Source organism: Vipera ursinii (assembly GCF_947247035.1).
Source record: "Vipera ursinii genome assembly, chromosome: 11".
Taxonomy (NCBI): domain Eukaryota; kingdom Metazoa; phylum Chordata; class Lepidosauria; order Squamata; family Viperidae; genus Vipera; species Vipera ursinii.
In genome coordinates, this window is record NC_139524.1 from 13,551,104 (window position 1) to 13,672,104 (window position 121,001).

A 121,001-nucleotide genomic window follows, 5' to 3' on the forward strand; every position below is an offset into this window, starting at 1 on the left:
CTTTTCCTTGTTCATATCCACCCCTCTGGTTATCAACAAGTGACCAATTAGGTGCTAACAAATTGTTTGGGTAGCAGTCCTGGCCACCGGCTCTTATGAGATGGCACGATGCATAGTTTCGTTTCCTCAAGCTAACCCTCCCCTTATCCCACCCGGCCGATCCCCCTCCTTGTTGATCATGGCAAACTGGATGGCAGACCTGACACCTTCCTTCTAGAGCAGGAGTGACAAACTCAATTTCATTGAGGGCCGCATCAGCATTGCGGTTGCCCTCAAGGGGCCGGGTGGGTATGGCCAAGGTGGGCGTGGCCTACTGGGTGGGCATGGCTAGAGTGCGTATGGCCTACTGGGTGGGCATGGCCAGCTCTACATCGTTCGCATCAAGGGTGCCTATGGGGGCCTGGGCAGGAGTGGGACAGATCTGAGGGTCTCTGGCAGAAGGAGGGTCTCTGGGCCAGGGCCAAGGCAGTGGGGGCCGTTCCCTCACTGTTTCCAGGATGGCTTCGCGGGCAACATGAAACTACTTCACAGGCCGCATCCGGCCCCCGGGCCTTGTGTTTGACATGTCTTTTCTAGAGGCTCCATTTATATCCAACGTGCCTTTAGAGAAGTGCATTAAATTTCTGTTCCAAAAAAGAGATGAAGATTTCAGATTTACCCTTTGGTGTGAAATCACAGCTCAGTCGCTTTATTTGTAAACGAAGTGCTCACCTTTGATCAATTTTATCTTCATATTTTTGCTTAGTGTCCTCTTATCTCACCCTTTTGATTAGCCATCAAAATTTGCTCTCCTGCTGAGGACTCTAGGTTGGACTAAAAAAAATGAGACGGGGAATCAGGCACATAACTATACCCCGTGCAAAGCAGCTAATTTCATAAATGAAGCTTATGAAATTCATGCTATAAGAAGCATAAAGATGAGTAATAGATTGCGACATTGCAGCTTATATTCCTGGCATTATTCTGAGGCATTTTGCCTTTCTTCTTTCATGTGAGACGTCCGGTGACAAAGGGAGATTTTTTTTAGTGAATCTAGATTCTTAGAATACAACATTCTTTTTGCAACACAAGCAAATTGCTGCATTAGCTAGATGCAGTGAAATTTAGCTAATGGGTACACAACCACCGGGGTCTAGGACAACTTGGCCCCAACCAACTCACCACGGCCAACCTTTCACAGTCAATTCGCCACGGCCAACTTGCTCCACACAACTCACCCTGGCCAACTCGTTGTGGGACAGTTGGCCATGGAACAAGAGTTACATTAATGTTGAAGAAATGGTGGAATAGAACCATTAAAGAAAGGATACCAAAAGATGGGACAAAATGAAATGTGAATGACAAGGGGAAAATAATTACATTGAATTGTTGAATTGTCCAGCGCCAAGTTGTCCCATGGTGAGCTGGCCACGGCAATCCACAATCAGTTTCTCAACCTGGTCAACTTTAAGCTGTCTGGACTTCCCAGCATAGCTGGCTGGAGAATTCTGGGAGTTGAAGTCCAGGCAACTTAAAGTTGCCAAGGTTGAGAAACACTGATTTAAACTATTTGATGTGTACATTTGCACGCTGCTTCACACAATCACAAAGCCAACCAGTTCCAATACATCTCAGTCAAGCAGTGACTTAACCCAATCTGTTAACTCAGCCTGAGACAGAAATCTTGGATCTAAGTACCCTTCTGATGAACTAGTTTTCCAAATCTGGAGAGCTCATATTTTGGGATTTATGCATGTAAGAGTTAAACAGCAAGCTATGTTGTAGATTTCTATTCTGACATCTGCAGATCAAAAATAGTAAGCTTCTTGAGTTCTAGCTAAGCTTTGAGTTAATGTGTAAGAGAGGGTAAATTGCACATTTATTTATAATGTGTTCACTGGTGTCTGGGCAAGGAACACAGCTCCACACACATACATGCATTGTGCTATGAAAAAAAGAGGAGAGAGAATATGCGTGAGAGAGATAATATATATCTCTCATTACAGACTTCTATTTTTTTCTAGATACTCAGCAAGTGAGAATTGATAAGTCTCTTAGGCAGCAATTTATACCATGTGATTATCATGGTACCATAATATGGTGATCTTGAAAACAGAAGGGTGAAACTCCCAAAAGTGCTTTCTTGTTTTGCTTGAAGACATTTTGCTTCTCATCCAAGACATTTCTTCAGTTCTGACTGAATGGTTTATATTCCTTGCAGTTATCTTTCTGAGAGTCATTGAGGCCACTTGGAGGTTTATCTGTGCCCCCTGAATCCAATAATCTGCATTCCCCCCCCCTGAAAATCCATTATACTCCACATCATTCAAAGGATGTTCATTCCAAAGTGCCATGGACAATTGTGACTGAGGATCTCTATAGACAAAAGAGGGGAAGAAGAAAAGCAGCTGAAAAGCATAGTCTTCCCTTGAAATGAGGGTTTTCTGTTTTACTTTTAGACTGATATTATTTTTTTTAAAAAGGAACTTGATTTTTATCAGTGGGCTTTGTAACATGCCCTGCACACATAGAAATCAGGTGGAAAATTCCAGGAAAGAAGACAAAGAGTCCCACTTGCAAGCGACTTATTCACAAGGTGACCCAACGTGCATTGGCTTATGCACGGATATGTTGAATTAAGACTTTATTTAAGGCAAGTTTGTTTTGTGGCTGCATATAACCTTAACTTAGGGTTGCAAACTAGTCTCACAGATCAGATTAAGATTAGTTGGTAAACCACAACTGGCTGAGTCCAGATAACACTAAGGTTATCAAAGCTGGTGTCCATGCTGCTAACATCAGATGTTCTTGATTTGACAACATTTGGAGATACAGCCATTTTCCTTCTTATCTTTTACTCTTAGAGTTAGAATTAGATGATACTGGGGGTGGGGGGAGGAATGTGTATGGGAGTTAGCTAGACATAAAAATATTGCAGTAGTATGAGTCAAGGTTTTATGAAATAAAAGATGATAAGAAATGGTGGGTTGGAGAACTGGAGGGAAAGCCTGCATTTTAAATTAATTGGAGAATGTGATTTATGACTGTTAATTAGAGGAGGGATTTGCACTAGATACTATGTGGTCAGGGGAGGGGAATTCATATTTTGGCTTCACCTATTTTCGTGCCGATGTTATGCTACTCAAATAAAGATTCTTTAAGGAAAACAATGCCTCGAAGTTCTTCGAAGAGTTTCATCTGTCGGAACCACGACAGCTGGCCTACAAAATCCAAAAGACAAGTAATAGAACATGTATTTTTTATTGCTAACTAAATGGTCATCTGGCTTTCTGCAATGTTGATCTGATACCTAAATGGTCATCTGGCTTTCTGCAATGTTGATCTGATACCTCCACACAAACTGTAACCCGTAGAAGAGTGATCTTAAAAAGTCATATTCTACTTAGATTATCCCTCTCATGATTTCTATCTTACAAGTTCAAGTGACCAAAGGAAGACGACGAAAACAAGTCTAGGAAACACCCTTTCAGAGTCCTGGATAGTTGCTATAAATCCCTGCTTCAGGATTTAGGAGCGTAACTTTACAACCAAAACAAAAATGCTTAGCAATGTTTCTTACCTGGCATGGTTTCATTCAAATTCTGAGCTGCAAAAATTCAGGTAACCACCAGAGGGCATCAAAGAACTTTTTCTGAATCTCTTTGTTGCCACCTAGTGGACGCTTAGCTCCATCTAGTCTTAACCAGAATTAAGGAATTACAAGGTTGTAAAGAAGGAGGGGGTTGTTTTTGTTGCCTTCTAGTGATCACTCCCTGCTCTTAACTGCTACACCTACTTTAATGGTCCATTGAGGAAGGTTTCCAGTAAATGCACCCTCTAAATTCCTGCCTTGATATTAAAAATGTAGACCCCTTTTTATCGTCTCTGGCTCTTTTAAGGAGACGGTGCAGGGATTTCAGTTTTGGGACATTCTTCAATGTCTTTGTATCTCAGAATGATTCCAAAGGTGACTCTCTAAGTTATAATGTAATGTCGACTGCTAGGGATTTAGAGAGGGAATTGCAGAAATTCAGGATAAAGGGGTGAAACTCACACTGGAAGGAATGGTGGCAAGCTTTGCCAGATGACAAGCACCATCTCTATATGGCCAAAGGGCAACAAGAGAAGGAAGAGGCTTGGTTCCACCCCAAAGGACCTCCACTTACACACAAATGCAATGGACAAAAATATAGGATTCTTTTGGAGGATTGTCTTGTCTTTGTCTGTTCGGTAATAGAAATGTTGAGCCCTTTATAGAAATTGCTAATAAAAGGCAGAGTTTTTGTGTGTTAGCAGAGGACTGGACTTGTTGACTTTCGCCAAGCATCCAGATAAGACATCCAGGTGAGAATGGATCTAGAAATGTTTCAGAACTTTTGTAAAAAAAAAAAGGGGGGGGTGGGAACTAGGGTTGGAGCAAGTCTAAAATCCACTTCTGAAATTCAGAACTGATCGCTGAAAGTACTTCATGCTTAAACCGGCTTCCTCTTGGTCCTTTCAAAAGGTTTTGAAATGGAAGTCATATATCATTGTATTTACTATTTATCTTACCTCTAATTCCGAAATGGCACACTAATTGAAGAGGTGAGCAAACACACTCCAAACTGTGTTCAGACAGGAAACAAAGCACTTGGGGAAGTTGAAATGGCAGAGTGAGCAAATATGATTTGATGCAAATGACTCCTTTGTTATCATTACCTTCCTCTTGCACCCAGTGGGTAGCAAACTAAAGTGAAAATATATTTACCTGCAGGAAACTGAATGAATAGGAATAGCATGTTGGTTAAGGGCTAAGAGAAGCCGTGTCGTCACAACCGTGGGAAAAACACCATGTGTCACAAATGGCTCAATCTCTCTGGGGAATTAGCCAGCCCTCTCATTTCTGATGAATTTGATACATTTTCCTTTCCATTTCAGAAATGGTTGTAACACTGAAGTAGGTTGTGATACTGAACCTGGAGGACATTATGGGTTGGTAACAAGTTCTGATTAATTAAGGTGTATTAATCCCCAAAAGCTGAACTTATGGGAGTTGATAGACGTTCCAAAACCATAACTAATGGTTGGCAGGCTGGTTAAACTTGTTCTGACTAGCCTACCTATTGTGTGTTTTTTTAAATGCTTAGGCAACTTAGCTTTATTTTAGTAGGTTAGAAGTTAAGGAAAGTTCTCTTTCACCCACATGGATCCACTATTTAAACTTAATTGCCCAACAAAACTTACCTGGGTTTTTTTTTCCAACCCTACTCCTTCAATTTGGTATCTTTTGAACATCTGGTGACAAAGGAGAAGAAAAACCTGGGTTGATTTTGCAGGGGTTATTGTTGTTACTCAGAAGCTGTTCAAGTGTCTTCTGGAAACGAAGTAATATGTAAGTAATAAATCAATTCTGGAAAATACCTTTTCCATTTTACCAGTACCCTGTTGCTAAATATGGTAACATTTGTAGCTGACACAGCATCAAGATGATTCCATTTCAACATAGGGATACTTTTGATGGCAACACCAAGTTGAAATGTTTCAATGACTTCCTCCATTTTGTGGATTTTTATTACGGCTATTATTCACATAAGTGATGGGCTTGGAATGGCAAAAGGTGCAACTATTGTTAGAATCAACAAAATCTTCTATTGAAATGGACTGACCTAAAGTTGTGAGAGGCTGGAACATGGGCCTTTTCAAGCTATTCCCAAACTTTTCACATTTTTGAGTCTCCATGCTAAATTCAGCAATTGATTTTCTACTTTACAATAATGCTGATAGTATAAAATAGCAAATTATGACAGCTGATTTGAAGAATCATTTTGACCTTCAACAATTAAGAGTGGAAACGATTAAGAGTAGAACCCATCGCTAGACAAATACTAAAGTTTGTCAAAGTTAAAACTAGACAAATATTAAAGGCAACGTGAGCACATATATCTTCTGGCCAAACCTAGGGACTCTCTGTATGTAAAAGTGACTTTTGAAACTGTTCTAATACGGATGCTGATGCAGCTATGGCCCAGCTCATGTATTTCTCTACATGTTTCTAAGGCATTCTTAAAAACCCAAGTGGCCAATTTAGCTACCTTTTATAACAATGTGTGCTATCAAAGAAACTACCCAGGTGGTGGTAACGTTTTACAAAATAAGCGAACCAACCCTGCATCTGTGGAAAAGATATTTAATTGTAAATAGAAAAGGTAGGCCAAAGACAGTTTTAAGGGCAATTCTTCTGTATAGGTAATCTAAATGATTTATAAAGATATACGTTTCATAAAAGCACTGAAAGATAAAACACAGCAAAGCACAAATCAAAATACAAGGTATACGTGGAAATAAAGGAGATGCACAGAAATCTGAACAAAGTGTAAAGCATTGTAGCACTTGTTAATCTTTAAGGCAGTATGGTCTGTGAGTTATCTGAAAGCCAACCGGTGTCTGAATGTTCGTGGCTCTGTGTAAGTCAACAATTGCAGCAGGCAAGATAGACCCAACTATATCAACTATGACTGACAAGTAAGGAAATAACATTTTTATAAATATTCCCTTACGTTTGCCTGAGAGGGTGTGTGTGTGTGTGTGTGTGTGTGTGTGTGTGTGTGTAGGGGGGGAGAAATCCATTTCTTTTCTCTTTGTATTCAAAAATCCCATTTACAATTATATCTACCTTTCATTCCTTTCCATCTGCAGAGCAGATCTCAGCTAGGAAACCTTTGTTCTGGTGTGAAGTCCAGCAGGGACTAAGTGCTTACTTACCTATTTTTTAAGGATATACTAAAGTTTAGGTCCTAAAACAAGCTTATTTCTTTTAACAGTGAACTTTTCATCTGTAATGGTATTTAGGATTGCCCTCCCATTGCTTGGTATATTATCACAATACCTTACAGACCTAAATCACTCCTTCACAAATTCAATGTAATTCAATCATGGCAGACTTCGAATTCTGCATAAATCTCCAGCAGATATAACCGCTGATCATGCTGGTTAGCAAATGTGGACTTTGAATGCCAACAAACCTGGATGGGGCAGGAGGAGAGAGACAAGACACTTAACTGAGGGATTTAAAACACCATTCGCTGGAAATGCCAAGAACTGTCTCCCGGAAGACCACACAAATCAAAACATAATCAGAGTTGTCCAAAATAACAGAAAGCCACAACCAAACTGCCACACAAAGCTGCCTCTAGAGGTCAGTCATGATTCGGACAACCTTAAAATTTTGCGCAGCTAAAACAAGTGAAAATTATGTGCATCTGCGTATTAGTCGGATTGTTAAGATTGAGATGATGGGCACAAATATGGACAAGGAGCGTTTCTTCGGTAAGCTTTGTTGGAAGAAGAAAGGGCAAAGGTCACAGGAGCGGCGGTAGAGCAGGAACACAAGAGAATGTGGACTTCACTTAGGTGGCTCTAGATAAAACGCATGCAAGGACGTCTGACTTTTCTAGTTACTCCTGTCCATTTTGCAGCCAAAGTGTGAACATTGTGAAAGAAGAGGAGCCCCCCAGTAACAGTGCCGAACTTTCTTACGTTTCAGGCTATTGATATACAACAGCCACAAACCTGAAAAGGAGGAGTGTGAAGAGTCACTTAGAAGGCCTGTTGCCCAATTCCCTCTCTCCGGTCTCATGACCTTCACACTTGATGGATGTCCCCTTGCGAGAAGTGTGGTGAGATGCCATTTCCAGACCTAGATCTTCAAATTATCTCCTTCCACGTCCCTTTTTGACCATCTCTAGCAGGCGATAAAAAACCTTTTGCTGGTCAAGTGTGGTGTACTATTTTAGGAGGTCATCGGCACCTGTTGTCGTTGGTCAGTCAGATTAAAGATATTGTGAGAGATTTGCCATTTACCTACAAATTTCTGGGCTCCAATTCCAGATATCAGCCTATTATCTTTACGGCATCTTATGTTTGCATTTGGGGGGGGAAGGGAGGGGGTGCTGTGATGTGAATGTTAACATCCTGTCCAGCAGGTAGTAGCACAGTAGGGGAAAGATTAAGCCTAAAAATTTTAGGAAAAGAACTTGAAATTTGTTCTCCATCTGCAGAATTATCCCAGCCCAGCTTGGCTGGTCACCTTGAAAATATGATTGGCTGCGCTAAGGGTAATATTTTCATATAATTAATATATTACATAAATACTGGTTTTTGTTTTCTTTTTTCTTCTCCCAAGTTACATCCCTCTAAGAAATGTGGTTCCCAATATAAAAGAAAAACACTCGACCCACAGTTAATCACCGGCTTCTTCGTTTATCCCCTAGCCCCATGACCTACAGCAGGGCTGGGCATCTATAGCATCTTTATGACCTGTGGACCTCAACTCCCAGAATTCCTGCGCCTAACACAGGAGTTCTGGGAGTTGAAGTCCGCAAGTCGTACAGTTGCCATAGCTGCCTGCTCCCAGCCTGGAGGTTAAATATTTTTTTTCTCATAATTTTTCCATCCTCTTTCCTGAAAAATACATATGGAAGATGTATATAGAAATCATAAAAAAAACATGCAGCATATGTACAAACTGAAAATTTTTAAAAATATCAGCTTCATATACATGTCAATCTACTTGAATATATCAGGAATTAAATATAAAAAATTACACTTTTTTCCCTAAAAAAGGGGGGTATTGTTCAGAGGCCTCGGCCAACTCCTTAAAGCTGTACAAAGGATAATAATCAGGAAATGAATTTAGTCAGAGATCTAATTCATAGCTTTCAAGCTCATTTCTATCACATAATTCATTTACATAGCGCAGTTTAAATCAACAATTATCCTCCTTAAAACTGTTCTGTATCTCAGAAGATTCATAGCAAAATAAAATAAAAAGTCACAAAAACATTGGCATTGTAGGTTTGTGGATCCCTTCCAAAAAGATTAAACAATTAATTTTGGAACTGTAAAAAAAAACTATTTACAGTATTTCTTTTTTAAATATTTTGCACAAAATGTCTAAATTCTGAGGTTGTTTTTTTTTTATGATACAGGAAAATCACCAGAGCTCATGGCTTAAGTCCAGTAGCATCTTCTTTGACAAAGAATTCAGTTCTGCACACCTATGCATTATGCAGACCCAGATTGTACTGCAGTTTTTCTTAACCTGTTAATATAATAGAATGCTCACTTCATCCACTCAAACAGCTTCTTTGTTAGTCTGGAGGCGGGTCATCGCCTCCAACTTCTGCCTATAAGCTTCTGCTTCTTGCTCTTTCTTCAGAAGTTGCTGGCGATACTTCTGGGCTTCTCGGTTGGCCTCATCCAGCTGTTTTTGTAACGTCTCTCTTTCCTACGGAAGTCAAAAACGAACAAAACAAACATCGTGTTAACAGGTGTCACCTCAAAGTCAATGGCAGTTTTATAACTTTCTTATAAAAAAAATTCCCAATGGGTGAATAAATAAGATGCAAGAACTTTGGGACGGAGCAAATTAGATGTTCTTGGGAGTCATGACGTAGAAACACAGTTTGAAATACAAAAACAATGTACAAAAACAATGCCTGCATTAAAAATCAAGTACACCACTTGTATAAATGCCACATGGAAACACGTGATCCTGAGATGTCCTAAAGTTGTTATATTCTGGGAAGAAATAATTACATATATTATTTTGACCTGGAGAGGTAGATTATATTTGTACAATTACAAAGAAATATGCTTGTTTGTTGAAACTCTATGGTAAGATTTTTCCATTTGTATGTGTGTGTGTGTCTGTGTGTGTGTGTGTGTGTGTGTGTGTGTGTGTGTGTAAGAAGTTTTGTTTAATAAAGATGTACAGTAGGAGTATACATACACACACACTAGCTGAATAGATTTCATGTCCAAGTATACTTCTTTGCTACAACTTTATTCTGATAAATATACACAGCAAGAAGTCTTCTACTAAGTATAGTCTCAGTGCCTCCAAACTAAGAAAATAAAATTAACAATTACCAATCAAGTAAAAATAAAAGGCATTATCGTTTTAAATTATTAACATTTTCTAGTCTGAACTTGGGTTATTATCAAGGTTTACTTTTCCAGATTCTCTAAAAATGGAAGTAAAGCAGTTATATACAAAGGCACAAAGGGAATTCCACTCTCTGCCAGCTAAAGTCTATCATGTTTTGGCTGCAAAAATCCATGGCAGTAATGAGCTTTCTATTGATTGTCTGGATTTCTTCAAACCAAGAATGGTAACTTCTCAACTTATTAAAACAAGATAGGCTCATGGGGTAAGTTTCAAGAAAAGAAACCTGCAGTTTTAAGAACTGGAGAGCGACATAAATATTAAACTTCAAGCCTAATAAGGAAAATTGAATCATGTATACGCATTCTGCTTCTTGGAATAAGATATTTATCAGTAAAACATCTGAGAGAAGAGAGACTACTCATAGAATGTATCATTGCTGTGGGACCATACATTGTATTTTCAAAGGATGCTGCTGGAACTTGATTTTTAAAAAAAAAATTAAAAAAGCAAAATCATCTAGTGTTTTTATTTGATGAAGTAGAACAACTTTGTAGTTAAAAAAAGAAAAACAAATCGAGTTCAAAGCAAGTGATTTATTTCCTTCTTCTGAACCACTTTAAATAAACTGATGTAAAAAGCAGCATACCTGCTTTATTAAAATAATTATCTCAGCAATCACTTTGTTCTGACCTTTACACAGCAAAAGCTTTTTTTAAAAAAAAACTTCCTGCTTTCACTAAACAATGAATGCCAGGCCTTCCACTGCAATCACCAGGTAGTACTAAAAGCATCGTCCAAGGCTTTACTGCAACGAAATAGGGAGGCAAAAACTCAATCTCCCCCCCCCCCATTCTACTTTCTCTTAATGCGCAATACTAACCATGTTCCAAGCCTAACTGAGTTTAACAGGATTTCCACCTACCTAAATATCTTATCATCCTTAAAAAGGTTTTTTTTTCAGCCCCTTGTTTCAAATTCTTTCATACGTATGTTCAAATTATCCCAGCCGAACGGCACTAATTCAATGTGAAAGAACAGGCAGAGCCTGGGGTTAAGAGTCAAAAGAGGAATTAGCCTGGAATTGTTCTCACAAAAGGTCTAAAAGTCCCACCTGTCTTGAATTCTGTTAACTCTTATCTGGTACCAATTTAATGCTGACCACTGGTTGACTAGATTCTTGTGTATAGGCAAAAAATTATTGCATGCTTGTCTTCAAGTACCCCCCCCCAAAAAAATCACAATTGTAAAGCAAGACAAGCAAAAAACATTCTGTTTAGAAAATCAGAATAAAACGTCTCAACAAACAGATTCCTTACTTCTATTTCTGCCGTTTCCACCCGACTTTCGACGATCTCAATACATGGTCTCTTGAGTGGAGGCTCTTCGCTGATTACTGTTTCCTCTGCTATGTCTGTGGCTGGCACTGTAAGTACTTGAATTGAAATAAGTTTGGATCAAAAACTACAGAAGTTAACAACAGAGGCATTTGGATGCTGGGATAGGAGATAAAGTAATTAAAAATGTTTATTGAATATATGAGTTGGAAGAAAACTTGCCAGCTAGCCTAAGTCTCTTGTTAAAGTCAACTCCCATCCTTCGTCATTTTTAAGGGTTGCATCAACAGCCTGGCCGCACTGTGTTAAGTCAGTTCATTAAAGCAGCGGCATCCTTTTTTTCAGGGGCCAGTCACACTCTCTCTCAGCCCAAATCACTTCACAGGGTTGTTGTTATGGGGAAAACAGGAATAGGAAGGAGCATTAGACAGGTTCACCACCTTGAGTTATTTTTTAAAAAATAAAATCATTAAAAGATGTGGCTATTTTAATGAACAAAGAGAGGGGATATGATTCAGGAAATCCTGAAGCAACTCTTCAGAATAATGTCTTAAGTTGTGCATGGCCCTTATAACTAGTTTTGTTATGTCATGATTCCATGGGCAGAAATGCGATCGTAAAATGTGGAGCTCTTCCCCCCTATTCTGGAAACTGAGTCTAAGACATATCCATAAGTGTCCTCCACATTGCTTTACATTCCACCCAATCCTATTCTTCATTATCTGTTTTCTGTAAATTGCTTTCATAAATATTAAGTTGAACTTAACCAACAAAGTAGGACGAGGAAGGTGTATTAGATACGTTTGCCACCTTGAGTTGTCTATAAAAATAATAACAGCAGGATATCAAATAATTAAATTACAATGTATGTTTTTCAGAAAAAAAAAGGTCTTAAAAGTTCTATTACTGGTTTCTACTTACCTTGCTGCCCATCTGGCATGGTCACTATAATGGGTTGACCCATTCCGCTGGTGGGAATGGAATGAAGATTTCCAAGCTGTATCCCATCTGTTACTATGGTAATAACCTGCTGGCCTCCAGAACTAACTACTTGTTGAATTGCACCATCCACAGATTCAGCGGTCACCACTTCTTCCGTAGCCACAACTTTCAAACAAACAAACAAATAAATAAATAAATAAAACATATATAAGCAAGTTTGCTTTTTAAAAAAAAAATTAAAGAGATAGGATCTCATGAAAATGTGGCAGTATGGGCTGTTCTTGTTCATCATCCCAATGGAGTTAAGATACGTATCTTTTATAAGAGATCCCATCCTGTTCCATTTTTTCCCCCATCAGCACATAGAAAGCCAGCCCATCTTCTATGCAACTGAGCATGCTAGGTTTTGGGGAAGAATCTCTTTCCCATCTTTTCTCTGCTAAATTATTTCGTACTTTTGCAAACGTTGTTTGTTGACTGCTTTGCAGAAATAGCCCCAACAATCATGTCATTCTTATTTCAATCTTATATCTTAGTGTTTCCTTTCTGATTACTTAATCCAATATTCCTCACACCAAATATTGGAAAGCAGGTACCCAGAGGTTCCAAAAATTAAATTCCTTTAATCCAGCAAATTCTTTACAAGTAAAATACAAGTTGCGCAAATGCATAAAGAATTTAACAGGGAAAACAAATGGTGTTATTTGACTTTCAGATACCATGTTAACACTCATTATTAATTTTCCTCTGGCTCTGGGAATTTATACTCTAATTTGTTGAGTTCATTGTTTGCTGCTTCTCTTAGGTTTTAACTCAAGGAATCTAAAATATAAAGTATATCAATACCAGTATCAGTTCAAGAGTTACATCTATATGCATGCCGTATTATATATTAAGAGCAAGCCTTTGAAGTTTATTAACAATCAGATGGACAATAAAAAAGCTTTCTTTCAAAAGCTATGGCATATGATTTATGACAGAAATGTCAGACATCGCATAAAATTTGAATGCTTTCATCTTTGCCATGATTGCTTCCTTATTTACAGTGACATTATTACTCAATCGCGGTCTGCAATTCTTGCTTGCGGCATATTTCTACCATTATTGAAAGAATAACGGTAAACTCGGGATTTTATGGAAAACAAAAGTTAGGCCGTAACGAAGACACATATAAATGTCCTTGCGATGGCTGACGCCCAGAACCTCTGAGATCATCTTTGCTTCTTGGTGTTAACACAGCCAACACAGTCAATTAGTCCCTTCTACCAAATCTGGGAAGTAAATGATTGTAAAGAAGTATTCCCAGTTGCACCATGATTTACTAGAGGGAGTTATGGGCTTGCAGGATTGTTCATTAGCTTTGTCTGCCTTCTCCCTTCCTCAACAGTTACCTGGCAGCAGCTTCTGCATCAGGGTGCAAAAAAAAAAAGGGACATGTAGGAAACACAACAGGCTGTGTTGAAGAATCAGTTCCTTTATCTCCCTGGGGTATTTCCATCTAGCCAATCATTCTGTATATAGGCTTGTTTTTCTCATTTCTCTAAGGCTGTGGGCAGGGACTGTCCTGTATTTATTGACCTTGTGGCAGCCACTTAGGAGCAGGCGATACAAAAGCTTTCAATGAATTAAGGTCAGGAATATTTTCAGGAGGGAAAGCCCTCCACGTGGCACTGTGATCTTTACACAGATGAAACAATCCTCCATAAATGCCGCAATCGACATGCCACAAACATTTGTGTACAAAACATGATTCGGGTTTTCTCCTTTAACCCAAGGGGGTCAATCACAAGTGATAGAGAGGTATCCAAGACCTCCTTTTAAAAACAAAACAAAAACAATCTGGTACTAAATATTTACTGCTCAATGCTTTGTCCCGCTCCCAAAGTTTGCAGAGAAAGAGAGAACAGTCAACTGATATATTTCTTTATAGCAAACAGGGAACCAAGCCAAGGCAGTTGGCTTTCTTGCTCTGCGTAGAAGTCTGATCTCCCTTCCTACAGATCAGACTGCAGAAGAAGGCAACGCTGCTTAAGGATTCAGAAGTCACAACAATATCAAGGCTTATTTGGCTTAAAAAGAACTAACGGACAATCCACTAATGTTCTTCATAGAAATAAAAAAATATATATCTTCTTCATTTTCATTTAATCCTATTCTCTTTGTTACTGGTTTAAAGACATTTGATTACTTAAGTCTGTTTTTATTGTAAGTATGCCACGAGAGAAAAAACACCAAGCTTAAAAAACAAATTTGCAATGAAATAGGGTATTACATCAATGCTGCAAACTGGGCTGTAAACCAAACATGATTTTTTTTTAACCGTGAATCCTTATTTTTGTATTTTTGGAACTATGTTATTTTTCCTCACCTGGCGTTTCTGATGAGTTGGAGAGTGGAGCTGAGGCTTCTGCTAAGGCAGCCAGCGTTGCCAGAACTGAAGTTGAGGAATTACCAAACTGGACAGCGGACACTCCACTGTCATCTATAAATACACAATCCGCAAAAATCACATCAGAAAAGTCACATAAATCTACTTGCCCATGACATTTGAAATCAGAATGATATCCTCCTTAAATTCTTGATCAAACAGACCCCATTCAGCTCAATAGCAAGCACAGATTTATTCTTCTTCAGGAGGCAAAAGTAGTCCGAAGTGAAATAAACGGAGTGGCACCAGCAGAATTCTGCACAAGCAACCAAATAGGGAAAATGCTTTGACATCAAACTGTGGGGCCAAAGCTGAACTTTAGACAAGTGTTAAAATCATCCTATGCAGTTTGAGCCTACACGAACAATCCAGGAGATGACAACAGCATCAAAAGAAAGGACATATTTGATACAGTTTTAGCACAATCTAGGACAGGGGTGTCGAACTGCCGGCCCACGGGCCGGACGCATCATCCGGAAGCCATGCCCACCCCACTGCCGGCAATGGCAAAACCGTCCCGATACATTGCGCGACATGACGTCGCGAGTTTGACATGTCTGATCTAGGAGCACAACAAGGAGCTACCAGCCAACTGGACACAACCATACAACTCTCTGCCACCAGATCAAGAACAACCTCGGCTTGTATGGAAATTGCTAAATAAAACTGCAATCTGGGTAGGAAGAATCAAAGGACAATGTAAGAAAAAGGGGCTTCCCTATAAAAGGCACTCCGTGTGAATGTAGAGAAGAACAATCCGTCTCACCCATGGGAAGGTGCCTATGATGTCCTTCAACGTGTACAGAGGAAGACCTCGTGCGGGCAAGAGAAAATGCCGTTGATGTGGCCCGATGCTGGGCATTTAAATTTAATCCTATGCATTTTACGTACTTTTTAGATACGATGTATTTCTATGACCTATTTTGTAGTTATTTTACTTGCTCAGTATTGAATCTTGTATGTCTGTAATTTTAAAGTGCTTCTGGCATGAATAAAGAAAGCACAACCTTATTCCCCAATTTAACAGAGTGAGAAGGCAATTTGCGAGCCTGGGTGCCTGTGACTCTGCTGTGTGCGATACTCCTACCTGTTAGATTCACCACACCACCAGGTCCAATGATGAACTGAGGCGTGGCTGCGTGGATCGTCACTGTATCGGGGCTTTCTGGGTTTGTGTTGATTTGGTTCTGCATTGCAATCTATGATCAAAAAAAAAACCCAACGGTGCTTTGTTTTTACACTTATTTGAAGGGGGGGGAGAAAGAAGGGGAATGAATTTTAAGATGAATATAGTACAGAGCAGATGTTCATAAATTACACATTAAATTTCAGACAGAGTAGCAATCAACAGCTTTATAGCTCATGCAGTGCATTGTTATTAATATATACTCAACATGGAAAAATTTCTGGAGTCTTCGGAATAATTGCATTAGCTTCAAGGTGCAGAGAAAGAGGGAATATAGTATGACAGGGGTCTTCAAACCTGGCCCTTTTATGACTTGTGGACTTCAACTCCCAGAATTCTGGGAGTTGAAGTCCACAAGTCATAAAAGGGCCAGCTTTGAAGAGCCCTGCCATAGATAATACACAAAATGAATAGTGGACTGTTTTTTGGAGCTGCTTTTTTTTCTTTTTGCAAGCAATGCTCAACTTCACTGGATGGCTGCTGTGCTGTAATACCAATCGCCAATCCCAAGCTTATAGAGAATAAAATTCTGGGAGTTGAAGTCCACAAGTCATAAAAGGGCCAAGTTTGAAGACCCCTGTAGTATGATGATAAACAAAAAATGATCGAGGGCCAGGGAGTCAAACATATAGAAAACAACAGCCTAAAGGTTAAGCTACAAGATTCTGGGAAAAGCCTCACTGAAGTGAGTTTTGAGTTCACCTGTAGAATTTCTGCCAAGTCTTCATATCCGTTGTCTATGGCAATGTCTAACGCAGTCTTGCAAAATTTACTTTGGGTATGGACATCTGCTCCATACTTTATTAAGAGTTCCACTACTTCTTGATGACTGTGTTCCGTGGCCCAATGCAGAGCAGTCATTTTCAGCATGTCCTTTGCATTTACATCTGCACCATGCTACAAAACATATTCAATTAAATTTCTTTCAAAATGGAATGAGGCAAAGTTAATTTTAGAGTCAGCATTGCTTGGAATATATATATTTAAAACTGTGTCCTTCCTTTTAAACTTTATGTTGTCAGTTTCCCCCCTCCAAGATGATATACTGCAGATAATTAATGTAATTAATTAATTCATTATTGCCTTGAGCTGTTGGGCAGACACATTCTCAAAACAGCTAATCTTTGAAAGTAAAAAACAGAAGATTAAAATCTGGTGTGCAATGACTCGTGTGCCTCTCTCTGCATGACTTCAGTCATTTTTTTCGTTTCAAAAATAAATCTTTTCATCTAAAAATAATGTTGATGATGAGAATTCAAGTACTATTATTAATCTGATAACATAAAGGAAAGTCTAAAATTTTCAGTGTAAGTAATTTTTTAAAAGGATTTTGGACTGCTGCTGCAGAATTTTCAGAAAGCAAAATAGAAGGAAGGCCTTGAAACAGGAAATGGGTGGGCAGTTTCATGAAAAAATTATTTTGGTTAGAAAAGGCAATTGTAAAACCATAACTTAGGGAAATTAAGCTGTCCTTTTTTAGATTATATTCTTTATCCTTGTTTTTTTTCCTGTTATAGAAAACTTATTTGAACGTACTGCCAAATTGTTGATCATGGCTTTTAATGTAAAGGTGTTTTAATACACCATATGGGTTTTAAATCATATTGTTCCTATAGTTTGATTTTAGGCTGCTTACCTACAAATGGAAACCACTTTGTACACACACCAAATGGTGCTATTGATTCTCCTACATCCTTCACTTGATTTTTTTTTTAAAAAAGTATCTTCTCATGTGCCTCTTTGGTGCCCGGAAATATTCTAAAAAACTAACTCCCTAAGATACTGGAGAAGAAAGAATCATCAGTCTGTTAGCAATTACAGTGGCAGTAATCACCTTGGTACTAAACTGCTTTAAAACTCATCTAATTTGGTATTCAACACATTTTGACGAGAAAATTTTGTCCCAGTACTCAACATACAAACTAGAACTTGTCAGTGTCGGCTGTCTTGTGACTCACTACATCAGGGGTCCCCAACCCCCGGTCTGTGGACCAGTACCGGGCTACGGCATGCCAACAACCGGTCCGAACAAAGCCCCATCCGCAGGATGCAGGCAGAACACAAAACCACGCACTCTCCGGTCCGTGGAAAAACCTCTCTCCACGGAACTGGTCCCTGGTGCCCAAAAGTTTGGGGACCTCTGCACTACATTATTCTTTATCAGAAAAAAATAGCTTAGCACTCATCGTGCCTCCCAGAACCAATTAACGATGAATACCAAGGTACCACTGTATGTCCTGTTTCAACTCTTGGTGTAGGTCAGGGGTAGGCAACCTTGGCTCTTTTATGACTCCTGGACTTCAATTCCCAGAATTCCTGAGCCAGCCAGTCCAAGAGTCATAAAAGAGCCAAGGTTGCCTACCCCTGGTGTAAGGTGATAATAAATGGAAACTTTTTTTTTTTACCTTAAGCAAAACTTCTACAATGCTTGCGTGGCCTTCTGAAGCTGCCATGTGAAGTGGCGTCCGGTCCACTTTGGTCCTTGCATCTCGACTTACTCCTGCTCGTAATAACACTTCCGTAGTTGAATAGTGTCCATACTGGGCTGCTAGATGAAGTGGAGAGGTCCCCAGCTGTATCGTAAGACGTGAAATAGGATATTTGCGCATAATTATCCTCTTATTTAACAACACATTAAAAAATACATTCGTTTTTGAGTACCGTTATTTTAAAAAAAACACTTATGGAAATTCTGATGCATTACGCTCTTTTTTATCTTTCTTATTTTCCTAACTTTTTGCTTTGAAGTCACTAATCTTTGCTCTACATAATCCTCTAATCCTTTCCCATAATCTTTCATTTCATCCTAAATTAGAAAGGAACTGCTAACTCTTCTTTACTAGAGCGTTTTGCCCAAACTCACAAATATCCAGTTCTAAAGGAAAGTTGCGTTTTTCTTTTATTTAAATGTATTGTAGTCATTGTAGTCATCAGGCAAGCAATAAAACCATCATGATTTTATTGGTGAAAATCTCACATTCTAACCCAGCAATTTTTTCATGCTCATCCAAACCAGAAGCCAACATTTTGAAAAATCATTATGGCTGCTGCATCCTACATATTGTCCTTTTGGGGTTTTTTCCTACTGGATTTGATTCCCGAAATAGAAGCAGAAAAGGTTAAGTACCTATTCCCCCCACCCCCACCCGAAAAAAGGGATGAACTCTTGAAATCCCAGTCCTAAGCCAAGGTTTGAAGTTTGGGAAGAATATGTCAGGAGTTCCTACGTAATACTAAGCTTTTTCTTAGCAAAAACTAAATAATAAGGGCAATTGGATGATATGTTCCAGCAACTTGGTTCATGAGCAGTAAATCCAGCTTCTTTACTATCACAGCCCATGACCAATATTTCCACACACATACATGACCAATCTACTGAATTGTGGAATGTCATCAATATTTCAACAATGAATAAACTTATTGGACATCAACTTAATCTTGTTTAACAATTAATGAAAGCAAGAGGGACTTATATGACCTAAGACACTCTGGCTGTGTTTTGTATTTCCATGATCATGTTATTCAAATATGAAAAGAGTTTCAGAGAGGTGAAATGGTGTAGCCTGCGGGCTAAGAACCTGATCTCTGGATGAAAGAACCATGTACTTTAGCAAGCCTCTACCTAGTGCTGATACTCATCTACAACACAACAAATAACAAACTAACTCATTTTCCTGGACCTGTTCACCTCACAGTTCGTGCACTGTTCTGAACTCCTACCTATTATTAAACATTCAAATTTAAACAATTTTCTGAAGAAAAAGACATGGAAATTCCCTTGAATCACACTTGCCTCCTAAGGACAACATCCATTCGTCTGTGAAGTTTCCTTGACAGAAATATGAACAGTGCCAACAAAATAAATAGTGCAAACACAAACCACCAAACATGTAATTTTTTTGTTTTTACCCAATCCGTAGTAAAAGGTGCTCCATTGGCCATCAGAATGCGAACTTCATCATCCTGGCCGGCTCGAGCAGCTTCTAAAAGCTTCTTTCCCAAATCTACCAGGGACATCTAAAAAATATTTGAGATTTAAAATAATTGTTGAATGTTGATAATTTATAAAAGAAGCAAATACTAGGTCCTTCTCACAGCAAAATGTATTAGCTTTCTGCAGCAGCTAAAAAAATAGGTACAGTAAATTAAAACTTAAAGTAAAAAAAAACTTAACTTAAACTTCTACATGAAACAGAACATACCATAGCCAAAGCGTGCCAGCAATCTTGCCAGGACAGGTCCTATAAAACAAATAACTTGATAACTTTTTTCTAGCTTTGCTTGCTTTAAAACTTTTCACGCTGACTCCCCTAATTTATATTGACCTAAACAATTTACTATGATGTCCAGCTCTTGGTAGGAGACAGACAAGTGGATAATTTGGTAGTGCAACAACATAATACTAGCACCTTAATCATAGTAGCTACAGCAAATCCACTATTGGAATGCTTTGCAGTAAAGGAGGCTGCTGTTTTTGTCTTCCAGTTTCAAGTCTGGTGGTCCACCATTGCACCACACTGGCTGTTTAATTATTTAAATCAGGGGTCCCCAATCCCCGGTCCGTGGACCAGTACTGGGCCGCAGCACGCCAGCAACTGGTCCGCACAAACAAGCAAAGCCCCATCTGCGGGATGCAGGAAGCTCACAAAGCCAGGCATCTTCCAGGTCGTGGAAAAACCTTTTGCCACGAAACTGGTCCCTGGTACCCAAAAGGTTGGGGACCTCTGATTTAAATCTCTTGATTTTTAGAAATGTATCTTTATAACATTTAAGATACATTTATACATAGAACCCTTCATCATATGGGATTACAAAATAGATTTGATCAATTTGAGGCAAAAGTACGTATTTGTAGAGCTTTCTTTCAGTTCTTGTCATCCCCTGATCAGCTTAGATTTGTAAACGGGGCAAAATTTCTGCATGACTAATGGAATGTTGGGTTGTCGTCTACTGAGCCAGTAACTTGACTTCCTGAGTACAATCACTTAAACTGAGTGTTCCACCTGTGTACTTACAGCAACAAGTGCCATTTACAAAAACACACAGAGAAAATGAAAAACCAGTTTACTTGTGATGCTAATGTAAACATATTTAGGTCTAAGCCCCACCAAACTTAGGCTTCAGCTATGTTAAGTGCTGTTCAAGCAATTAGTTAAATGTTTGCATTCCTAAGTCTAAAAGACTGTATAGTGAACACAGAAAACTGCTGCATTCTAATATCTTAAGATGCTACTAAATTCTGCTAAACACCTACAGTTCACCGGCAATACCCAAATCTCTTTTTTTTCAGATAGATCCAAACTCTCAAAGTCTTTTTATCAAGTTATTGAAGCTTTGAATGAAAATTTTAGTGGCATAAGCATTTAGAAATTCCATTTTTTCCTGCTCAGATCCAGAGCTCTAGAATATTCTTGAATACTATGATTATTGTTGTTAGTAGGAACATTTTTCCACTTATTCCTCTAACTTCAAAGGCTTTCTGTTCTAGTTTAAATCCAGTGGCAACTGTGCTTCATCTTGTAAATTTATGGCTAGGTAACAACAAATCTGGAAATTTAGAATGACGCAAAAGATAACAATCACAAATACTGTCATTCCTTTGTAATATTTTGCCCTTAACAGCTTTCAAGAATCCAAAGTATTTTTATTTGTGCCGATTTGCAAGAACTCAGGTGCCAATGTCAAAATTTGTGGGCACTGGCGTACTTATTTGTGGTGAAATTCCTAAATGTTTATTAGGGCTATTTGAATATCCATCTCTCTTCCTCCAAAGGAATGCTAAACTCCGAAGAGCAAACAGAAAATATTTCATATGCTTCAAAATCCACTTCAGCCCTAGTCCATCTTCCTAAAGTGATTAATAGCTAGTTTCTTATTTATTAAAATTAGGTTTTCTTGAATACTATAAAAAGTAACAGGGGGGGGCAATTAGTGGAGAATTACTTTGCCGAACTGTGTTACAGCAATGCAGTACTAACACCATAGCAACCAATTGTAAAGTTTTTTTTTCTCGTCATAGTTGCTTGATTTAGAATGTATTTATGTATCTTTTGTTTATTTATTAACTTGTTTTATTTTGTAGCCCTTTTGAGCATCTTGAGAGAATCTGGGAGGAATATAAACGGAAATAAAATAAATGGAAACTTCAAGCAACATTCACCAACTAGCTGCTAGATGTTATCTTTGATATTTGAATAGAGGATTTCTTCCTCTTAAACAACTTCAGAATTGCAAGGACTTTCCCCACCTCACCACTATATTGTTTTTAATATAACTTTACATAACATCCTCAGCTTTTTCCTGGAGGCACTTAAATTGTACTGCTAAAAGTGAGGTTTTTTTATGTGAAAGGACTATGGACCTCTTATTTTAAACGTCTATCTTGTTGGGTCTTGGGAGTACTAATAAAATGTAGATTCTGTAAGTATGCCCTCCAGTGATGTCTGCACGTCCCCATGACACCCTGGGTATTCTGGCAGACTTCACATGCTGAAGTTGATTGATTTCAGAGATGAATTGGCTCGACTCCCGTTTGGGGGGCGGGAACACTGCAATTCTGCAGCATTTCCTTTGGAGCTGCAGGGCAGGAAGTTTTCCTTTGGCTGGACTCATCCCTTCTCCTGTCCCCTATGGTTACCCTGCATCTCTTGAAACGAAGCGGTGCCTTGCTGTTCTTCCTGTTTTCTGGCTAGGATAAAAGGGTGGTTTTGAATAACCGCCCATTAGCAAATGCAGAAAAAAAGAAGAAAAAGGAAAGAGCAGGGTGCCAGCTAAGGACCATCTCAAAAACATCTATTTACCAGCTGGAGGGAATACTGGCCAGATAGCGGAAGGGAAACCGCTTGCACTCCCAGTGGAAAGATGTGGGAGAATGACATTTTACTAAATAAATACCCACACTAAATGGACAGACAAGGATATATGATCACAAAACTGGAAAAAATTCTCATCAGATTATTTTCAAGTTTTACTTAGTAATACGGTAGCAATATTAATTACTAAGTACAAAGTAACTTATTAAGTACTTTTATTAATATATTTTTGCAGTAATATTAATCAATCCAGAGCTGTTTACTTGTTAATGTTACTGTTTTAATAGGATTTAACTGCAATCGTATTGAGGAGCCAAGTTCACTGATTTCAACCGGGTTTTGTTTTAAATCAATATTGGTTAATTTCAGTGTTTTAACAGCCTCTTGAAAGTGAATAGATGAGATCATCTTTTGAGTGAATCACAGGAATGGGGGGAGGAGTCTGAAAAAAGGTAAATAAAAAAGGTGTTTGTGTGTGTGTGTGTGTGTATAAATGTGTGTCTGGTGGGAATCGGTTCCTTGGGCTTCCTGGAATGGGAGGATTTCGAAGACAACGCCAGAGACACCAAAGGTTCCCCTTTATTGCAGCTCACACGAACCAACTTTGGAAGCAGCCAGCATCCCTCCCTCCCTCCCAAAGAAGGAACAGGCAGCACAGGCCATCCAGGCGTCCCGAAGAGGTTGACAACCCCAACACAAAAGACCCCACTTCCTGGCTTAGAATAGAATCACAGAGTTGGAAGGGGGACCTTGGAGGTCTTCTAGCCCAGCCCCCCTGCCCAGACAAGAAACCCCTATACCAGGAGCAGTCCTCGGGTTGTTGTTGCCTGACTGAGGAATTCTGGGAGTTGAAGTCCACAAGTCCTAAAAGGGCCAAGTTTGAAGACCTCCTGCGTTACAATAACTAGGCGACATCCTTCAGCCCAAAGCTACACCCACTTCAGACAAATGGCCGTCCAGGTCCTTTTTTAAGAACTCCTGGCGAAGCCACCAGCCCCATCCCTCCCACCCGGTCGCCCTCCCCCCGCGGCCTAAGCACCCCCACCCCTCAACTTGCAAGACCGGCTCAACCCCGAAACCCGAGGAGAAAAAGGGGTTGGGGGGGGGAGAAGAGAAGGGCGCCCGGGAGCGCAGGGTTGGCGAGCGAGCGGCGGGGCAGCGCATGCTCTAGGAGCGGGAGGGGGAGAAAGGGACGAGCCAGACCCGCGTCGGCGGGGGGGGCACGTGTGAACGCCTGGGGGAGCCAGGACGGGGGGGGTCGCCAGCCCCTTCCCCTCCCTCCCTCCCTTCCCCCCCCCCACGGCTCCTTCCCGCCCCGGAGCGCGGCCTTCCTGCCCGGCCCGCGCCCTCCCCCGCTCGGCTCCTTCGCCAAGCGGCGGCCCCCGAGCGCCAGATCCCCGGAAGGCCTCTCCCGTCCCCGCTTTTCCCCGACAGGAAATCCTGGCTGGGTTGGGCGCTGGAAGGAGCGGAGGGAGCCGCGGTAAGCGCCGGGTTCCGGGGGAAGTGGAATTATTTTTTACCAGCGAAGAAGAGATCAACTTCCACATCCGGTAACAAGGGGCCCCCTCTAGAAAAAAGGCGCAGACTGACCTGGAAAAGCTTGGCCGGCCCGCCGGCCATCGGAGGTGAGGCGGGGGAGGGAAAGGAAGGGAGGGAGGGAGCGCGAGGGAGGGAGGAAGGGGGCCTCCCCTTACCGTGTCGCCCGCGCCCGGCCGACCGACGAGCAGGGCCGCCGGAGGAGCCCGCCGCCGCTTCTCATAGGCGCCCGAAAGCCCCGCCAAAGAGTCCCCCGCTCGCGCGCGGCGGAGGGACACGGGCGGACGCGCTCGCGAGCGCTGAGGCGAGGAAGGAAGGAGAGGCCCGCAGGGGAAGAGCGGCGGCGGCGGGAGGAGGGATTGGAACAGCGCGGGGCCAGCCGGACGGCTGTGGCTGCGCCGCGGTCCTCTCGGAGCGGCACCCCGACCTGAAGGACGCTGCTCCCCTCATGGGGACGCGGGGATTGTCGGGTCGCCCCCAACGGGCGCTGACAAAAAGAGGGGGGAAAAAACGGGGTGTGTGTATGGGGCGGGGGGGGGGGAGGAAGAAAACTCGGCGGAGGGATACGGCTACCTGAGAGTCCGACTGCGCAGGCGCGGAGCCCGGGAGAAGGGGGAGAGCCGAGGCGAAAGAGGGAGCCGCCATTTTCTGCCGAAGCTTTTTTTTTTTCCTTTCCCGCTCGAAAGGGGGAGGGGAGCGGTGGTGGAGGAGAGCCGCCGGCGCGCCTGCGCGTTGTGGAGCGCGCGAGAGAGGCGCCTGGAGTTGTTATTTGAGGCGCGTGTTGACGCGCAGGAGTGCAAACGAGGGGGAGCTTACTACGACCCCCCCCCACCGTCCTGTTTGGGGTCCAGGGTGGGTTTGTGTGTGTGTGAAATGCAGGGCTTCAATCTTGCAACGTCCCTTCAGACTCCTGAACGCATGTCCAAATTAGACTTTTTTTTTAATTTCCAGTCTGCAAAAAAAAAAGGTGTTTAAATTGCAGGAGTTGGTTTTGTTTTTTTTACTCCTCCATGAATAGCTGTCAATTATTTTGGGCCGCAGTCTGGGGCTTCTGGGCTTTGGAAACCGACCCGAGAGCTTAATGCATCTTGATTGTGCAGAAAGGCAGAGATTGGAGCTAGGAAAGTGCATGTACAGAGGTGTCCAGTCTTCTGGAACTAGGCTTTTTTATGTCCAGGCGTTACTTAAAAGTAAAAATCAGCCTGGTGTTCTGGTTTGTTGCACGGTCAGCGGGATGTTTAGACTGAATTTGGCTTTTTTGTCCACCTATGCAGGCCTTCCCAAGAGCCCAGGATAGACAGATGGTAAATATTATTAGACATTGCAGGATGTCAGCTGTTCCAAGTAAAGCTGCCTTTTGCAATTGACCAGTGGTGAGTTTGTCAATGTCGATGGCATAATCCAGTGGTGCTCCAGATGTTTTAGATTGCATCCAAGACACCTATTACTCTTGATACTGTCTTGCCCATTTATTTTAGATGTTTGTGGAGCTTTATATATTTGCCCTGTTCACCGCCCTGAGTCCTTCGGGAGAAGGGCGGTATATAAATAAAATTATTATTATTATTATTATTATCCAGGTCATGGTTGTCCCAAAAGTGCTTTTTCCAGAGGCAACTGGACTTCCTTGTTTTTCTTTGAAGAGGTTTTGCTTCTCATCCAAGAAGCTTCAAAGAAAAACAAGGAAGTCCAGTTGCCTCTAGAAAAAGCACCTTTGGCCATGTTTATTTTACTTCTATTTGCAGGCCTTTATATTTAGTGATTTTCTCCAGTGTTTTTTTTCTGCTGTATTGTAATGTCCATTGTCTAGAGATTATTTTTTTTTTGGTTGTATGGCAGATGTTTGTCTGCTTGAACTCTAAAGACTCAGCAGTTTTGCTTCATTTTCTAGTCACCAGGAGCCAATGCTGACTTGAAAGTACAAAATTATTATAGCTACATCGTCATGTATATTATTATATATAACCATATTTATCAGATAACTATAATGCTAACTAGTCTTTTTGTTTCAGGCAACTTATTACTTGAGACAAAACTGAAAGAGTTTGAAGATTAAAAAGGGTGTTCATCTCTTTACATAAGAGGATCCTGTATTTACTGATGGATCATTTTGGATAAATTCCAAAGGCTGTCCAGTTAGTAGATGGAACAATGGCTAACTTACCATGAAGATGCTCAAGTAAGAAAACGTATCCCATTGCTTGATGTAGGGAAACAGAGTTGACGTAACTGGATTATATACAGAACTTCTGTGATTTACAATATAATCTGAACTTCATTTAAGTCCTATCAGTAGATAAAGAGATTCTGATTAAACAACATATCAAACAGTATACTGTGTTGTTTCTTTATTAAATACATTGAATTAATATTCAGTCTTTGTTGGGAGAATTATGTGAAGCATGAGTAAATTACATGTTCTACTCTATTACAGTCATGCCTCTTCACAAAAACTCACTGATAGATTTATACTGTATTACATGAATAGTTCATTTTGAGTCATGTCATATTTTGGGTGGGCTAAAATCAGTACCTCGGCCATTCAAAAATTGGTGTGTTTTTTTCTGGTTAAACTATCAATTGTAAATTTATTGTGGGTTTAGGAATGTTGTGCGACATAGCCCATGCTCATTTAATATTCAGTTTCCAGACAGATACCCTGAAATTCCGTACAATTTCCTAATATGCTCCACAATCCATTGTGGATATAACACAGTATATTGTTCTGTGTATTATTTGTGTAATCAAAATGTTTTTGTTAACAGAACTTAGATAAAAAGAAGGAAGAAATTAGGTATATGAATGCATTTACATGTTCAGTGACGAGAAAAAATCTGAAAAGCAAGTAGGCTCTACAAATGAGAATTACTTAAACTATATGCTTGTGTGTTTAAAAAAGAATTCAGTTTCCAGTTGGGACATTGTTATCTCCCATTAGTGGCTATCGTATAATAAATTTGCAAGTTTTAACAGAAAAAAGGAAGTGAGATAAATAATAAAAACTTTCAAGAAGACATTTTTATAGGAAGTTTGAAATGGTTAAATCTGGCTTCTGAAAAGTTGATTGTTAGTTTGATGCATTGGATGGAACATGAGTGTGTAAGCTAACATGCTGCAATATCAAAAAGTCATTCGGACTTAAAACACAGTTCTACTAGCAAACTGGATCCTGGGTCCGATTTGCAACTACTGTTACTTCAAGCTCCTGGTAAAAAGATGGAATAAAACTGCTATCAGTAATTATAATAAGTAGGATCTACACAATATATGCCACTGCAGAATAACTTTGAATAATAAGCCTAAGGGGATAATAAGATTCTAAGGGGATCTACCGTCCATTGTTTTCTGTCTTTAATAAAACCATGTTTGCAGATTTGAATGAAACTGATTTTTAAGTCACTTGCCTTCTCTAATCATTACATTCCACTTATTTATTTCTGAAGAATATTTATACACCCAAAGGCTTTTTTTTTCTAATTTGTGATATAGTTTGTAAAATCTAGTTTTACCCCCTTGTTCTGTATTACACGGCAGAGGGTCAGTTATATTAATAGCATCGAGTAGGTTCACATAGCACGCTAAGTTAAAATACAACAGGCTGGTTTGTAATTCAATGTATTGCCTAAATCCAGACATTTAGATTCAAAAACCTAATTCAATGCATCGTGGATAACATGTATAAATATAGTAATATTTTATTGGGGCTTTTACATGTCATTTAACTATAATTGCTTATAGCAAGCAAGACTAGTTACATTCTGTAGTAAAGAATTAACAGAATTCTTGTAAGGAGTACTGTACCACCACACAAAATAGAATAAATAACACTCAAGATTAGGGGATATTAATTGCTTAAATTAACATACTATTGAGGACAGAGCCTTGACCACTGATTTGCTAAAATTTAGAGTAATAATAAAGGGCTTTTCCCTTCCAAAATTTAATTCCCAATATTGCCCTGTTGCGTTTATTGGAAGATTATAGGGATTTTTTTTTACTTGCATGGCCTTTTATTGAAGAAACAAAAAACAAACTGATGAGGAACCACCACCACCCCAGTCTTCAATTGTACTGCTGTTCATATTGTAAGCAAAATAGACAGTTTAAATTCCATTACACTCACTAAGTGATCTAGTCTTCTAAGTGTCCTCATTGATTTTGCAATCCAAGGCTATTATGTATGTGTACAATCAATTTGACATTCCATAGGGTTCTCGCTTTTGATACATATAGCTGCCAGCATATTCATATTTGGCACTTTGAGATCACTCTTCATTATTTAGACATCATTTTTAAAATGCGCCTCCAAGTTAATTCATAATGTATTAAGCACAAAGCATCTCCATCTATGTACAGTACTGCAATTAAATGACTACAGTTGTGACAGACCAAATACAGCCAGGTGCTCCAAGTCATATTAGCCTCTGTGGGCTGGAAGGGAGAGTCCTTCGCTCATGCAAGTACACGTAGACATAGTCTCATCCAGTGTGCAAGTTTCTCACCTGTTTTGGTCAACAGGTAAACTGTGGTTTCAAACACAGAATTAACTACCCCCTCCTTTCCCCATTGGAGTTTGCAGAAAAGTCTGAGAGCACACACACACACACACTTTATTACATTCTCCAGCAAAGTCCCAAGTGGAGAGAAGCAGAATAAGTTGCAGCAAACTGTGGGTAAAATAAAAGACCAAATAATAAAAAAAATGTTTTCTGCAAGAACAGAAAATTAGAACTTGCAACAAAATGCATTATTCTTTTGGAATACATCATTCCAAAGCAGATTTACACCTAACTGGGTTAGGCATACTTGCTGACTGAGGAATGTGCTTGTCTAGAGAGCTCTCGCTGCTACTCCTACATAATGTTGTTTTCAAGGTTCCAGCCAGGGTTGGCATAAAGCAAGAGAGACTCTGTTTAAGTCTCCACTTGACAGTGTTAACTAATAGGATAATTGCCTTGGCTAGGGAGAGTCTCAACCATCCAGATAAGGTTGTCCCAAAGGTGCTTTTTTCCCCCCAAAAAGGCAACTGGATGTTGTTGTCTGTTCTCCCCCCCCTCCCAAAGGACTGGCTGACTTGCAAAGCATATAAATCCTTCCATTCCCCACCAGTTAGTTAGAACCGAAAAGGCCTCTTGAATGAGAAGGGAAGCATTTTCAAAGTAAATAAACAAGACTGCCCAGTTACCTTTTGGAGGGGAAGAAGAAAAAAAAAAAGCACCTTTGGGATGGTTGGGTGACTTGGATCTGGCCCTTCCTTCTAACCTTCCCCCAAAGGTAGTTCTGGGCTTCCTGGAGCTTCTGCAACAGAGCCCTAGAAACCCTAAACCCCAAGATCGAGGCCTGGCCCCGAACCCCAGCAGCTGCACCCCAAGGCGGCCTTTGGAGGCGAGGGCCCGGCAGGGCAGGAGGGGCCAAGCAAGCGAGGCAGCGGCGGCTGCAAAAAGCCAACCCGGAAGGTAATAATAATAATAATAATATAAAGTTGGAAGGGACCTTGGAGGTCATCTAGTCCAACCCCCTGCTCAGGCAGGAAACCCTATACCAGGGGTCTTCAAACTTGGCCCTTTTATGACTTGTGGACTTCAACTCCCAGAATTCCTCAGCCAGCTTCGCTGGCTGAGGAATTCTGGGAGTTGAAGTCCACAAGTCATAAAAGGGCCAAGTTTGAAGACCCCTGCCCTATACCATTTCAGGCAGGTGGCGATGGCCAGCCGCTTCCCACGCCAAAGGAAGAGGCCGGGCGCTCGCTCGAGAGGCTGGCCGGCCCTCCGCAGCCCAAAGACCCGGCGAGGCTCTCCAGATGCGTCCTGGCGCAAGAGCCGGGCAGGGCGCCTTCGCCTTGCAAGCCACCCGGAGGAGGAGGCGGCGGCGTTGGGGCGCCTGGCTGGGAGGAAGCGTCCGGCAGGCCTCTACGCCCGGCCCGGCCCCTTTCCGCGGAAGGCCGGCCCGAGCCGCGCAGGGGAGGCGGTTATCCCCGCCCCGGCTCAGTTCCGCCTGCCCGGCCATGGCTGCCTAGCGCGTCGGCTGCCCGGCTGCGGGACATGGGCCTGGCCCGGCTGGGAAGGAAGAGGAGAAGGAGGCGGCGGTTGCGGAGGCCCCAGGCGGTGAGCGGCGGCGGCGCCGGGCGAGGGTCCCTGGCGAGCGGCGGCTTTGGGGCTCCGCGCCGGGCCCGGCTTGGTGGGCGGACGCCGAGAGGGCTTTGCGGGGCTGGGGAGGCGGCAGAGGCCGAAGGGGAGGCGGCGGCGGCGGGGTCTTTCCTTCTCCTCCTCCTCCTCCTCCTCCTCCACGGGTGACCTTGATGAGTCACGGTGGGCGCATTCCCACGTTACGGAACTAGGGAGTTTTGACGCGCGGGTTGGGTGAGGTGGGGGAGTCCCCCTCCGGGCCTTGACAGCCCTAAGTTGGAAGCTCCCGCCGGGCGTTTTCTTGCTGGGGCTCTGCGGGGTTCTCTCTGCGGCTGTGCGCGTGTCTTAGACGGGCCAGGGGCTGGGTTCCCACGATGGACTTAACCGGGCTAAAGAACGAAGGGCTGTGCTCGCGGGGAGACTCGGCTCCCACCCGTCTTTCCCAGAAACTTTGCGGGGATGGTGTGTGTTGTGTGAATGCAGCCCACGTGGCTGGACCGCACTGGGTCGATCTGGACCAGGGGTCTTCAAACTTGGCCCTTTTATGACTTGTGGACTTCAACTCCCAGAATTCCTCAGCCAGCTAAGCTGGCTGAGGAATTCTGGGAGTTGATGTCCACAAGTCATAAAAGGGCCAAGTTTGAAGACCCCTGAATTCTGGACCATAGTTGCACAAAAGCCGCCGAACCCAAAAGTGGTTGGCTTTTTTTTTTAGTTTATCTTTAAAAAAAAACCATTCTGTAAACAGTGAGCAATTTGTCCCAGAATTGTACCAAGTCCTGCTATTAAAACATGAACATTTATGTTTTATTTATTTATCTTTGGATGGCCATGGCGGGCTGGGAGACCTGTGGCTCTCCACTTCATCGCAGCTTGGAGGTGGCCGAGTCTCCTCGAAAACATAGACTAACAACATCTGGCCCTGCCAGGTGTGCAATCATGTGCAACATATCTGTACACTGACTGGGAGGAACGGACAATTATGACTCCCTGTTGTGTGTATTTGCTGTGTTGTGTACACATTCCTCCTTTGTGACTTCCTTTGTGGGGGAAGATCGTGTGGAAGGCAGAAAAAGATGCTTGCTCACGCATTTAAATTATGCACTTATAGTTTTGGGAGGCTGTTTTGTAAGCACACTGTGCCTGAATTTTGGATGTGTGTAACCAGACACCAGAATGTGTGTGTGTGTGTGTCCCTTGGGGCTCTTTGTTTTCTATAGAAGTAGGGATATGTGATGCTGTGGTGTTTTTTTTAGGAGAATATCTGTGGTGGGCAAAAGTTTATGGTGAAATCCTGAATTAAAATAGCCAGCGGAAACGCCAGCCTTGTGTTAGTTACCGAATAAACTCATTTTCTGGGTTCTCACAGGATGCTAAATCATATTCTTCGGAGTCTTCAGAGAAGGGCGGGATATAAATGGAATTAAAAAATAAATATTCTAACCAACCAGGCTGGGGTTATAGAGGCAAAGGCCTTGACCAGGCTAAAAACTGGGAGACTGTGAGTTCTAGTCCCATTCTAGGCATGAAAGCCGCTGGCTTGGCGATTTTGGGCCAGTCACGGTCTCTCAGCCCAACTCACTTCACAAGATTGTTGTGGAGGAAAAAAATTGGAGGATTGGGTATTAGGTACGTTTGCTGCCTTGAGTTATTTATATAAAATAATAAAGTGGGGGTATAATAAACAATTATACACATACATAGAAGACAACACTGTATTATGTCAGCAGCCATCACCAAAAATTTATTGATTTGGGATCTGGTGATATTTTTGTCTTTTTTTAAAAGAATATATATATCATGTAACCTGGGTACTTTTGTGCTGTCCGGAGCAGTGCGCACAACCCCACTAAAAAAAAAACAACTTTACCCTATAATAACAATGATCTATTCTCATACTCTTTGAGAAAAATATTCTTTTGGAAAGAAAACGAATAATATTCTAACCCAGAAGCTGTGACTGCGGTTAATGTATTCGGAGAAAAGCTTTCGCAACTGAAATTAGTCTGGGCAAACAACGTGAAATGATAAGTTATTTCTTTTCTTTGAAAATGTCAGGTGCCTGTTTAGGGAAGCTCCAAAGGGTTTATTTTTTTTCATAACTTTATCTCAAGTAGCCACTTAGGATATTTCGATCTCTGATGTCTGCAGCCGGAATGTTTGTGTAGGCTATAAGTACTGAAAAAGTTAAGTGCTACCAGCAAAAGACTTTGCAGAAGAAACAGAAAGGAAATACTAATTATTCCTCTGCTGGCTAAAGTGTCAATGTCCTGTACAGGTAGTCCTCAACTTACGACACAATTGAGCCCAAAATTTATGTTGCTCAGTGGGGAATTCTGCAGCGATCATAATGTTAAATGTATTTGATATTTGGGTCTTTTTTTTCCTTTCTTGTACCCATTGTTTTTCCTTTTTTTGTTGTTGTTAGTGTTGGATGTATGTTTTTCTGTTTTTTTTCTGCTTCGTGTTTCTTGTTGTTGCGCTTGTCCGAGGACGTCTCCGTGGTCATGTGGCCGGCATGACTAGACGCCAAAGGCGCACGGAACGCTGTTGCCTTCCCACCGGAGTGGTCCCTATTTTTCTACTTGCATTTTTACGTGCTTTCGAACTGCTAGGTTGGCAGAAGCTGGGACAAGTACTAACACTTCTTGGAATCTTTTTTTTTTCAGAAAACAACAACTCAACCTGTAGCATCCTTTTGAGGGGACCCTGTGATACGTTAACATGCCTACCTTGGCTTCTGTGCCAAAAGACCTCTATCTCTGCACTTCGTTGAAAGACCTGAATAAGAAGACAGAAGTGAAACCTGAGAAAACAAGCACTAAAAAGTATGGATGCTACTAGATTTATTTTCCTAATGTTGGTTTGATGAGCGGGATTGAAGGGAGCACAGTTTGTCCTCGATTTACAACAGTTCATTTAAGTGACCGTCCGAAGTTGCGACGGCGCTGAAAAAGGTGACTGGCAACCGTTTTCCGCGCTTATGACTGTTGCAGCATCCCCAGGGTCACGGGATCACAATTCAGATGCTTGGCAACAGGCATGTACTTATGACGGTTGCAATACCCCGAAGTGATCCCCTTTTGTGACCTTCTGACAAGCAAAGTCGGGGGGGGGGAAGCCAGATTCGCTTAACAACTGTGTCGCTCACTTAACAACAACAGTGATGGACTTAACGGTCATGGCAAGAAAGGTTGCAAAATGAGGCAAAATCCACTTAACAACTGTCTCGCTTAGCCACAGAAATGTTGGGCCCAGTTGAGGTGGTAAGTCAAGGGCTCTTCACAGATCCTTGAAATTCTTCTCACTGTTTAGGAGGCCTTTGTCACTGACATTTTCTGGCCAACCAGTTTTATTTAGTTATTTTTATTCATTTAGAAAATGGATATGGCCGCCCGCTGCCTCTCAGTGACTCTGGGAGACTAAAATTCCAGCCATGCTCCGTGTTTTGTGGATCATAAATAACCATTCCTGGGTCTGGATTATTGAGAGCTGTTAGACTAACTTAAAACAGGGGCATCCCTTTCCGTATGAAATTAAGATCCCTTCCTGATTGAAGCGTGATGCTGATTCATTTTCCAAAAGCTGCCTCATCCTTCCTCGAAGAGCTGAATTCGGCACACTCTTGGGTCTCTGGCAACGTAATTATTTTACTCTTAATTCGTATGCGCGACTGCTTAGCCTTAGGAGAAAGGCCAGCATTTTAACGGGGAGTAAAATCGATGGAATTCACCAAGATTTAAACTTGCAGTGGGATTGTGGTATAAATGATTAATGATGTCTATTTAAAGTAGCAGCATGGAACTTAGCAGTTTGGCAGCAGTGACAGAAGATAATTGAACAAAAGCAGATTCCCCCCCCCCCCCGAAAAAAAAGCCCAAATGGATGGATTTTATCAGATAATCATTTTTCATCTTGTTCAGGCTCGAAAACAGTTTTCTTACTTGCTTCTGTAGGCAGGGTTCTTTTTTAAAAAACAACAACGGTGTATATTTGCAGAAGGTAAAAAATCCAGCTTTTATGACTTCCATTCTTTGCTTCAATTTCAAGTTATGTCCAGAGTGCCATTAAGATCTTCAAGGCCGCTGAAGAATGCCGGTTGGACAGAGACGAAGAGAAGGCCTACGTACTTTACATGAAATATGTAACTGTATATAATCTTATTAAAAAGAGGCCTGACTTCAGACAGCAGCAGGTATGGATTCAGTTACCCAATGCCTTTTTATACGTTTCCAGATCAAGTATTGGGCCGAAGCTTTTAAAAGAACTGAAGAAGACCAAAAAGCATGATACTATTGCTTAAGAAGTCTTTGTAATTATACAGACACAGATATATAGATATAGATACAGGTAGAGATATAGATCCATAGAGAGGGAGAGGGAATCAATCTATATATTTTGGTCCCATCTGTTGATAATTGTCGTGTTTATCTTGATCCATAACACTTCCGCTTCGGAGCTCTTCATAGCTTAAAGTTACAATGCAAGAAAACATAGAAAACCGATGGCAGAAAAAGATCCAGTGGTCCATCATGTCTCCCCTTTGAGTTATTTTGTTTGTTTGTTTACTTTTGTTTTCTTTCTAATTTATTTATATTATTTTGTTACCTTTTAAAAAAAAAATATGTCCAATGTTAGAAATGTGTTTATCCCAAGAGTGTTTCGGCTCAGTTACAGATGATTTCAAATGAAAAGTGCATATAGAAAAGGTAAAGGTTCCCCCGCACATGCGTGCTAGTTGTTTCCGACTCTAGGGGCCGGTGCTCATCTCCGTCTCAAAGCCGAAGAGCCAGCGCTTGTCCGAGGACATCTCTGTGGTCATGTGGCCGGCATGACTAGACGCCAAAGGCGCACGGAACGCTGTTACCTTCCCACCGTAGTGGTCCCTATTTTTCTACTCGCATTTTTTTATGTGCTTTTGAACTGCTAGGTTGGCAGAAGCTGGGACGAGTAACAGGCGCTCACTCTGCTACGCGGCACTGGGGATTCGACCCGCCAAACTGCCGACCATCTGATCGACAAGCTCAAGCGTGTTTCAGCTCAGTTACAGATGATTTCAAATGAGAAGCGCATATACATACAAACACACACACATACACACAATGTAAAAGCAAAACCCTGGATATTTTCATTGCAAAGGAGAGGGCATATCTGTCTGTTTTATGAAGGCAGGGCAGTATGTATGTCTTGATAAGTTTTGGTCCCAGCAGGACTGCCTGTATGTATTGGACTGGTGATACCAGAGAGAAATGGCTAATTAACGCCTCTTCTAATTTCAGGACTACTTTCATTCATTACTTGGACTAACAAATATCAAAAAGGCTATCGAGGAAGCCGAACAACTTTCGGAGAGTCTCAAGCTCAGGTAGGCTTTAAAAGGCATTCAGTGTTAATAAGTGTGCTCTACACTTTTGTACTCTACAAATTTAGTTCATCTGCCATATTTCTATCTGTTAGTCACAGGGAGGGTATTCTTCCTATTTAGCATTATGTTTCCAAGTATCAAGAATCTGGAGACTTTTCTGCACAGTGCCATACCGTGGGGGTGGGGGTCAGCTCTGTGTCACATATAGGAAGGGAGAGTGACTGCATAGAACAAAAGGTTTTAGATTCAGGTCCCAGACTGCAAAAGAGTTTAGCAAATGTGTCAGACCTGACCTTTTTTGTGTGTTCCTCCAAATATTGCTCTTTTGGGGGATCTTGGTGTTCTCTGAGAGGGATGGTTTTATGCGAGCCTCGATGCTCTCTGAGCTTGGCTGTTTTCTTGCAGACATTTCATTACCCAACTAGGTAACGTCATCAGTGCTAGAAGGGCGGGTTGGCTTGTCCTGTCAGGTTGGTGGGAGCGTACTTGATTAGGCTGTCAGCAGTATCTTTTAAATGAGGTTGGTACACTTTCCACATTTGGAGCATTGTAATTAAAAAAAAAGATAATATGAAAGGCTTTATTTGGCAACCCTCTGCCAACCCGCTTCAATTCAATTTCCATTTGAGCTGCTGCTGCTGCTTCATTTTTATTTTTAACCTAGTCTTGTTCGCATTTTTATTGCTATGACATGTATTTGCCTTCACGTGAACATATGATAGCCAGTCATTTAAGAAAGGTGTTGAATCCTAAACAGTCTGTGTTTAAAAAGCCACCCTTGCCACGCTGCCTAATGCTTGCGGGGGGGGGGGAAATGTCTCCTTTAATTAGATATGAAGAAGCAGAAGTACGAAAGAAACTGGAGGAGAAAGAAAGACAGGAGGAGCAGAAGCAGAAAAAACAAGACTTGAAAGACGATGCTAAAGCCTCTTCCGAAATTTCATCGGATCCCAAAGGAAAAAATCAGCTGGTAAATTCAGCCGCTTTTTTTAATCCCTCTGATATTTCTGCTCTGTTCCATTGGGGAAAGAAAAAACAAACAAACCTCTTTGTAGAAAAGGAAGCTTTTTTTTAAAAAAAAAACAAATTGGTTAGCTTGATTGCAACTACAAATATGACTTGCAAGGTTAAGATCGAAATCTGACCTTTAGCTTAAATTTGGAGATTGCTGAATTATGGAAGTTGAACACCAATCCATTTGGAGAGAATTGGATTCAGACATTCTGAACTTAAGAAGATCCTGTTACAGCTAAACCTGCATAATGAAGGACGTATTGGCAGCCTAGTTCATCATGAATACTCATTTCTGTTCATTCCCTTTGATTGCGTGAAAATGCTATTGAGGTTACTGTTGAATTCCATATATATATATATGTAAATTACTAACAAAGAATTGAGGGAGACTGATATGCATTTCAAACTTATTAGTTTTCATCAGTCAGCCATACCCTTCTGAGATTCGAACCTCAGAATCTCAGAAGGGTATGGCTGACTGATGAAAACTAATAAGTTTGAAATGCATATCAGTCTCCCTTAATTCTTTGTTAGTAATTTACATAAATATATGAGCTGTCACCGGTGTGACTACTGCCTGTTCGATGGCCTTCAAGATAGGCTAAAACAGGAAATAAAGATTTGCCCCATGTTTGGGGCCTAGCAAGGTAATCTAAATCGTTAACAAGTATTTGACATATATATATACATACACATACATTGTCCATGTTCCATATATATATATATATATATATATATATATATATATATATATATATATATATATATATATATATATATATATATGGATCCTTGGTTTTTCGGGTTTTTTCCCCGCGTAGAATTAAAGGTGTAGGCGCAACGTTTCGACGGAATCCCATCCGTCATCATCAGGCTTCTGCTTCCTTCTTCTGGGAGAAGCATGTGGCTGTTTGTTCCTCTTTTTTAAACTGCCAGAGGGGGTGTGTTCTGTGGAGGTGTGCTCTGATTGGGTAGGGGACCAAGTGTGTTCTGATTGGGTGGGAGTGTGTTTTGAATGGTGGGTGTGTTCTGATTGGGTGGGGGTGTGTTCTGAGTGGATGGGCTGGTCTCAGCTGCCAGCTCCAGACCTGAGCTGGTGAGTTGTGCTGCTTTTGTTCGGCTTCGTGTTTGTGGTGGTGCCATGTTTTTATAGTGGGTGTCAGTTTGTTTATTGTGTGGTTTGGAGGGGTTTAAAGTGGCTGATGTTGCAGCTGTTGCAGCTGTAGTTAGGTTTCTGTTTTGTGGTTGTGTGTCTTTATCGTTGTGGGTTCGGATTTGCTTTTTGAATGGTTGTGTGGTGGTGATGTCATGTGATGTTATCATGAGTTTGGGTCTGGTATCATTCTTGGTGGTTGAGCTTCGTCTGTCAATCAAGGCGGGTTTCCAAATGGCTGGTAGACGAGAGGTATCATCTCGTTTATTCATGCTGTGGGGGCGTTTTTCTATCTCAATGGCTTCTCTGATTATTCTGTTGTTAAAATGTTCAATTTTGGCGATAGTTTTGGTTTTTTTAAAATCAATTTCATGTCCCGTGGCTTCAAAGTGTTGGACCAGGGATGAAGTTTGTTCTCCTTTTCTGAGTGAGTTTTTGTGCTCTTCAATGCGTGCACTTATTCTTCTGTTGGTTTGTCCGATGTATGTGGTGGGGCAGGTGGTGCATCACTCAGAAAAGGAGAACAAACTTCATCCCTGGTCCAACACTTTGAAGCCACGGGACATGAAATTGATTTTAAAAAAACCAAAACTATCGCCAAAATTGAACATTTTAACAACAGAATAATCAGAGAAGCCATTGAGATAGAAAAACGCCCCCACAGCATGAATAAACGAGATGATACCTCTCGTCTACCAGCCATTTGGAAACCCGCCTTGATTGACAGACGAAGCTCAACCACCAAGAATGATACCAGACCCAAACTCATGATAACATCACATGACATCACCACCACACAACCATTCAAAAAGCAAATCCGAACCCACAACGATAAAGACACACAACCACAAAACAGAAACCTAACTACAGCTGCAACAGCTGCAACATCAGCCACTTTAAACCCCTCCAAACCACACAATAAACAAACTGACACCCACTATAAAAACATGGCACCACCACAAACACGAAGCCGAACAAAAGCAGCACAACTCACCAGCTCAGGTCTGGAGCTGGCAGCTGAGACCAGCCCATCCACTCAGAACACACCCCCACCCAATCAGAACACACCCACCATTCAAAACACACTCCCACCCAATCAGAACACACTTGGTCCCCTACCCAATCAGAGCACACCTCCACAGAACACACCCCCTCTGGCAGTTTAAAAAAGAGGAACAAACAGCCACATGCTTCTCCCAGAAGAAGGAAGCAGAAGCCTGATGATGACGGATGGGATTCCGTCGAAACGTTGCGCCTACACCTTTAATTCTACGCGGGGAAAAACCCGAAAAACCAAGGATCCACATACAGGCACCCGCGAAAACCTCAGAAAACAAATATATATATATATATATATATATATATATATATATATATATATATATATATATATATATATATGTATATATGTATATATGTATATATGTATATATGTATATATGTATATATGTATATATGTATATATGATGTTTAAGTATTTGTCAAGGTGTTTTTTTTGTTTTTGTTTTGTTTTTTTTGAGTGGACCTTGCTAATTAACTCTTTCATTCCTGTTTTGGCCCGGCTCAGGGCTTATCCACAGGAACTAGTCAACTTATGACAGCTCATTATTTGTGCAAATTATTCAAATTGCTAATAAAGAATTTGGGAGGCTAAGATGATCATTTCAAACTATTTATGTTCTCATCAGTTAGTCATACCCTTTATCTGAGATTCGAACCCGGGCTGATTATATATATCAGGCAGTGTTTTTTAACCTCCTGAGCCACGGGTTCCTTCTCTCTTATATTAGCTGGAAGGCAAGGCAAATGTATGTTTAAGTATTTGTCAAGGGTTTTTTTTTGAGTTTTATATATATATATATATATGGAGAGAGAGAGAGAGAGAGAGAGAGTCCATGTTCTATAGCCAGAACATCATTAGTTAGAAAATGCCACATGACGTTTAATCCCTGTCCTTATTAAAGCCGCCGTGTCAACTCTATTTACTATTGAAGTCAGATGATGATTTCTGTCGCCCAGTGCATAGATGCTTTACGAAGAGTTTGATGCCAGCCAGCTAGACACTGTATATTCAGGCAAGGGAAAGTCTTAAGTATCCAGTCCAGACAGGAACCTTTTCCAACAGAATTCAAATATGACGTTAGTTATGTTGCATTATGCTAGAAATGCTTCGATGCAAACGATATAAGCTTGATTCACAGTGTTTCCTCGGTTTGTTTAAGGAACAGGGTGTTTGCAAGACAGAGAAAAAGATAAAAACAAAATCTAGTCTTTTGAAAACCACCAGGAAGAAAAAAACTGCTCCGGATCCACCTTCTTATTCTCTTACTAGTTGTATTGTATCCCTCTCATTTGGCTCCTTGTGTTAAGAGTCTCAGTCTTCACATCTTCCTGAGGGTGAAGACCCAATTAATGGAGATTCTGTCAGGAGGCGGGTGGGAAAGCTCCACTTACGATGCCTTTTTTCTTACATTCCAAACCTATTTTTAATGCTGAAATAATGCAGGTCAACGGAGACAAGAAAAATGGGGCTGACGAAAAGGATTTTTCTGAAACCGGTGAGCATCATTTCTTCATCAACCCCTAAAAAGTAGGGAGCACAAGTGGAAGATGTCCAGAGACGTACATTATTTCAGAGAAACATCTTTGATCTCTGATAGCCCCTAAAAATTGGTGGCTTCCCTTGGGGAAGGAAATATCCATCTCTTTGTGATTTAGACCAGAGGTCCCCAACCCCCGGTCCGTGGATCAGTACCCGGGCCACGGCATGCCAGCAACCGGTCTGCACAAACAAGCAAAGCCCCATCCACGCGATGCAGGCAGCACACAAAACCACGCACCCTCCAGTCCACGGAAAAACCTTTCTCCACGGAACCGGTCCCTGGTGCCCAACAGGTTGGGGACCTCTGATTTAGGCTGAGATCTCCTTCACAAGGTTAACCCTCGGAGAGCTATTTTGCTATAGCAGCAGTAATTTTGATTTCCATAGACCCATAGAAAACAGGAGAAAATCGTGCGTTCCACCATGTGCTCTCAAAATGTCTGCTTAAGAGATTTCTTCTGCCATTCATTCTGTCACCTGTGTAAGTGGTCAGGACCACACACAACCTACTACCTGGGTGATAAGAGAAGCTCATTTCTTTATTTTTTTGCATGGCACTAAAACAGCATGACGATTACAATAGTGGAAGAATGGAGGGAAAGAACATTATGGCCTATTTTCAGAGAGGGCTTTTTTAAAAAAATTGGATTTTTTTTTTAAAAAAAAGTAATAGAAGCTTACCAAAGCTGTTGAAAGATCAACATAACTATTTTGATTTTTTTCTTTTATTTTGTTTTTATCTCCCCGTAGATACCCACAACTGCCATCAAGGTTTGATGGTGTACAAGCTGCTGACATTTGAAAATTCAGGGTGGAAAACTTTGAGATACAAAACAAATACCGTATAATTGTCAGAACTCCTGTTCAGTTCGAACTTCATGCTCAGTTCACAGTGTTTTAATTATCTGTCCTTGCCAATCATAAATTTGTAGCCCGTTTTAACTGTTATTTTCTCCAGTGGGAAACTAGTGACTGTTGCCAAGATGAATGCTGAGTCATATTATAAGTAAAACTGTACGTTTTTTTCAGGGAGGAAGTTCATAACTCATTGCAAAAGCTTAGATCTAGCCGTTTTCAAAATATTGTATTGAAAACGTCTGCCTTTCGTGAGTTTTTGTTAAATGGTTTTCTGTCTCTTAAAGGAACAGTCACTGCTGAGAAGCTGTTTACAATGATGATGGATAAAAGCATCAAAGTTATGATCATGGATGCCCGGTGCTTAAAGGATTACCAGGAATCCTGTATTATAAATTCTGTTTCTGTTCCAGAAGAATCTATCAGTCCTGGGTAGGGAACAATTTTTTCTCTTAGACCTTAAGGCTGCAGAGTGCTAAATAGCTTACCAGGGATCAGGCAAAGAATAAAGGAAATGTGAACAGGGATCATTAATTTGCTTGGCCATCATGAAAGGTTTAAAGTACAAATAGTAGTTTTAAATGTTTTCTTTTTTAAAAAAAATGCTTAATTAACCCATGGAACTTTTGGCCATGTGATGTGGCGATAGCAATAGCACTTAGACTTATATACCGCTTCACAGTGCGTATAAAACCCCTCTCTAAGCGGTTTACAGAGTCAGCAACTTGCCCCCAACAATCTGGGTCCTCATTTTACTGAACTCGGAAGGATGGAAGGCTGAGTCAACCTTGAGCTGGTGAGAATCGAACTGCTAGCAGTGGGCAGAAGTAGCCTGCCGTACTGCATTCTCACCACTGTGACACCACGGCTCTATGGTGACAGTCAACTAGTAGTAAATGCATATATTCAGAACGGCAAAGAAACCCTCGAGTTGCATGCATATTGATAGCGGTACAGATAGTTCTCGACTTAACAACCGTAGCGGAGCTTTCTATTATGGTTGTAAGTCGTAGTGGTCATAAATCAGGTCGCCCATGCAACCGACCAGATTTTTCTGACCTTTGATTGTGGCAGTTGTTAAGTAAATCACTGCAATCATTAAGCAAATCCACGGTCATTAAAGCAAACCCGTTCATTATTAAGAATGCCAAGGAAACTCTTGAGCCGCATTCATTGCTCTGTGTCTGATTGACTGGCCAACTGTACCTTCTTTTCTTCTTTCCTACTTTATGGCCCGCATCAAACTTCAGAATCACTGCTAACTGGATTGAAGCTAAGCTGCCAGACTCATCCAGGGAGCCATGGAAAGAGAGGGGCCAGGTTGATTATGTTGTCTTGCTGGATTGGTTCAGCTCAGCAAAGGACCTACAAGTAGGCACAACTTTGAGGAGCCTCAAAGATGCCCTTTTCAAGGTAGGCAAGTTCAGATTTATAGTTGGATACTTAGCTTGATATATGAGCAGCCCCGTCGTGATTATATAGTCGAGCGGGGAAGTGTTGGAGAGCAACTGTCTTGAGTTGGCAGGAGGGTTCAAGCAGGGAATTAGCCTAGGCCATGGGTAGGCAACCTTGGCTCTTTTATGACTCGTGGACTTCAAACTCCCAGAATTCCTCAGCCAGCATGGCTCAGCATGGAAACCTCTCCATTTCCCCTCAGCGTGGCTGGCTCAGGAATTCTGGGAGTTGAAGTCCACCAGTCATAAAGCAGCCTAGGCCTAGGCCAGGGGTAGGCAACCTTGGCTCTTTTATGACTCATGGACTTCAACTCCCAGAATTCCTCAGCCAGCATGGCTCAGCATGGAAACCTCTCCATTTCCCCTCAGCGTGGCTGGCTCAGGAATTCTGGGAGTTGAAGTCCACCAGTCATAAAAGAGCCAAGGCTGCCTACCCCTGGCCTAGACTCATTATGTAAACACAAGAGGCCAAGATCTGACACACACACACACCCATGCCTTTGAGGTTTATCTGGTCTTTCCTAAGGAAAAGCTGCCAGTCTGGGGAGATTCCTGTAAAATAGGCATACAATAATGAAAGTAGCTAGTTTGAACCCCACGCATGTGGGTCCAGTTGTTCCAGCCTGACAGGAAGTGACTGGTTGATTCTAGCCTTGATAACATGGCATCTTCTTTTTCGTTGCATGCAAAAAGATCATGGCTCTTAGCTTCCTCATATGCGTAAGCAAGCCTTTAAGTAGATTAGATGAGTGAATGAGAAAGGGGGTGAGATGAGTTAAAATCCAGCCGAAAATTATCTGCCTTTAGACACTTACAGCAAGGCTGTTGCAAAGCTGAACTGCTATTTTAACGCGTTGGTTCTGAACAGTATGTATTTCTTCACATTGTTCCCTGAGGATGTCAGAGTAACCGCAATTTTGCACTGTCCCTCGCTCTCCCATCAACAAATATTGGTTGCGAGAAATTTAATTGGGGAAAGGTTTTACACCTTCGCATGCTCTGTCGTTCGGCCCAGTGCTTAGGCCTCCTCTTGCTTGTGGTCAAATCTATTTTGCCTTTTCCAGTGGGAATGTAAAGCCGTGCTACAGAATGAGCCTTTGGTCCTAGAGGGAGGTTACGAGAACTGGCTGCTGTGCTATCCTCAGTATACGACCAACGCCAAAGTGACTTTGCCCCAACGTAGCCAGGAGGAGAACATTTCTGTCTCTTGTAAGTAGACAAGGCTCTCTCGTTTTGTAACCTGGGCGGTTTTTAATCAGTTCTGCAATCCCAAGGACAATTACAGATAGTCCTCGACTTACAGGGAATGTAGTTCGGCTACATTGGGTTTCATAGGTTGTGGGAATTCAGTCACCGAAGTTGGGAAGCTGCAGTTTAAGGTCCTGCGTGTTGTGTGAACCTACCGGGCTTATGCAAGAAATGACGGTTAAACCAAAATACAGTTTAGCACAGTATGTAGACCTTGCCTTTTAATTGACAGCCAGGTTCGTGCAGATAGACCTGTAGGTAGCACTACGGCATATATTACTTTGTGTAGGTGTTAGTTTGTGTGTGTGTTTTGACTCAAAAGGCTAGGCCCTGCGGTTTTGTCAGTAAGATTTTGAAAGTGGCTTGACTTCTTCCTAGGGCTGAGAGAGAGTAACTGGCTTATCACATAAAAAGTATATAGTATATGCCTCTTAATACTTAGCATCTTCCATTTGTATCATTGTTTCAGTGGACTTTACTTACCCGTCGTTGGAAGAGCCAGCTCCAGCTCCCCCACCTGTTGTCTATGTCAAGCCATCCGTGGTAGAAGCACCTGAGAAATCGGGCATGGCAAGCGAGCAGCAGGAGAAGAAAACGGATGTACTTAGGTCGCTAATTCCTAGCGGCACCATCGCTGCTGCTCCTACCGGTATTCTCAGCCAGCCAATCTCTGCCATGAAGGTTATTCCTCAGGTGAGCAATCTCTCTCTTCCTTTTTCTTTTTCTTTTTTTTTTTTTGCAAGCAATGATCCTATGTTTAGACTGCATCATAATAGCACTGGCAATGTATCCTTCTCATTCCCATAGGCTGAATGTGTGTATGAGTTTTGTTTTTAAAAATTGGTATAAATGTCCAGGGCAGGAAACCAAGAACAAAACATGTGAAAGCCAAGCAGTATAGTAGGGAAGGGAAGGGAAGGGAAGGGAAGGGAAGGGAAGGGAAGGGAAGGGAATGCCAAGCAGTATAGTATGGAATGGAATGGAATGGAATGGAATGGAATGGAATGGAATGGAATGGAATGGAATGGAATGGAATGGAATGGAATAGAATAGAATAGAATAGAATAGAATAGAATAGTAGAATGGGATGGAATGGAATAGAATAGAATAGAATAGAATAATGGAATGGAATAGAATAGAATAGAATAGGACAGGACAGGACAGAATAGCATATCTTGGGTTTGGCATTTTCCCGAGAGGCCAAGCTATTTTTTTAAAAAGCTATGAAGCAGAAATGAGAAAAACTAGCAAGCAAGCGAGTCCATTAATTCTTTTTCTTTGGGTTCAGGTTGATCGTAGCAAAAAACCCTCTGCAAAAATTCCAGAAGACCATAAGGCAAAGGTTGAAAGCCCAGCGGTGGTTAAGCCGCTAAATTCCAACGGGAAACTGGTTCCGGATCGTTCCAGGAAGCCACCGCTGGATACAAAGCCCAACCTAACGGACGAAGAAAGGAGCTCGGGGCACTTGAGGAAGACTACTGCAGTAGAAAAAAACGAAGGAGACGAAGACGCAGAAGAGCAGAGGGAGGTCCAGAGACGGGAAAGGGCGGAAGAGAGGGCCAAGGACGATCATGGAGACTGGGAAGGAGAAAACCTCCAGAGATATCAAGAAGATCAAGAGAGGAAAGAGAAAGAAGAGCCCGGCAAAGGGGTCGAGAGAAAACAATCGGAGAAAGTTCCCAGAGATTCAGCCGACTTGAAAAAGAAAAGTATCGCTGGCAACGAAAGCCCTGAAATGAAGAAAGCCGACGTTGACAAAAGCACGGCCAACGAAAAGGAGAAAAATATCTGGACCCCCGAAACACAGAGGCGCAGATTCGCAGAGGAGCCCCAAGGTCCTTTGAGGGGGGATTCTGGCTTGAACAAGGTGAGCGACTCGGCCGCCACCTGGCGGAAGGGCAGAGGAGCCAGGCGGCCTTTGCGTTTTTCCAGCCCCGTCTGGGAACAGTGGAGGGAGGCTTTACAAAGGTGAAAGTCCACTATAAAACCAATAAAACCCATGGTGGCAACAGTCAGGCCAGTCATTTGATGGGCTCCGTACCACTCTGGGGTCCCCAGGCCCCTCGGCCAAACCAGGTCTTGCAAAAGAGGGAGCCAGTCTTATCTCCGCAGGGATGATGTTTGCCAGGGAGGGAGCCACCATGGAGAAGGCCCTTCTTCTTGGTCAGACTAGATGGACCTCTGTAAGAGAGAACCTCTAATACTCGTTGCCTCCCTGCTCTGGTGGGCCAGGTAGATGTGACTGGGAAGGTATTTTGGAAAGGTGTGAAGAATTAAATTATAAGAGAATCTACTTCTCTGCCTCCCAGTGCCCCCATGGGCTCATTCCAGGATGGGACAAAGTAATCATTCCCTCGATGGCTAGGAAAGGTTAGCCAGATTCCCCTCATGTAAAAAAAAAAAACACAGAATTGCACTGTGCTTCCTACTTCCTAGTTCTTTGTATTCTCACTGGTAAAGCAGATTCCACGTTCTCACCTTCTCTTGCAGAGATCATTTCTTAGTGCAGCCCGTTCCCAGGTCAAAAAAAAAAAAAGCTGAGGAAAGCTCCCCACCTAGAGATCCATTCTTCTCCCAAACAAACGTTGCTTGTCACTGAACGGCTCGAATCTATTTTGTATGATGTCAGAGAGAACGTTTAGTATGTCAAGGGTTTCCACATCTCAGTGACAATCGGAGAAGTGACACAGTATGTTATCTTGACAGGGTTTAATCTTGTTTTTTTTCCCGTGGGTGGGGGGTATTTATTTTATTTTTAGTCCCAACGAGAGCCGTTAACCAGAGCCCGGAGTGAGGAGATGGGCAGGATCATCCCAGGATTGCCTCATGGCTGGGCCAAGGTCAGTGCAACTTTTTTTATTTTATTTTATTTTATTTTATTTTAATCCCATTTATATCCCGCCCTTCTCCAAAAACTCAGGGTGGCTTACAAGCTTAGCAGTAGCCTTCATTCTATGTATATGCCTGCTTATTAGGGCTTTCAGCCCCCCCAAGCGGCATTATTACAAAATCAGCTTAATTGCCCCCAACAATCTGGGTCCTCATTTTACCTACCTGGGAAGGATGGAAGGCTGAGTCAACCTTGAGCCTGGTGGGACTCGAACCTGCACTAATTGCAGGCAGCTGGTGTTACTTAAGGAGGCATTAGCCCACTGCTCCACCAAGGCTCTGCTTATGAGCTCTAGTCAAGAAAGACATTGTGACTTAATTTTTTATTTATTTTATTTTATTTTAATTCCATTTATATGCCGCCCTTCTCCGAAGACTCAGGGCGGCTTACAAGCTTAGCAGTAGCCTTCATTCTATGTATATGCCTGTTTATTAGGGCTTTTGCCCCCCCCCCCAAGCGGCATTATTACAAAGTCAGCTTAATTGCCCCCAACAATCTGGGTCCTCATTTTCCCTACCTCGGAAGGATGGAAGGCTGAGTCAACCTTGAGCCTGGTGGGACGCGAACCTGCACTAATTGCAGGCAGCTGGTGTTACTTAAGGAGGCATTAGCCCACTGCTCCACCAAGGCTCTGCTTATGAGCTCTAGTCAAGAAAGACATTGTGACTTAATTTTTTATTTATTTATTTTTATTTTAATTCCATTTATATCCCGCCCTTCTCCGAAGACTCAGGGCGGCTTACAAGCTTAGCAGTAGCCTTCATTCTATGTATATGCCTGCTTATTAGGGCTTTCACACACACACCAAGCGGCATTATTACAAAGTCAGCTTAATTGCCCCCAACAATCTGGGTCCTCATTTTACCTACCTGGGAAGGATGGAAGGCTGAGTCAACCTTGAGCCTGGTGGGACGCGAACCTGCACTAATTGCAGGCAGCTGGTGTTACTTAAGGAGGCATTAGCCCACTGCTCCACCAAGGCTCTGCTTATGAGCTCTAGTCAAGAAAGACATTGTGACTTAATTTTTTATTTATTTATTTTTATTTTAATTCCATTTATATCCCGCCCTTCTCCGAAGACTCAGGGCGGCTTACAAGCTTAGCAGTAGCCTTCATTCTATGTATATGCCTGCTTATTAGGGCTTTCACACACACACCAAGCGGCATTATTACAAAGTCAGCTTAATTGCCCCCAACAATCTGGGTCCTCATTTTACCTACCTGGGAAGGATGGAAGGCTGAGTCAACCTTGAGCCTGGTGGGACGCGAACCTGCACTAATTGCAGGCAGCTGGTGTTACTTAAGGAGGCATTAGCCCACTGCTCCACCAAGGCTCTGCTTATGAGCTCTAGTCAAGAAAGACATTGTGACTTAATTTTTTATTTATTTATTTTTATTTTAATTCCATTTATATCCCGCCCTTCTCCGAAGACTCAGGGCGGCTTACAAGCTTAGCAGTAGCCTTCATTCTATGTATATGCCTGCTTATTAGGGCTTTCACACACACACCAAGCGGCATTATTACAAAGTCAGCTTAATTGCCCCCAACAATCTGGGTCCTCATTTTACCTACCTGGGAAGGATGGAAGGCTGAGTCAACCTTGAGCCTGGTGGGACTCGAACCTGCACTAATTGCAGGCAGCTGGTGTTACTTAAGGAGGCATTAGCCCACTGCTCCACCAAGGCTCTGCTTATGAGCTCTAGTCAAGAAAGACATTGTGACTTAATTTTTTATTTATTTATTTTTATTTTAATTCCATTTATATCCCGCCCTTCTCCGAAGACTCAGGGCGGCTTACAAGCTTAGCAGTAGCCTTCATTCTATGTATATGCCTGCTTATTAGGGCTTTCACACACACACCAAGCGGCATTATTACAAAGTCAGCTTAATTGCCCCCAACAATCTGGGTCCTCATTTTACCTACCTGGGAAGGATGGAAGGCTGAGTCAACCTTGAGCCTGGTGGGACTCGAACCTGCACTAATTGCAGGCAGCTGGTGTTACTTAAGGAGGCATCAGCCCACTGCTCCACCAAGGCTCCTTCTACGCTTAAGTAGAACTTTTAAGTATCCCAAGAAGGTCCGGTCATAAAGACCAACTCTACATATTTTACTCATCCAGTCTTAGAAATCTAGCTGAACTTTCCCCCTCTTTGTTTTTGTGCTATTGTCTTCTGGGTATGCCCTTTGAAGTTTCTGGATACAGTCACCGGGACCTTTCGGTACTACCACTCGCCCACCAATTCAGTCCACATGTACCCACCGGAAATGACTCCCTCGGTTACTCCGCCCACTACTCCACCAACTCATAAGGCAAAGCCTGCGTCAGCCGATCTGCGGGACAGGGAGCACTCCAAACTGAAGCGGTCCTACTCATCCCCAGACATCACTCAGGCTGTGCAGGAGGAAGAGAGGAAGAAGATCCCCACTCCGACAGTTAATCGTGAGAATAAGTACGTTGCTTGCCCATTTCCCCAGGGGGTTTTGGTGGGATAAAAGAAGGATTTTTTTTAAAAACCCCTTTATATCCTGCCCTTCTCCGAAGACTCAGGGCGGCTTACAATTTAAAGCACAAATCCATGCACTTTCCTACCTGAGCCTGTCTGGAGTGTGTAGGAACGAGTCTCCTTCCGTGATTTTTTTCTAAACCAGATTTTCTAAACTTTTTAAGACCTGTGGACTTCAACTCCCAGAATTCCCCAGCCAAGTGTGATATGCTGGCTGGGGAATTCTGGGATGGGAGTTGACGTTCACAGGTAGTAAAGGTTGCCAAGGTTGGATACTCCTGTTCTTAAGGGAAATCCTTGACCGAAAACAATCAGGCATTTAAAAACCTTTGTCCCTCGTGATCCTTATTTCCTGATTTTACCTGATTTCATTTCATCTGTTTGTGACTGTTGTGACTACTTGGCACCACCTGACCAGAAGCAAAAGTCTGCTTTTACAGATCTTTAACAGGGAAAGGCATCTGGTTTTACTTTTTTCTTTTTCTCCCTCTACAGGCCTGTGTGCTACCCCAAAACAGAAATTTCCAGGCTTTCGGCTTCACAGATCCGCCATCTGAATCCTGTGTTTGGCGGGATGGGACCGGCTCTGACTGGCCTTCGCAATTTAGGAAACACTTGCTATATGAATTCAGTCCTCCAGTGTTTGTGCATTACCCCCCACCTAGCTGATTATTTCAACAGGAATTTCTATCACGAAGATATCAACCGGTAACTGGCTTCTCCTGAACCCCCATTTAAATGCCAGCATGATTGCAGTGAATTATTTCCTTAAGGAATCATAACCGCTCCTGGGCTCCATCCGTAACTAAATCGTCTTAAACTTGCAGGCGATTCTTTTGTAAATCCCTCTGCCCCCCCCCCCCCCCCGCCGCTTTCCCCAGTACTCATTTTCGGAAATGTCAATCGTTCCCTTTGCAGGTCCAACTTCTTGGGGTACAAAGGAGAAGTGGCTGAGGAATTTGGCATCATAATGAAAGCTCTCTGGACCGGACAGTACCGATACATCAGCCCCAAAGACTTCAAAATCACCATTGGGAAGATCAATGAGCAGTTTGCTGGCTACAGTCAACAAGATTCCCAAGAACTGCTTTTGTTTTTAATGGACGGCCTTCACGAAGACTTAAATAAAGTAGGTTTCCATTTCCCCCCCCCCAATATTTCTCATTGAAGTACTGCACAGCACTAAGAAGAAGAGGAAAAAGGGAAGATGCTTTTCACCCAAAGTATCCAATCTTCATCCCTCTCAGAAAGAAAATGGGTTTTGTTTAAATAATAATAAAAAAGAGGCATCTGGTGTCATCTGCTGCAGAAAATAAACCTAATTTGAAAAGAGGCTGTTTCTGCTGCTTTGCACGAGCAATAAGAAAATGGAAAACTTCCCCATGCTGGCTGGGGAATTCTGGGAGTTGAAATCCAGAAGTCTTCATGTTGTCAGGGTTGAACAGCATTGGTTTAGGACAGGGGTAGGCAACCTCGTCTCTTTTATGACTCATGAACTTCCAACTCCCAGAATTCATGGCTGGCTCAGGAATTCTGGGAGTTGAAGTCCATGAGTCATAAAAGAGCCGAGGTTTCCTACCCCTGGTTTAGGAGAAGAAGGTGGAAAGGTTATCGAAGTCTATGGACTGCTTTTAGAGCCATAGACTTTGATAATCTTTAGAGCCAAGTATCTGTGTGGATGTTCTCCATCTCTGTCTTTCCATAATAAATAAATGCGGGTAATCATAAATAATAACGAATGATGATTGTTACTGCTTTCTGCCCAAAACACGCCTTCCAACCCTTCAAGTGGGTATTTATTTATTAATTTATTCAATTAATGAATTAAATTTATATGCCGCCCTTCTCCCTGAGGATAAAAGTTACTGATAAAAGTTTTCGTTTACCCATGTTCTAGGCGGACAACCGAAAGCGCTATAAAGACGAAAATAACGATCACCTGGATGACTTCAAAGCAGCTGATCTTGCCTGGCACAAACACAAACAGCTCAACGAATCGATTATCGTGGCCCTCTTTCAAGGCCAGTTCAAATCCACAGTGCAGTGTCTGACATGTCACAAAAAATCGCGGACTTTTGAGGCTTTCATGTACTTATCGTTGCCACTGGCTTCCACTAGCAAATGCAGCCTGCAGGTGGGTCTTTCATTACCAACATATTGTCTGGGTTCCAACATTTAACTTACTAATACATGTTAAATTCCTTTCTCTTGACTCGTTTTTCTAGCCATTGATTAAAAGGTATCCCATGTTCTAAAATGTACTGAATCTTTTTTCCCTTTCATTTTCAGGGTCAATCTATCCATTTCTGCACAATCTAATTTTTTTTTTAGTTAACTCTTCCTCCGTTGGTAAATCTTCATTTTTCCAATGTTGAGCGAATACAATTCTCGTTGCAGTTAATACATGTAAAAATTAGATATACGTATGTACTCTTTCTCATAATTTCCTACAACTATGCCTAACAAAAATAATTCGGGCTTAAAATCTATATGTTTTTTAGTCATTTTCTCTAACCATATGTGTATTCTTGACCAGAATCTTTTGGCTTTGGGGCATGCCCACCAAAGATGGTAATAAGTGCCTGGTTTTCGTCTACATTTCCAACAGTTGCAAGATGTATTATTAAGCATTTTTGCTAACCTTGTTCTTTTGTTAATGCAGCAAGAGACTCCACTCACATTGTTGCGTCTTTAAAGGAGGAATAAAACGGGGAACACTGTTCTTTGGCTTCTCCCAAGAATGGGGAAAATAAATGACCATTCGCGAGACTAAAGAGTTTTTTTAAGCATATAGTTTCTGCTCTTACCTACCAGTGCTCCGGCACCATTTAGTTTTGCCCTGCCATGTCGAAAATAGTAAAGGCAGGAACTCGATCTCTCCTCCTACCAGCAAGAAGTTAATTTCCAAACAAGCTTTTAATGTCCGAGGTTGTCTTTTGGTTTTTTTTAATAGTCCTAGTTTTACTGTACAGTTTATCCATCGGGTTTCTGAGATTTCATTGCATGTGTTAAGTATATTATCCTAGTATTAAGGGCTAGGGTTTTAACAATAAGGGGGGAAAATAGTAAGAGCCTTGGTGGAGCAGTGGGCTAATGCCTCCTTAAGTAACACCAGCTGCCTGCAATTAGTGCAGGTTCGAGTCCCACCAGGCTCAAGGTTGACTCAGCCTTCCATCCTTCCGAGGTAGGTAAAATGAGGACCCAGATTGTTGGGGGCAATAAGCTGACTTTGTAAAAATTCCGCTTGGCGGGGGGGGCGAAAGCCCTAATAAGCAGGCATATACATAGAATGAAGGCTATTGCTAAGCACATTGATTTGTGCTTCTTAGATTGTAAGCCGCCCTGAGTCTTCGGAGAAGGGCGGGATATAAATGGGATTAAAAAAAAATGATCCCCCAGGGTGTTATATATTTATGGCTAAAGTTTGTGTAGCGCCTCGAACAATTGATCTGAGTTGGAGTAGTAAAGAATTACATCTATCCAGTGGCATTGGATGGAGCTGACTGAAAAATGAGCCGATTTGCCATTTTCATCCCTGAAAAATGGTTTGCTGTTGAATCTTCACATTGATCTTAAAGTCAAGAAAGTAGTTTGTTTTTGTTTGTTTTTTTAAAAAAAATGACATTCTCTCTCTTCGTGAAAGGTTAAGGCCTCTGTCTATCCTTGAAACACTTACCATCAAACACATATTAAAAGATACCATTGAAGGAGTTTATTTATTTATTTTGTTCGTTGAATTCACCCGGAGCATTTTTTGTTTTGTTTTGTTTTCTTCCAGGAATGCCTTAGATTATTTTCCAAAGAAGAAAAACTGACGGATAACAATCGATTTTATTGTAGCCATTGCAAAGCTCGAAGAGATTCCTTGAAAAAAATAGAAATATGGAAGTTGCCACCTGTTCTTTTGGTACATTTGAAAAGGTAAGGCTGGATGTTTATATCTGTTGTGTCTCCAATGATTATGTGCACCCAGAGTCACTGTTGGTGAGATGGGTAGCTGTGTAAATTTGATTAAGGAATGAACCAGTAAATATTGATTACTTTTGGTAGACCCAGCATTGTCTTAACACTTACTCCCTGTTGCTCATGGTTAGATTTTCATATGATGGGCGATGGAAACAGAAGCTGCAAACATCTGTTGATTTCCCTTTGGAAAACCTTGACCTGTCACAATATGTCATTGGCCCCAAAAGTACTTTGAAGAGATATAACCTGTATTCAGTATCTGTAAGTAACAGCCTCTGGAATTTATTGTTGGGGAGGGTGGTGGCACAGTGGTGAGAATGCAGTATTGCAGGCTAACTCTGCCTACAGTCTGGAGTTGAATCCCGACAGGACTCAAGGTTGACTCAGCCTTCCCTTCTTTCGAGGTTGGTAAAATGAGGACCCAGGATTGTTGGGGGCAACAGGCTGAATCTGTAAATCACTTAGAGAAGTCTGTAAAACACTGTGAAGCGGTATCTAAGTCTTAAGTGCTATTGCTATTGTTCAGACACTTAAGTCGTGTCCGACTCTTCATGACCCCATAGACCACAGCACGCCAAGTCCCCATCCTCCACTATCTCCTGGAGTTTGCTCACACGTTCACGTTCGTATTCATGACACTAGCCAACCTTTCTCCTTTTGCCTTCCATCTTTCCCAACATCAGGGTATTTCCCAAGGAGTCCTCTCTTCTCATTTGATGGCTGAAGAGTTGAGCTGGGTATTTCCTTTAGGATTGACTGATTTGAACTCCTTGAAGTCCAAGGGATTCTCAAGAGTCTTCTCCAACACAATTCGAAACCACCAATTCTTCCGTATGGTCCAACTGTCACAGCCATACATCACTACTGGGAGAACCATAGCTTTGACTAGACCAGGGGTAGGCAACCTCGGCTCTTTTATGACTCATGGACTTCCAACTCCCAGAATTCATGGCTGGCTCAGGAATTCTGGGAGTTGAAGTCCATGAGTCATAAAAGAGCCGAGGTTGCCTACCCCTGGACTAGACGGACCTTTTTCAGAAAGAGCCTTTTGAATGCTATTGGCTAATTGTTTATATTTATGCCCTGTGAACCGCCCTGAGTCCCTTTGGGAGAAGGGCGGTATAAAAATCTCAATAAATTAAATTAAATTAAATTAAACAGACTCCCTTGTGTTCATATATGTTAATCAATAACTTCTATTCCTAGAGTGTTTTGCCACATGTAGCTTTCCTTAAAACTCTTGATCCTAATTTATTTTTTGTTTCCTCCGCAGAACCATTATGGAGGGCTGGATGGTGGACACTACACAGCTTACTGCAAGAATGCTGCAAAGCAACGATGGTACAAATTTGATGACCATGAAGTCTCGGATATCTCTGCATCCTCAGTGAAGTCTTCAGCTGCTTATATTCTCTTTTATACGTCTTACGAGCAACGGGCTGCAGATATAGCCACTTAAAGGAAGGACCGACGGATACTTTAGCTGGTTTATAATGACTGAGCTGTGACCAATGTAAAAGTTGCCCGAAGAGGGCTGCAGCAGTTCCTTGTCCAAAAAAATGTATTTTAGTGCTATTGCTGAAAAGTAAATTATTAACTCTGCTGCTTCGTATGGAATAATATGTTTCAAACTGACTTATTTGTAGCTACGCTCGAAAATTATAAATCTTGCTTAGTCCTTTGAAAAGTATTAAGAGTTGGGTTCAAGATGTGTTAAAATTCAAAGCATATCTTCCTTTCTTCTTTCCCACGATTATGGCCTTTTCACACTAACCTTAAGCTTGATTCTACTGTGAATATCTTAGCCAGAGATAAAGATTGGAATGTATGTGTACATACCGATTGCAGAATTGCACATCCAACATGTATATAATAAAGAAATCTGATCCTTTGACAAGCATCGCTAACAAGAGAGATGGCTGCTTTCTCAAACTAGGTTTCTATATGACTATCTCCGCACTTTACAATGTACTCTGGAAGACTGAAGCATTACATAATTTTTAATATGTGTCTTGCTTTCGTGTCTTTTTTTTTAAACAGACAAAAAATCCTACGCAATTGTCTCAAAATGCATTGGCCTGATAAATATTCCTTGCTTTGCAATTTAATAAGCGTACATTATTTCAGGATGAGTAGACTAGATGAGAGCAATTACAGAACCTAGGGTTGCTGGAATATTGTTTTTACAGAAGCATGGGTTTTGGAAGGGGGGGAAACCATTTCATAACTTAACTTTTACTGCAGGAACACTTTTTGAGAGGATGTGGTTGCGATTTATTAAATAGTACACAATTTATTTTTTTTAATCAGAAGGCTGGCAAACTTAGGAGCTTCACTCGGCAATGTATAATCCGTTCAGAAATGTAATCAGCAGGAGGAGGCATCTAGTTCTCGGTGGATTCTGCAATAATAATGAACACTCAAGTCTGGCTGTCCAAGAAGAATTTATTTAACTGCAGGTGTCGTGTCACCTTTTGTGTAAGGCTCGCCGAGTAGCGTTCTTTTCACTGAAAGAAAGTGGCTTGGAAGGGCCAGCTTCTAGCTCACTCCTATCAGTACAATCCAAAGACACGTGGGGAAAAAATGCAGTTGTTCCTGAATGACAACCAAAGAATAGGCCAACTCGGTGTGGCCACTGGAACCTACGACTTGGTTCTCCTAGGCATTTTGGTTCTTTACGGGCGCCGAGAAAGCTTGACTGCTATAAAACAGAAGGTAGGCAGCAGATGTTTGCACAGAGGATTCTGGGATGGCTTTGATCTGGGAATCGTCAAAGTCGTACCAATTTTGGCTAAGAGTGTGTCTGCAGAATGCCGTGTAATGGCCACCGTCCAGATCTCCAAAATGATTCTGCAACAATAACACATTTCAAATTTACCAAGGAAAGGTTTCTTTCAAGCCACTCAAGGCAGCAATATGGGCCTCATCTCCTTAGTTGAATAATCACTATCATTTTTGGAGGGAGGTGGTCCCAAAAATCGGTAAAGTGGAGATTTGTTTCTGACTCCCCAGCCCTACAGTGTCCATTTTTCAACATATATTTATTAGTTGTGCAGTGAGACACACACACGCACACACTGTAATTCAGAGTCAAATTTAACTGATTAACTACAGTACGCCTTCTACTGTTATGGAGAACAAGCTTCGCCCAGCTCTTTGTACGAGGTATGGATGTGCAAAGGTTTTACGTCATGTTGCATATGAATTCTGTCATAAGGACAAAGTGGTAGAGATGGATTTGTTTTTGTTTGCTGTAAACGTTGTGTGACCAGTATGGAAAACCTGAAAGTGACTTTTTTAAAAGAATTAACTTTTCTTCATTGAAAAGCATATCTGGGAAAGCCATCCAGCATGAAGTGTGGATCGGAATATTGCTGTCCCCTCTAATAATCTGTTTTAGGCACATATGTTTCCTTCCGTTCTCACCCACCCACCCACGTCTATTTTTTCTCCAATAAGAGAGTTATCCTGAATAAAAACTGATAGTAAACATCTGCACCTTACAGCTGTAATTTGGAAAGCATTTTGCTATTTTGTTTTTATAACATCTTTATTTAATTTATTTAATTGGATCTTCTACCACTTAAAGTTTTTTTCTTGGCTGCATCCCTAGGCAAAGCTTGCTGACAATCTGCTCAAGCAATAGCACCATACATTCATCCTTTCTGGTTACTGAATAAAATTATTTTACTAAACTCAAGTTTTCTTACTGTCTATTCATTTTTATCCCGCCTTTATTAATTTTCAGGAAGTGAACATTCTTGCATACAGATAACTGAAATGTTATCCTGGAAAAACACTAGAATCCTCTATGTGTCACTTACCACTACAGCAAATAAGTAGTATTTTGGATTTTTCCGAAAAAGTGGATATATATAAGGAGACAAATCCAGGTTATTTAAAGGATAGTAGATGTCAGTTTTAAGTTTCTTTTTGTAACTGCCTTGACAGTCAAATCTGAAAATAAAGTACGATCTTGATCAATAGTACAATAGAAATGGTTTTTTGAATCATCTTGGTATATTGTTTAGAGTCATATTTATAATGGAAGAAGTGGGTAGAAATAAACAGAGACCAGACTAGCATCTAGTTCTGGTTTTAATAAATTTCATTTCTGAGGTGCAGAAAAAAAATACTACATGAAAAAAACACTGGTTTTGATGATGAGGAGTTTGAATGGTTTTCTTTGACAGAAATAGAAGCAGCTTCTAATCTTTCAAATAAAATACAGTGAGAGAGATATCAAGATGGATGCTCCAACTCAAGGTTTTAAAGAAGAGATTGGACAACCCTTTCAACTCTGTCTATTCTATTCTATTCTATTCTATTCTATTCTATTCTATTCTATTCTATTCTATTCTATTCTATTCTATTCTATTCTATTCTATTCTATTCTATTCTATTCTATTCTATTCTATTCTATTCTATTCTGGGTCCCTTCCAATTCTGTTATTCTGCTAAGTGCCGAAATCTCTCCTTAATCTGCTTTTTTATTGATCTAATGAGGTCCAATTTCTGTCCTGTTAAGTTGTCAACAACTTCCTAACTAGTCAAACTCTGCCACTGAGATACTTTCAGCATCTGTAAGCAATCTATTCTAGCAGAACGGATATTATGCAAGTCAGCCCATGAAGAAAAAAAACGCCTACCTCTTTAAGTGGAAGATGACCATCTTGGGTGCTTTGGCTATGCTGGCTTTCACTGCAGCATCTGTCTTGATCCCACAGCAGGAGCAGTTGATCTGGTTATTCCAGGTCAACACATCCTGCTGAAAGAAGCAATCCAGACATTCCTGCAGAAGAAAGGAGTTTGGGAAAGAGGCATAATTAATTACAGGGATTACATGCTTGCAATGAAATCCTACACTGATTATCTTTGAAAGGGTGCATTGCATTCAACGTTTAACACAAGTAGCCTTTTTTTTTTTTTTGCTAGTCGGTGGACATAGCTGAAGTCTGGCAAGCTTCTCATCGTTCCATGTGAAGGTCTCATTGGATTAACTTACCCCATCATAAAATGCCCTTCAGTTGGTATTCTACACTACTGAGGTTGGCCCCACATAATGTCCCAGGTTGCCTTCTTTTGTTTTAGAAAAGCAAGCACATGCTAGAACAAAGCTCTGCTATGCCCCTCCTACCACTTTTATTTTCTAAGCATGCCCCACAAAGCCTAGAACTGGTCCTGCGAATAAACATAGGTGAAAGTTCGGCATTTGTAGCACAGCATGCTACTTCCTCCATTTAATTTATATAAGGTAAAAGGTAAAGGCTCCCCCGCACATGCGTGCTAGTCATTTCCGACTCCAGGGGCCGGTGCTCATCTCCGTTTCAAAGCAGAAGAGCCAGTGCTTGTCCGAGGACGTCTCCGTGGTCATGTGGCCGGCATGACTAGACGCTGTTACCTTCCCACCAGAGTGGTCCCTATTTTTCTACTTGCATTTTTACGTGCTTTCGAACTGCTAGGTTGACAGAAGCTGGGACGAGTAACAGGCGCTCACTCTGTTACACGGCACTCGGGATTCGACCAGCCAAACTGCCAACAAGCTCAGCATCCTAACCCACTGAGCCACCGCGTCCCTCTTTAATTTATATATATATACATATATATGCAGGGCTTTTTTGTCATAGAATGCTCAGAACGGAGTTCCGGCACCTTTTTTGGACGGAACCTTGTAGGGTAGGCAAGGCAAGTTGTATGGCACCTTTTTCTTTTACAAAAAAAGCACTGTATATATGTGTTAGATTTCTTAGGTAATATCAACATCATCACTTCTTAGGATCAGATTGCAGATGGAAGAATGAATATATTTTCCTTTCCTTTCCTCTCCCCTTTCCTCTCCTCTCCTTCTTCCCCTCCCTTCCCTTCCTCCCCTCTCTTCCCCTCCCCTCCCCTTCTTCCCCTCCCCTCTCTTCCCCTCTCCTTTCCCTCTTGCCCTCCCTTCCAATCACTCTTGACTCTGAGCAGAACACATACCTGATCTTCATAGATCAGGGTAAAAGAGGAATTTTAAAAATTAATAAAAAACAAACAATGCTGTGACATACAAAACAACGGCACCACACTAACCCACTAGATTACGCCATATGTGGTTTGTTTAAAACAACTGAATAGGGACGGTTTTCATCCCTGGAGAAAAGCCAGTACCTCAAGGGAGCACTCCGATTCATAAGGTATGGGTAGAGATAGCACGGTGAAGATCTCAGTTTTGTATGTAGTGGTTTGACATTCCAAACACATGATATCATAGCTAAGATGTCCTTCGAAAAGTCGGGTGATAATGGAGCATTCGCTAAGGCAACTCCTGGATTCCCAAGCAGTCGATGAGCTTCCCTGGTTTTTTTTCTTATTTGTCTACAGAAGACAAATGGTATGGAAAAGTCAGACAATGTCCATCAGGCGCAAAAGACCAGGTCCACCCGTGAAAGTTCAATCAAACTGATTTTTTGTTGCTACTCATGCCAATGCACGGGAATCTTCTCAACCAATGGTTGGCAGTGGCTTGGAGTCTCAGAAAAGGATGGGCCAATGGAATTCTAGCGGGGTTGGACTTTGTTCATTTATGGCTACATAGAGATTCTAGGCTGATCACTCTTTCAGCTCCGCCCCCAGGTTCCGCTACATCTCCTACAAGTACTCACTTGCTACTGCACCAATTCAAAGCTAAACGTTTTATGCTTTCATCCTCAAGTGCTGACTTTTTAAAAGTGTAATGCAGTAATATATTTCAGATTCACCATGATAACTTCACAATGAGTTCAACAAAAAACCGTGGATTAGGACTGGGGAAACCCGAGTTATCGGCCTCCATTAGGCATGGAAGCCAACTGGGAGGCTCTGGGCCAGACACTCTCTCAGCCCTAGGAAGGAAGCAGTGGCAAATCCCTTGCAGAAGTGTTTTCTAGAAAACCCCCAGGAGTCAAAATCTGGTTTTGAACAAACCCAAACCACCCAATGAGTTAAATAGGCATATATTGACACCCATAACTTGAAATGTGAAATACCCTACAGATTAAGGGGGGGAAAGGATATCGCCATTTCGTACAAAAAAGGATTAAAATCTCCATATGGAAATATGTTATGAACAGGTTCAAAACATGGCATGGCATATACTCCAGTAGTTTATATATACAACAAATGGCTATTAAGGATATATTTTCTGTAGCATTGGCATTGTTTTTCTTTTCTTTCTTTCCTTTGTTTGGTTCTTTAAACCAAATTCCAAATCACAATATTACACGGATAAGCCCCATGTACATACAGCATTGGACAGACAATAGTTTATTATGCCTTCAAACTATGATCGAAACCATCATCGAACAGGATTTTGACATCCTGCAAAAATCCTGTAGGTTATTCAAACCATGCTTTAACCTTCTCAACACATGAATCAGCAAAACATGACTTGCTGAAAGACAGAAATTAAAATAGGAGAGCAGAAAAAACTCAGTGTTTGGTACCGTAGTACTAGAAGCAAAAGATATCCAGGGTTAATTATGCCTGATTTGGCTGATCAGCATTCTCCCTCTAGATGTAAAAACTTTTTCCAAGCTTGGCGTGTTACATATTCCTTCTTTCAAGGTTGCCTAACTTCCATAACCCTGTTGCAATGTATGGCAGTGAAAGTTGGACCATAAAAAAGGCTGAGTGCCAAAGAATTGAGGCCTTTGAACTCTGGTGCTGGAGAAGACTCCTGCGAGTCCCTTGGACTGCAAGGCGATCAAACCGGTCAGTCCTAGAGGAGATCAACCCTGACTGCTCTTTAGAAGGCTAGATCCTGAAGTTGAAACTCAAATACTTTGGCCACCTAATAAGAAGGAATGACTCACTGGAGAAGAGCCTCATGCTGGGAAAGGTTGAGAGCAAAAGAAGAAGGGGACGACAAAGAATGAGGTGGCTGGATGGAGTCCCTGAAGCAGTAGGCGTGAGCCTAAATGAACTCCAGAAGACAGTAGAGGACAGGAAGGCCTGGAAGAATGTTGTCCATGGGGTTGCGATGGGTCGGACACAACTTCACAGCTAACCACAACAACTTCCATAAAAGACAAACGCTCTTTACCTTTTTGAGAGCTTCATGAAGTTCATTCAAGACATAGATCAGAAACTCTTGAGCATCCTGTTGGGTTTTCTTGATGAAGGCAGGGTATCGTTCACCAATGACCAATCTAAAAACCTCTGGAGAGACGCAGTCAAAGTCCCCAAGCCACATGTCATTCATCAGGTAGGCAAAGGCTGTTGCAATCTCTCCATTCTCCCTTAGAAAATAGGTAGCATATATAAGAACGTGACAATATTACCCACACCTTGCTGGATCAAACCTTGGCTCATCTACACTGAGTATGTCCTCACTGGGCCAACCACCTACTCAAGGAAACCCGCTGGTCTCCCAGCCAATGCCCTCCCCCACCCGCCACCATCAAGGCTTGAAAACCATGTTGAAGAAATGGATCAACCAACAGAAAAACACTGGAAGGATTATGTATTTGCAGGCTCAGCCAATCAGGCTAGATGCCAACTGTTCAAGCAGCTTTGTTCAATTTCTATATTTTCCGTCTTGATTTTTTTTTTACAAAAAAAAAATTAATCAATAATGATATGACTTGATTTACTACCATTACCATTATGAGCATCGCTATTTTCTAGCCTCATTATAGATCACCTTGTAATTTCCACATGTGCTTCTCTAGGACTTCCTCAACCTTGGCAGCTTTAATTTGCGTGGATTTCAACTCCCAGAATTGCCCAACCTGTCATGCTGGCTGAGGAATTCTGGGAACCAAAGTTCAGACAGCTTAAAGTAGCCAAGGTTGAGGAACACTGCTGGGTAGAGTGACAGAAGATTTCTTTCTGACACCGTTGAATTTTGAAATAGTATGAGATAGCAATTAACTTGCTCATGATACTACATGTAGTCAGCATTACTCCAGACTTCCTGGAACAGAGATGAGTCCCTCTGTTCAAACCATGCATGTTAAATATCTTCGTACGTTGAGAACCAATGTAAAAATTATGGAAACTGCTTCTTTGTATTAAATTCACAGGTCAAAAGAAATGTCTTACTTGCTTTTTAATTAAACTTTCTGTCCCTCTCTCTATTTAGAACCACTTTCCCATATTCCTTCAAAAAAGAGATTAGTCCAAAGCTTGCTTGAGATAAATTCATGGTCCATACATTAATAACAAAGTGTTCATAAAGACGGCAATCTCAAACAGGAGACTTGTGAATTAATTCCTATGGAACTTTGTGGCTTCAGGGAAAAAGAAATTATCTTTAGCTTAATAATAGTGAGCAACGTCCTAAAGAACATTCTTGCATAACAAAGCAATCCACTTACTTGTCTAACGAGGCTATATATTTTCCAGAGAGGAAATATTCCACCAACGGGGATACACTGCAAAGGCACTGAATTACAGCATTCATATAACATGTGTTGCCTAAATTACGCAGGCCGGTAAGTCCTTGGTATTGTGGGTTTGTGTCATCTCTGGATATATCCATAGACTCTTCTGAAGGCTGCCAGGGAAAGGCACTCTTGCTGTAGTTCCAAGCCAAACAATTGTGAAAGAAATTTGAGTCCCAGCATGAACAAAAATATTTATTTACAAGTGTTTCCATTCCAATTTCTATCAGTTAATGAGTTTCCTAGATAGCCAAACAATTGATAAGATAATCTTTATTGTCATTTTTTTACTGTGGGCGCAACAGCACACACCAAAAATGAAATTTAGTTGCCCGCTCTCAAAGTGAACACGTACAATTTCAAACAAGCTTTTTTTTTTTGGCTCACGTCCTAACATGAACTAAATCTTCTATTTATGAGTTTTTGTTCCAGTTTGTATAAATTAATCAGTCTCCTAGTCAACAAGGAACTGAATATAGGACAAGGAAGTTGTTTGGTTGATACAATAAGCACATGAGAATTAAATGAGCCAGTTGGTGCTGAAATCAAACATGTTCAAAGCTGCCCAAGCCAAACTAGGATTATCATCATTTAGGGGTGGGGGACTTCCAGTTCTCATCCATACAGGAAAAAATATATAACATAAACAATAACAGACTTTTCCTGGGTCATATCAATCCACAAACTATACAGAAGACATTGCCTAATAATGCTAGCTTGCCTGCCTGTATTTTTAATTTTCCTACCACACTGACTTAACACATTTTCAGTTCAGCTTCACAATTTATGGAAAGTAGTGCAAAATCTGTAAGATCTAGGAGTCAACACCAGAATACAAAGTTGGAAGGGACCTTGGAGGTCTTCTAATCCAACCCCCTGCTCAAGCAACATACCCTGTATCACTCTGGACAAATGGCCATCCAATCTGTTCTTAAAAACCTCCAGTAATGGAGCACCCAGAACTTCTGGAAGGAAACCGTTCCACTGATTTAATTGTTCTCACTGTCAGGAAATTTCTCCTTAGTTCTAAGTTGGATCTTTCCTTGATAGGTTTCCATCCGTTACTTCTTGTAGCTGCCTTCAGGTGCCTTGAAGACTAGGATGACCCCTTTTCCTCTGACAGCTCCTCAAATATTGGAAGACCATTATCATGTTGCCTCCTTCTCTTTGTTGAAGTAGACATATCCAATTCCTGCAGTCATTCATCATCCAGATCTCCCCCCAAATAAACCAAAGGTAAGATTTCTCTATAGCCTCCCCTTCATCTCTTAGTCACTAGGTAAAGGTAAAGGTTCCCCCGCACATGCGTGCTAGTCGTTTCCGACTCTAGGGGCCGGTGCTCATCTCCGTTTCAAAGCCGAAGAGCCAGCGCTTGTCCGAAGACGTCTCCGTGGTCATGTGGCTGGCATGACTAGACGCCCAAAGGTGCACGGAACGCTGTTACCTTCCCACAGTAGTGGTCCCTATTTTTCTACTTGCATTTTTACGTACTTTCCAACTGCTAGGTTGGCAGAAGCTGGGACGAGTAACAGGCGCTCACTCTGTTACGCGGCACTCAGGATTCGACCGGCCAATCTGCCGACCTTCTGATCGACAAGCTCAGCGTCCTAAACCACTGAGCCACCGCGTCCCTTCTTAGTCACTAGATAGTAATTAATTAGAAACAAAAAAAACTCACAGAAGATAATATATATTGAATTCTTCTGGCATATTTGTTGACCTGGAAGCCATCAGCTGGCTTGCAAGGAGACAAAGCAATGCTTGAATACTTCAAGTTTCAGGGGAGCCAATTTACCACCTCCTCTTCATTTTGATGCTTGGTTTCTGGGTTTTCTGGTGCAATAATCAGATGGTTTCATCTTACTCGCAGTTCAGGAGGGCTGCCCCCAAACATAAGGGTCTGTCCCTTTGACTATTTGCAGTTCTTCCTGATGTTTCAATATGGATTCTTCTGGCATCATAAATATACTCTACCTTGTTGCTAGGCAACGCCATTGGGATATTTCTAACAAAATACAACACCCAGTGATTCCGGAATCCCTAGTTCACAATTCTAGTCAATTGCTTTCCAGGAGCTGATTTATTTCATACACAGCATACCTGAACCACAGAGACATTGGTTTCCGTGGACTCAAAAAGCTTCATCGATACAGCTTTCTCCTTCCAGCATTTTTTTCCTACTTTCTCCTAAGCAGATGTTACCTTATTTTGGGCTTTATAGCAAGGCAGAACTTTAGCAAACAACACGGACAACTTTTAAGCCACTCCTTGTTCCTCAATTAGTAGTCATGATTTGATTTCTCAAGAAACCAGAACAAAAAATAAACACTTTGATGGCTGCACTAGCTTCTGTGACTAACACCCTACGACGTCTTGAAAGTTTCAGCAGCTTTGACTAAGCTGCCATGAATGCCCTTGTTATAGGCCACTATTGATTACAGAGCCCAAACAATTCCCAAATCAATAAAATTTCTCTTTTGCATTCCCCTTTCAGGCCATTCAAAGAAGGAAAGAGGTCAGCAGTCTAAACAAGAATAAATTTATTTGGGATTGTTTAAAGATTTATTGATATATAAAATGTATACAGTTTTATAGCTTTAATACATTATTTATTTCCTCCCCCAGCGACATAAACCACCATTTAAACAGCTATTGTGTTCGTGCCTTAACGTCTGTATCTATAAGATACACTACAAATTTTTAAAAAAAAGAATTACTAAGCGTTATGATGCCTTTTAATTAAAAATTACAATTAGTACCTATTTAACAACAACAAAACAAAACCTTGCAGCATGAAACTTTAATTGGACAAAGAGGTTCTTGTTGAATTTTCAACAAATTTGGACAGGTAAATTACATTTTATTGGCATAAAGTTGCATTGCAATCTCCCGTACAATACATAATGTAAATTCAATCCTATTTTTCTCTCTCTCTCTCTTTTAAATAAGTCCCATAGATAACATAAAAGATGCACTCTCACAGAATAGCAAATACAACTGAAGGGCTCTTCTGGCATGTCACCAGAACCAGAACACACTTCTTTCAATATCTCAAAAAGTTGCCAGGCACGGCTGGTTCTACTCTGCGTCGACTTTGCTTCTCGCTGAAAGCTGGGACAAAAAACGGACGTAGCAAGAAGTCCCAAAGAAGACTCTGTCTGCATCATCTGAAATGTTGGATATTTCCCAGCAGTACAGGAAGGCACGCTGCAGGGGTAACTTGGGAAAAAGTCCTAAAATCCATGTGTACATTCAGGTTCTGTGTACAGGTTGAGAAGATCTTTGGAAGGCAACATTAATGAAGCAGCCGGTAGGTTTCGAGAACACTTGTTCACTTCACAAAGACAACTTCTTATCCCAAACCAGATCTTATACTATTTTTTCTTCTGCCGCTGTGATTAACATACACCCCCCCGACACACACACACACACACACACACACACACACACACACACACACACACACACCCTCTTTCCAAATCTGGCTTCTACTTTTCCTACTCATAGACAGTGCCTTAATAAAATTGAAATGTGTATCGGTTTGATTTTAAAAAGGGAGGGGGGGGAATTCATTACATACAATCCATCCCATGCAAACTGGCTCCATGCTTCAGTGGGTGAATCCTGATGCAGGAGACAAGGCCATTGCACGTCTGGGGAGGGGGGGGGGGCGAGAAACCAGAGGTCTTCCCCCCCCCTTTGTAGCTCAAAGCTTACTGGCACAATGATCGATGTTCTTAGGAGCAGCTTGTTCCCAACTCAGCCACATAAAACATACATGGCACACTGTCCAGAGAGCAACTTCGGGACCCCCTGAGATGTGTCAAAGAACCCTTTGGCAATGGAGCAGGGGGTGGCAGCTCTCTCTCTCTCCCATTTCTCTGGTCAGATTGACAGAAACCAGCTGCCAATAACCTGGAACACCCTCTGCCTTAGGACCACTGAAAAGCCAAAATGTTATTTTGGTCATGGACACGTATTGCACTACAGCATGAAGGGGCCAAGGGGGGGGGGGAGAGAGAGAGAGAGAGAGCCCCTCCGCAGACCAAGATAATAAAATGGACAGTTTATTCCTTCCGCTAAAATGCTTCTTTAAAAAAAGCTACTTCATAAATACTTAATTCGACTCCACCTTGGAAAAAGGAACTTGGAGAATAAATTGACAGCTTGCCAGCTCTTCCTCTGAAGGCTATGCCCGTATTTCACAAGAACCCCTTCTTAAACTACGGGTCAGCTTCCTTCCCAGGGCCGGAGCCAGTGCAGGGAGAAGCAGGGGCACTGGGACCCGACCGACCGTTGCAAGCGTTTGGTAAAAAGCCAGGGTGTATTTCGTTACAGCATCAAGTGTCTGGAACCAGTTGAGTTGGATTCTTTGGTGCAGCTCCCGGGCTGAATATTTAGCTCTGGGGAATCTTCTTGAGGCAGCAGGATTTTATCAGGTGTGTAGTCATTTCTTTTCAAATCTGCCAAAGAATAAAGATAAAAAACAAAGAGCCATTTGCCGAGAAGGGAGGGAAGAGAAGGAAAGGAGCCTAAATTACTATCAATGAAAAAGAAATCTGTGTGTGCCCACTAGTAAACGCTTTCTGGACATTTTTTTTTCCTTCCCCATAGCAGCAATACTACACTTTACTGATTCTCCATGCCAGATTGCCTAACTAGCACTTCATCTTAGAAAAGATGCAAGACATTAAAACGAGACAGCGGCAAGCTTTGGTTTGGCTCTTTTGTCACCTGTTGCGAGATGGCCAAATTTGCCAGGAAGAATTCAGCCTCGGTATGAAGGAGAGCTCAACCTATCTGTGGCCAGGAGCCACACCTAAAAGATGACACTCTTGAGGCTCACAATGGAGAAGACAGCGATGCCAAGGGCGGCAGGGGGGGGATCCTTGAGATTTTAGATGGGAGTTTGAGGAGCTCTCTTTTTTTTTTTTAACCTCAACGTTATCGATTGTGTTGCAGAAAATCACGACAAAATGATCAAAGTGAGTTCTACCCTCGCTTGGAGCAACCACAGAGGTGTTACGTTTCTTTTCTATAGGAAAAAGGAGCCGCGAGGGAGAAGTTCCTGTCCTTTAAATAGAGCATTTCGTTTACCTGGGAGTTTAAGTTTCCTACAGCAGGAGTTGCAGTGATGCTTAGCCCTGAAATTCTTAATGGCATCCTCTCCCAAGTTGGCAGGACCAAATACCATATCGCTTGACCTTGAAAACAAAATGGGTTTCCTTTCAAAATCCCTTACAGGCACAAGAGGACCGCTGCCTCCTACGCCATAGGAAGAAGAACCTTTAAGCAAACTTACCTTTTTTCTTCAGCTTTTATTACGGAAGGGTCGGTCAGGTTTTCTCCAACACCTTTGCAAGAAAGAGCAAAAGTTATAATGGTGATCGTTTCTGCAAAAGAGGGAAGGGCCAAGCCAAGCACCCTATTTGCACATAGCATGTTTTAAATGGGTGTTGTGTACGTGTACACTTTGAGAGGAAGCAACTAAATTTCATTTTTAATGTGTGCTGTTGTGCCCACAGGACAAAAATGACAATAAAGGTTAAAGGTGAAGGTAAATGTTCCCCCGCACATACGTGCTAGTCGTTTCCGACTCTAGGGGCCGGTGCTCATCTCCGTTTCAAAGCCGAAGAAGCCAGCGCTTGTCCAAGGACGTCTCCGTGGTCATGTGGCCGGCATGACTAGACGCCAAAGGCGCACAGAATGCTGTTACCTTCCCACCGTAGTGGTCCCTATTTTTCTACTTGCATTTTTTACGTGCTTTCGAACTGCTAGGTTGGCAGAAGCTGGGACGAGTAACAGGCGCTCACTCTGCTACACGGCACTCGGGATTCGACCCACCAAACTGCTGACCTTCTGATCGACAGGCTCAGCGTCCTAACCCACTGAGCCACCGCGTCCCTTCAATAAAGGTTATCTGATCTAAAAAAAAAAATTAATGTCAAGAAGCACCTCTCCAGCCTTGCTTTCTCTCAACTGCTGAATAGCAGGTTTTTGCCTAAGCGTTACAGGTGGTCCTCCACTTACAACAGTTCACTCACCGTAGTAACCATTAGAAGTTACAGCAGCGCTGAAAAAAAAGTGGCTTATGGCCATTTTTCACATTTACGGCCGTTGCAGCCTCCCCGTGGACACGTGATCGAAATTCAGACCACTTGGCCCCTGGCTCATATTTATGATGGTTTAAAAGATTCTTTTAAAGAAACAATAAAGAGGAAGAAGGAAAAGATAAAAAGTTCTCCTGGAACATTTAACGTCACGAGAAGGAAGTAGGCTGGCACAGTCTTTCTGTACATAAAGCTAGAAGGAACAAATGTCAACGTGCCTTGCAAATCGAGGACTAGCAGCTCTCCGCGCGTGTATTCGTACGTCCAGTGGCTGAAAGCCAGCATGACCTCCTCCAGCATGTTGGTTGGGATGATTTCATCCCCATTGTTGTTGTTGTACTTTCTGAATTCTCCAGTCATGCATTCTTCGACGGCAAACCACTGCCCGGCGGAGTGGCAATACAAGAGGAAAACTTCCAAAAACCTTGTGAGGAAACAGTATAAGTAATTTGAGGGAAAAGCTCATTTTCCCCGCATACACACAACTAAAAAAAAAGGGAGTATCACAGATCCAAATCCTCCTTAATACATTAGTTATTTGTTTAATATCCAGGAGAATTAAATTAGTCATTTGGGTATATTTTTCTAGAAATCTGTTCTGTTTGTACACACACACACACACACACACACACACACACACAAACAAGCAACAGCTGGCAGCAGCAGTTATTGTAGATGAGCATAATCTACTATTTTCTGCATCCAAGTAAACAATTTTCTGCATCTAGACAGCAAGCAATTAAATCCACCATCTCTGGCCTAGAGATTAAGGAATCCTTACCTTACTCCTTACATAATTTAGTCTAGAAATGAAAATACGAAGGTTTTTAATATGGAGAAGACATCATAAGATTTACCTCGGAGAATATGGAATTGATTTGGGCTTCATCTGATTGAAGGCAAAAGTGAGCTTCTGTGCAGCCCGTTGCTGCTGAATTTCCTAGGTGGGATAAGAAATCCACTTTTGTAGCACAAAAAAGCGCCTCCCAACCATATTTAAATCTTTTAACAGACATTTTCTGTGCCACATATTCACGTAAGGTACACATAACATACACATCTGTGTGTGTTGACACGATTGAGTTACGTTTGCCACTGTGAACTAGAGAGCAACTACAAGTGGCTTTGTTAATTTGAAGGGGAAAAAAGAATACTTCTAGAACCATCATGTAAGATTAAAGGTTGTCCTTGACTTTCAACCATTTGTTTAGGGACTGTTCAAAGTTACAACAAGCATTTTTTTAAAAAGTGACTGGACACACGATCAAAATTTGGACGGTTGCTAACTGGCATGTACTTATGACAGTTGCAGTGGTGTGGGTGTGGGTGTGTCTGTGTGGTGTGATTCCCTTTTGCGAACTCCTGACAAGCAAAGTCAATGGGGAAGCTGGATTCACTTAACAGCCGCGTTACTAACTGAACAACTGCAGTGATTCATTCAACAGCCGTGGGAGGAAAAGTGGCAAAATGGGGCAAAATCCACTCAGCAACCGTCTCGCTTAGCAACAGAAATTCTGGGATCCACTGCGGTCGTAACTCGAGGATTACCTGCACACGGAAAGCACTAGCTTGGATATAGGCTGACTCCACTAAAGGGTACGCGACGTTTAGCAGAGGAGAACGGAGGCGCCTTTGGCAGGAAAGAAAACAGAAGGGAAAAAAAGAACGAAGGAGGAGAAAGAAACCGCAAACAGAAAACCCTAAAGCATTGGCTTTGGCCTCTGTGGTAATGGCAAGCATTTGCCCTTTCTGAGCAAAAGTACGACGACTTACTCTCAAGCAAAGGTGTAACACTGTGTCTTCTTTGTAAATGCTTGACCAGGTATTGACAACCTCAGGGAGAAACGATTTGATGATGTAAAGATGACCTGATTTCAGAATGTCGTACTCAGACCAAGTGCAAGCCACCTTGAGGGCTCGTCGCAGACCCCCTCCCATCTCCTCCTTGCTCAGGAATTCGATCTTGGCACAGAGACCCAGCTGAGACCAGGAAGACATGCTGTTGTTCAAAATGCTGGGAGAGCTTTCTTCCAGACGGTACACAGTGACTGGTTCTCCTGCGATGTCACCAGAACAAAGTTAAAAAATACGGGTTAAGTATAAGAGAATTTTAATGGAATGGCCTTATGGGTCAGTGACTAACCTATCCAAGGTAAGCCTTGCCTGGGAGAAAGGAAATCTAAAGCTCATCTTGACCAGATCAGCAAAGGACAAATATAAATTCATGAAATCAACATTACAGTATAACATTTGCTTTTAGATTTTCATCTCCTGTGACTCAAATCTCCTGTTAAGAATCCGAAAAAGGACAAAGAAGGGAGGGAGGAAAGGAAGAAGACATGGCGCTCGTCTGTCTTGTGCAAATTTCATGGTAAAATACAATAAGCATAGTTTATTTATTTATTTTATTTATTTTATTACATTTATATACCGCCCTTTCCCGAAGAACTCAGGGCGGTTTACAGGGTGATTAAAAAACCAAGATACAAAAGTTAAAAACTAATTTAAAAAAATTATATTTGTCCCTACATAAATAAAACCCGTTAAAATAAGATTAATCCTCAGCCTGGGCCAGAGAGCTCGAAGAGCCAGGTCTTCAGGCCCCGGCAGAATGAACAGAGGTCGGGGGCAGTCCTCAGCTCCACTGGCAGCTGGTTCCAAAGGGCAGGCGCCCCCACTGAGAAGGCCCTATCCCTGGGTGTTAGTGGTCTCTTTATCAGAAATTGATTTTATATCAGGAAACCTCCTGGTATGAGGCCACATTCCCTAAAAAAAAAAACCCCACCAATGTTAGAATCTTTTTGGTAGCCAGTGAAGACAAACTATATTTACTCAGGCATTTTAGTTTGCACGATCCTTTAACCTGCTGACATTCTATTTGCTCTTTTATATCACTCTTGTCTGATTTTAGGGCCTTATTCGTTTTCTTGGGTTTTAAATGCTATATTATCTAAATCATTATGTCTGCCAGGCCTGTTTTGACCTGATGAAAGGTCATCTAAAAAAAAAACTTGAAATGAACAAATGAAAATTCTTACCTCTCGGAGGCACTGGAGTGAATGGTATGCTTTGTGATAACCTCATCAAATTATTTCTCTCCACAGCTGTAGAGAAAGACAAGGCAATCGGATGTAGATTAGGCATGACACTGCTTTTAACTTTTTATTTCATTTCAGGAGGTTAGGAGACTGACCTGAATAGTAGTAGGTGGTATCAATAATGGGTTTGAAAGGGGAAGCTATACCTAAAATAAAGAAATAAGTAAATATCTGCTTCAAGCAAGTACATACTTGCTTCATGATTAAATTAATAAAATGTATTGCATTTGTAGAAAGACAGTAACGCCAAAAAAGGAAGCTTTTCAAGTAAAGTTTCATCAAACTTTAACAAGTTATAAAGTGAACCACACTCAAATTTATTGTATAAAAAAACCCCCATGATGTTTAAAAACACTGAGGAGAATTTAAACACCAACAAAGACAACTTCATCTTGGCTTGTATGGAATGAGAACAAAGAGAAAATTTCTTTCTGAAGAGCTGAGGTAATAAAATGTCCACCAACATTTCTATTGAGATACTTTTGGTCTGCAGTTAAAGCTGAATGATTATCAATTATTATCAAGACTGAAAATACGGCACTCTGTTAGCAATAACTTACCATTCAGTGCATCTTCCTCAGAAGACCTACAAGTAATAGAGATACCATTAAAACTTTAGTGATATTTACATTTCTTGGATTTTAGTTCTCTCATATTGCATTGTTATTTAAAGGAACAGAAAATTGCTCAGGAAGAATATCCTCAAAACAGGGAATGTCTGTACAGGAGTATTCTACCGTGCAATGTAGGCTATAAACCCAACCAACCAATTCAGAATATAGGGCTTCAAATAAGATGTAATTTATGATTATAGCTACCCATGTCTACTATTAACATAACCTGGCAAGCGTAAAATATTGTAGCCAAACTGTATTTTTCTCATGTTTCCTCATTTGCTCTTTTTCTTGTATGAATTCTTATACATCAAATCAAGATAGCCTTAGCAATCACAGAGTTACTAACCAAAGGCATAAAACGTAAACCTCAGTACAGGAAGTTTTAATGCTGACAACGGTTTACTTACATTTCATTTCTGTAGGAAGTTCGGCCTTTCAACCAATCCTGGAAAGGAATACCAGAAACGAGTCCATGAAACATAGATTAATTGCTGGGTTTAATGTCAAACCATGATACACAGGAGCACGCTAGCGATATGGTTATCATGTTCTTGTTGTGTGATCTGTCATGTTAGGTTTCTCTAATGATGTTTTGCTGATCAAGGACAAATCATTGAAATTGCTCCAAGTGGCTGAAGGGGCAGGCCAATTGTAACGATTTCAGCTATACTCAATTGTCTATTTTTCCCAAGTTCTTTCATAAGGAAGATAGAGATGACACTCAAGAATTAAGGAATCCAAAAGTTGTTGAGGAACTGCATTTCTTTTTCAAGGTTATCTCCATACTGCAACAAATGCTAGATTTCCTGAGCTGTCCTGGGATTGCAGTTCACAATAGTCTTAAAACATGAGGCGGAGTGGATGGATTCTCTCTTGTGATGCTGCTGTCAACTTTCCCCTGATGTTCCCATGCTTAAGTGAAAGTGTAAACAACCACCATACCAATGGGGTCTGTGAATATTCTACTCAATGATCTGTTTCAGTTTGCTCCTTCCCTGACAACTACAGAGGTCAAAATTTCCCTGCATATTCTAAAGGCATTTTGAGATGACATATCCACCATTTTGAAAAGCATCAACACCATGGGTGATAATGTGTATTATTTTGCAAGGAATAGCAAAAATTATCTTGTATTACTTATTGTCAATCACCAAAAAGTTTCGCTTTTGTATTCTTGGGTTCTGCTCTTGAACTTTCAAGAAAAACACAGCACAACAATTTGCATTATGTTTTACTCACTGTGAGTAAGGCTGCCTTGGAGTCTACCTCTTGAGTCTCTTCAGTAGATGCTCTTCTGCTCTTATTGTGAGCTAAAATAAATAATAGATCTTACAATTAGGATTTCCACTCAATTGAATAATTTTGATGGATTTATCATCTAGCATTGACTGATCACATTTAAATAAATATTAAATTGATCCAAGTACATAACTCAAAGATAAGGACAATGCTGTCTATGGTTTGCTAAAAAAAAAACTACTTATAGGGGTAGTATAGTGTCAGACTTTTATTTTAAGAACTGTATTTTAAGGAATAGAATAGAATAGAATAGAATAAGAATAGAATAGAATAGAATAGAATAGAATAGAATGGAATGGAATGGAATGGAGTGGAGTGGAGTGGAGTGGAGTGGAGTGGAGTGGAATGGAATGGAATGGAATATAGAATTTTTCAGTATTTAATACTATTATAACTTTGCAGTGATATTATACTATTCATCAATTAAAAATGAAAATATTTATGAATACTTACTTTGCTCTGATTTTGCAGCTAATGAGTTTCTATAATAGTCACTAAAGCCTTCACAAGAACTAACTTGTCTTAGAGGGCCTTCTGTATTACTGCTGACCTGTACATTAAAAAGAAAACAATTCTAGCGATCATCAGTATTCTACTAAAATCAGTGGTGCACTTCTTGGTAGCTACTATCATTTAGCAGTAGTTATGCCAACTTCTACCAACCTTGCAAGAATTCCTATTATCCTCCACTCGTATTCTTAGAAATAGGAACAGCTATAGCGCTTAGACTTATGTAGCGCTTCACAGTGCTTTACAGCCCTCTCTAAATGCTTTACAAATGTCAGCCTATTTCCCCTAACAATCTGGGTCCTCATTTGACCGACCTCGGAAGGACGGAAGGCTGAGTCAACCTTGAGTCGGTCAGGATTCCTGCCAGTGGGCAGAATCTGTAATTCTGCATTCTAGTCACTGCACCACCAAGGCTCTTGTGTTAAAAACAAAATACGAACAATGCCACCCAACACTCGGTGCAGAAATGAACAGCTGGAATATTTTACCTTATCTTTCGTTTTCTCCATGCCTTCCAGAATTGCTTTTTTGAAGTCTTCCTGTTGTTCCTATAAAAGGGAACGTGGACCGCATTTCAAGTTACTTTCGATGTGGCTTTAACCTTTTTTTTAAAAAAAGTTGTCTGTGCATTTAAAATCCAGAGATTAAAAAAACCCAACCATAATCAGTTTAGTACAGTAGTTTCAAGCACCAGACTAGAAACCACGAGGCTGCGAGTTGTAGTCCTGCCTTTTGCACAAAACCCGCTAGGTCACCTTGGGCCATTCTTTCACGGCCCCAATGGCAAATAACCTCTGAAAATCTTGCCAAGAAAATTACAGGGATTTATCGAAGCACTTTCCAGGATCAAGCATGATGTTAAAGCAAACACAAACACAAACACACACACACAGCTTGTTTTCTGAAACTACAATTCAGCTGGTGCTTCAAAAGTGGCATTTGCACATTCTGTCCCTACAGGCTATGTCTCTCCTTACATATCAGCCAAGTTCTACATCAATTATCTACTGCTGGACAGTTCCGGTGTCTTCCACTTACCTCAATGCTATCACTTTTCTCTTTACTCATTATCGGTGTCTCCTTAAACCGCTGCAATTCCATGCTGTCCCTGTGACCTTTGGTAGCAGCATCACCATGCAAAAAAAAGGGGGGGGAGAAGGAAAACAATAACATTCCACTTCGCTGTATTAAAAAATAACTTTTCTTGTTTTCTAGGAGTACGTAACATGGATGTGCAACATTTTTACTAAGGGCTGTTCAGCGGAAAATGCAGACTTTGATATCATCAAAATTTCAAAATGTCAATATCCCTCAGTAAAAATTATTTGACATGCAGGTGTGCAGACTTTAAACATACACCTATCCTAACTCTTATGTAAGGAACAATGATGGCTTGCTCTGTCCACATTATACACTGGATTGCCCATCCACAAATACAGAGACTATATTTGAAGTGTACAGATTGTGCCATTCAAGATAAGATGTATACGGCCTGGGCTCTCGGCAAAGATGGAAGTGATGTAGAAATGGGAGCTATCACGAGGAACTTTTACTATGTGTACATTTTAAATGTATCAGCAGAACATTTAAGTCACGGATGTCTAACCTCTTGGCTTGCTTTGGCCACACTGAGTGAAGAGGAATTGTTTGGGGCCTCATATATCATATAGTTTTACAATGTAAAATCACACAATAATGTTAAAAGAGTTTACAATTTTGTGGGGTCCATTGTTAGCTGTCCAGGACTGCACGGGGCCACAAGTTGGGACACACCTGATTTAAGTTAACCTTCCCCAACTGATATACTTACAATGGTGGTTTATGGAAACTGACATCCAACAATCAATAGGTTTGCAAAGGGGCCCAAAATTTCCTTGGTTAATGACATTTAAATTAAATGTGACCCGGTTATATTATCAATTGTTTTTAACAACACAAGATAAACCATTATAGTTACGAGCCACCAAAACAAAAATGACTTACAAGGAAAAAAATTCTGTATTATCTAAACTCCACATTTTGTTAGTACACCTCTTTCCCAATATCTCAACGAACACCACCTTGCCACTGTTTTGTTTTTGTTCTGATTTTTCAATTAAAAGAAGATGCAAGTTAAGTAACACAATTTAAGGGCCTTTTTGCTATTAAGAAGAAAAAATAGAATACTAAATTTTGATTTGCATAGAGAATTTGCTGTAGTAGCCCGTTCGTCAAAGGTGAACAAAACACTGGCAGGTTACAGACATAGCAACAGAAGTTAACAGACCCCGTTACAGAAGCAGAAATTTGTACAAGGAATTTTACATTTTTTCATGGAACTGACAATATTTTTGTATAGATATCTTGATATTTTATATCAAGATAGAAATAGAACATTTGAGAGCAGCACTATTCTAATTATAAGCTCTGATTTGTAGTTGATAGACACAAACATTATGTCCGAAAAATATTGTCTACATATCAGATATATGTAAATATATATATGTTTTCGTAGATTTTCACGGGTATAGGTATGTACGTCTTGGCGTGTTCGGGTCTTTTCCCGTGTAGGATTGAGGGTGTCTTGGCGACGTTTCGACGAGGTCCCACTCGTCATCTTCCGGCTGGTGTCTTCGGTGCAGCACGAAACCGAAGACACCAGCCTGAAGATGACGAGTGGGACCTTGTCAAAACGTCGCCAAGACACCCTCAATCCTACACAGGAAAACACCCGAATATACGCCAAGACCTAATATATATATATGATATATATGATATATGATATTTTATATATATATATATATATATATATATATATATATATATATATATATATATATATATATTGATATATATGTATGTATGTATGCATGTATATATAAAAATGGAGTTTACGCTTTCACAGAGAGAGAACACTTGGAGAACTTGAGGAAATCAAGGTAATTAAAAACAGAGTGCACCCAAAGTACCACAAAATCCAAAAAAAGGCAGCGCACAATTCTTGGTAAATCAAACCTTGCAGTTTAGATTTGATCCACACTTTCTGATGATGTACAGTGACACCGGAACTTAAACTGGAGTCCTTGCTTGACATTTCTGGACAGCTTCTGTTTACCCTTTCAACTTCCTGTCTGTTTTTCAATCCACCACAAGGAACACTTCTGACTTTGTAGGCAATAGACAAGCGTAATTTACTTCGGGCAACAGTCTTCACAAAACTGGAAGCAGCCTGGCCATTCTCTTTGTCTGGAAGGCTTTTCGCAGCCGCATCATTTTCGTCCTCAATAAATCCGGAGTTGAAATAACCTCCGCAATTTTGGGAGATGGGGGCAAGACGAATGAAGCCAGGGGGTGGAACTCTGCAGCCACCCCCAGCCATAGCTGGATGCCTACGTTTCAGCTGGCGATACTTACCCACAAACGCGCCAAACTCAACGGTATTTTCTCCTTCGGCAGCCTTTGGGATCAGAATGTCCTCCTCCTCCGCCGCCTTTGAGGTGCTTCCCGACTGGTTTTTACAAATGGGTTGCGAAGGAGTGCTCACAAAAAACTTAGCGGACAAAGATGACAGATACGGTAGACTGTTTAAAGAACTGCCGCCCTTTTTACCTTTATTACTGTATTTGGCTACTTGTATACCCTGTACTCTTTGACGAAGTTCTGTGGGAGAAATAGCTTTTGGAAGTAAGGCACCACTTGAGGAACCTGCCTCGGGAAAGTTGAACTCGTCCCCCTTGGTGAAACCAGTCATCTTGAGTCCTGGATCTTTTTCTTCTTGCATAGATATGTTGCACAGTACAGCATTATTGTTTTCAAGGCCTCCTTGGGGGAAAGAAGAACCGAACACGTTGCCGATACTGTGCTTCCTCCACATGGAAGATCTTAAGGGAACATCGTCAATAAGGTTCTGGGCCAAGTGTTTCGAAATACTCAGTTCCCGGGTGATTTCATTGTGGACCTTGCTCGCTTCTGAGGCTTTCTGTGCCGTGAGAGTTTTCAACGTATCGACGGTGAGAGCAGAAAGGTCTTGCAAGTGGCCGATCTGCGTATCCAGAGACTGCAAGGAACGTTTGATGTAGTTGACTCTGTCACCAACCTCCTTGATTTGGATGCACATCTGCTCAACGCTGGGGAAAAATAACCAGAGAGAGAGAGAGAGATCTAAGGCATGCTTTGATAAGATACTAGACATCTACAAGTTATAAACCAGAGGACTTTAATTCTGCCGTAAAAGAAGAGATCTGTGGGCATAAAGCTACTTTCCACAGAGATGTCATGGAATATTTCTACTTGAACCATTATTCTGGACTTACCTCCTTCTCAATTAACACCATCCGAAGATGATTTTCCTGTTATATTGTGTACAAATGGCCCAGTATATCAGTTTTCCATGCTGTGGTGTTTTTTTTTTAAAAAAAAAAAAACCAATGGCAAGCACAGAATATTTTTTTTTAAAAAAGGAAGCTCCCCTTAGGATAAGCAATGCTTATTTTTTTACTTCAAATTTTTTTTTTTTTTTAAAAAAAGAATTTTGTGGGTTAAATTATTTGCCTACCGTTCAGAGGTGACTCTAATTCTTTCTTCGCTTCGAGAATGGAATTTGTCGTCTTTTTCATTGAAATACATCTCAACACACAACTCTTCAAAATCATGGAGCTTCTTCTGATCTTCTTCTGTTAGAAACAGTTCTACAGAACAGACAAGAGGGCCAATTTTAGAAGGTCTACAAACAGTCTGTCAGGCTTAAGAAAAAAAGGCAAGATACTCAGTGCAAGAGAAGCAGTAACATTCGGCTCTTTTATGACTCATGGACTCATGGACATGCTGGCTCAGGAATTCTGGGAGTTGAAGTCCATGAGTCATAAAAGAGCTGAGGTTGTCTACCACTGGTCTACACTCTACAGATAGGTGTAGTCTGTGTAGAGTCTACAGATTTCAAGATGAGATGAATCCAGCCTTACAGAGGAACGTTAAAAAGGAAAGGAGAAACCTCCCTCCACAGACATAACAGGAAGAATTGACGCTGGAGCCTGTGACTCGCAAAAGCAAAAATTGTTTCTTGACCCTCCTTTAAGATCACCCCCAAAATAGCAGTTCCCACTTTCTTACAGTCAGCAAGTTAATTTAAATAGATAAATAAATGCAAACTATGTGAATTTTAACAAAGTATCCATCTCCAAAGGTGGGGGGCCCTGAGATGGTGAAAATAAACAGCTTTGGGCTAATCTCATGTTTAAACTTTATCATTTTGTCCCATTCATAGATCAGAGAGACCTGCTCAAGACAATATCCAAGTCCGGATTGGGAAACTAGGGGAGGAGTGCAAGATACAGAGTTCTTTTTGTAGTACAGATTACTTATAAGTGTGTTGGGGGGAGGGGTTCCTTCATTACTTTGACACACACACACACACACACACACACACACACACACACACACACACAGAGTTGATAAGCGACTGGTCATATGTCAAGGACTACTTTTAAGCTACTTTGACTTTTGGAAAGGAGTAAGATGAACTTGACAAAAGAGCCTTGGTGGAGCAGTGGGCTAATGCCTCCTTAAGTAACACCAGCTGCCTGCAATTAGTGCAGGTTCGCAATCCCACCAGGCTCAAGGTTGACTCAGCCTTCCATCCTTCCGAGGTAGGGAAAATGAGGACCCAGATTGTTGGGGGCAATAAGCTGACTTTGTAATAATGCCGCTTGGGGGTTTGTGTGAAAGCCCTAATAAGCAGGCATATACATAGAATGAAGTCTATTGCTAAGCACATTGGTTTGTGCTTAAATTGTAAGCCGCCCTGAGTCTTCGGAGAAGAGCGGGATATAAATGGGATTTTTAAAAAAAAACTTCCCTTCCACTTTCAATTCTTGCAGTTTTATTTTTTATTTTTTTAAAAAAAAAAACTGTTTAGGATGCTGTTTGAGAATCAGCTTCAAAAGCGCTTCATGAGTCAAAGGAGGCAGTGGCTTAAGTATTTCACATAGTCATTCTCCAAACTAGTCGATATGCTTGCTCTTACAATTCCCATTCCCTGGAACGAGGATTTCAAGCAACTTCTCAAGATATCCCGTGACATTTTTTTTAAGGCGAAGGGGGGGACTGTTGTGATTCAGGGTCAGCCTGTGGGTTCGGCAGTTGGGTCGGGCAATTCAGAGGAGGAGGAGGGGGGTGTTGGAGAGGTTGCTGAGAGTGTTGGAGAGCTTGCTGATGAGAGCCCTCAGCCAGGCCCCTCCCACCTGGTTACGACGCAGACCCAGCTGTGTGAGCCTTACAGCGTGGATGAAGATGACCCACAGCTGGCCCTGTTCAAGGACGCCCGACTCAGGAGGCAGTCAATCAGGAGTAAACAGAGGAAGGCAATGGGGCACCTCGGAAGGAGACAGAGAGAAGCCACGCCCTGAACTGTTTAAAAGGGGAATGCGTGGGAAGGCTGGTTTGCTGAAGGTAACCGTTTGAATAGCTCCTGTTTCATGGTTCGTGTTTGCTCTCTTTGCTCTGTTTATGTTTTTATGTTAATAAATTTGGCAGGCTTAGTTCCAGCCTCTTGCCTTCTTGTAAAGGGGTTGTCCCTGCCTTATCTGCAGGGCTGGTAGTAGGTTGGTACAGAACAGGGACAAAACGACACTACATATTCTGCTGGTGCTTACTTGGCCCATCTGAAGTTTTATCTCTCTTTCTTCGTTTGCAGATGCAGTAGCACAAAGAACCCATATGGCTGAGAATAATCAGGGGGGGAGGCAGGATGGGTTTCTCATGATAGGCCATGACAAAATGATAACGCTGATATTTCCACACAAGGTTAGAGATGGCTTTCACTTGTAAATACACATTGCTAAAAAAGAAGAAGAAGAAGAAGAAGAAGAAGAAGAAGAAGAAGAAGAAGAAGAAGAAGAAGAAGAAGAAGAAGAAGAAGAAGAAGAAGAAGAAGAAGAAGAAGAAGAAGAAGAAGAAGAAAAACAGGTAAGTGTTTTAGTACAAAAATATCCTACAAACCAGTTTTGGCCATACGATGCTGGAAAGAGTCCTTCAAAATCTGTATTTACAAGAATTCTATTGTGGTTCGTGAGCAGAGATGGCAAAATTAACGGTTTTCATTTATCTAGTTTTGTTTCTACCTGGAAATCGCTTCTAGACTTCGTGCCTCAGACAGAAAAAAAAAATGAAATGCTGACTTAGGCATTTGCTGATTAGATAGCTAGTATTTACAATTATGTAAAAAAAAAGTTGAGGCTGCAATTTTAATTTGCATTTTACTACGCTAAAAAAGTTTGAAGTCAATGTTTTTTTTCCTTTTCCTCTTTATCCCACACTTCTTGTTTTTGCTTTCACTAGCTTTATTTTCGTTTATATTATGATAAACTTAATTTTTTTAAAAAATGACTTCTACTATGGTTCTACAATCACCAAGGTAATTTCTAAACCTCAGTTTAATAATCAAATGATCGTGTGAAGTTCATACATACTTAAAAAAGGCGATGAGAAGGTTGACCATAATGATGTACTGCACAAAAAGGTATACAGACTGAAGAAATGGTGTTAGCCATGATCCTGTCACACAGAGGTGCTTAGATTCGGAATTATTCGCACATACTAGGCAGATTTAAAAGAAAAAAAAACAATGATAAAATCTGGCAGACACAAAGGCGACACAAAGCCTACAACAACATTAATCTGTTTTTAAAATCAAAAATTCTGAAACATTTCATTCAAAAACATCCCTTGTTAATCATCTGAAGGTTTGTAAAAAACTCTTGAAACGTAACTGTCGAATGTCAGATCAAAGCTCGTTTTTTCTTATAAATGAACAAATGAAATCCTAATTACCCACCGTCAATTTCATAGGCATACACTTCACCAAAGATCATCCAGTAAGGCTGAAATACGATATCTTTTGCTAGAACCCAGGACGGTTCTTCATTAGGATAAAGTATTGCTTTCCTAGGTACTCCAAAACTGAGCAGGACCAGGGCCATGATCACTACAATATAAAACATGTTCGCCACCTGTTAAAAACAGCAAGAATCAAGAAATTGACAGTATTAGTAGAAGACCAACCTTGCCCAGCGGGGAAATATTCAAGATAGAGATTTCAATCTGCTACAGGAAGTCCTTGACTTAGATCCATTCTTTAATGATCGTTCACTGGAAAAAGTCACTGATGACCAATCTTCATACTTACGACCATCACAGGATGGTCACATGATCAAAATTTGGTTGCTTGGCAACCGGCATGATTTACAGTGGTTGCAGCATCCTGGGATCACGTGAGCTGCCATTTTTGATCTTCTGACCAGAAAAATCAATGGGGAAGATTCACTTAATAGCCATTGGGGATGGGGGGGAGAGAGATCATAAAATTGGGCATGAGTCACTTAGCAAAAGCCTTGCTTAGCACTGAAATTCTGGTTACAAGTGTCGGCGTATGTCAAGGATTACTTGTATGGATATTGCCAGGAAGTCTAACATTAGCAAACTAGCAAATGCTAAAGATTACTAAGTGGGTTTCCATCTTCATGTCTGGGGAATGACATATTCTTATGGTTTAACGAATAACTGAGTAAAGAGAATTCAAAAGTTTCAAATTTGGTTAAGATTCATATAATGCAAAACTATTCTTCTGCAGATAATATATAAAACCAGAGAGGAATGGAATAGGACCCTGATCCTCTTCGGGCCACTCAAATTTTTGGATAATGCTCTTCCATTCCTCCTCATAGTTGTCACCAAACTGTAACTGGAGCTAATGTTACATTTTCAAGATGAAAATTATTACAATTAATGGGAAATACTTGGACTAAATCTGGGAAGCAGCTATTTGGGCTTCATCTGTAATTTCTGCATATCAGTTCTGATCCATGCTTACCTTTCTATGTATAAATCCGTGATTTCAATGCAGAAAACAGTGCATGCCACACGTGTGGACTATATCTATGTAAAGTCTGTGTAAATCACACATGTGCAGCAAATACAATATGGGGGATGGGCAAGCAATAAAATGTGATCATTCAATTTCAGACATTTCCATTCTATATTATATTGCATGTAAGATCAAATACACCTATATTTGCTTATATCCATAGATATATTCATATTATCCCTCCCATACAAAGAATTAGCTACTAAATTCTTTTTTAGCTATCAATCTTTATTTACGGAAAGTAAAATAAAAACTAAATTTATATGCATTAAAAATTCAAGGAACAAACCACAATAATATTTTTCTTATAAAAAAAGAAACTTACCATTTTCCCAATCATCATGACATAAGGCCCAGCATGTTGGTTTACAGCCAGAAAATCCAACAGTCTCACATACCAAAAGATTATATTCAGGCAGTAAGTGAGTCTTCCAGCAACGAAAACATAATTTATTTGGTAAGTATTTTCATGGAAGTTCCCCTTTGCTCCAAATCTTAGTACAAAACCAATGAAGAAAGTGATAATGGCGATTGTATCGCTGACGTTGAAGTAATCGTTGAACCACACTTTAACCTTCTGACTAACCTTCCCAGCCTCTGACATAAAGATCTGTATTAAAAATAACAAGAAATTGGGCATGGTCAATTTTGTTTTGTATCGAGGACATGAGCGGCCTGATTAGATGGCCATTACATGTGAATCACAGCAATCTCTGTTGTATGCCAGAAAGCGGAGACCAAAAATCATGGCAGTAGCTTTACAAACCAGGGTTATAAGGCAGTGGTTTCCAGTGGGCCCCCTTTTATATAGCAATAGCAATAGCTTTTAGACTTGTATGCCACCCAATAGTGTTTTACAGCACTCTCTGGGAACATATTGGCCTCAACAATCTGGATCCTCATTTTACCAACCTGGGGTTCAAACATTATGCAAACATTATTCACAGGGTCAGATGAATGTCCAGCCTTGAACAATTTATGCTGGACTGGCAAAGTACAACTTGTGCGTACCATCTTTATACAACTAATTCAGACCACTGATTTTTGATTTTTATTTTTTTGGGGGATGAAGTTATCTGAAACCTTCTTCAGTGGAACAATGTTAAGGTGGACATACCTCTCGGATTTTCTCAACCGCCAATGTGAAAATGTAAGCAATGACAATCCATTCCTGAACCGAAGGCAATTCTTCCATTTTCACAAGAACCACAAAAGTATACAGCATCAGGAATCCTATATAGGCCAACTACAAAAACAAGCCAAACGTTAAGATACCCATCTGAATAAGTAAAAAATAAAAAATAAAAAAATCCCGGGGGGTGGGGGGTGGGATTCTTTACCACAACTAAAACCAACTCACCGTGTTGAACCAGAATTTCACAATTGGAGCGTGATAAAAAGCATAAAACTTTCGTGTAATGGGGAGCCTCTTAGGTTTTATGATGCTCTCCATATCATGCTTTCCGTCAGAATGATCCAAGACCCTCACTTCTTTGAACACTTCCTAAGATTGAAACGATATGTTTCAATGAGCTACATTTGGAAAGGGCTGTATTTTTCTTATTAAGAGTAGCTGACTGGATCCAGACGTAGTCATAGTCAGTGACAGAGTGGCAACACAATTCATTCACAGACCAAAAGTCCCAATTCAGTGCTCAGGATTTCTAAGCAGGGCTGAAGAAACATCTACTGAAGCTCCTGCTATCCATCACTATCAGCAATACTAAGCTGAACAAACCAGTGACTGATCTCGGTCTACACTGCTATATAAAGCCTATTTTCCAAAGTTCCTATAGTACCTATTTTGGAAAATATACTGTTTGGAAAATAATACCTATTTTCCAAAGTACCTGAAAGCAGGACAAAAAGCAAGGGATGGAATCTAATCAAGGGGGAAAAAACCGACCTAGATCTAAGGAGGAATTTCCTGACAGTTAGAACAATTAATCAGTGGAACAACTTGCCTCCAGAAATTGTGGATGCTCCAACACTGGTTTTTAAGACGAGATTGGACAAATATTTGTCCGAAATTGTATAGGGTTGTATAGGGTTTCCTGCTTGAGCAGGGCGTTGGTCCCTTCCAATTCTGTTATTCTGTTAAGTTCCTAATTTGTCCCATTGGCTTTAATGGGGCCTGGATCCATTGAAAGATTGTGAAGACTTACCATTGGTATTTCTTCTGCCATGTTCTGAAAATTGTTTTCACTGTCTTCCATTGTCATTTGATGTGCATCTTGGGACTGAGGAATGTGTGACATTTCAGCCTTGGTTTTGTACTCCAGCATTAATATAGTAGGAGGAAGAAGGATGCTCAGGATTACCTGCAAGATGTAACATTCAAACAATTTAAAGAATTATTTCCATGTAGAGGTACTTAGAAACAAAACAGAAGGGGGGAAAAAAGAAAAAAAAAAAAAGAACACCCAGCAAACAGATTCTCTGCTTTCTCTCCCCACCCTAATTTCAGCAAAATATGTCAGGTAGCAAGTAAAAGATGTAGAAGAATGCTTATATTGAGCAGCTTACGAATATATGCAGACAATTTCATAATACTCTTGAGGGGGAAGAATGCTCACCATGTCTAAATTATTATCTTAACTAAATGGGTTTGTACAAATTTCCATCCCTCGTCGTATTTTTCCCTCCACAGTATTGCATTCTGACTTCTGCAGCCAAGTTTAGCTGATTCAATCTTTGCAAAGCTTCTTTTCGTATCATTTAAGAAATGAAGCACGGCCACTTCTGACGATTCTTTGCTGATGAGCAAAGCAAGCGAGGGACCCATAAACCAAACCCAAGAAAGACGATCACGTAGCCTGGCTTAAAAGGAGACCTCAGAAGGTTGTGTAAAAGCACAGGTTTTGTTTTTTGTTTTTTTAAACAGAAGCATCTTCTTTCATTCTAACACGGTGGGGTAAATTTTCAGCCTGGTGTCTGGAGAGAAATGGAACCTCCTGTTGTTAATCTAGTCTATGTGGTTTACTTGTCTTGTACCATTCTGAAAACTTACCCCATTCACACCCTGATGCTTTGTCTGAATTCTGAGGAGGCTCTCACTTGCTCAGCTCATGCTACTAAAGTGAAGCATAAATGTGAAGACTTTCTACATCGCGTTTTACTTTACTACCTGTAGGAAGCTCAATTATAGTTCAGTTTTACACAGGGGTTGAGTCTGTTAATGGGTCACCACTAAGGTTTTAGTAGAAGATTAGTTCTCATGATGAACTAGAGATTCATCTCCACTTAAGGACTACTTGCCTGGATTCGGCCTTCTATAGGACTGTACCTTTTTCAAAAAAGATAATAAAGCATCAACAGAAAAGTTATTGTGCATTCCAACACCACCTCTAGCTTTGATTTTTACACATCCCTAAATAAAAGATGATACCGACAAAGACTACAGAACTAGCTTGAAGTTGTCTCCTTTCTTCATATAACACTATTGCAATAACACTCAAAGGCAGACACTGAAAACAAACATGAAAAGCATACCTTATACCATGAATTTTTCCTCATGTTCAGTCTTCCCATCCACATATCTGATAGTAACATCTGGGTACATGTGTGCGCTACAAAAGGACGAAGGCGTGAAGAAACGGCTAGTTTAAGGCAAGTGGCATTACTCCAGTTTTTTAGCTCGTAGGTTAGTAACTTCATTGCCATAGTTTCATCTTGTCGAAAGGACTGCTCTAATAACTCAACAGCCAGCTCCCCAAATTCACTGAAGAAAGGAGGAAAAAAAACCCAAAGACACTTAAAGACACATATGAAGAAAGACAAACTTGTTCACCCATAATGAACCCGACTTGCCTAGACTGAGGGAATGTACCCGTTTTAAAATTCTATGTGTTTGAGAGGAAGATTTTCTTTCTAAAATATAATAAAAGTTTTAATTTTAACTCAAGTCCAATTACTTGTCTTCCTGAGGAGAACTAGTATCTGATTCAGGAAAATGCTTCATTTATTCACAATGTTCCTGGAGCCGTTGCTGAATTTCCACAAAAAACAGTATCTCGCCAAATCAGATGTGAGAAACTAACGCAAATGATTGACTGGCCATTTTGAAGAAAATAAAAGGAAATGTCCAGCGTTAAGAATGAAAAAGACAACTGACTCTTAACTGTGGGACTGTTGTTGTTTTTACGAAGTGTAATTTTGTCGCACAAGAGATGACACAGGACAAGAGATGACTCACCTGGAGTATTCTTTTAGTTCTTCTGAGGTATCGTCAACCAGGTCATTTTGTTTTGATTCATAGGCCATGGAACGGTAAAGCTTGCAGGCCACTAAAGCTTTTGCCATAGACTCTTCGCCGTGCTGCCAGAAAAAGAGCGCCATTTTTTGTCTCTTCATTAGCACCGCCCAAAGTAACAACTCATTAAGAGGGTACGGAAAACGCCTGGTTTCCGGATCATCAATATCGACAATGTCATCTTTGGTTTTTTTCTTTTTTCCTTCATCTGTGGCAGTGTCAGCCTTTCAAAAGAAAAAGAAAAAAACACACGCACACAAGAGCCTGTAATTGAAGAACTCATAATTTATTTTTTTAAAAAAATATATTGTGTTGGACCAATTACGCGCTCAATGGCCAAACTACCCACGCTTATACTCTGACGATGTTAGCAGGGGCTAACGAAAGCTTAGTATTTAATAAAACACACAAACACACACACATGCGCGCCAAGGGAGCAGCTGCTATTGCATACCTTTGGTTTGTAAGGCTGTGCAGTTTTGATGAAGTGATTGTGCCGCATTTTTTCTTTCTTATCCACCCTGTTCCCAAAAGGTTCGTGGCTTTTACGCAACTGAGGGGTGCTGCCTGAAGCATTTCGCCCGGAGCGCTACATATACGTTACATGTATGTTTTTTAAAAGGTTAAAAACAAATTAAAAAGAGGGTTATTCAAATACGTTGCCAGGCTTGCACAAAACAATAGAAAGCATTACCTAAAGTTATAAAACCCAGATGGGTTTTAAATACGTCAAGTGATACACAGCCTAATTATAACCACAGAGGTGAGAGAATGTGGACATCAGAGATTAATTGCATATCAGTTATGAATGCACTGGAAGGAAACTTCTCATCCAGCTTCTGTCTACAAAACTGGGATAAAACTCGCCTATCTTAAAAGGCTGTTTGAACATTCAGTGGAAATAATATTTCTGTTCTCTTAGAAAACACATGTGAATTGCTCTGGACCTAATCTAAGTATCCAGACGGAGGCCACTTACCATGAACATTATCACTTCAGTTCTGAAAGCATTTCATGGGCTGCTAGGTTTCTACTGAGATGCTTGCAATGTCCTGCAGTGCTTTATACAGCTTAGCCTTGAATATCTGAGCGAGGGCCTTCTCCCTGGTGTACCTGCACATCAACTAAAATCTGATGGAGATTGCCAACTGAGGGTGCCAGGTTTGCCTAGGATTAAAGACTACAATTGGAGCATCTGCACAAGATCTTAATGGACAGGCAGATCCACAAGGGAGAAAGGCTGATTCGTAAGAAGCCAACTCTACTTACACATTGGAAAACACGCTTTCATTTGTCACACAAAATAAAAATCATGTACCCGGCTGCTGCCACTGAGGCTGTTGTAGATCACTCGGAAGCGTTTCCTTGTGTATGTGCACCGATAGGTTCCTCCCATTAAGTATTCAACAACAAGCCCAACGTCAATCAGAGTGAGCTTGTACCCTGGAGGAAGATTTCCCTATGAACGAAAAATAGAAATTTGGAACTGCGTTTCAAAAAAATTTGGCGTTGTTGAAAAAAAAGAAGAAGAAGGATCTGCCAAATAAAATAGCCTCCTTACCCTTGATTAAACCCCTTCCCCCAGGTGTTTTGGAACTGCAAACTCATCAGAAACAAAACTATACTAAACTGGGAGAAGGGAGGAGATGAATATGGTTTGTGAGATTCTGAAGAACGTGAAAACATTTTATCAACTGAAGCCTTTACCTGTTTGACATCTCGGACAATGTGAAACAATGCTGGATTTGTTGGGCCTTGTTTCTTGATGAAGAAAGTAGAAAATGAAGAATTTTAGATAGTTTCAGGCAAGCAATAAATAGAAGAATTACTAAATGCTGATTGTTCCCTTATTTTGGTTTAACTCGCCAAACAGCTATACTGTTGCAATATCTAAAATGAAAATTGAAGCACTTTAAACAGTTATAAAATAGTTCTGCACAAGCAAAGTTTTCACTCAGCAGAAGGGAAAAAAATGTACAAATTGATGTGGAGGAGCAAAATTTCTGTTCTGCTATTGGATTCCATTCCAATAAAGGTGGAATACAATAAAATCATCTATTAAAATTATCTTAGCAAAGAGTTTGTTTGCTAAAATTTGTTTTTCCCCTCAAATCACCCAATACGTTTTGCTTGGTTTCCAGATGAAAACGTAAACCTCGTTCCATGGCAGAGATTTTAAAAACAGTGTGTGGACATTTTGCAATGGATGATCATCAACTTACAGTGTTGTAAAGTTCTTCCAGTCTGGGAATTGTCAGAAATTTGTGCATGCTTATTCCATTTTCAATAAGAAGTTTCACAAAGGCAACTCTGTCCATCACAAGAGCATCCAACATAGCCTGCTCTAAAGAGCCAACCTGAATGAAATGTTAAGATGACCATGCTTAAATTGAACAATATACAGAAATACAAAACGTGACGCAATATTGCCCGAATATGGCAGTATTATGCAAACAAAGAGTTTATTTTAAATGACAATTCCTACTTTGAAAATACTGATAAATTAAGAATCTGCTTAAGTAAAAATTAATGTTGTTTAATTTGCCTTGGGGTTGTGGAGACGAGGTAGCCCAGCACTCTGTTTGCTCATTCTGGTTATCAGCAATCTTATTTACGTTGTCCGTATTCCAACTGCCAGCTTTACTTACCAGCCACTGTTGTCCATAAACAAAAACATGATTTTTGGCAATGTCAACTCGATCCCAAGCAAGGGTTAGAATAAGCTGATCAAAGGCAGAAGCATTTGTCCCTAAAAACAAATGTAAACAAACAAAAAAAGTTTTGAAATTCAATCTGTTAGCCGCAAAAGTCTAATTCCAAAAGTATCCAGAGCCAATACAATTGGCTGATTTTAATATTTTGCTAAAGGGAAATAACACATGTGGATTGGAGGAAAGGCCCTGAAGCTAAGAAAGATCTATTATTTTACAGAGCTACAGAATGAAGTGTACAGACAGAAGAGAATATCTGTAGCTCAGGTTGAACTGTGGGGGTCCTTGATGCTCTCTGACAGTTGGTCTTCAAACTTGGTCCTTTTATGACTTGTGGACTTCCAACTCCCAGAATTCCTTAGCCAGCGTGCCTGGCTGAGAAATTCTGGGAGTTGAAGTCCTCAAGTCATAAAAGGGCCAAGTTTGAAAACCCCTGCTCTATGAGCTTGGTTGTTTTCTTGCAGATGATCCCTCAGTGCACTGATGATGTTACTTAAGTTTGGCAATAAAACATCTGCAAAAAAACAACCAAGCTCAGAGAACACCAGAGATCCAATAGAATAAAGTGTGCCTGAAATTAATAGATCGGTGAATGTTGTTCATATCTGACCACCCCATCAATATGCTGGAGGGTACCATAAAAGAAATGGCAAGTTTATGCAGAATTAAACCAAGAATTATCTAGCATTCAGACAATTGCATATAATTGTCACACCCTTATAAAGAAATGATGAAATCAGGATCTGAAAGAATCAATCAAATAAACAGCAAAAAGATGATTATTATTTTTTTCCTAAAGGGTATTCCCGAAACAATTCCCAATCAGAAACAAGACAGCCAAAAAGTAACGTGGAACCATCTTACCTTCTAAGATAAACAATATAACTTTAAAAGAAAAATGTACCTTTCAATAGAGCTGTAAGGATGGCAACATCAATATCCTGATGTTCATCAGATCCAATGTGGAACACTGTAATCTGTTTTAAAAATTAAATTAAGAATGAAAGAAAGCAAGTTGTTTAGATGTGGACACTGCATCTCACGTACACAGATTGTATCATGTTAAATTGAAATGGGAATTCTAACTTCAGTAATATTTGCAAGTAGACCAATTATCTGGATTTAGTAGAATATATTTGAATTCTTCCCAGGGTAAAATATTCATTGAGCAAAACCTTGTAGCACGTGGAGGCTTACCAGTTCCCTTTTTTTCATGCATTCCAGCAGTGTCTGGAATAAATGAACCGCTTCACTCTGACCAAAATTGAATGTCTTTTTGATGGTTGAAATGATTTCTGGTTCAGCTCCGTCAGGGATACTCCTGAGGTTAAATAAAGAAATCAGAAATTTCTGCATAATTATCATAGGTACAGTATCAGATATGTTTATAAAATAAAAAAAAATTCAAAGCTAGAGGGGAAAGACGGATTCATTACAGAACTAGGTCCCAGTAAAATGTTTCTCAGGCAGCTGCGCTTAGCTCAGGGGTAGGCAACCTGGGCTCTTTTAGGACTCGTGGACTTCAACTCCCAGAATTCCTGAGCCAGCACAGCTGGCTCAGGAATTCTGGGAGTTGAAGTCCACGAGTCCTAAAAGAGCCCAGGTTGCCTACCCCTGGCTTAGGTTAAAGATTCAACTGCAGAAAAATTGCTCTCATCCTAGGGAGACGCTATAGTTCAGTGGTTGAGCACACATAATTTTGCACAGAGGAAGCCTCTACTTCAGACATGTCAAACTCACGACGTCACGTGACGTCGCGCGACGTATCGGAGCTTTTTCTCCATTGCCGGCAATGGGATAGGCGTGGTTTTCTGATGACGTGTCCGGCCCACGGGCCGGCAGTTTGACACCCCTGCTCTACCTGAACACATTTCAGGGTAGCAAGGCTGAAATGGATTCTAGTCCACAAATCTGGATGACATTTGGAAAAGACTGAGCAAGAAGGACAAACGACCCAATTTGATAAGATAAGATAACCTTTATTGTCTTTTTTTTTTTACTGTGGGCACAACGGCACATATCAAAAATGAAATGTAGTTGCCCGCTCTCAAAAGTGAAGCACATACATGACACACACCTAAACATACTACATACAACATATGTATAGACCCACACCCCTACATATACATAACAAATAAATATTAAATACTGTCCACCTTGAACGTATAACGGAAGGAGATGGAAATGGAGATCAGCCCCGCTGTAGGTGGCTGATGCTTCAAAAGGCTTACCCGCCTTCTTCTGTTTGCTTATAAACATAAGCCAGGATATCCGCAGCTCTGCCAGTCCCTTCGCAGACCACCACTGGAACAGGAGGGCTTTGCTGAAGATACTCCAGGACAGTAAGGACAACATTGGGACCCCCTTCAAAGATAAGTGCCACCACAGGAACACCTTGACCAATTCCTAGGTAAAGAGGTTTTAAAGAAAATATAAAAATGCTCTGTTCACGTGAAACAGATTTCTTTTTTTAAAAAAAATTAAATTTTAAAGCCCCAGCTTTACAATATAAAAAGCTGAATGTGCATCCTCTACACAGCAGGGCTCTTCAAACTTGGCCCTTTTGTGACTTGTGGACTTCAACTCCCAGAATTCCTCAGCCAGACTGCAGATTTTGTTGTTTTGTTAAATTGACTTTGCAGTTTCTGTTGGTTGGCAAAATTAATTTTACTGCTATTCATCAGTGAGCAATGAACATTATTGCTTAACTGTATTGAGCAACTCTTCCTGAATGATCAATATGTGCCGGGGATACAGACTGAACTATGGAGGATATGAGAGCCTTGCAGAAATATTTAAGCACGTACATAATATTGCTGAGATATTTCAATGAATGTTATGAGTAGGCAAAGAAAAAGAACCATGAACAGGCATTAAAAAGTAGAATGCAAATGAATAGATGAGCCTTGGTGGAGCAAGTGGGCTAATGCCTCCTTAAGTAACCCCAGCTGCCTGCAATTAGTGCAGGTTCGCGTCCCACCAGGCTCAAGGTTGACTCAGCCTTCCATCCTTCCGAGGTAGGTAAAATGAGGACCCAGATTGTTGGGGGCAATTAAGCTGACTTTGTAATAATGCCGCTTGGGGGGGCGGGGGCGAAAGCCCTAATAAGCAGGCATATACATAGAATGAAGGCTATTGCTAAGCACATTGATTTGTGCTTAGATTGTAAGCCGCCCTGAGTCTTCGGAGAAGGACAGGATATAAATGGAATTAAAATAAAATAAATAAATAAAATAAATAAAATAATGAAAAGATTTACAAAAGCCAGAGAGGTCACGGTTTTCCAGTATAGTTGACTATGGAGAGCTGAACACATTATATCATTTTAAAAGCCTGAAAAACCACTCGGGTTTGCAGAAATTAAATAGGCCCGGCTGCTGCTCACAACCACATGAAAGAACATGTGGGAAAGCTACAGTGACTGCCTTGAACAACCTGGCAGAAAGGTGAAATACATTTGCAATCCTTTCTATACTTAAACTCTCTTTCCTGTAACCTGTAATTGGGTGAAACGGTGCAGCAGAGGGCAAAACCTTTTGAACCAAGGTACCGCAGGTGGACTAAAACTTTTTTTTTATTGAAAAGTTTTAACATACAATTTTTTCTTTAAAAATCCCCCCTCCCCCTCCCTTCTCCCTCCCCCCCCTACCTCTCCCCCCTCCCCCCTCCCCCCCCCCGACTTCCCAGAGCTAAATACAAGGTATATATAAAAAAAACAATCATAAACAACCATATACTAACAACCTTAAACTCTAAAATCCATCACTCTCTAGCTTATATAGGATAAAACAAACCTTAGTAATATTAAATATATATAGAAAAACCAAAATAGAAAAAGAAAAAAAGAAAGAAGACTTATTCAAATGCTACATGGACTAAAACTTATCTGTTCCAACAAGCCGGCCTGGCCTGAAGGATTTGGGTTTTAAAAAATTTTATTTTTATTGTATTCTTACTTTATTTCTCTCTACACCGCCCTGAGTCCTCCGGGAGAAGGGCGGTATATAAAAATAAATAAATAAATAAATAAATAAATAAATAAATAAATAAATAAATAAATAAATAAAATCCGGGACCCAAGACTCCCATGGAATTGAAACATAGACTAGCCTCGACATTTGCCTTTCATTGCACAAACAAGTCAAAAGTTGATCAGCACCCATTTTAAATATAGGTAATCATGCACAAGGTCTGAAGTGTGGTTTTACCACAGTCAGCTAAGTCAGCATAAATGCAACCCAAACACCGTAAATACGCAATCATTTTTCACAGCAATTTTTTTTATAATTACAAAACATTGCACTATCGAAGTTTTACCATAATCTATTTGAGAAATTGAAATAGATGCATTGCATGTCTTACCAATGAATATATGTGAATTGACCTTCCGCAAGTAGAACAATTTTTTTAAAAAAATCAGTTCCTACTATTACACAAGCTCCATAAAACCTTTACCACTTTATCACCCACCTTCTAGCTTGAAAGTCATATTATTTCATGCACATTAAAATAAATACTCAATAAAAAGGTAAAGGTAAAAGGTTCCCCCGCACATGCGTGCTAGTCGTTTCCGACTCTAGGGGCCGCTGCTCATCTCCGTTTCAAAGCCGAAGAGCCAGCGCTTGTCCGAGGACGTCTCCGTGGTCATGTGGCCAGCATGACTAGACGCCAAAGGCGCACGGAACACTGTTACCTTCCCACTGGAGCGGTCCCTATTTTGCTACTTGCATTTTACGTGCTTTCCAACTGCTAGGTTGGCAGAAGCTGGGACGATCAACAGGCGCTCACTTTGTTACGCGGCACTCGGGATTTGACCTGCCAAACTGCCGATCTTCTGATCAACAAGCTCAGCGGCTTAACCCACTGAGCCACCGCATCCCTATAATACTCAATACTATCATTATAATCATATACCACACGTACTTGCATGAATTCGTTGCTGACTGATTGTTTTTTCCAGTTCTCGCCGCAATTTCACTTCTGCTCCGTATTTTCCCACTGTGCCATCATCCACCAGTATGAAATGGGAATGAAGATTATTCAGGACGTTTAATTTACTTAAAGGATTTAGCAGAGTTTGATATGGAGCAACAACCTAAACATAAAACAAAATTAATCTGTTCCTGTGTAATAAATCAAGGTTGCTCTTTCAAACAGACAACAGACTGCAATCTCCAATGATCGTCCTATCAATTAGTGAAGGGCCAATCCTCTGTTCTTCAGAAAAGGAAATGGCAATACAAGATGAACTTGCAGGTGGCTTTATTCAAAAGTGGAATACTGTTCCACTTTTATATCTGATGGAGGTGATGGAGAGAGAGGGGCATGGGGATTGCTGATCCACAGAGTGGTCAAGGGTCAGACATGATTGAATGCCTGATGATGATGAAAGACTATTACAATTAAACTCCAATGCATTGACACTTTTTTTTTTGCAATAGTGGTGAATATCTGTAGCTCGGATGGAGAGTGAAGGTTCAATTTCTGAGCTTGTTTGTGGGTTGGTTTCCGAATGTTTCGTTACCAGGCTAGGTAACATCTTCAGCGGAGTTTAAGAGGAAGATGTTACTCAGCCTGCTAACGAAACGTTTAGAAACCAACCCACAAGCTCGGAGAACAAACCTTCACCCTCACATTTTAAAATATTTATTGCAAAATCAAAGTCTTCTATGTGTCCAAAATAGAGTTTTGTTAAAGTATCTTGCTTTGCTCTGATATACTGTACCAGTTTGTTAACTAACACAAAGTGTAAACTCTCTGCAAAAAAAACCCAGCTTTCAACCCCATTCATTTTACAATTACATTTTATAACCTTAAAAATTCAGATCAAAACCCGAACAGGAAAATGGCCTGGTTATGTGCTGGGCCTTGGGGTCCCAAGCGTGTTACGGACCCTGTTTCCTGCTTATCTATGGATTATAATTTTTCTCAGCTATATTTACTTTTTCTCATTGGGTTTTTCTCATTGGTTTCAATTGGTTTTATGTTTTGTGACCCAGAATCGCTTGTTTGAAAACGGCAGCCATGTAAATTGAACAAACGAATAAACAAATAAAATAAACAATTTTCATCCCCAGTTAAGAGCACATACAATGATTTTAGGAACTTACGTCTTTCCCAACGAGGTCATTTCTGTTCTCAATCACTCCCCAAGGAGCTATTCCAATAGTGCAAATCTTTCGAGATGAGTGGGAGGCATGCTCCTTGAGAGCATCACCAACGTGTTTTGCAACTCCTACGCAAGAACAAAAGTACACGTGCATTGAGAATAAATCTCCACAAAATTCAGTACGTTGGTTCATACAAGACAACTAATTAATACTTGTCAATGAAAAAGCAATTCACTGTCAGTCCTTTTCATCCTCTCCCTAGTCTGGTTCACTAGCTTCGCCCCTCTTCTGATCACGAGAATGTATATACTTAATATACTTACAAACTTTCGTTCAGTGACCGAACTTACAATGACGCTGAAAAAAAGGGATTGTTTTTCACGCTTACGACCGTTGCAGCATCTCCATGGTCACGTGATCAAAATTCAGACACTTGGCAACTGGCTCATATTTACGACGGTTGTAGTGTCCTGGGATCATGTGATCCCCTTTTTGCGACCAAGCAAAGTCAACGGGAATGCCAGATTCACTTAATAACCGTATTACCAATCTAACAACTGCAGTGATTCACTTAGCGACTGTGGCAAGAAAGGTCATGAAATGAGGCAAAACCCACCTAGCAACCGATATTTTGGGCTCAATTGTGGCCGTAAGCCGAGGACTATCTATGTTATCTCTCAAGCTCGGTGTCATCCCAGGGTTCCAAATATGCTACCTCCATGGACCTTTAAAAGAAGTTCTGACTCATTGTGACATCAAAACAGTAACACGACTCAGGACCACTTGTCTTGTACATGTGGATCAAAAATAAGTTTCAAGTCAAGGCATCACCTGTGTTCACCCCTCCAGTTATAATCCAGGCTCCGGTTGTTACTGCAGCTTTAATAAGGCCTTTCCCAAGCAACTGTTTGATCCGTGGGTGAAGCTCAAATTTTTGCATCCCTCCGTGTACAGAAACAACTAGTTTTGGCAGTTCCAGCTGCCATTCTTTAAGCATCAGTTGGAGAATGGCCTCAGGCCTGGTGTCATATGATAATCGTACATACTGTCAGAAAAAGGGAACGAAACAAGCAAAATATGTAAAATAATTTCTGCACTGACACACAAATATACAGCTGAAAGACTCCTTCAGATTCAGGATAAGTTTCTAATGAATGTTTTCAGAGATATGTTTGGATTCATAAAATGATTTGTTCGATTGTGGTTTAGCATATTCTACAAATACAAGCCATTCTAATTTCTACCCCTGGGTTAATAATTTAATAACGCAAATCTAGGCATAAAGGCTTAGTTAACAAACAATGGTTAAAATAAAATGGAGCTCAGCGTGATACACCAATGACTTTAAGACTTAAAATATAAGGATAAGCTAAATTCTCTTCAAAATAGCATTTAAGAATACCAATTTTGACAGACTTTCTCTGGCTTCCACAATACGTTTGGTGTAAGTTCAAGGTATATATGATGACTTCTCAACAACTGGAATTTTTGCACTGGAGGAAGTAGCACTTTCTCTATGTTTTGGGTGCAATAAAAAAAACAGTGGAAGGAGGAAGTGTTTTCTCGGTTGTGGCACAGTTACCGAAAACCTTCAGTTTTTATAGACACAAGACCAGAGGTAGGCAACCTCGGCTCTTTTATGACTCATGGACTTCATCTCCCAGAATTCTTGCGTCAGCTATGAGTCCATGAGTCATAAAAGAGCCGAGGTTGCCTACCCCTGCACAAGACTAACAAGAGAGGTTTTCTTTTATCACAAAATAAAAAATATATTGCGAAATAAGATTGTCAGTGGGGTTGTTTCTGTATTAATTGTCTTAAATATGTTTAGATCATGAAGTTCAGCATGGTGACTAAGCAATAAATGCCCACATCCCAATGACTAATTTAAGTGTGTGTCTGTCTGTGCGGGCATATACGGACATGAACTTCCTACAAGGGAGTATGAAGAATAAACAAATGGAATAAGGCAGAGGTGGGGAACGATGGCACTTTTATGACTTGTGGACTTCAACTCCCAGAATTCTTGAGCTAGCCATCCTGGCTCAGGGATTCCAGGAGTTGAAGTCCACAAGTCATTAAAAGGGCCATCGTTCCCCACTCCTGGAATAAGGTGAAGTGCTTCAATTATGCCTCCATTTCACTGAATTATCAGAATCAACAAAATGCAAAGAAAAACTGAAATGCTGCATTAAATAAATGGACAAATGTAACATCCATATTAATGGATCAATTAATAGCCACTGATATGGATATAAAATCCAGTTCAAAAGATGGAAGTATAAATAATTGTTAGCCCCATCCATGGAAGCTTACCAGAAGACAAAAGAGTTTAGATAATATTTTAAACGGAAGGGCAATTCAGTCGTATGAGAACTTGACTCAACTCCCATCTATTTCTTCCCTGTCACTTCTGGCTTGGATGGCCAATGCTCCTATTTTAATCTTCACTTGATATTGCATTTTAAGATGATTGCAGAAGCACTCATCAGCTCCACCATGAGAAGACAAACAAAACTCTTGGTACAAACCTTAGCTCGGTAGGAATGAGAGCCTCCTTGAAAATTAATTATACCGTAAGCATCCGTTGAACTCTGCTCTGTATGTTTCTCTACAGACCATTCCTCGTGTTCCTGATTAAAGTTTTCACCTAGTTTCACATCGGAGTATTTCATGGCCAGGCTTGCAGTGAAGCACGCATGTTGCCGTACCAAGCGACCACAGCAGCACCTAAGGACAGGAACGTCACTTCAGGAAACTGGACAGGCGCATTGCAGTAACATTACAAGCCGCAGGATATGTTCATTGTACTTCACAGTCTCAACCTGTTAACTTCCACCAAATTTAAATCAGATACTTTCTTTCTCTGAAAACTGCAATTCCGATTTTTTTTTCAGAAACTTGGGAAGAAGTTCCCCTTTCAGAGGTCACATTAAAGAAATCAAACTGCAGTAGAATGAAGATTCATAATGCTATTAGGAAGAGAGATAATATCTAAGGGCTTGAATGCTAGGATAGCAGGGATAGTTTTGTCTACTGCTCACTTTTAATTCATGCCTACATTCTCCATGCTCTTCATGTAAACACCTTTTTTCATTTAACCTTCTCTACATTTTGACTTATTTCTGCTCCCAGAGACTCTTTAGACAGACTATAGCTTACAGATATTTTACTTGTATTATTCAACCTAGCTTTTAAGAATATTTTATTTCATGCAAAACTACTTACCTGACAAGTTGCTGACATATCTGACATCCTGGAAGACATCTAAGATTAAAAATGTAAAAAGATAATCTAAAACTGGTCACAGTTTCAAAAAGTACATTAATAAAACAGGATACCATATGACTTTTTTTTAAATAAAAAAGATTATTTTTGTTCACTACAGAACAACAGGAAAAAGAGTAAAACACAGCAAACATGATGTAAGCAAAACAAAAAATGGTATTGTTTCCAGCTGTGGGATATATTCAATAAATTAGCACAAATTAAGAGAAAAATCGTAATTCCTTCTTCTCAATTATATCCCAACCTCAAGGGAAAAAAACCCCTCTTTTTACGTTCCTGTTTATTTTCCAATTCTTAAAGCATTCCCATTTCATGCCATAGAATTTCCTCTTCAAATTTCTTAAATCCAAATTGCTACTGAAGAAATTAATAGACCTCTCAGATCCCTCATGAGAATGCTTAAATCTTAATTGTGAAGCGGATACCAACAGCTGCAATATTTGTGCATCTCTTTTCATTTACCTGTGAGGATCCTTTGAACTTGGTATTATGTAGACACATTCCCGTTTGGTGAAAGTATTTTCTATCCAAGATTTCTGGGACTGTAAAATAAAATGTTTTAAATATCATACCAAGGCAATAGTGGAGTTGCAGAGAGTTGTTTTTCCATGGGATCTATCGCCCATATTTCTCAGTAACTTAATGTCTAACTATGTCTCTCCCCTGTCAGTGTTCAAGCATATACAATTCAGGCCTCGTTAACCTGAAATAGATTAATCTTGCCAAATAAGTTATTGCGTACAATATCTGATTCTTAAGGTAAAAATGTGTTTTAACTAATTTGTTATGAAGCAACACAATCTGAAGTTTTTAAAAATCAAGCTTAAGTAGTTTTAATTTGTTATTTTCCTATAAAGTTATATTTGCAACAGATATTTTGAGACTTGGTTTAATAAGAATATTTAATTCTTATTAGAGATTAATTCAAAATCCTCCCCATCCAGATATTGTGCAAAACACAACTGTAGTTTTCCAATAAATGTACTTTATAAACATCTTTGAGATTGTTTCATCTGAATTTCATCTGACTTTTCAAATTAACAGTATGTTTAATAGGCAAAGAGAAACACAAGACATCCAATTGGTAAACAACTCACAATTTAGCACAAACATTACTACTTTACCATTAACAGGGTTACATTGAACAGACAAGAAAAATCGGTCTGCTTTCAAATACAAAATGCCTGTTACATTTTCTCTTTATCTCTGTAAGGCATTTAACCACCTCTTATCAACAGCTCATTTGTTGATAAGAGGCTGAAATAAGCTAAAATCTCACAAACAACCCATTATATCAAACAAAAATAGGATGTTTAAGGCAGGATTGTAAGCAAGAAACCAACTGCTGGACGACTCCCTAGAAATTGATTAACTAAAAATTAAATGTTTTACTCCAAGCATTCAAGTGAAAACGTACCCAACAAGTTTACCTTTACTTAGCTAGTATATTTCCTTAGGGGAAAAAGACAAAAGCTGGTGATAGGCAAGTTAGTCTCCACCAACATTTACCGGCATGCTGTTAAAACCTCTCATCTCTAAACATAAGAAGAATGTTAAACTCTGTTAATATAGTTATTATTCTAGGTATCTTAGGTATTTGTATAATATTAAAAGGAAAAAGGTAAAATCATAAAGCTAGCAAAATATTTTTTTAAAATACCTGATCAAGATACAAGGTCCACCTTATTTTGTCTTTGCAGAAATCCATGCCCAGCAACTACTAGCAGGCTCCTTTGAGGATCAATCTTATACCACAAAGTTTACTCTAATTTAAGGTTTTAGAGATGACAGGTTATAACAACGCACTGCTGCCTAAAATGCAGGATGAGATCAGACCTTAAAATAATTTAACATTACATTATAGGGACCATTCTATTATTGCATTTAAATGAAGTTCGTATTTTAAGGGGTTTTCTCTTTAATGTACCCTTATTATTTAACTATAACTCCAGAAATTAAAGTCTGTGATGTAAGAGAATGGATATGTCAGAAAACATTAAAATTAACATGAATGTTCTGCCATACTACGTTAAAATTGTTCTTTGGTGACTGATGGTTATGCTTTGTTAAAGGAAAATATTTTAAAATTCACTAATATTTAATTTTTGGTTAATTAATATAACTGAGCACCGGTTGGCATCCAAGAATGGCAATTAAAAAATTCAACGAATCAATTTGAGCCCTTCAATAAACACTGAAATATAACAGATGTTTGATCCAGAGTTCTGAGATTAGACTATAGCACATGTGTGTTTGTTTATAATCCAACTATATTCTGTAACCATCAGTTCTATTTATATGGAACAGAAAGCAGGAATTCCCATTTATACGTTTAGGAAGATGACTGTGCATTGTTCACAAGATTCAGAAACTGTATTACCGGTAGACCTAAGTTCCTAGTTCATATAATACAAGAAACAAGTCATAAATGGAGTTGTCTGAAAATCAGACACATCCAACAGCAGGAGAAAATAGATGAACATTAGAAAAAGTTTGACAGCATGCCAGTCATTCATCTGCAAGTTTGACTTATGGTTCTCAGCAAATCCAGACATGTATTGCTATTCTATCATCAAGGACTGAGCCTATTCAAAAGACAAATCCTTCCCATGGCAATTTATTCATTTATATTAATTACTGCAGCATTTCACGCTGTGTAAATTGCCTTATGAATAAGCAAACAGTGTTTTCTTGTATTGGGCAGTTATTCAAACGTATATTAAGTGTAATGGAGTATGTAATAGCAAGCACTACAAGTCAGATATCTATGACAAACTACCTCCATTCAACCCTGGGTCACCTTATCTATCTAGAAAAGCAGAGAGGTCAGATCAGTAACAGAAAAGATCATGTTCGAATCAGGAGAAAGAGCAAAAAGGCAGCATTGGATAAAATGTTTCCTCTGTCTGAATTAAATGGAATTGTAGACATGTTTACTCAGAAATGCCAGAGTTTCTTACAGCTTATCCTCAAAAAAAACCACGCATGAAATTGCACTGTCAACAGGAACTTACAAACCAAATGGGATGTTTGTGTCTCCAACTTATTAATGGAGAAAGAAAAAGTCACAACTGCAAACAAAATCACAAGGTGATCTAAAATCCCTGTCCCCATCACTGATGTAAAACTTGGGGCAATTGAGATGCTACTTTCAACCTCCACATGTCTCTGCCAATATTCCAACGTTCTTCATTGTCTCATTTTTTCCTCCCCAAAGAAAAATAGAACGAAGTCACTGGGGGATACAGCATGTATATAAGTGTAGCCCTTTTCTTCTCTGTAAACAAACTCCTCAAATGCAATAAGATTGAATGACCTTTACAATCAGATATACCACATTTTTCTGTCTCACACCAATTTTCCTTCTCAATTTGGAAACCCCTTATACCAGAGGTCTTCAAACTCGGCCCTTTTATGACTCATGGACTTCAACTCCCAGAATTTCTCAGCCAGGCATGCTGGCTGAGGAATTCTGGGAGTTGAAGTCCATGAGTCATAAAAGGGCCGAGTTTGAAGACCCTGCATACTGTATGTGAAAGCTTCCCTTAGAAATATATACCGTATTTTCTGGCGTATAAGACGACTTTTTAACCCATGAAAATCATCTCAAAAGTTGGGGGGTCGTCTTATACGCCCAGTCGTCTTATACGCTGGAAAATATGGTATAATATACTTTCCTTCCTTGCATTTTGCAAAGTCTTTCGATTTGATGGAGTTTTGGAACCTAATGGACCAAATTGTGGGTGTTCATCTAGATACGAATATTGCTTAGTAATGCTTGCTTCAATCAATTTCTATTTTGTTGAACACTGGGGTTGTACAACTGGGACAATCTTCATATGATATAGGTAGATTAACAAATATTTTTAAATATACAATCCACGTATATTAAAAACACATGCGTACACCTCTTATGATATCCACACAACTTTTAGGCCAAAAAAAAAAAGCATACATTTCAATTGTAAAGTTCTTCAGTGTAAGTGACAAAACCTGACCTTAATTTTTCAATTAAGAAAACGTATTATGAGGAACAGTGCATTTTCTTGCAATACGTATGTAAAATCACACACTATATAGAGGTTATCTTAAAAAAAGATCGCCACAACTCGGACAGTAAACAAGGATACATTAACAAAACCATGAATTTCTCCAATTTGCAAAAGGCCTAACTGAACAAAAATACTTGATTAACCAAACACATGGTGATCATGGGAGAGAGCTGTGACCCATAGCTAGTTGACTGTAACACCTCATTTTACAAGAGGTTTCTAGAGCAATAGCTGCAAGGCAAACATTCCAGACTTCGTTTTCCCATCATCCTGAATCTCATTTACAAACTGAGCACCTGGGGACAAACTAAGTTCACACATATAAAGTAGGTAGTTAGCAGCATTTATTCCTTGCTCAATAGTCCAAACAGAACAATTTAGCAGAGATTACAATGTACACTTGGTACTTTGCAAGGAATTTCTTCTCAAGGAGACCTGTGTAATATCTAGGGAGTTACATTTTCTCCAGAAATGTCCCAGAACGGTATTATGCATTCTCTTCCTAATAGATATTTTCCTTGTGATAAATAACTCTTATTTCAAAAAGACCTTTTCTCAGGAATACTCAAACAGTATACAGTATAGTTAGCAGCATTTATTCCTTGCTCAATAGTCCAAACAGAACAATTTAGCAGAGATTACAATGTACACTTGGTACTTTGCAAGGAATTTCTTCTCAAGGAGACCTGTGTAATATCTAGGGCACAGGTCTGCAACCTGCGGCTCCGGAGCCGCATGCGGCTCTTTCAGCCAACTCCTGCGGCTCCCAGTCCTCTGCCATGTGCAGTCCAAAAAAAAAAAAAGTGGGACTAAAAAAGTTCAACCAATCAATTCAAATATGCAGGGTAGGTGCATATCTCGCCTTGGCTCCACTCTTCAGTCAAACCCTGTTCTGCGCATGTACGCACATGCGCACACATTTTTTGCGGCTCCCAGTTTTTCCTTTTGTGAGGGAACCGGTTCCGAGTGGCTCTTTCACTGTTTCAGGTTGCTGACCCCTGATCTAGGGAGTTACATTTTCTCCAGAAATGTCCCAGAACGGTATTATGCATTCTCTTCCTAATAGATATTTTCCTTGTGATAAATAACTCTTATTTCAAAAAGACCTTTTCTCAGGAATACTCAAACAGTATACATTAGCAATGCAATTTTTTCCATATTTTTATCCTTTAAATAGTCTCATCCTGGCTTTACACATATACAATCAACACTAGCTTACCGGTAATTTAGTTTGTGAAAACTCTGAACACCCATGGGAAGTCTAGCTTTTTGCAATGTCCCAACTACCAGACATGGTGGTCTGTAATACCCATTGTAACCTCACCTAGCAATGGCATTTAGTTGAAAAGGTGTTGTCATATTTGTACTTTTGTGTGTTATGCTAAACTAACCATATCTCACTGGCTTAAAGTATGAATATCAATATACAGAATGGAATCATCTAACTTTGTTGCCCATCTTATCCTGGAAGATATAAGAGTCTGTGGGTCCCAAATAGTGTGGAGTTTTTTGTTGCAAGGAAATATGCAGGAAGAGGAGGAAGTTGCCCACAGTCAGATATTATCCTTCATCCCGTCAAAGTGCTTTAGAAAAAGTTTCAAGGCTGAAATGTCCTGACCCCAAAACATCTTGTTCCAATCTTATCAGAATGTTCACATGTTGGAACAGCCATGTCAGAAGCCATCTGGTGTAGAAACAGACCATGTTAACTGCACAACAAAGATCAGAATGGCTCATTTCCAGGTCAGATCAATTTTGATACGGTAAGAACATTTCCAAGGAGGCTAGCTCTAGCTCTTCCCATGCTAGAATGGGACATTTGGAAGTCCAAATGGTTTCAGTACACCTCTACCTTCCATTTATAAAAACAATTAAGATATTAATTAAATTAATATAATATTGTTTGTTAAGGTATTAGAATGCCTGACTTATAACATTTCGTGCTTCTTTGCAATCACCGGTTTTACTGTGAGAATTTAGCCTCCGATGGTACAAATGAAAAAGGAAGTTTGATTATTTTGTGATGCAAAATCTTAACTTTTTTGAGATCCCTCTTAATTAGGAAAACCTTTTGAAGGTGCTACCTCAAGGAACACTGCGTGTAAAAAACTACACTGAGTTGCTTGTGCATTTGGAAACAACCTACTAAGAAAGCCTGATTTTATTTTATTTTTAAAATGCCCCAACATTTCAAGCTTTTTTTAAAAAAAAAATATACATACTCCAAATTGGTTGTATTTTCAAAACAATTTTGTTTCATTTGGGACCAGAGAAAATAGCAGAAGGATAAACATCAAGTTATGTATTTCCTACAGTTGTTTAAACATCTAGGCTCCAACAAACCCAACAGACGCCTCAGTGCCTTGCTGCCATGGCAAATGCAAGGTTACCTATTCCTATAATTACTAAGTCTTAAGCAAGACAAAGAAGTACTAGCTAGCTAGCTCCTGTACGAAGCTATATTTAAAGCGATCTTCCAAACAGCAAGATCCAAGAAGTTACTAAAATATGATTTGCACTGTCAGATACACAATTTCAAGAATTCTTATTAATCATGAAATCTACGGAGGACAGAAGTTAGGAAATAAAACTGAATTTAGATTAAGTGCAACCTGAAGCAACTGCTCTAACCTGGCTTGTTTCAGTAGTCAAATAATTTAGGAACTTTCATCCACTTTTATAGCATTATACCCAAGTTAGGACCTTTGGTTTGCCCCTCAACAGGTAGTCCTTGACTTACAACAATTCGTTTAGTGACCATTCAAAGTTACAACGGCACTGAAAAATGTGGCTTATGACCATTTTTCACAGTTAGGACCTTTGCAGCATCCCATGATCATGGGATCAAAATCCAGATGCTTGGCAACCGGTTCATATTTATAACCATTGGTATGTCCCAAAGTCAAGTGATCATTGTTTGCGACCTTCTCACAAGCAAAGTCAATGGGGAAGTCAGATTCACTTAAGACACAGGTTACTAACTTAACTGCATTGGTTCACTTAACAACTGTGGCAAAAAAGTAATAAAATGAAGCAAAACTCACTTAGCAAATGTCTCACTTAACAACAGAAATTTTGGGCTCAATTGTGGTCGTAAGTTGAGGACCTGTATTATCAACTGTAAAAAATGTACAAGCCTTGCAATGCAGTCAGAAACCAGTCAGGAATCTAACTTGGACAATCTCTTCCTAGTTTGCTTAATCAGTAATGCCATCAGGAGCCAAACAAGAACAACTGCTTATCTACGGGAAAACACTTGCTCATTCTAGAAAATTCTGGCACCGGGTTTATGAAAGTGTCTGCAAGAACCACACTCTGATTCTCAGGTGCAAAATAAGGAAGATAAACTAATCCACTTGTAGAGACTGCTACGTCATTGTTAGGACACTTTCTCATCCTGGAGACTTGCTAAGCATCAATTTCCTTGTGGACCAATATTGCAAACTTGTATTTGCACTACTTACAACACTTTGTTTAGTAATGGATACAGTTAAAGTTACAACAGCACTGGAAAAAGTGACTTACGACCATTTTTCACACTTATGACGGTTGCAGCATCCCGCGTGGTCACGTGATCAAAATTCAGACCCTTGGAACTGACTCCTATTTATGACGGTTGCAGTGTCCCAAGGTCATGTGATCCCCTTTTGTGACCCGCTGACAAGCAAAGTCAAGGAGGAAGCCAGATTCACCAAACAACCATGTTATTGACTTCATCATTGTAGTGATTCTCTTAAAAACAGTGGCAATAAAGGTCATAAAACAGGGCAAAATTCACTTAACAACTGTCTCGCTTGGCAACAAAAATTTTGGGCTCCGTTGTGGTCGTAAGTCGATAACTACCTATATTAAGCAAGGGCAGATTGCTTCCAGTCTAGAACATGCATTTCTCCATTCTTTCATTTGCTACAGGCCTTTTAAGATATGCAAGCAACCAAAATACCCACATTTTCAAAACACAGAAAATGAAAAGGCTCATTTTTGAGGTACGAAAGGTGTCCTTGGGTGCAAATCTCTATAATTCAAAACCTAAATAAGGAAGTGTTTAAAACCGGCTGCTCCTTAACATGCTTACCACTTAGATAGAAAGCTATGTTATTATTGCTCAGAAGCCCTTATCTTGTATTATGATGATGCACTAAAAAGCAGATGCACAAACACTTAAACACATTTTTTTTTAGAATTCAATCTTGATTATAACTATTGAAGAGCGAGTCTTTGCAGTGTGCCGTAAATCTCTATAACGACAGAAGAAACAATACACTATCCGTTTTCCTCACTTTTCGAGAAACCAGAACAAGAGGTTCTATGTTGATCCTGGCACAGTTTATTTAAGTCAAGGGGTCTTCATACTTGGCCCTTTTATGACTTGTGGACTTCAACTCCCAGAATTCCTCAGCCAGCCTGCCCGGCTGAGGAATTCTGGGAGTTAAAGTCTACAAGTCATAAAAGGCCCAAGTTTGAAGACCCCTGGTTTAAGTGGTATGCTAAAAAACAAGAACTTAAATATAGAGGCTGATTTAATAGGGTATGGACAATTGATCTCCTCCAACATCATTGATTACATTGTTCTAAAATGTTAGTATATCTTATTTGCACAAGTTGGTTAAATTGCATGAAATTGCAGCCAAACAGCCAAAGATACACATTACTGAAGGAGTATGACTTCTCTCTTCTACAACTTTGCAAGGCAACATTTGGAGACAAATAAATAAATAAATACAGAGCTCTCTCTGTATTGTATCCATCTTCAAAAACAGATAATATAAAAACTTTGCTAGTTACCAAATATATCCATTCCCTAACAAATATTTGGGTTTGTATCAGAATGGTGCTCATCATTCAGGCTATAGATGTAAGCAGAATTAAAAGAAAATAATCAGTTTTAATTTTTTTAACTCTAAACTTTATCCACTATAATTACTTTTCAAATAGAATAATCCCCATTAGGGACACTTTTAAGCCTCCCCCCCCCCGCCACTACTATGAGAATGTAACAATCTTCGTAAGATGATTTATGATCTCCAATAAAATTGTTTTCCCAAGCCAGAAGCAATACTTAGAAATCTCCTGACTTATCAATTCAACGGGTTTAAAATTCACAGCGTTCTTTGTTTTGGTCCTTTCAACCATTTTTGTCTAGTAGCTTTACACAAAATCAAATAGAGGTAGTCCTCGACTTACAATAGTTCATTTAATGACTGTTCAAAGTTAAGACACTGAAAATGTGACTTACGAGCCTTTTTCACACTAATGACCACTGCAGCATCCCCATGGTCATGTGACTTGTATTCGGATACAAGTATTTGAATGCTTGACAACTGACTCACATTTGTGACAGTTGCAGCGTCCTGGGGTCACATGGTCACCTTTTGCCATCTTCTGACAAGCAAACTCAATGGGGAAGACCAGATTCACTTAACAGCCGTATTGCTAATTTAACAACTGCAGTGATTCAGTTAGCAAATGTGACAAGAAAAGTCGTAAAATGGGGCAAAACTCACTCAACAAATTTCTCACTTAGCTACATAAATTTTGAGGTCAACGGTCGTCGTACGTTGAGGACCACCATATGGAAATTCCTCTCAATTTTGGCTCTGATCAAAACTGTAAAAAGCACCTGGGGTTTGTGCTAAAATAAAACAAGCAGCAACGGAATCTTTCACACTTATCTCTTAACCTGATACCTTTTATAAGATTTTTATCAGGGTAAAATTAATACTAGAACTGAAATAAGCATTTTAAATAATTACATTAATTTAATTTTAATTAAGTACAAAAACTAAATATAAGGAACTAAAAGGGTCCATTTCTATGAGCATAATTTGCTACAATAAAAGCTGCACAATTGTTAACTGTGTTACTGGAGGCAAACAACAAGTAAGTTAATATATATTGAAAAAAATACTAATTTTGATTGCCACAAATCACCAAATATAAGCAGAACGATGAGGGTTGATTAAGGTTAATCCTTTTAATTTTAAAAAATGCTTCCTTATATACCAATCTCCATAAAGATCAGAAAAAGGCTCGTGTCACAATTCCGTCTTTGACAGATACTAGACAACAATGCCAGATTTTTAACAGTACGCAAGTGGTACCTTTTTTATGATTAAACAATAAAAAGGCATCATAATATCAAGCACAGCAGCTTCTGAATTTTTTGAATAAATAAAAAGATAAGAATTGACGCTCATGAAATATGAAGCTCTCCTTCAGCTACAATGAATGCATAAGGAAAGCATCCAACAATATCTCTTTTTATGGTCTCCTGTAATTCTGCTAACCGAACAGAATTCGAAAGCATGCAAATGAGTGTAGATAAATGGGTACCATTTTAGCAGGAAGGAAACAGCGTTCCGTGATGTCACTCTGGCCACATGACCGTGGAAGTGTCTTCGGACAGCGCTGGCTCAATGGCACTAAAACAGAGATGAGCAGTGCCACCGATAGTTGGCAACAACTAGCCGAGTAAAATCCGCAAGGACCTCTTTACCTTTTTACCTTAAGAAGCACAGCATAGAACAGGACACAGAACGCTATGAGACACAAATATAAAGTAATCTAAACTGGCTTAGCATCTCCCGCAAAAACAAACACCTACACGGGCTCAGCCACCTACATGGGCTACATGTTAGAGGCAGAAGAGGAGGAATCATGCACCATCTCCTCTTAGGCTTAATGTCCCCAAGACAAGTCAGCTGGCCTGTAAACTGGTTGCAACTGGTCAGTAGCAGCCACATTGCCTGAAGTTTCTGCTTTCCAACCACCAGCTCCCCGTTTCTAACAAATGCAGGTGATGATCTGTCTTTGTATAACTACCGTAACTTTTATGGAACCATCTTCCGGTCGAGCTCCGGATGGCGCCTGACCTCCGCTCCTTCCGGCGCGATCTCAAAACCTACCTTTTTGAACAAGCTGGCCTGGCCTGATGGGATGGGGTTGGGTTTTATAAATCTGTTTTAACTTTTTTAATGTGTACTAATTTATTCATGGGCATTGTTGTTTAATCGCTTTTAATTTTTGTATCTTGTTTTTTAATATGTATTGCCCTGTTCACCTTCGGGAGAAGGGCGGTATACAAATTAAATTAATAAATAATAAATAAATAAACTGAATACGGGATGTATTTCCAAACAATCCCGTATCTTATTTGGAGGGTGTGTAATTGAATCATACTCAAAAACTTCCCAAGCCTCAAATGTAATGCCTTGAAGAAAATGCTCACAGGCAACAGAATTACAAAGTTTACGATCAAGGTAATTTGGCTGGGGAGTTTTGGATTCCAAAGTTTTTACACAAGGCAAAAGGTGAAACTTGTTAAGGAGAAGCTATGGGTTGGATACCAAACTTACACCTCTAACTGCCAAGGTTTTTTTTTCCTTTTTCCTTTTATTGCCTTGCCTAAACTATGAGATCAGAGCACAGCAAGTGAGCATACGTTGAGCGTGCATCTCGGATTACTTCATACGTATCTTTTACTTCCCTCTGGGTATGCACGCCTAGAAACTGCTCCTTGGCTGCCCAGAGAGGAAGAATTTTAGTGACTTAAAACACCATAAAGCGCGATTGCTAATGATGAATTTGGGATTATCTGAATTAAAACAGTTGGCAATGACTCCACTCGTGCCTTTCCCTAATCTTAAAAAATGCAATAGGCACAGTATCAGCATGAGCTCTGGCAGTAGACCTGCTGTGGATGTGCACTGTGTAGGCCTCGTCCCTTCCAACGTGAACATTTCTTCCACTAGAATTAAGTACTGTGCAGTGCCTGTTGCTTTCACAACTGGATTTTAAAGCAGAAAGGAAGACTCGATTGCAAACCCTAGTAAGCACAATAAGCAATACAAAATGAAATCGTCTACAGCAGACATGTCAAACACAAGGCCCGGGGGCCAGATCCGGCCCGCGAAGTGGTTTCATGTGGCCCGCGAAGCCATCCTGGAAACAGTGAGGGAACGGCCCCCACTGCCTTGGCCCAGAGACCCTCCTCCTGCCAGAGACCCTCAGATCTGTCCCACTCCTGCCCAGGCCCCCATAATGCCAACGATGTAGAGCTGGCCACGCCCACCCAGTAGGCCACACCCACTCTAGCCATGCCCACCCAGTAGGCCACGCCCACCCAGGCCATACCCACCCGGCCCCCTGAGGGCAACCGCAATGCTGATGCGGCCCTCAATGAAATTGAGTTTGACACCCCTGGTCTACAGGTAGTCCTCAACTGACCACAGTTCATTTAGTGACTGTTCAAAGTTACGACGGCACTAAAAGTGATCAAAATTCAGACGCACGGCAACTGACTCATACTGAGGACGGTCGCAGTGTCCTGGGCTCACGTCATCACCTTTTGCAACCTTCTGACAAGCAAAGTCAATGGGGTAGCCAGATTCACGTAACAACCATGTTACTCACTTAACAATTGTGGCTGTAAAATGGGGCAAAACTCACTTAACAAATGTCTCGCTTCTCAACAGAAATTTTGGGCTCAATTGTGACCGTAAAGTCGAGGACTACCTGTACTGTAGTTAAAGCTAAGCATCAAAAGGAAGGAGTGGAAATGTTTAACTACAGTGAGACGGGGATCCCGTTATGCCTGGAAAGGATTTAGTTTTACCATGCTATAAAAGAGCAAAGCTCAACTCAGAAATTTTGGATTTGCCACCTAAACAGTTCTAAAGCCAGAAATATTTAAGTATAGCAGGGGGCATTGTGTATTACTAAAAAAAAATACCCACATGTAAAAAAAATCTTTATACACTCCTATTGGAATAACTGAGCTTTGTACTTCATTCTAATCTCCAGTGTTATGCCAAAAGACGCATGATTCATCATGTAGAAAAGGCAGAATGAAGATTAATTGAAACTGATATATCCAGAATAATTCCTCCTAACTGGTTTACCCCGTAAATTCTTCCACAATTTGCATCTATCCTAACAAAATGTTTTGTGCCTTAAGAGATCCACAAATATAATGCAACAAAAATTAAATGGGATACAACACATATCATTTAGTCAAAAATAAAGGGGGGGGGGGAAATACAGAAGTTGTTATAATGGACAAGTTAAACTTACAGGAAGGCATATATAATCAAACAATAAGAAAGCCAATGTGCTTATAACTCACAAGATTTACACAAGTTAAGGCAAAGATACAAAGTACGTAAGTATATTTATAATTATCTCACATAAGCCTTGATTGGAGAGGGGAGAAAAACTTTTGGGGGGGAAATTAACGTGGACTACAGTATTTCTGCTAGGTGTGACAACCCTGCAGGAGGAATCTACAAAGGATGTGGTGCTGATCAGATTACTAAAAACCTCAGAATATGATTGTAGTAACATCAGAGTAAACTTCTTAACCTTTGCTAAAAGAAAAGATCAATGGAACATTTAGCTCTAAGGGCTGATTCAAAAAGCATTAGCAATCCTTGGGATCAAAGCAAATAAGCAAAATTACTGTCCCTCTTGCCTCAGCAGGTTTATTATTATTATTATTATTATTCAAAATCTTCTTGAGTAAAAATTGGGAAGAGAAAATAAAGGAAAACAGAAATTGGAACAGAAGGATGGCTTCATGCTGATTCATTAAAAAAAATGTGCCAGGGCAATTTTTTTCTCTGTGGTATCGATGTGCAAAACACAAAAAGCTTCTTTTCTTAATACTGCATACTAGAAACTGCTAAGTTAGTCTAAAGTAGATGATTTGCTGTAATTATGCCCTTTTCTTATGCTATAAACTGAAAATTCTTAAAATTGTACTGCTTGGAGTGTTTTTTTTTACCCTTTTAATCAAATGTTCCTCTTTGCTCAACTCTCTTGCAAAAGGAGTTGCTCAACAAGGATATTTGATCTGAAAGACAATAACTGATTCTGGGAAATATGCAAAACCCAGTCTCACTGCCAACTTCCATTATTAAATCTTTGCGTCTGACTAATAGATAAAAAGATTATTAGGAAGGAAAAATGGAGTTCTTACTCAACAGCCGAAGTAATTAGAAACTACAAAATTACGGCATATTCAGGTTTTGAAATGTGTTGAATATTAGTAGCTCAGGATGGTAGACGGGCTGTTGGTTTGATCACTGAGCTTGGCGATTTGGCTGCAAACATTTTGTCCCCATTTGGGGGGTGGGGCATCTTTAGTGCGCTTTGAATTGTGCTCATCTGCCAGAGACCTGGCCTTTAAAATACCTTTTTGTGTGATGTCATCACAGAATGGGAGATGAAATGTTTGCAGCTACATCGCCAAGCTCGGAGAACAAACCAAAGGGCTGTATGTAAAATTCTCTACAGCAAAAAGTTTCTTACTCTGCTTGGATCTATTTGATTAGGTCACCCAGACACATACTGATTACCTTCCCCTTCTAACTGCATGTATTGACTCTGCATATGTTGAATGCAAATACTCATGGCTGCTGACAGAATAACATTAAGGAGATAGTGAAACAAGTCACATCTATTTGGCTTGTCAAAAATAACTACTTGTAAACTAACTGCAAAATATGACTTCAATTCAATTCTCATTCAAAGTAAATTCAATTAAATTCAATTCTCATTCAAAGTAAATTCAATCATAACCACTTAAAGGAAAGCACATTTTACATTATTTGGGAGTGTTAAATATAGATCCTGCAATGCCTACTCTGAAGCCTATACAAAATAATAATGCTCTATACTCACCAAAGGGGGGGGGGAAAGCACTTTTGAGTCATATTGCAGTTGCCAAATCTATTGACTATTTTAGTAGAAATGTTTAGAAACTATTAACAAACACTGAAAATGTAGGAATGTGACACTTCAGAATGTATCTGTTTAATTCTTTGTTTGGTTGATTGTTTTAAAAATCTACATGCTTTGTAATTACTTTTTTCTTTACATAAACAAGTGGTGACTCACGGCCACACCAAAGAGAAAATTTAATGAACTATCCCAATGTAAACTGTTAAGAACTGAAATTAAAGCAATTGGCTATTTGAAGCCCAACACCAACTATTCTACACAAAAGAATAGTTATAAAAACAATGAAAAAGATCTGCTGCTTGATATTTATAACCTAACTTTGAAGCTGTTCTGATCATCTACGCAAATGATGCATTAATCATAGTTCTACAGATGGAGCTGCATTTATGGAATAGCTGCAGTGATGTTATAAAATAATGTTTCTCAGGATGGAACTTACTAACATATGTAATTGTACTTGATCGGCAAGCTCTAATTTTTCTCTACTAAGATTTGAGGATATATTCAAGAAAACAAATTCCCATACTTCTCTTTTAAAACTTTCATTACTCAAGATAATAAGAATGGTAGCATTCAACTTAACACAACCCTAATATCTGAATCTTTCTGAATCCCCAGAGGTTGGTTCTAAGCACAATTTTTCATATTGCAAAACTTACTGATGAAGTACCAATAAAAAATGACTAGATAAAAATAGCATATATTGCTAACGTCTTAAACTGAAGCATAAAGATGCTGAATATTTATATAGCTCAAATAATGCCGCTTGGGGAGGGTGTGAAAGCCCTAATAAGCAGGCATATATACAGAATGAAGGCTACTGCTAAGCTTGTAAGCCGCCCTGAGTCTTCGGAGAAGGGTGGGATATAAATGGAATTAAAATTAAAAAAAAATAAAGAAAGAAAGGTTTTATAACACAGAATTGTGTTGAACATTCAACATCAGGGAAACAAATGGGCCTCAGGAAAAATATGAATTAATAATAACTGGAGAATTTGTTCACATATCTCAAGAAGTGACAGTACTTGGCCCACCATGCTTCAACTCAAAAAGATAACTCTGGTTAATACTTGTATAGGCTAAACTGGAAAGTAAAAAGAAACTAAAGAGAATGGCAAATCACTTTTGGTTTGGTCAAGAAAACACAGCCACTTCTTTCTAACTTGTGGAAAAAAAGGCTCTGACAGATATATAGAGATCTATAATTAACCAAAAGTGACTATTTCCAAAATTATCTTTAAGCTCAGCTTAAACATTTTTGCTTTCCCTTAAAATATAAAATCTCCTATCTGCAATCAACATAGTCTGTTATTAAGCATGCTTATTTTAAGAACCTCCAGGGAAAAAGAATAATAGTGTGCCAGTAAAATTTGTTCAGATCACATTAGACAGAAGACTACCTTGCCCTGTTTACATTTCCACTGTCTATTCTGCCCCACTTTGCAAATCAAGGATTGCTTAACAAGGATTTACTGAATAAACCACTACTGGTTGGTTTTGCACCATCAACCTTAAACCAAGTTTACCAACCACAACAGTTAACTTCACACACAAAATTAAGGCAAACAAAATTAAACCTCATTATGACTTAGCATGACTTGGAAATCTAATCGTGGAATCTTCACGTTTTGAGAATACTCTACAATTCCTTTAATAGCTTTCAAAATGATGTGTACCTCTTTCAAAGGATTGCAGGGCTACTAGAACTGAAATAAATATATCTTCATTATTGTATTGTATGTCTTAAACTGCATGAAGAAGGGGTTGATGCATTTTTTTCTCTACAGCACCTCTTTTAAGTAGGTAGGTTTGATGGGGTTATTTGAAGATTTTATCAGGATGCGACAAGCTCTCAAAGTTTCTTGTTGGGTGAATTCTAGAACTGAGCATTTGTGTTAGAACTGGGAGGCTCTGATGATTCCTTTAATCCAGACATGTCAAATTCGCGACATCACGTGACGTCGCGCGACGTATCGGGAGTGTTTTGCCCAGCAATGGGATGGGTGCGGCTTCTGCGTGACGCATCCGGCCCATGGGCCGGCAGTTTGACACCCCTGCAAATCCATACAAGTTAGTTATTTTGAAACCGGTAAAGGCATATGATAATTAAATCTGATTATCTTTCAATTCTTCTCAACAAAACATTCAAGGTATTCTGTAGGGATAAGAAATACTGTCAAGAGATAAACTCAGCTGTGGTCTTTTTTTTATGAATCTCTCCACTATAAAGTCAACAGAATACACAGAGGCAAGGTTAACAGTCACTTCAAATAATCCTTCCTGTCCCTTACGATAAATTATTTACTTAACGTGGGAAAGTTTGCTTATGAAAAGTTTCAGCTATCAAATTGGGTAAGAGGTGGGTGTTGGCAGTTATAACAGTAGTTGAAAAATACATACAGCAGACAAATTTAACCAGTCACATCCCGCTAACAGCCAGACTAAGCTATACCTCTGAAGCTCCCTTCAGCAGGAAGCTGAACATGGGACACTTTTGAAAGCCCTGTCAGCTAGAAAATGACCTTAGCCTGAACACATTTGAAAGGGCAGGTCAGTTAACTGATCCTACAATCAACCAGCCGATTCTGCTTCTTCAAAGTTCACCTCAGATGAGAACCTACGGGCATGGAAAGCACGAAAACCCACGCTTTCAAACATGCTACTGCAAAGCTGGACAGTTACTCAAGAACTTGGCAGGAGAAAACTCATTTAGTCTTTTCTGGGATGCAGCCTGTGAGTCTTTACCCCTTTCCCATGGGGAGGGGTAAAAGTCCTTGACGGAAAAGATCATTAAACTGTCATTTATGGGGATTAGACTACTTTTCCAAATGCAAAGAAGTGAGAGAATTCTACCCCACTGGCCTCAAGTGAGAAGAATTCAAGGCATCCTGTAATTTCTTTAAACAGACCGTCTAGAAAATTAGGCCTAGAAGGCGGATAAATGTTTCACATCAAACAGTAATACAAATTGTTCCATCTGAACTTAAGAGTGTGAACCCAGCCTATTGTAATTTACTCCACACAGGATAAGCAAACCTCACTGAGCATAATTTGATCCCAACAAAATGTTCTGAACACGTGCTGAAACTCAGCTCTCAGCCTTGTCCCGTCCCCCCCCCCAAAAAAAAGGTTTCTGCTGGACATCCAAAGCTTTGTTTCAACGAAACCCGTACAGACATCTATCCCAATAAAATCAAACGTCTGCCAAACCTGCCTTACAGATACAAGAAGAAATTTCCAGGTTTATTTTAAGAGGCATTCCTTGAGGACCTTATCATAAAATAAAACTTAAGTGTTAGCCCAGGGCTCAGATGACACCAAGGACCAAGTTGTGTTTTGCATTATTATTTAAAATAATAATAATAATAATAATAATAATAATAATAATAATAATAATAATAATAATAATAATGGGTTTCTGAATTGTTGACATCAGAAAAAACCTGGATATATATCTACCTAATCTAACATGACCGGCATCCAGAGCTCCGAAGCAGTTCTTCTGCCCGTGTGGCCACCCAACCCCAGAACCGGGTGGCATCCAGGACTATTCTCTGGAGACATCGGCACATTGCAAATTAAACCCTATTTTATGCAGGTAACCCAGTTTGCAAGGTTGGCACAGCCTGCCAAGCCCAGTTCAAGCAGTCAAGAAGACAAGGGGAGACCTGATGCCTTGGGAAAGGGGGCTGCTCCCTCTTTTCCCCTGCTCTTTTTCCAAGGGAAGGAGCAACTTTGAATAGGTTTGTTATTTAGTGGTGCCTTATACTAAGACACAGATTTTGTTTTAAAACAAAACGAATTCATTTAGGCTGCCTTAACTGCTAACAGACCCCAGTGCATCCCAATTCCCCCCCCCCAGCGATTCCCCCCATCGCCAACCTCTCCCTTCCTGGACTACAGTTCCCATATGGGGCCCAATCTGCGGGGCGGGGAAGTCCGAGGGGAAGGGAAGGAGGCGAGTTGGGCAACCGCCAGGCGCCGTTCCCACGTTCCCCACCCCAAACACGGGTCTCCTCGATTTCACCCCGCCCCCGCCCGGTTGCTAACGCCGCTGCCGCGAATCGAGGCCGGCCTGGAGGCCTCACCATCCTCCTCAGGGGCGTCGGGCGGCGTCGGGGCTGTCTGGTGGCCGGCGGCTCTGGCTCTGCTCACGCCGGGCGGCTCCGGCTCGGGCTTCGGCGGCGGCGGGGCCTGTCTCCATCTATGGACGCCGAGCCCGGCAGCGGCGCGAGGCCGGGGCGGCCGGGCGCGAGCGGCGTCGTCGTCGTCGTCGTCTCCACGCCAGAAGGCCGCCGCCGTGGCGGGAGGCTGCGGAGGGGGCGGCCGCCGAGGCAGCGGGCACGGCTCGCGGCAGGCTCCGGCTGGGGCTCCAGAGCGGCGGCGGCGGCGGCGGCAGCGGCGGCAAGGAGGGCTGGAGCGGCCTGGTGGCTCCTTCTCATAATTGTGCGACTGGGCCGGCGGCAGCAACAGCGCCGCGGCCTGGCGCGTCAGCTCGCGCCGCCCTCCGCCCGCCCTCCCTCCCTCGCGTCGCCGCCGCCGCTGCTGAGGGGAAGCAGCCCGCGCGGCCTAGCTGAGCCCCGCCTGAGGCGGAGGGGGGGAGGCATGTTGTGTGTGATTTTGGGGCTGTTGTGTCGCTGTGGTGGGGCTTGCGTTGCTTTATGCCCGCGGAGGGCCGAGCGGCAGGCGGCTGTGTGAGGCACGCACGTGTGTCTGTCTTCACACATACACGCAGACACGCAGAGCCTCTGCCGTGCACACGTTCCCCCTGCCCTTCTCGTCCCCGGGGGGTGTCTCGTTTCACATAAACCCCGGGTTTTTTTCTCCCCTCGCCCACCCTTCTCAGTTTTGAACGGCTTTCCTTTCAGTGTTCACGTTTTGGAATCGTTTTGTTTTGCCTTGTATCTGGGTTTTTTTCCCCCACCTGGGTCTTTTTTTTTCTGTTTTGTCTGAAGTGCATTTTCAAAACGTGGGAGCTTTGACATTAACATGGATGAGTTACAAACTGTCACACCTTTCTTCCAGCCCTAATAGCAGTGATGTGGTTGAGAAGGAAACAAAAAAAAAAGATTTTTGGTGGAAAAGCAAGTTATAAATCTATTCAGATAAAAACAAAGAAAGAAAGAGGTAGCAATAGCTTTGTAACTTCTCTGTTCTACCGATCCCACCCAATCCCTTCAATTTTCAGCTGTCTTTCAGCAGTAAACATGTCCAATTCACTTTCAACCCTCATTCATAATAATAATAATAATAATAATAATAATAATAATAATAATAATAATAATAATAATAATAATAATATAATAATAATATAATTAATAATAATAATACATTTTAAGGAGATACCTGGTTTCATTTATTTATTTGTTTGTTTGTTTGTTTTATATACCGCCCTTCTCCCGGAGGACTCAGGGCGGTGTACAGAGCAATAAAGTAAGACTACAATAAAGCAAAGTGAGAAAATTTTAAAACCCAAATCCATCAGGCCAGGCCAGCTTGTTGGAATAGATAAGTTTTTAGATCACGCCGGAAGGAGCGAAGGTCGGGGGCCATCTGGATTTCAGCTGGTACCTAGGATGCTGGCAGCAACCCGTGTCAACCATTAGTGCCAGTCAATTTGAGTGTTCAATAGACTGAGTTTCATGTTTTATGAATAAAAGTTTTATAATAATAATTTGGAAGGGATCTTAGAGGTCGTCTAGTCCAACCTGCTCAGGCAGGAAACCCTATACCATTTCAGACAAATGGCTGTCCAGTCTTTTTAGACTGAACAGGTTACCATTTATTCAAACTAAAGTTGCTGGAGGGAATGATGCTATCGCTTCACAAGTTGTCCTGTTGATGATTTTTTTATTTAGCATTACTTAACACTTGAGTTGTATAATCCAAATAATGAAGACAATATTCCTTTGGGCGTTCTTGGAACAGAGCTGTGTTTTCAAGCTATACTGTCCACCTAAGGAAAAGTTACTTACATTGAGTAAAAGCATTCCAAAATTCTTATATATCAACAGCAAAATCAGGAGCATCTTCATTATGAAATTCTTTCCCAGAGAAAGTATATACCCTGCTGGTTTTAAATGCTCTCAATGCATGTTAATCTAAGCATTTCCAAGAAAAAATATTCTTCCAGCTCAAAATGCTATTCTACAGAGGGCTGTCTCTGTTGTTATTTTTAAGTGAACATAAATGGTTTTGAATTGTCATAGAGATCTTTATCATCCTCGCTCTATTGTTATCGTTTTGTATTTTGTAGGCCATTCTGGGAGACCAGGAAGAATATATGCAGTAACTATTACAGCAAGGGGTACATTAATACTACAAATTTCGAGATGCTGTCAGTTTCATAAAAACGGAACTAGGCCAGTACAGAAAAGAAAAATCTTCAGTGAACTCCTGTTTGATGTTGTGAGCACTCAAGATTCACTTATCTAGAAAAAAATATGTGTGGATAAATTATTTTCCAGTTAAATCACTGTATACCACTTTTGAATCCAAGAGACAGAGAATATTTTTTAAAAACCCAGTGGAAGAAGGTTGACACATGGAAAGCACCCTGGAGGGGGGTCTGAAAATGCAAAGTACATTTTTAAT

General features: G+C 40.5%; 4 protein-coding genes across 13 annotated transcripts; 1 reads left to right on the forward strand and 3 right to left on the reverse strand.

Annotated features, from left to right (window-relative positions):
- Positions 1–5,236: 5,236 nt before the first annotated feature.
- On the reverse strand, positions 5,237–25,498 carry GABPB1 (GA binding protein transcription factor subunit beta 1). 8 transcript variants are annotated; one of them, XM_083371468.1, is made up of 11 exons: positions 24,719–25,498; positions 20,000–20,038; positions 19,707–19,814; positions 18,203–18,370; positions 16,500–16,694; positions 15,699–15,810; positions 14,552–14,665; positions 12,163–12,348; positions 11,224–11,339; positions 9,083–9,244; positions 5,237–5,253 (listed from the first exon to the last, which is right to left on the reverse strand). In XM_083371468.1, exons 1-10 carry the CDS (start codon positions 24,788–24,790, stop codon positions 9,092–9,094), a joined length of 1,263 nt encoding a protein of 420 aa, XP_083227594.1. In that variant the 5' UTR covers positions 24,791–25,498; the 3' UTR covers positions 5,237–5,253; positions 9,083–9,091. The 8 variants fall into 8 exon arrangements, with proteins under 8 accessions (XP_083227594.1, XP_083227593.1, XP_083227592.1 ...); XM_083371467.1 differs by lacking the exon at positions 5,237–5,253 and adding an exon at positions 6,130–6,980; XM_083371466.1 differs by lacking the exon at positions 5,237–5,253 and adding an exon at positions 6,130–7,765.
- A 4,581-nt stretch (positions 25,499–30,079) lies between these two features.
- USP8 (ubiquitin specific peptidase 8) lies at positions 30,080–55,331 on the forward strand. The gene is made up of 19 exons (XM_083371018.1): positions 30,080–30,249; positions 32,940–33,098; positions 34,321–34,465; positions 35,550–35,635; positions 36,467–36,605; positions 40,309–40,360; positions 41,547–41,691; positions 42,510–42,672; positions 43,778–43,922; positions 44,431–44,654; positions 45,250–45,828; positions 46,721–46,801; positions 49,044–49,303; positions 49,853–50,065; positions 50,276–50,486; positions 51,255–51,491; positions 53,136–53,278; positions 53,452–53,584; positions 54,597–55,331. Exons 2-19 carry the CDS (start codon positions 32,995–32,997, stop codon positions 54,780–54,782), a joined length of 3,246 nt encoding a protein of 1,081 aa, XP_083227144.1. The 5' UTR covers positions 30,080–30,249; positions 32,940–32,994; the 3' UTR covers positions 54,783–55,331.
- Positions 55,332–55,750: 419 nt separating this feature from the next.
- USP50 (ubiquitin specific peptidase 50) lies at positions 55,751–64,853 on the reverse strand. 2 transcript variants are annotated; one of them, XM_083371047.1, is made up of 7 exons: positions 64,822–64,853; positions 62,656–62,856; positions 61,380–61,575; positions 59,468–59,674; positions 57,973–58,115; positions 57,148–57,280; positions 55,751–56,173 (listed from the first exon to the last, which is right to left on the reverse strand). In XM_083371047.1, exons 1-7 carry the CDS (start codon positions 64,836–64,838, stop codon positions 55,982–55,984), a joined length of 1,089 nt encoding a protein of 362 aa, XP_083227173.1. In that variant the 5' UTR covers positions 64,839–64,853; the 3' UTR covers positions 55,751–55,981. The 2 variants fall into 2 exon arrangements, with proteins under 2 accessions (XP_083227173.1, XP_083227172.1); XM_083371046.1 differs by lacking the exon at positions 64,822–64,853 and having other exon boundaries at positions 62,656–64,008.
- Positions 64,854–65,246: 393 nt separating this feature from the next.
- Positions 65,247–118,773, reverse strand: TRPM7 (transient receptor potential cation channel subfamily M member 7). 2 transcript variants are annotated; one of them, XM_083371006.1, is made up of 40 exons: positions 118,496–118,773; positions 100,078–100,157; positions 99,556–99,594; positions 98,859–99,057; positions 97,159–97,372; positions 96,328–96,452; positions 95,141–95,312; positions 92,449–92,623; positions 91,415–91,538; positions 91,122–91,194; positions 90,155–90,255; positions 89,729–89,863; positions 89,214–89,267; positions 88,825–88,965; positions 87,961–88,095; positions 87,450–87,730; positions 86,747–86,975; positions 85,420–85,575; positions 84,615–84,758; positions 84,372–84,500; positions 83,580–83,864; positions 82,166–82,340; positions 81,801–81,927; positions 80,985–81,169; positions 78,890–79,022; positions 77,350–78,461; positions 75,394–75,470; positions 74,844–74,903; positions 74,299–74,395; positions 73,786–73,856; positions 72,954–72,991; positions 72,490–72,515; positions 72,025–72,075; positions 71,870–71,935; positions 70,605–70,888; positions 69,689–69,771; positions 69,050–69,255; positions 68,024–68,075; positions 67,819–67,925; positions 65,247–67,184 (listed from the first exon to the last, which is right to left on the reverse strand). In XM_083371006.1, the coding sequence occupies exons 1-40, from the start codon at positions 118,496–118,498 to the stop codon at positions 67,054–67,056; spliced, it is 6,075 nt and encodes a 2,024-aa protein (XP_083227132.1). In that variant the 5' UTR covers positions 118,499–118,773; the 3' UTR covers positions 65,247–67,053. The 2 variants fall into 2 exon arrangements, with proteins under 2 accessions (XP_083227132.1, XP_083227133.1); XM_083371007.1 differs by having other exon boundaries at positions 77,749–78,461; positions 118,496–118,772.
- Positions 118,774–121,001: the final 2,228 nt, after the last annotated feature.

Coding starts and splice junctions, on each gene's coding strand:
- GABPB1 (XM_083371468.1), bottom strand. CDS start 24,790: ATGGCGGCTCCCTCTTTCGCCTCGGCTCTCCCCCTTCTCCCGGGCTCC. Junction 20,039..24,718: donor CTGCGCAGTCGGACTCTCAG/GTAGCCGTATCC, acceptor TTTGTTTTATAG/GACCTGTCCTGGCAAGATTG. Junction 11,340..12,162: donor CATGCCAGATGGGCAGCAAG/GTAAGTAGAAAC, acceptor TTTCAATTCAAG/TACTTACAGTGCCAGCCACA.
- USP8 (XM_083371018.1), top strand. CDS start 32,995: ATGCCTACCTTGGCTTCTGTGCCAAAAGACCTCTATCTCTGCACTTCG. Junction 34,466..35,549: donor CTGACTTCAGACAGCAGCAG/GTATGGATTCAG, acceptor TTCTAATTTCAG/GACTACTTTCATTCATTACT. Junction 40,361..41,546: donor AAAGGATTTTTCTGAAACCG/GTGAGCATCATT, acceptor TGTCTCTTAAAG/GAACAGTCACTGCTGAGAAG.
- USP50 (XM_083371046.1), bottom strand. CDS start 62,936: ATGGAAACACTTGTAAATAAATATTTTTGTTCATGCTGGGACTCAAAT. Junction 59,675..61,379: donor TTCATGAAGCTCTCAAAAAG/GTAAAGAGCGTT, acceptor TGTCTTCTGTAG/ACAAATAAGAAAAAAAACCA. Junction 57,281..57,972: donor GTCATCTTCCACTTAAAGAG/GTAGGCGTTTTT, acceptor CTTTATTTTCAG/ATTTGACTGTCAAGGCAGTT.
- TRPM7 (XM_083371006.1), bottom strand. Junction 78,462..78,889: donor ATTAGAGTCACCTCTGAACG/GTAGGCAAATAA, acceptor ATTTTTCCCCAG/CGTTGAGCAGATGTGCATCC. Junction 70,889..71,869: donor CACTCCAGTGCCTCCGAGAG/GTAAGAATTTTC, acceptor GTGACATCGCAG/GAGAACCAGTCACTGTGTAC.